This window comes from Lissotriton vulgaris, chromosome 2_1 (assembly GCF_964263255.1).
Source record: "Lissotriton vulgaris chromosome 2_1, aLisVul1.2, whole genome shotgun sequence".
Classification (NCBI taxonomy): Eukaryota; Metazoa; Chordata; class Amphibia; order Caudata; family Salamandridae; genus Lissotriton; species Lissotriton vulgaris.
This window is the reverse complement of record NC_141687.1, coordinates 1,668,607,685-1,668,751,863: the sequence shown is the minus strand read 5'-3', so window position 1 is coordinate 1,668,751,863 and position 144,179 is coordinate 1,668,607,685. Positions and strand designations below refer to the sequence as shown.

The 144,179-nt window shown below is 45.1% G+C and overlaps 1 protein-coding gene across 2 annotated transcripts; it reads left to right on the top strand.

Moving 5' to 3' along the window:
• The first annotated feature begins 34,403 nt into the window (after nucleotides 1-34,403).
• PIGV (phosphatidylinositol glycan anchor biosynthesis class V) lies at nucleotides 34,404-107,066 on the top strand. Of its 2 annotated transcripts, none has more exons than XM_086957623.1 (4): nucleotides 34,404-34,526; nucleotides 58,063-58,225; nucleotides 91,068-92,228; nucleotides 105,137-107,066. In XM_086957623.1, the coding sequence occupies exons 2-4, from the start codon at nucleotides 58,145-58,147 to the stop codon at nucleotides 105,437-105,439; spliced, it is 1,545 nt and encodes a 514-aa protein (XP_086813749.1). In that variant the 5' UTR covers nucleotides 34,404-34,526; nucleotides 58,063-58,144; the 3' UTR covers nucleotides 105,440-107,066. The 2 variants fall into 2 exon arrangements, with proteins under 2 accessions (XP_086813749.1, XP_086813748.1); XM_086957622.1 differs by having other exon boundaries at nucleotides 34,495-34,596.
• Nucleotides 107,067-144,179: the final 37,113 nt, after the last annotated feature.

The following is a 144,179-nucleotide window of genomic DNA, read 5'->3' as shown; positions in this document are numbered from 1 at the left end:
CCATTGTTTGTCTTCATTGTTTGTGCTGCAAAAATGTCAACCAGTATAGGCAACGTTGTAGTTGCTGATGTTGATGAGACATGTCGTACTATGGGAAACCTGGAGTACTCCACAATGACCACTAGCAAGTAGTTGCCAGTGTCCAATGGCCCATAGAAATCAGCTGCTAATGTTGTCCACACTGCCCCTGGAAGCTCGGACATCTGTAGCTGTTCTGGCTTTGCGGGCCGTCCCGTTATTTGGTATAGGTGACAGTTTAGGATCGTGTCTTCCACCAGTCGATCCAAACCTGGGAACCATACTCTTTCCCGTCGCATCTTTTTTGTTACTACTATGACTTTGTGGAACTAATGTGCCAGATTTACAGTCTGCAGCCGCAATGCTTTGGGCATTAGTATCCTTGTTCCTCTTAGTATGGTTCCTCTTTCCGTTTCCGAGAGTGCCTCTTGTATGTTTTTGAACACCAACATTTCCACCCTGATTACTCCTTCTCCCATGGGGCTGTTGTTGTTTACTTGTCTCCATCTTAGCTGTCGTGTTGTTAATTTGGTGGCTTGCATTGTGGCATCCCTTGATGTCTTTCGTCCTAGCTCTTCAATTGTTATTGGTGCTGTAGTGTTCTGCCTTAACACAAAATTTAGGTATTCTTCAGCCATGGATGTGTTTTCTAGTGTCTGCGGTAGGGGATGCTGTGAGATGTAATGAGCTGGGTTGTGTTCCTTTCCCGGCTTGTGTACTAGCTTGAATTCATAGTCCAGCAGTCTTATTCCCCACCTTTCAATGCGTGGCGATATCTTTGCGTTTGGGTTTCCATATATTGTCTTGGCTTTGTGGTCAGTTACAATGGTGAAAGGTTTTCCGTAGATGAACATGTGGTAGTGTTCACACGCCCATACAACTGCTAGACTTTCCTTCTCTGGTTGTGAGTATGCCCTCTCAATGTCCGATAAGCTTTTGCTCACATATGTGACAATTTGCCTGGGCGAGACTCTTCCAGGCGTGTGTTGCGCTAGAATTGCTCCTAATCCTACTGGGCTGGGGTCAACAGTGAGCTCAGTGCATAGCTGGGTTGAAGTAGGCAAGATGATCTACAGCCATTACTGCGTGTCTGATGGCCTCAAATGCCCTGTCACATTCATGTGTCCAGAGAAATTTCTGACCCTGCTTCGTTAGTTCCCAAAGGCGTGCGCTCACTGTGGCAAATTCCTTTATGTATCAAGCACAGTAGCTTGCTAACCCAAGGAATGACCTCACTTCGGCAACTTCTGTTGGAGGTCTTGCCTTTTCCAGTGTTTTCACGTTGCTGGGATCCGGCCTCATTCCTTTTTTTTAATACAACTTCATCAATCAACAATGAACAAGACAACCTCATGAGGTAGAGCATCTTGGGCTCCTTATTTCGGTTTTTTATTAAAAGAGACACATCTGGGAGTGCACCGCTATCTGCACCACAACAAAATGACAGAGGAAGGCAATGACAAAAATAGCACAAATACAATCTTCTGTCAGACCCACAGACGAAAAGCATTCACTGGGAAGGATGAATAAGGCAATTTGAACGCTACATGTGTTCCACATGAAAGGACTACACCACAGACCAGCACAGCATAGAATTGTTCCTAAACTTCATAGGGATGCGTCCAAAGAATACTCGTTCCCTTTTCCCCAGTGCACACTTCTCTTTATTTAAGGTCAGGCCTGCTTGTCCTAATTGGCTACAGATCTCACATAGGGCCTTGTCGTGCTCCTCATCTGAGCGGCCTAATACCAGGATGTCATCACTGTAATTCAAACTGTTCTTTATAGGCCTGATCACTTGCCTTATGATCTCTTGAAATATTTCAGCGGCTGATGATATTCCAAAATTTAGCCGCTTGTAGCAAAAAAGACCCATGTAGGTGGAGAATGTGATGATGTATCACGATTGTCGATCAAGCTCCAGTTGATGGTATCCTTTGCACAGGTCTAACTTTGAAAATGTACACTCACCAGTAAGACAGCTGAACATGTCATTTAAGTGAAGTCCTTGGTGTCTTTCCCTCTCATTTGCAGTGTTTGGTATTCTCATGTCAACACAGATGTGAATCTTTGCTGTGTTCTTCTTTGGTACTGAGACTATCAGAGATACCCATGGGGTCGGTCCATCTGCTGGCTCTATGATGTCTTGTGCCAGTAGGCTTTGTATTTCTTCTTCCACCTGTGGTTGCAGATGTATGGGCACTATTCGGTGATGCTGAGCCACAGACTTGACCGCTTCATTGATGTGTAATGTTATTTGCTTGTCTCTTAGTTTGCCCAGTCCTTGTAGTATGGCTGGATGATCCCTCAGAATGTTCTGTCATTCTGACATGTTATAGGACCCATCACCTGCACGGTGACATTGCTTAATAGACACAGTGCTGGAATGTCTCCTCATAGCATATGTACTTCCTCCTTTACCGATCTTTCTTTGTGTGTCAGTGTCTCTATGAACTTCCCCATGTGAATACATCAACAGTGGACGGTGATAGCAGCAATTTCACTCTCATCTTTTCATATTCTGACATGCACATGATGTTTTATGTAGCTCCACTGTCCAGTACAAACCTTGTGCTGTGACTCTCTATCACAATGTTCACTGTCGCCGTTTTCTTTATCTGTTGTTTGTCTACTAGATGGATGTGTTCTTGCGTGCGATCTTCCGTTTGTACATCTGACATCAGATACAGCCGCTCTGCTGTCTCTGAGATGTTTGCTCCATCTGATTCAGCGGAAGGACTGCGATTCTGTGTGTCCATGTGCTGTGCGTATCTGCTTGTCACTGTTCGTGGTCTTGCTGATCTCCTTCACTCACTTTTTAATTGTCCACTCATGCAGGCACTCGCGAAGTTGTTTTCCCTGTTGCATTTCTGGCATTTTTGAGCCATCACTGGGAAGGTGCCAGCATGTGGGAACTCAAGTGCACAGCGATAGCATGTTCTTTCTTGTTTCTGCGTCCGGGAAAGCTGTATTTTGTCTAGTTTTCTGATGTTTCCTGCTACGTTTGGCTTGTTCCACTGTTCTTACCTTCCCATTTTCTATTTGCCTGGCATGTGCTGTTGCTCTGGCCTCCGGTTGGGCCATTGTTAGTATTTTTTCTAATGTGTACGGTTCTTTCAATATTCATGCGCGGAATTCCACTAACTGACCGCCTTCAATGTTGCGTAGTCGTGTAGCCTGCTCTATGTCAAGTTTGTTGAATTTGCAATATGTAACCAGCTTGCGTAGTCAGGTCACAAAATCGCTGAGGGACTCCTCTGCCAGTTGGCCTGTGGTGTTGAACATGTAGCTCTCAAAGTTCACATTTCTTTGAGGGTCAAATTTATCTGTGAGGCACTTTATCAGTCCTTTGTATGTTGAGATCTGATGGAAATGTTATCAGAAGGTCCTCGACCTCATCACCTATGAAGTTTAGGAACAATTCTATGCTGTGCTGGTCTGTGGTGTAGTCCTTTCATGTGGAACGCATGTAGCGTTCAAATTGCCTTATTCATCCTTCCCAGTGAATGCTTTTCGTCTGTGGGTCTGACAGAAGATTGTATTTGTGCTATTTTTGTCATTGCCTTCCTCTGTCATTTTGTTGTGGTGCAGATAGCGGTGCACTCCCAGATGTGTCTCTTTTAATAAAAAAACGAAATAAGGAGCCCAAGATGCTCTACCTCATGAGGTTGTCTTGTTCATTGTTAATTGTTGAAGTTGTATTCATTGGTCATGAAGTGTGTTTTTTAACTAAATATTGTGCATTATGTGTATGGTTTTTATCATTAAGTCATTATTGTTCTTTGTGTTGTGTTCACAAGTAATATGTTTAACATTGTTCATTCCCTGTGCCAATGTGTGTATATGTGTATATACGTGTACTTATGCTATTTATGTTACACCTCTTTCAGCCCTGACGAAGTTCAATCTTTTAGTGGAGTGGTGTGGCTCACTGTTTAGAGGCGGCAGACCCGGAAGCAGAGGTCGGCCCGGGACCAGGGTTCGATTCCCGACGCGGCAGGGTCTTGGGCCATGGTCAGCGGACTCGATAATTCTCTCCTCGGTGCCTACTCTAACCATGGGTCCCACTCAGCAACTCTGGTAACATAACATAACAGGTGGTTATAGTAGTTTATTCTTATGCTTTGCTCTGTGCTCACAGGCACGTCTTCTTTCCTGCCCCTCCTGGTACTACAATGCCCCCTTCCCACTCCCTGACTGGAACTGGTGTACCGTTCCTGACCCATCCCACAACTGAGGTGCAGTTGTTTCACTTCACAGAGTTCATTAAAGCTGTCAGGAGTTGGAGTAGGGACAAAGCCTAGCCCTCTTTCCAAGATGTTGATTTCAATAGGGGAGAGTGCCCGACTAGAGAGGTTAACAATCAGACTTTTCTTTTCCTTTTTCACAATTTGTTCACTGTGTAGTACTGTCACCATAGGTCCTGAAGAATTGCCCGTTAGGCAAGAAACATGTCGACCTCACTAGAGGGTTGAGATAGCTAGCCACTACCTTTCCTGTCTCTCTATCTCCCCTCCCACTTTTTAACTAAGGGAACCAGCCACATTAATAAAGGTCATTGTGGACTGTTTCACCTTGTTTTAATTCACCACTCCCACACGACTACACGAGTTTTTAAAACCCCTCACACGCACTCACCCACTGGCCGGAACAGAAGAACTCCGACAAAGAGCACCTATAAGGTGCCCGTCAGACATTGCAGCGCCAGTCTGACGAGGAGCAGAAGGCCAGTGATGAAGCATGACATCTAGCTTGCTGGGTGTGTGAGGCTTTCTAGTTCCAATAAGGGAACCCCCCAGTTCCCTGTGCAGATACTCTCCACTTCACAACACATACCTCGTTGTCCTCTCACTCCCTTTAGGGAACTTTGTACCCTGTGTTGTTTTCAGTTCGTTGGACTAGTACACTGGACCCCACTAAATATTGTCCGCTGAAGGTTCCCCTTTTCGTATTATATATTATCCAGGTCTTGTTCCCAGTGTTCTCTTAGTGCATCCAGCCCTGCTTTATTAGCCTGTTCCTGCAGCGCCATGTTGCATGTCGCTTTCCAGAAATCTCAGAAATGCACTGCAGGCCCTTGTCCGTCTGACGTTCCATCAGCCCCGCTCACCATCATTGTCGTGTAGGCGTAGTGATTGTACCATGGAGCAAGAAATCACACATCGGAGTTCCATGTTGCTCTCGCCCACACCACTGATACTTAGGTCACCGACTTTAGTCAGTCCCAGCTCCAGACAGTTTCTGAGTCCATTGCAGTTATTGCTGTGTGGCTCTTTGGCGCACTGTGTGCGAGTCTGTTTGTGCTCAAGTGCCCTCTTCCATGCATAATTCAGGGTTGTTACCAGAGTACCCCTATTAGGCTTAAGTGGGAAGCTTTCAGGGCCAACAGCAGCTTCGCCACCTCACTATCCAGTAGGGTATCCGGGCTGTCACCTTGGCAATCACCCCAATAGTACTCTCTCCATCGGGCTGCCCACTGTAGCTGTGCTGCCAGGAAATATAGCTCAAAGTCCAGCACCGCCAGTCCCCCCTCCGATGTGGGTCGTTTCAGTTTTGCTAAAGCCACTCATTCCTGTCCAGCACACCATATAAGTGGGGTAAAGCATCAATTATCCTAAACACTTTTGTAAGGATTTCTATGGGGAGTTCAGTGATGTGGTAGAGTAACCTGGGGGTGATTACCATCTTGATCAAGGCTATTCTGCCCTTAACTGATAATGGCTATGTCTATAAGCATCGCACTGCAGGTCGCAGTGAGACCATAGAGGTTAGGACGTTGCCATATAACAATTGTTCCAATGTGTGATAGATGCGGTCACCGAGGTATTTTATTGTGTCCTGTGCCCACTGCAATGAATCCTCTTACACTGTAGGCTGAAGCCCCGAACAGCACTCTCGAGAGAAAAGCACAGGATTCCTCCCAATTGACTCTCGATCCTGACAGTGCCCCAAACTGCTCCAGTGCCCCAATCGACTCATGGACATTAGAAGCCTCCCCCCCATCTATAGTAACATATGATCACCATAAAAAAAGAAATCCTTCACTCTTCTATCCCTCCACTATCCTTTTCAATCAAAATAATAGACTAGCAAGTTCACTTCTCTAATTCGATATTCCACTATACTAATTCACCACTAATCCTTTATGGGTTCCAGAGTACCGTGCTACTCGCCGACAAATCGTTTCAACACCTCATCAGGGTTACAAGCGCTATATAAATGCAAACCTTTTTTCCTTTTTTACCCCTCCCCAACCCTTCTCAATCCAAATAACTGACTAACCTATCCACCACTCAAATTACTTCATATTTCACTATACTAATTTTCAACACTAATTCTTTATGGGTTCCGGAGTAGCCTGCTACTCGCCAGAAAAGCGCTTCAACACCCCATCAGGGGTAACAGGCGCTATATGAATGCAAACCTTTCTTTCCCTTCTATCCCTCCGTATCCTTTTCACTCCAAATAACTGACTAATGTTCACCACTCAAATTACTTTCATATTTCACCATACTAATTCACCACTAATTCTTTATGGGTTTCCGGAGTAGCGTCCTACTCACCAAAAAAAGCGCTTCAACACCCCATCAGGGTTTAGAAGCGCTATATAAATACAAACCTTCTTTCCTCTTCTATCCTTCTGCTATCCTTCTGAATCCAAATAACTGACTAACATGTCCACCATTTAAAATTATTTTCATGTTTCACTATACTAATTCAACACTAATCCTCTATGGGTCCCAGAGTAGCGTGCTACTCGCTGGAAAAGCACTTCGACACCTCGTCAGGGGCAGTAAGCGCTATGCAAATGCAATTACAATACAATACATTGTAGGGACAAGTAGATGGAAGCCTCATTAATCCTGAGTCTGTGGTAGTGGATACCCTGTCATAGCATATTAGCCAACGGTTCCAATGCCTTAACAAACAGCATTGTTGATAGTGGGCAACCCTTTCTGGTGCTTCGTCCCACTACTTAGCTGTCAAACACAATGCGGTCTGTTTTCACTCGGACTACTGGGTTCATGTAAAGCAATTTGGTCCAACGGAAAATCCACTGCCCAGACCCCTTCCCGTTATCCCAACATACAGGCAGTCCCAAGACAGGGAGTCGAATATCTATTGCCAATGTGAGATCCAACTTTATCTTAACTTTATCAATTGTCATAAATTTTGAAAGGTGTTACAAATCCAGTATACAGCTAAGAATTTTATAGTCATTATAGTATAAAAGAAAATGTCCAAGGATTTAGGTATCGATTGGTATAAACGACAATTGGTCCTAGACTAACTTATCATACAGTTAACTAGTATTAGATTCATGATTCGAAAAACACATTAAAGATGCCTTTGATTAGCATTTAGTCATCAGGGCATACAGAATTCCTTCAGAATATGTATATACGGCAACACCTACCATCAACTTCTGGGGACTGCGATGGGCACTTGTTTTGCCCCCAGCTTCGCTGGCTCTACCTAGGCTGGTGGGAGGAACGGGTAGTCTACCAGTCTCCAACATATCAGAGTGAAGTAGTGAAATGGCTCCGCTATATAGACAATATTTTTGTCATATGGAACGGGAGCCAAGAGGAGGCATCTGATTTTGTTCAGACTCTCAACAATAATGACTTCAATCTTTCCTTCACTAGCCATGTCAGCAAAGTGGCTATTGATTTTTTGGATCTTAAAGTCAGGAATGAAGACAGCTATCTGAGTACCACCTTATTCAGAAAGGACACGGCAGGCAAAAGCCTGCTGCATGCCCGTAGTTGTCATCCCTACAACCTGATTAATTCTATTCCGATTGGCGAATTTCTCAGGGCAAAATGGAATTGTTCAATAGAAGATGATTATTGTAAGGAAGTGCTCACCATGTCAGAACGCTTCAGACAGAGAGGCTACTCCGATAAGTGCATTTCTAAAGCTTTACATACAGTTAACAACAGGGAAAGGACTAGTTCGCTTGAAAGCAAAGAGAAAGACTGTGAGTCAGGATCCACTATGACTAGTAGATTCATTACGGATTTTCACTCTCATTCTAAAGGTTTAAGAAAAGCACTGGGAACATTTTGGAATGTGTTGAAACTTGATAGGGATCTGGCACCTGGGATCTCTGAGCATCCCCAAATCACTTTTAGGAGACCGAAGTCCCTTAAAGATCTACTCTGTACTACACTCATACCAGAGAACATCAGTCATAGGAATCCCATCCAAGGATTCTACGTTTGCGGTAGATGTAAAAGCCTGCCGCAACAGTAGGAATCAGAAAGAAGTCCAGTTATAAAAAGAAACTGACAAATTCAAGATCCTTAAACATGTCACGTGTCTCACAGACCACGCGATATATGCACTGAAATGCCCATGCCAGCTCTTTTACATTGGGAGCACCAAACATCCAGCCAAAAAGAGAGTTCTGGAACACATGCGGGAAATCACAAATGGGGACAAGCAATACCCAATAGCAAGGCACTTTGACACACATCACAAAAGCAATGCCCATTTGCTCTTATTTTGTGTTTTGGAAACTGTTCCTATTAGGGAGAGAGGAGGTGACAGAATCAAAGAAATGAGGAGATTAGAATCAAGACTCATAATAAAGTACAAAACCACACAACCAGGTGGTCATAATTTACACAAAGTGTTAGCCGTACATTTAGGCTAGCACAACAATTTGTGTCTTGTTATTGTTGCCGCAGTCATACTGTCTTTTAACTTTGTTTCAAGAAACTGTTGTTGAAATGTTTTAATCACAACTGCACTTAAGTCACCGTTTGATATTTTTGTTTCCTTTATGCTTACAGAACTCTGGGATGACACTGTGGGAATCTGTTCACATTTGATAGAACCGTATGATTGTGAATTTCACGCTAATATGAAGTATGACAGCAGTTATCAACGATTTTAGAATATTTACATTTTGGCATCTGAATATGCCGTCCACCACGGGTGGCGTTATAGCAATCAACGCTGCGGTATGTGCCCACTAGGGCTACACAGATAATAACGGTATGGACTATTTTTAAACGATCGGCAGTAGACATTGCTACTGGCCCACATGGGCATTATTGAATTGATGTATTTGTCTACTCTGCAAATCTTGCAGTTCTGTTTGTTTCGTTCACTGTGGGAATTCCTGGGACGGTAACAATTAAATACACTTGTTGCATTAAGCCGAGCGCCTCACGCGGCTCAGTTTGCACTCTCTTTTTTTTCCACTGGAATGCTTTATTGTTTCCCTTCCTAGATGCACACTCGGGAGGCACGGACAATACCGGGTGATTTCTTTGTTGAAATGCTTTCATGTCTACTTCATTTAATATTGCCTAATGATTGAAATGCAATGTATTACCTTATGTTCTTTTCATTATGACAAATACTGCCAAAAAGTGAACTCAGCCCACGAACACATCAGCTAGTCTGTTGTTTATTACTATTGGTATGACGTGAATACCTGGTGACAATGTATATTATGCACGTAACGCAGTTCACTCGTTCTCGTGAGAAAGCAGGTTTACCTGCGAAACGCGTCGAGAAAAGCCATTTTGAAATAAAAACACGCTTTGCAACTTTGAAGTGGCCCGGACTTCTTTTCTTTTATGGAGGAGAGTGTATGGTTGGAGATACACGGACTCGCTGTCCCGTCCGAGGCCCGCCACTGGAAGCGGCAGGGATCCCAAGCGACTTTTGTTTGGCTGGAATATATATATATAAATATATAATATATATATATATATATATATATATATATATATATATATATATATATATATATATATATATATATATATATATATATATATATACACACTCCCACAGCAGATACGATCCTAGGAACCACAAAAAGACTCGCACTCCAGGGTCCGTGTAAGAAAATGCGTTTATTGGCGACGCGTTTCGACCAGGCGGTCTTCTTCGTTAGCTAGCCACACAATCACCATTTTTATAAAAAGTGCATAGGGATAGTGGTGGAAACTGAGAAAGGACCACAGATGCATCAAGGACTACAATTCATGAAAACTACAAATGTAGTAGAAAAAAGACTTAATGGTACACAGTTTTACAATTCAAACATTTCTGGAATCAAACCTAAAGGGTAAAAAGAATTAATTAAATAAATAAACATTGTTTATGTGCATTACGTATTACCATGTTTCCGTTTATACTGGTCAGATTGAATTTTAGCATTTGATCCAAAGTAACCAAATTAGATGATAATAATAATAATAGTAGAGGCCAAGTGGCCTGTGATTCCCAGAATCTTATTGGAGTCCATATGTTAGCACCACATCATGTCCATCCTACTCTAGATTATAAATCAAAGATTAAGTAGTCAAGTGGTAAAGTAAGAGGTAAGTATTGACTCCCGGCCATGTGGCCAATCAATATATCTGTTAAATTACATTAGCTGTAGTGTAGTCTAATCAGAAATACGTGTCCCATGGCGTGGGGTCCTTAACAGGGGGATTGAGGGGGTATTCCTGCATTGAAAAAGCCACTCCGGAGAGGTAGCAAATTAGAAAAAAGAAAGATTAAAGGGTGACAAGGTGCCAAAATAAGTCTTTCAGCACCGTGAATTATACAAAACGTGAACCCTATACTGACTGTAGTTTGTCTAGCCAGGCATATAACAACAGTCAATTGGGTGTGATTGTGCAAATAAAACTGTGGAGTAAGGCGTGCCTGTGAGGGAGTCGGGGGAAACTATTATCCTAGTGATGATAGTGATGGGATGCTCTCTAGTGTGAGCTCGCCCATGTGCCGGATCACAGTGGTCCTGAAGGGGTCGTTAGGTCTAAGCTTAGACGTGAAGCTTCCAACTTTACACCTGTCAACAGAGAGAGCTCTCTCTGGACGGAATTGTGAGTAGGATGTTGCAAACACAAAAGCTGGGGAGGGGGGTCGGGAAGCACCAATAGGGGATGAGAATCCTGTGCAGTGTCAAGGCAGATCTTCAGGCTTAACATAAGGTTTTCAGCCAATGTACACATATAACTCCTCATCCTCGTTTAAGCCAAAGGGGTTTCTTGAATCCAGACGGATGATGTACTGGGATTCCAGGACACATAGCTGTTTGAGACGGTTGCCCCCTCTGGGATTCGCTGGAACTCTGTCAATGCCGAAAAAGGAAAATTGGTTAACATCACTGTTGTGGAAGCGTAACCAGTGACATGTAGTAGCATAAGTCATATCAACATTTTTGATTGCCCTCATGTGTTCCAAAATTCGTTTCTTTATTGGAAAGATGGTACTCCCAATGTAGAATTTCGCACATGGGCAGGCAATCACATACACGCAGTGGTCAGTGTTACAATTCATGAATTTCCCAATGTTATCACTCTTGCCTGTAGGGAGGGGGTAGGATTTCACATTTTTACTGGTGGCACAGGCCTTACATTTGCCACATTTGTAAAAACCTTTCGGCTCTCTCAGCCAATTCTTTTTCTTGACTGGGCCCTCAAAATAGCTCTTCACTAGCATATCTTTTAAAGAGCGTGCCTTCCTGTAGGTCAGTTGTGGTTGTTTATTGATCAATTTTCCTATTATTGGATCACTTTTCACGCTATGCCAATGTTTTCTCAATATTTCTTGCACTTTGCCTGCTTCTACACTGTACGATGTTATCATCCTGACATTGTTGGATCCCAGGTTATTACGGTCCCTCACTGTTTTCTTGCTCAAGAGTGTCTCCCTCTCCCTCTTCCTAGCTTTTGCTTTTTCTTTGGCTACCAGTAGTACCTGGTCTGAGTATCCCCTGGCTTTAAACCTCTGGGTCATCGCGGTCTGTTCTTTCTCATAAGTGTCGTTTGAGCTACAGTTGCGCTTCGCTCTCAAACATTCTCCATATGGAATACTGTCCTTAAGGCTGCTTGGATGGTGACTTTTAGCATGTAAAATGCTATTGCCTGAAGTGGGTTTTCTGTACAGATTTGTCTGAATAGCTCCCTCTACTACTTTAACTGTGACATCTAAGAAATCCATTCCTGAGTAGTCTGTCTTGTTAGTGAATTTCAGATTCACATCATTCTTATTGATGTTAAGAAGGAATTTGTTCAGATCTAACCTTGGGCCATCCCAGATCAGGAAGATGTCGTCGATGTACCTGGTATAAAACACAATATGGCGAGTGACATCAACATTATCTTCTGACCATAGGATTTGCTCTTCCCACCACCCCATCAGCATGCAGGCAAAGCTGGGAGCACAGCAACTCCCCATCGCAGTGCCCACCTCTTGCTTAAACCAATTGTTCTCGAACAGAAAGAAATTGTTCATAAGGCAGAATTCCAACATTTCAAGTAGCATTTCAGTTTTTTTTATGTAAAAAATAGACCTGTCCCTTAGGAAATGTCTGCATGCTTTTAAACCATCAGCGTTTCTGATACACGTGTATAGGTAGACCACGTCTATTGTAACCAAACAGAAACTGTCCTCCCATCTGATGCCCTCAATTTTAGTGATAAAATCTGTGCTGTCTCTACAGTACGAAGGAAGGTTGAGTACATACGGGGGAAAAAAAGTATCCAGAAAAATCGAGGTGCTTTCTAGGAGACTGCCATTCGCCGATACAATGGGCCTACCAGGTGGGTTGATCTCGTCCTTGTAGACCTTGGGCAACATGTAAAAGCAGGGGGAGACTGGATGCTGCACACATAAAAATCTGAATTCTGACTCAGCTAGTAGGTTCTTACCTCTCCAGTTTCTGAGTTTATCACGATAGATAGAGATGCTTGTTACACACTCTTCCCTGTTTGATCTTCTGTAGTTGCCTGATAACTCCAACTGTTTTCTCGCCTCCTGTCTATACAGATTCACATCCCACAATACAACATTACCACCCTTGTCTGAGGGTTTGATTATGCAGCATGGGTCAGCATTTAGGGTGCCCAGTGCTCTTCTCTGATCTACTGAGAAGTTGTGAGCGTGTTTGTTCTTGCTCTTCTCCCATAAAGAGAGAAGATCCCTAGTAACTACGTCATGAAATGTCTCTAGCTTATCATGTGGTGTGATGGGATTAAAAGTAGATTTGGGTCTATGATCTGTTACACTACGTCCTCCTAGTGTCAATCCCATTCTGTCAAGTATCTCCAAATCATCTAAACCACTCACATCTTCCCCACACAGTTCAAATGCACTTGCTAAGCTGTCAACATCCTGAATCTGTAAAACATTAGACACCTGTGTGCTCCAAACTGCATCATTACTCCCTTGCTCGAGCGCACGTTTTTTCTTCAGTAAAAACATTTTCATTAACTTTAGTTTACGTACAAAAAGGAAAACATCAATTCTGGTTTGGCTGTAATCGAAATTGGCCATCGGGCAGAAGCTCAAGCCCAACTCCAAAACCGATTTTTCGGCCATAGTCAAGGTGTGGGAGGAAATGTTAATAATAGTCAAATTGGGCTCACCCATCATTTTTGGTTTTTCCTGTCGTGGTGTCTTCCCATGCGACATTGCTCCTCTTGTGTTTCCTCCCCCCGCGCCTTGTGGTTTTCCTCTTGCGTTTCCGCCTCTTCCTCTTCCTTATGTTCGGTTTGGTGGTCTTGCCCTTAGTGTCATTGCTGACTGTAAAAAATCATATACTTCCAAAGGTTTGAAAGAGAGTACACTCCTCCCGCTTGTATCCAGTACCTGAATCAGAAACCGTGACATTGCGTTGTTGCCCTCTAAGCTGTTTAAACTGTTTGATTGCCCCATCATATTTCTTCCCAAAGGTCAGAATCCGCCCACTGGCATAATCCTGTTTATACCTTAGGAACTTGCTCTTCTTCTTTTGCTTGATTTCCTCCTCATATTTATCCAGTCTTTTCTCCATTTGGTCGATGGCCTTTGTTATTTCATCTTTGGCATCGTATTTGTCCAGCTCTTCCTTAAGTTTGGCAAAGTCTATGATGACCTGTTCCAATTCCATGCCTGCATATTTCGACAACAGGCCAAGCATGTTTTTGCAGGTCCCTGGCATTAATTCAGATCAATCAGAAATCAATTTGGGATGCGGGTTCTGGTATGTGGGAGTGATCATAATTCGAAGACCCCTCGGTACTCTCCCAACCTCTATATAGTTATCCAGAGAGGTTACCTCCCACCATCGATTGATTTCTTTTTTCATGAGTTTCTAGTACTGAAATAGCATCTGTTTCAATGTTTTATCCGGCGGTGTTGTTGCCGTCTCGTTGGTACTCACTGAGCTCGTGTTTGCAATTTCCGTTTCACAAAATAACGATATATATATATATACAGGGTCGGATTGGCAAGGCGGGCATTCGGGAATGGGCCGAAGGGCCGGTGCCTCAGTGCCCTCTGTGGGCCGTTTTTTTTCTCCCCTGTCCACTCACCCAGTCCACAGAGAGTGGACTAGGAAAGGGGAGAAAAAAAACCGGCCCACAGAGTGCACGTAGACAGAGACACAGAAAATGAAAGCAGCCTCGCTGTGCGGCCAGACAGCGATTGTCAGCTGTGGCCTCTCCTTCACCCCTGCCCTGCCAAGCAATCAAGCTGAGGCTGGGCAGGGGTGATTGTTTGCAATAATCGGCCTCCCTGGGGGCCAGGTGTTTCTCAGGCCTTTGAGCCATTTGCACCTCTGCCCCCTGGCGCCCATGCAGCCCAGAAACGGTGTTAGTCTTAGCACCTCGCCCACAGCCCTTCACATTCAGGGCATAGTGGGCGAGGAAGAATGGGTCTTGCTGTGGGGGCCTGGTGATGTTTGGAATTTTTTTGTTTTATTTATTAATTTATGCGATTATATATAGCGCGGACGTTACCCGAAGATGTCAGAGCGCTTCACACTAGGAACAGCAATAATACATGAGCAGAAAATTATAAGTGGACAAATTACAAAAGTAAACGTTAAGTTACATGAATCAAAAGTGACAATAGTGAGCAACCAAAATACAAGAGGAGCCAACGATACATTACAGGAGGAAAAAGTGATATGTGTGCAGGTTACAAAAGCATACAAAATACAAGTATAGGTATAATACTGCAATTAATGGCAGACACTCAAGCACAAGAACAAACGTTACGTAGGCAATGGTGGCACTTGTGCAAGTATCTAAAGCAAACAAAAATGAGAGGTAGCAAACAGTATGTTACTAGAGAAAAGTGACGTGTGCAAGTTACAAAAGGGTACCATACACAGTACAAGGGTAATACTACAGTAAATGGTAAATACTCAAACTGCCAGAACACACTGGGAAGGAAGGCACTTCCCATGCACCAGCTTCACCTCAGCCTCCCCCTGGCTACCTGGCTACCTTGGATGACCCAGAAAGCTGTGTTTTGTGCTCCCCTGCCAGGACATTTTCCCAATCCCTGGAGGGTTGATTAATTTACTAATTGCAGGGGCCTTACCTCTGTTCATGTGCTCCTGAGCTGAAGGTCTGGGCAGGGCTAAGTAGGTTAGTAATAGCAGAGGCTTTGCTGCTTTTCAGGTGCTCCTGTGCTGAAGGTCTGGGGAGGGCTAAGTAGGTTAGGAATAGCAGGGGCTTTGCTGCTTTTCAGGTGCTCCTGTGCTGGAGGGCTGGAATAATTTTGTGACAAAAAGGGGCCTTGCTATTTTTTTTAGTTGCTCAGCATGTAGGACATTGTCACCTTGGCCCTGTGTCCTGTGCAAGAACAGTATCCTCCCACTTTCATTCCTTGTCTGTACAAATGGTGTTTCACGAAAGGGAACGCCCCTTGAATGTGGGCCACGCCCCTTAAATGGGGGCCACGCCCCTTAAATATGGGCCACGCCTCTTGAATGTGGGCCACTTTTTTCGTCAGTGCCCGGGCCGAATTGTGATCCCAATCCGACCCTTTCTGCGTGAATAAATCTTTACACACCTCGAGGTCCGTGTCCGGAGTCTGCTTGCTGTGTTGCGCGAGCGTGCGAGCTGGGAGACAGACGGTGCACAGGATATATTTGATTTCTATTTTAAACATATTCATCAGATAAATAAATTTCCATTTAGGTATCAAGATGAGAGGTTGCTCCAAAGAGGGGGAGGGGTTGTGCTCATGCGTAGGACAGATAGGAAAAGGAAAGGAACGATTCAAAACATCCAACGGGGATTCCATTGCAATTACGGTACATCATGGAGAAACTGGCTGTGATTTACAGTAGAGCCAGTTCACATTTTGGGCCTGCCGCTTACAGGTCGTTCAAGTTGAGAATTATAATTCTTTCCAACACGGTGCACAGAGAGAAATCATCAACTATGCCTCCCAGGTTTGTATATCCGATTCCCGCAGCTGCAGCGTTCTTAAAAAGCTGTTTGTTTTTCGGCAGAGATAGGTGATTGCAGGGAGTATAAACCCTTGTAATAATCTCGGAATAAGTTATTAATAGGCCCTGACAAGTATATAGATTGCCCTGCATTCGTTCTGATGTGCGTTTTCGGGGTTCCCTCAAGCCTGATAAGCCATGCCAGCCACCTACCTGGGGTCCCTCTTCCTCCTGTATCTTGGTGAGGTAGCCCTTATAGTCATGGCATTGGAGCTTTTCCAGTGCCATATTATAGCTATCGCGTAACTTTGTGGCTGGACTGGGAACTCAAACCAGCCCTGTCAATTACGTCGGACCATGGGGGTGGGGGAGGGGTGCTGCTGCTTTTGGTACAGGGGTCAGAGTTTTGCAGCACTGCTGCAAAACTGGCCTCCTATACCCAAAACGGCCGCCACCAGTCCAAAACCCAGCCCCCACATTTCTGGCACACCGGAAAAAATCCCTGTGCCTGCTACGGCCAGTCTGGCCCTGCGTACCGCCCTAATGACTTGTGGCCCTGGACATTATCAAGGCTATGCAACCTCCAGGCATCCAATCTTCCAGTGTACCTCCCGCTGTATTCTTATCAACTGCCCCAGACAGTGTCCCAGCACCACTACCTTGAACCCCTCCCATTCCACCAGGCTTGAGGATGCTGAACCTGTATTTACTTCAAAATGACTAACTATAGCGTTTCCCAGAGTTTCCCAAAAACACGTATCCTCCAAGGTGGTTGGGTCGAGTCTCCAAAGAGGAATCAGCAGCCTCTCCCCCACTGGGCTAAAATCCAGCAATATCAGACTGTGGTCCGATAATGTGCGTCCCACATAATCAGTTTGTATGATGGATGTCTCTTTTGTAGCTTAGCTACATGCACCCCGCCTCTGCAGATATCTGTGTATAGTATGGCGTAAAGCAGCAGAGTCCACCCCTCTGATGTTTCAGGACAGAAACTTCAATGTACAAAGTGTAGTTGCCATGTATGGGCAGACACTGCATGCCTCCCCTAGCCTTCATCACCCCTACCCTGAGTCCCATATCCCTCATTCAAACGTTGCGGCGTCATCCCTGCAAACAAACTCAAACCAACAACCAAAAGGTCCCATAAACTCCCCTTCACAAGAGTAGCCCAGCAACTGCCAGCACCCCAACTGCTGACGCATCAACATCTTTTATTGGAAAGTCCCCACCAGTTCAAGGTTGAGACGATCCAGAAGGGGGGTTCGCCACAATCAAAAGACAGCAACTCTCCTTTCCAACTTTGTCGGCCCAGGTTAGGAGTGGCGTCCAGGTACAGCGCACTACCTGAACAGTTGCACATACCCCTCAAGCTGGTCTCTACATCACCATCAGGAGTCTGTTCAGAGGAGATCATCCGCCATCATTGGTGTTATATCCAGCAAGTGTAGACTGTCCACTTGTAAGGAGTCCAAATCAATTCCACCCGACGCTTAGCAGAAGGGGTGCTTCTTCCTGAAGAATTCCTCTAACTTTTCACAATCTCGGCCAACGCCTGAAGGGTGGCGGTTCTCTCCTGCTCAGTTTGGGAGGGGGTTAGTAAAGAGGTGTTAATGAGTTTGGTCCCTAGATTCTTATACTATTTTGCCAACTTGCTTATACTTCTTCCTTGGTCATTGTTTTGCACACCACACACACTGATGGGTGATTTCATCTGGGGTAGTGGCTGCCGCTGCTTGGCATTGGCTAAGATGTGGCACCTAAAAGACTAGGTAAGGGGTTCTGAACTTTGCACATTACCATCTGTCTTCCCAGTTGCAGTGGATTTGTCGCCGGCTTTTCGAACTGTACTTAGCAGCCCACTCTAATCGCCCCACTGAAAGAGGAGGCACTCCAACCACTTTCTTTTTTCTCAAGGTGCTACTAAACTGCCCCGCTCATGCCTTCTGTGGGTGCATGCTTCAAGAGGAGATTGCATTCTACTGCTTAAATTCTTTTCTGCACACCTGGCCAAGGGACAGAAGCACGCTGACTGCTCTGATCTTGCACCGTTGGATCGCTGCTGGCCTCACGACCATCAGTGGCCAATTTCAAGATGGGTTTTCATCCTTTTTGAAAAGAACACTGAACAATATGACATTCCAGAAAGGCACTTATTAGCTTAAAAAAGCACTGACAGAGTGCTTTGGTCGGACTTGGGTATAGAAGCGGATTAGCCACCTCAGCACACGGTTCGCCAATATCTTAATGTCATGGGCCGTGGAAGACGCCTCATCAGATGGTTGACTAGGGACGTTGGAGGACACAACTAAGTGCCCCCGACTAGACTGAGGACTAAATGTAAATGTGTTGTACTTTTAAAGCGCACGACTGCCTCAGCAACGGGGCATCCCGGCACTGCACTCATACCACTGGGAACCCTTCCTGGTTTCTCACTGTGAAATGTCCACTCCTGGGCACCCCCAAGGTGAAGCCAGGCATCCCAGCCCTGTTGGGGCCGTTGTGGAGATTAAGCAAGCTATTGCCCAGAGTTGCAGCGTGGGACTCATGATTAGAATAGGCACCTAAGCGAGAATTGTCAGGTCAGAGGAAATTGAGCCCAAGTCCTGCCGAGGCGGGAATTGAACCCTGGTCCCGGACCAGACCTCTGCATCAGGGTCTGCCGCTCTAACCATTGAGCCACACTTCTCCACAAGGTAGGAGGCAGACCTTGGTAGGTCATTCACTTGCAAAGAGTGGGACAGAATATTAGCGTACTCCACTGAGGTGTCGAGAAACGCCAGGTTCAATCTCAACCAATTCTTCTTCCTACATAGGGCTTACTTCACTCCTGACAAGAACTACCCTCACGTGAATTCCTGCTGCCTATTCTGCCATTTACTTGGTGCTGACATGCTCTGTATGCTCTGGTCCTGTCCCTCCCTTTCACAATATTGGATAGGGGTCACATTAAGTCACTGGAAGAGACATGCTAAAAAAATGCTCATTTAGCGCCGGGACACCTCCTTGCGAGGTAGCTGTTCGCGCTCTACAAATATCAGTATTATTATTATTATTATTTGGGAGGCTTGCACGTAAGGGCTGTTCTGGCATACTCCAAAGAAGCTGCCTCTGCCTCAAAGACCTTGCACTGTTGCTCGCAAAATGCATAGTGACTCTGCACTGGAAGGCGAGTGCACTGCCACAGGTGTTTATGTGGTATCAATCAGTGGTGGTCATGGGAGGGGAGGAGAATGGCACACTCAGGTGGGAGTAGGGCAAAGGCTTGAGAAAACATCTCATCTCACAGGGGTGGGAGGCAATGCTCACTGTCTTGCAGACTCAGCCCTGAATGCATGTCTTGTGGACAGGTAGCTTTGCTGACCTGTCCAACTCTATCTACCTAATTTGGAGAAAGGGGAACCATAGGTGAGGCATACCGCCTGTGCATTGCCCCAACACCACACACACTTAACGACCTGTTATTGTACGGTAGATTAAGGCACGGTGGGTTATTGAGGTGTTCAACCTATGAACTGCTAACAGCATGCATACACATGCATTTAGGCAAACGCCAAAATCACCAGCTGGTACAAGTAAAAAACATGTTACTTATGTTACCTTTTCCAAATGTGGAAGGAACGTGTTATTATACTGAATTGGACAAAAATGAGGATGAAACATAAACAAACGCACCCTTTAGCTCGGACCACACTGGCCTGAGAAAAGTGGCTTAATGGAAAGTGAAGCTTTGAGAATTCTGAAATGCAAGCAAAGAGGGGTGCGGCGGGTGCAAGACAAAAAAAGGAAAAACAAAGGGTCACATAAGCAGCTAAAAGCAAGATAGAGTGGCATAGACGCATATAAAAATAAGATACAAACAAACAATACACACTTTTATTTAAAAAAACACAATCCAAGCGCAAGCAGCACGGAGGAATACTAATCAACGAATCAATCAGTACTTGATCCATGCTCCAAGGAAGAAAACAAACACAGAGACGAAGTGAAGCTGACATGCATAGACGCGCTCACCAATGAAAAGGAAGAAAATACAAGTGACAATTACGCCAACCGCCAACAAATGGCAAGTAATGGGCAGAGCTCAGGGTGCTGCACTCACCCACTAAGCTTTCGAGAGAGAAGGTGTATTGAGCCTGACTCTTCACCTGGTGGGCAGTAATTCAGCTCAAAGGACTACTGCAGAGGACCAAATGGCTGGAGCATGTTTCAGTTACGAGTCGTGTGGAAAGTAAATTAGGCCTTGGCAAGCTTTTCCTTTCCATTCTGACACTTATTTTTTCTTTTTAAATTATGTTCAGAGATTACGATTAAAAAGCATTTGAAACAACCACTGGCAAAGACAATGGCTTGTCAATCACATTACAAAGAGAGACCAATTGGCAATGCTTCATCTTTCTGCTTCTTTTTATGTCCTACACTTCCTTTTGTTAGCAGTCCATCTGTCGACAGGAAGTGCACTGGTTTCAGAAACAATTGTATTATAAATTTAATAGAAGGAAATGATAAAACACATAAAAAATATACAGTTATTATTTTTAATAAATGACTCTTTATATACTTTATAAACTACCTCATTCAACAGTAATTCAAATATTCCTTAAAATGAGTGGGCCCGATTTACAGAAGTAACTTAAAATAAAATCCTAAACTTACTACCATTTAGGTATTCACAGAAGGCACTAAGGGCCCGATGTAGGTAAATGTAATTTACCGACTCTAAAATACCGAATTTTATCGATTCGGTATTTTAGAATCGGTAATTGCTATGTAGGTAAAAAATCTATATTTTTTACCGATTCGGTAAAATTCGGCATCTGTCATTCGGAATTTACCGAACCCGGTATTTCCCATTCCTATGGGCCTTTTGGCCCATAGGAATGAATGGGAAATACCGATGCGGTAAATACAGATTCGGTAAATACCGAATCGGAAAGCAAGTAAAACTGAAAGTGAATCAGGCAGCCAATCAGGTGATACCACCCTCCCCCTACCTACCAGGAAGTGGCTACACAAGCAGCTGCAAGCACTTAGAAGCTTCTGGAGAGGCAGTTGGAGCTGACCTGAGTGCAGGAGCCACAGAAAGAGTTTTGCACTTTTAAATTGGGAAAATGGCAACCAGCAGTGAAAAGGAGCAGCCAGAGAGGAAGAGGAAACTTAAATTCAGCTCCATGGAGCTACAGGTCCGTGTGGAGGAGGTGGTGAAGGAACACCAGAATTTATTTGGCAAGCTGTCCCTGACTGTGCCTGAATCGGCCGAGAGAAAGATTTGGCTGCACATTCAAACAAAGGTTAATGCTGTTGGAGTGACTCCAAGGGACATAGAGGACCTGAAGAAGAGGTGGTATGACCTCAGCAGCCTGATCCAGAAAAAAACTCTCTGAAATCCACAAACAGGCGAACAAAACTGGAGGAGGGAAGAACCGTGCAACCCCCCCTTACTGACCTGGAGGAGCTGGTGGGGTCCACCATTGAACCTGAGAGCGTCTGTGGACTGGGAGATGCAGGCAGCTCAGCCAGAGCTGCAAGCAAAAAAGGTAAGATGCATGCACAGCAATCAACCCCACCCCATCAGCCTTCCCTTTTCCCCATGTGGCATAGTTAACTCCAGTCCAGTAGAGATTGCGCTATACAGGGGCAATGCATCATGGGACATGTAGTCAGTAAATGAAAGGCCATTCAGCACAGCAAGCAAAAAGTCAGGCAAATCATGTCAGACATAATGAAGCGCAGGCAACATGTAAAGTGTTTAAGTGTGAAAAATGTAATTGTAGTGGTTGTGAGGCAGTAGCACTGAGCTAATGTTCATTTATATGTCCACAGGCGAGACATCTCGCAAGCACACCAGGGAGACGGAAGGCACTGCACCAGAGAAGGATGACAGTCAGTATCCAGGACCAAGTGCAGGGAATGTCACAGAGGACACAGGTGCACCAACTACACAGCCACCATCCCAAGACACAGAAATGGCTTCACAACTGCATGCGTCCCCAGAACGTTCTGGATCCCCTCTGCTACTGTCCTAACCTGAACAGCCTGCATCACTGCCTCTGACACAAAAGAGCAGGAGGCATGTAGTTGCCCCATTAGTTCAAATGGAGTCATCAGCAGGTGACATGGAGGGGGATGACACACAAACCATGTCAGGTGAAGGTAGCCCTGCAACACAGCAGTCCACTGCAGAGGTTCCCCGTACTGGTAACAGACACCGCAGGCACAGAGAAAGCATTGTACCAGCACATGTTGAGAGTCCCAGTGTCTTCCGTGGCCTTGAGGGGAACATGGTCAAAATCCAGAGGATGCAGGGGAAGGCCAACGCCAGATGAGGAATCTAAACACACATATGGAAGGAATAGGGCAAGGCATTAGAGAACTGGTAGATGTGAACAAAGAGATGACACAATCGGTGCAGCTTCTGTGCACCAAACTGGACCAGGACATGGCAGCTAGGCGCAAGGAGAGGCAGTGTGCGCAGCAGCAAAATAAAGCTATTAACCACCTGGACACAGCCACTTACCTGCTATGCAGAAGATGCATTAACATGCAGGATGGACTCACACACAACAGCAATGAGGTGTCTAGGGGCATTGCTAGTTTGACAAGTGCTGTAGAGGTGCTGATTAATTCTCAGACAGCACAAAATGCTGCTCTGGATGCACAAGAAAGTGAGGAAAGCACCAGTAGAAGCAGCATGACAAGCCCCCTTGTTGTGGAGACACGGAGGAGCAGCAGGCGCCATGGTGAGCCAGCAGCCCAAACGCACAGTGAAGAGAGCCAGCCACTTACATCTGGCACTGGTAGGCGTGGGCATAAATGACTTGTTCAGTTAATGGGGAAGTGACCCAGGACTACCGTTATTGCATGGATGACGTTTGTGTTGCACATTTGTGGTTTTGACCACCTGCGTAAAGACAAATATTAAACTACTTTGGGTGCATACTCCACCTGTCTGTGTCTCTTTACTTACTTAAAAGTAGTTGCGTGTGATCTCTTCCCGTCTGTGTCTGCCATCTGTTGGTGTCGCAACTCCAACTGTGTTGGGTTCAGGCAGTGCTTGTTCGTCATCATGGTCCTCATAATCAGATAATTCCACCTCGGTGCCCATCTTCATGGCAAGGTTGTGCAACATTGCACAGGTTGCAATCATCTTGCAACAGGTGACTGGTGTATATTGGCGTGCCCCTCCACTTTTGTGCAGGCAGCGGAACCTGCTTTTCCACAGCCCAAAGGTGCGCTCCACAATGTTCCTGGTACATTTGTGTGCCCTGTTGTATCTCCTCTTGCTGGGGGTTGAAGGGTTGAGGTAGGGAGTAAGGATGAAAGACCAGACCCCATATGCACAATCCCCTATTTGTAATAGGAAAAGACATTACTCACATGCACACATACATATGCAACATGTATCAAGGGAGTGTCAAACAGTGTTTTACCTAGCAGGTATCCTTCGCCAAATTCCCCCGCTATAAGGCATGTGTAGATCCCACTGTTTTGAAAGATGTATGAGTCGTGGGTACTTCCAGGAAACTTGGCAACTATGTCCGTGATGATGTACTTTGCATCACAGATTATCTGTACATTTATGGTGTGTGTAGACTTTCTGTTCCTATAAATGTACTCTGTGGCAGCAGGTGGACATATTGGTATGTGGGTGCCATCAATACAGCCAATGACATTGGGGAAATGTGAAATTTGGTCCTCAGCAGTTCTGCGTGCGTTGCAGGGAAGCTGATGTAATAATGCATTCTCTGCATCATGTCCTCTAGATATTCCCCCAAAAAAATGGGACAGGCAGCTCTGGGACACCCCACCTACCGCAGCAACCACATTCTGGTAACTCCCAGAGGCAAGTAGGTGTAGGCTACACAGCACCTGCACATGGGGTGGGATGGCGTGCGCCCTTGGGGTTGGGTGCTCCAATAGTGGGTGGAGGTCCCTGATCAGCTCAAGGATGGTTTGGGGGTGTAGCCTGTACCTTTGTAGGATCTCTGGCTCAGTCAGTTGGAATATTGTGATTCTCTGCCTGTAGACCTGCTCCTCCCTTCTCCAGACCCTCTCTCCTTCTGCCTGTAGCCGCCTCGCAATCACATAGAATGCTGCCATTCTGGTCAAACTGTTGCATTTTGGGCCCTTTTTTTATAGCCTGCACCTGGTTACCACCTGATTTTAATCCATGGTAAATACAGACTCTTAAATACCGAATTTCATGCAAATTCGGTATTTTAGAGGTTACCTACATCTCAATAGTCATTTTTACCATTTCTTATTTTCCGAATCGGTAAATTTACCGATTTGGTACATTTTCCGATTCAGACGATTTTGGGGCCCCTACATCTCAAACACCAAATACCGGTCGGTAACGGCCGAAATTCGGTATCTTTGGCCATTACCGACCGGTATTTGGTTACCTACATCGGGCCCTTACTCATTTTGGTATTCAGAGAAGGTATTTACTCATTGATGAGTACGTGCCTTCTGTGAATACCAAAATGAGTAAGTTTGTTCTGTGAATTCCAAACTGAGTAAATGGTAGTAAGTTTAGGATTTTGTCTTAAGTTCTGTGAATCGGCCCCAGTAACATTGTAAACCTGACATAACCGTGAGAGAGCTATTTTAAAATGCAGTAACACTGTTGTGGGTTTTCAGACTGGAAATACTTTAAATCTATTATACAAATGCTTGGAAAGAAATGTTTTCAGGAACTAACTTATTTCAGGCAACGGTACTAGCAGAGACGAGAATCATTTTCTCGTACATGTGTAGCCTTCTGCACAGGGAAGTAAATCATTCTAAAGCTTCCTTCTTCAGCATGTTGGAACATGTTATGAACCAGGTAAACATTCTAGTTCTTCATTAGAAATGATCACCACAGTTATTAATCACCAAGAAAGATATTGAACGACTAGGTGCCTATCAAAATGCAGCGTCTTGGTAGCATTCAAATTCCTCATTTACAATTTTTATTAGATACCAGGCCATGATCTTTCTACTTTCCCACAAGGAGACATTCTCTGGCCCATCTAGAATTTCCTCCCAGCTACGTCTACTCTCAATATAAGTATAAAGTGACATTTCAGGGAAAAAGGAGAGAGAAATGAGACTTGCCCTGTTTGAATGATTTCAGCTGGGTTGGATGGCAGCACGAGGAGCAGACCACTGCCACTTGTCCAAATGGCATCAAGGTAAGCAGAGGCCCAATCACATGTTCTATCACTGCCTGTGAAGAAGCTAAAGAATGCCCACAGTAAAGGTTAGGAGGGGAGATGGGGGAGGAACTGTTCGTGGAAGGTACAGTGGAGCCTGGAAAGAGGGAGAGGTGTGGGAGGACCAAGCAGGAATGAAGGTGTAAGAGTACCCCTGAGTGGGGAAACAATACACAGGAAGAAAATGACAGACAAATCAAGCTGCAGTCCCTAGAAATGGGCTTCTAGTATCTTTAGTAACAGAAGGAGGTTGTATAACCCGAGTAACAGTCAGCTCCCAGTTTTATAAATGGTCACAAGGAGGTCAAGTGAGGCACAAACACATGTTCTATCAGTGTGTTGCGCCAGTAGCTAAAATAGGGTTCTCACTGGAGGTGAGGAGGAGAGACCAGGGCAATTTGTTTTTACTTAACTGAGACACCTTTAGATTATTTTTCCCGCCAAAATGTAGTGTAGACCAAGTAGAAAATCGCAAGGTTCCAGAGGAACGCAGCACAGAAAATATACGTTTTTTGACACTAACCATAACAATTGAGACTCCATGAGAATGGTTGCAGAAAAAAGTCATTTTGAGATTCATGTTCCCCTTAACATTTGGAAACAAGGAACGCACACAATTTAAGTGCAACAAAACCAACCGTGAATAGACAATCAGGCAATACCACAAATTTGTAATGACAAAGAAGGTTGGGCCCAAATGACTCAAAGTATGGAAATAAGCATTTTGTAGTTTACTTGGTTGCATCAGGTTATGGATGAGGAAGAGATTACACTTAGGGCTCGGTCAACTCTTGCGAATGAGGCTTTTTCTTCTGGTCCTGGGACAGTTAGTGGCTACTGGGAATCGTTCAGGGTGGGTACATTTGTTTACCACTAATGTGGCAGAGTCTCTGGTACGCCTGCACTTTGAAGAGAACTGAAATTTTGATCTAGAGACTTAGCACTACTTATAAGTGCTTACTCAGGATTTGATGGCTTATCAGAAAAGAATTAATGCGCATTGAGCTATGGATTACTTAAGTTTATAGTGTGCCAGGGGGTAGCCGACACATTTTTCATTTAGCTCACAGTATCCCCTAGAGCATTCTCAAGAAGTAATACAATCCTATTAAGAAGACACGTGTGTTCGGGGAAATTATATATTTTTCAGAGTTAAGGAGTCCTGTTCTGTTGGTATATCATCTATAATTGGTATGTGGTCTTTCGATTCCATTGGCATATATGCACTCAAAGGGGAGTAACCAAACTAATAACTCTGCATATTTGACCCTCCAGTGGTTGTAGAGCTAAGTTAATTTGTGTTAGACACTGTTCAGCCAATTCTATTAACTGGACCCCTCTGTATACAATCCGTATTACATTTCTTAAGTTGCAAGCCTTCTAATAGACCATAGTTATTTATTTACCAGTATTAAGGGGATGCATACTAACTGGAAGTCCAGGGTTTAGATCCTTATTGTTTCTTTCTCAATCTATTGTTATTCTAAGATTCTAAAGAATGGTTGAATTGAAAGTAATAAAGTATTGTTTTAGTACAGACAACCACAATCACTGGGTTACATTTTATACAATGACCTTGTGTTTCTTCAGACCATTCACTCAAGTCTACAAGTATGTGTGATATATGATTCCTACACCTTATAACGCTCATACTCTTTTTTTAACATTTCTTGCACAGTGATTTACACACGTGCATGATTTATTCTGCCTCTGTGCGTGGATGTGAAGTGTTCTGATACCTTAAAATAGGATGAGTACCACTATGAAATAGTTGTACTAAAAAAAATATTGGGGCATATTAGCAAGAACCTCGTTAAAATTATCGCAGTTTTAGCGACAAGAAACTGCCACTAAATCAGCGATAATGGGCTTGCGTTATAAATGCGTTATAGAATTCCAATAGAAGCCCTGGTTAGATGTGCAGGACATCTAACCTGGGCTTCTATTGGAATTCTATAACGCATATTAGCAAGTCCATTATCGCGGATTTAGCGGCAGTTTCCTGCCGCTAAAACGGCGATAATTTTAACGAGGTTCTTGCTAATATGCCCCTTTATGTGCCATTAAAATCAACATTTACACAATTACTGAGAGAGAGAGATAAATCGTGCATTCTTACAGTGCAAGCTCATTGCTCACATAGAAAGTTGAACAAAGTTAAAAGCTTGCCTCCAGCAGTTTTTTTTAAAGAACTTGTGAAGTGATAACAAGCTTTGCACCTTTGTTTCCTTCCACTGCATTGGTGCTGGTGTTAAGCTCCAGATAGCTCCCAATCAGGATTATACTTGAACAAAAGAAGGGCTGAGAGCACTTTAAATCAGGCCTTTTTTTTTTACCCAAATGTAAGTGAAAATAAGAAGCCCCCTCGCTGTCTGCAGGTTGCTGCTCTGAACAGACTGCAGACAATGTGCGGGCACTGCTTAACTATGTCCTGGTGTTGGAAAATTACACTAGGACAAATTCAGCATGTTTCCCTGGGTTAGCCGGCCCCCAGATCCGGACCAGAAATGGCTGCTGAAACCAAAGGGCCTATTATCAAGGACAGCATTGAAAATTATCGCCGGTTTAGCAATAAATGGACTTTTATTGGAATTCTCCTAGGCATATTATCAAGCCGATTATCGCCGGCCGCTAAAACAGCGATAATTTTTAGCGTCGTTCTTGATAATATGCCCCCATGTTCGGGCATGTTCCCCCTACTTTACAGCACTGATTCGTCTCTCTCATGCACTGGTTAGACACTGCAACCACTTTTGCTATGGCAAAGGCCTCCTTAAGTGATGCATTACTTGCTGCCCAAAGTCTGTCCTGCATCTTTTTACTGCAACATGTAAATTACATTTTGATATTTTGCTAACCTGACATTTAATGAAGAGTTCTCTTACTCTTGCCATAAACCAGTCTATTGTTTCATTGGGTTTCTGCAACTGCATACAGTATTTGTGGAATGTCATACCTTTGCTGACTGACTTGGTAAGCCTGGTTTCTAGTCTCATCTTGCCTTCCTTACATGCATCTGCTATAACCAAAGCCTGAGCAGCAACAATTATGGAAACGTAAATATGTGCTGGCCCTCTTTACCCGGTTGAACTCAAACAAAGCACTTTTTTTCTAATCGATGAAAAGTTGAATTCATCTAGTACCTCTGTGTAGTTTTCACACACTTCTATCCACTCTTCCCACTCAACGGGAGGTGGCCTAGCTGGAACAGAAAACATGGTGACAAAATGACAGCTTGAAATCCATCCATATTTTCTAATGGTGATGTAAGGTGAGCTAAAATCTGTTAAGTCTATCTATTTGTTTTAGGGAACAAACTGAACAGCTGTTGGTTTGGATTTTGTGTATTTAACCCCTTCCATGCTGATGACGGCCCCCGGCCGTCATGCACCACGGTGGGCGTGTGCTGATGACGGCTGGGGGGCGTCATGAACCCACCCATTCATTAAAAGTGCTGCACAGGCAGAGAATCCCGACCGCGCCCAAGGGGTTAATGCAAGCAGTGTGTATGGATGGAATACCTATAACCAATCTGTTGTGTGAATGAACATTAGATGGCATGTTGTGCTGATTAGTACATCCCTAAATCAAGCTGTTGTAATGACTTGTGTGGTAAAGGAAAACATGGTAACAACGCGTTTGGTAAAGGGTGTTTCCCCTTGTGGAGCAGTGTATACTCCTTGGCAGTGGCGCCTATATTGATACATGTCACCACAACCATTTCTTAAGTACTGGGCTTGTCTGAAAAGGACCCATTTCAAGTCAGGCGCGAGCATCAAGTAATATGTCCTGGAGACGCATCACTTCACCAGAGGCAGAATAACCAGTCATGCACCCGGAGGCTTGTTTATGAAAGCCATGCGTCACTTTAGAACAACATAAAGTGGTACATGCCTGACGCAGGGCTCTCAAAGATTCATCAAGCCAAGTAAAGCTATCCTGCGTGGCTTTGAGTGGCCTCTTAAATCATGAGTAAGGCGACAGTGCAAATCGCTGCATTGTCTCACTCGGTGCCCGGGAGGCGTTCCATGGGTGCTGAGGTGAGTTTCACCACGCAACGCACATGGAATTTTACACTGCCCAGGATTTTAAAAAACATGTAAACTTGGGAAATCGCCAAATCTGTACGCCTCCCGAGCTGAGGCGTAACGAGGAGAAATAACTTAATTTCTCCTCGTTTCGTTTTCCTCTTTCTATGGGTGCTGCATTCTGCAGCATGCATAGAAAGAGGAAAATGCCTCTTAGGATTGTTTTTGTGAAGGAAGGTGTCAACTTTATAAAGTAAATAACCCTTTCTGTACACATCGTTAATCGGTGCCGAAACTTAAACCGTATTCATGGAAGAGGTACTCAACTTTTAGATGATAAAGGTTTTCAGAATCTGTGGATTTCTGCAGTTGTTGAAAAGTTATCAGCTGTCTTAAACAGTTAAGTTCAATCAGAGCTAATTAGTGTCCTTCAGATAAATTAATCCACTTTTCCAAGTATGCTATGCAATGCTCTAAAGAACATTTTAAAGGTACAATCTGCATGTACATGTAGTAAAAAATAAAATAACTACCTTTTTGATTTGGTTCTTAAGACTGTTCCACATTATTGTGAGGATGACTGTACCACAGGTGCATTCAAATCCTCCTCAAGCTGCAGAACGGCAATGCTCCATCCATTTCTGAAAATAACATTGGTCAAAGTGCTGGCAAATACAGTTACTAAGGTTGCCATTTCTACTCTATGAAATGATAAACTACTATTTGGGGTTCTTTTTGCAGAAGTGAAATGATTATAGACTTTCCAAATAAATGCTGTAACATCAACGGTAATGGCATCAAAGGTCTGCTCAGTACAATTGTGGAAGATATGGGCAGGACAGTTTGCTACAAGAAAATCCTTACTGAATTCTTTCAGTGACTGAAAAACCGAATTATGCTATCCAAATTTTATGCTTGCATTGTCACCACAGTACAGTTTATGTTCATGAATCGAAATTTGCCTAGCTTAGTAACGGTTAGTTTCAATTCTATTAAGGACACGGAGGTGAGGATTATGCTTTTCTTTCTCTACTCTTTATTTCAGAACAAAATTCACAGCAGCATAGAAAAGCTCAAACAAATGCTTATATCCCAGAACAAAGGGAAAAGAGCATTAAACAAGGAAAAAATATACAATTTCCGAATAATCCAACTACAAATCCCATCAGTCCATTAGGGTAGTGCACAACATTAGTCCTTTGATAGTGTCCATGACAGCTAGATAGGGCGTCCATCTTGTGCCATCTTTCTCTTTCTTCGCACGAGTTACGCCAACATCCTACTGGTCCTGTTTCGAACCTTCATTTCCTAACGGAAGAAACACAACAGCATAAGAGTTGTAAGATAAAACTACACGTTTAAATAACCCAATGGCAAACATTACATCATCTTGTGAAATGCACAATTCACAGGAAAGCAAAACCGGACTACTAACTGCAATAAGGGCGTGATCGCACTCGAAGGTGACCTGGGAGGGATAATCCTCGCCTCAGTGTCCTTAATATAATTGAAACTTGCGGTTACTAAGCTAGGCAAATTTCGATTCTATGTCAGGACCGGAGGCTTCAGATTATGCCAGTTCAAAGCTTACTTACCACTAAATGTGAAACATCCACAACTGGTTTAAAATAAACCTCTTAAAAAGGTGGAATCCGAGGACCAATCTGCAGCGCGCATCAAGTCCTCCAAGCGAGCTCCCAAAGAAAAAGCCTTAGAAGCCATGTCTCCTCTGACAGAGCGAGCTCCAAACAGTTTAGTGTTGATAACTGCCTCTTGCATGACCCATCGCACCCACCTGGCTATGGTGGGGGAGGAGACTGCCTTGTGTGACTTTCGTAAGGCAATGAGTAACTGTTGTTCGCCCGGAGGATGAAACTCCGACGTCATGTCTTCGTATACCTTTAGGCATTGAACAACGCACAGCTTGGGAGCGTCTACAAATGCTGGGTACGAAATTATCCTCGACGCAGATTTTGTGCTACATCTCACTGTGAAGGTAACCCCCTCCGGGGAAATTTTCTGCGCAGAAATGTCTAAAGCTCATACATCTGAAACCCTATGGCAAGACACAAAACTCAAAAAGCATGGCCAACTTAGCTGACAGCTCTTTTAAAGAAAGGTACTTGTTAGGTTGCCATGACAGAAAGAGATTCAGAACGACATCGACACCCAAAAGGACTGAGTAGCGCGGTTCTGGGGGTAATATAAGGCGAATACCTCTTAGGAGTCTACACACAAAAGATGAAGAGAGAGAAAAAGAGAGAGAGAGAGAGAGAGAGAGAGAGAGAGAGAGAGAGAAAGAAAAAGAGAGAAAGAAAAAGAGAAAGAGAGAAAAAGAGAGGGAGAAAAAGAGAGAGAAAAAGAGAGAAAGAGAGAGAGAGAGAGAGAGAGAGAGAGAGAGAGAGAGAGAGAGAGAGAGAGAGAGAGAGAGAGAGAGAGAGAGAGAGAGAGAGAGAGAGAGAGAGAGAGAGAGAGAGAGAGAGAGAGAGAGAGAGAGAGAGAGAGAGAGAGAGAGAGAGAGAGAAAAAAAAGTAAAGAGACACCTTGGGCCACGATGCTTGGTTGGAAATGCTAGAAAAAAGGAAAAATTCCCTTGAGGTTGATACAACATAAAGCTAAAGCTAAAACATAGCCTCAAAATTCACAAACTATTGCATTCACAAAAATATATAGGTTACAACGTATTTATTATGCGTCAAAAGGTTAAAAACAATTAATTACATGCCTAAACATAACATGGTTCCCTAATCAAATGATTAAGACAACAGACAAATGATAACATGATCAATTATGGCCTGCACAATTGAAAAGAGACAAAAATATTTGTAAAATACAGTTAGTATATTTAGGGCTGCCAGATGATGGCACCTATGTTTTACCACTATTAATCTTGTGTATAAACATGGGTGATAGAGACTTAAATTGTACAATAGTAAAAAGCGCCGACGTGTTTCGGTGGTTCAGTACAAATGGGGTCCACCTTTATCAAGACTTTTTCTTCGTAGTCTGTCGTTATGAAGGGTCTGTATAATTTCCCCTTAGGGTATTGTACCGGGGACTACGGCTCTCTGCTTGTAAATGGGGTATCGACAAATCGTGGGTCCCGAGGAAGGATCCAGTTTCTGGTCTACACCATGTAAGGGGACGGATTTCTTGATAATCGCGTTCACCAGTGGTCTATCTTATGGACTTGTGTAGCAGCGTTGGTCAAAGTCTTCTCCTGCTAATGCAGGAACTCGCTGAAGATCTCCCAGAGTTTAAATAAGGTGGAGCAGTGAAGATACCTTTCCTTCTTGTGGGAAATAAGCCGAAAATCTCACACAATTTAGTTGAGAGGAAGCTGGAAAACTAACTACTCTTCCTTCTTGTAAATAAACGGCCTGATATTGGAGAGGCTGCGAATAGTCCTCTCCTTGAGCACTATGGCTGGGTAAACTGTGGCGGTCAGTTTGAACGGGACGAATTCGCCTCCGATAAAAAGCCGCTCCCGCTGCTGATAGGGGTTCTGTATCGAATGCGCAGCTCCTGTCGAGAGCCCAGCTCGAGGTAATACATATTCCTCCATTAAGGCAGGTAGATGATTTACCGCGTCTCAGCCGCTGTGTAAACACCGCCACCAGAACACGCAGGCTCCTGGGGCCGAGTGCCGCTTGGCCATGATTGAAACCCAATGGGCTGGAATTAATAGGAAATAATAATGCGATTTATCTCAGGGCTCGATCCCTCTGCCTCAATACTTTAGCAAAAGGTCAGGTTGTAACTGGATAACATATGGCTGGGATCGATAGTGCCAGATGTAACAAGATCGGCTTAATTTTAACAGAGATCTTAGCGATCAAGGTAAATTAGCGCAAACAGGGAATAGGTAATTGGCCCTGTCTCAATAATATATACAAACGAGTTAAAAACATTGCATGCACATGGAACGAAAACAGAATGGTAGCCAGTTTTGCGAAAGTAGATATTGCAAGATGTTGAAATGTGTCTGACTAAGTTTCCTAAATAGGGTGTAAACCTCAATCGCCACAGCAACCAGCCTTTTCAATTGCAGAAATAGCAAACAAAATAAGGAACCAGCATTACAACGGCTAAGTTATTTGAAGCATTTATCCTTATGCTTTGAAACGCATCCATGAAAACTGCAAGTGTTTTAGAAGATGTGCTGCTCTGCACACTACACAGCTTGGGGAACGTGACCAGGATTCAACACTAGAGCACACATTCATTTAGTAATGAAAGCTCACTACAAGTTGCAAGGACACAAGTAATGCTCAACAATATACAGTATTCACATAAATAAATGTGTTTAGCCTTCTTTGATTGACAACTTTTCAGTAGATCGAAAACTGTTCCATTTGGTCGAGAATCTTGAATACACGCAGGTGCACTTGGAACCAACATGGGACCTACAATACTCGGGCAGTAATTTATTTTTCCTTACAGTGAAGAACTTGCTGTAAACACACATTTTTTAGGCTTTTTGCAATTTTCCACAACTTACACAGGCGCGCACTACGTCACACATACACATGCTCAAACACAAAAGGATCATATTAAACAAGCAGGCAGGCTGATGCAGACAAACATCAAACACACATAATGCACACACATTGCAACGCCGGCATTCATTATAACACGTACGAAGCGCACACATGCAGGGAGCTGCGTCTGAATTTGGCCCCTTATTGAAAACTGGTGCTTTACGAAAAATGAGGAAGCTGGTCTGGGACGGAAATTGAGCAGCTGGGACCGAGAGCGGAGGATCGATGCTGCTCTTTTAAGAAAGGCAGCGCTATGAATGGGTGCTCTGACCCAGGATGGGCGCGTGCAGATATAGCGTGGAGCTTGCCCGATGGACTAACATCTACCCCCTGGTATCAGCTGCAGCACTTACCTGAGTATACGCTGGAATCGATGAAGGAAGTGGAGTTTGAAAAATAGAGACCGATGCCAATTTCATGGCCATTGCACTCACGGCGGTCTTCGTTCTTGCCGCAGAACAATGATGTCACTTTCGGCGCTCCCGGATGTGCGTAGACTTTTGCAAGAGGAATCCTACGGCTTCAGATATAGGCAAAGGTGAGAGAGCTGCTTTCCATTAAAGACCTGTGGTTCGAGTCCCAGCCAGCCGGCAGACTGATGGTTTACAGTAGGTGATTTTGGCATTGTGTTCGAGGCAGCTGTGCTTTTTAAAAATGTATTTTAGTATTGTGATGGAGTTAATTCGGCAGTCACCATGACGACAAAGCTTGTTTTCCTTTACAAGACCTATTCCTCGGGCCATGAACAGGTGTGCTATAGAGCACTGTACCCTGTCGAGCACTGTAACCCCCCACCCCTTTTGCGCATGCGCCCATTACGGAACATGACGTCGCACCACGCCCACCATCATTCCGTGTACCCCCTAACGTTTTGCATTTGCGCATGCTCTATTCAAACATGCCCTGGCATTGTGCGCTGCGGGTGCAGCTTCTCCGCTGTTCTGCGGAGCCCGCCTCGTGCCCGATGGAAAGCTCAAGGAGGAGACGCCTTTCCTTTGAAATGTTAGAGAAAAAAAATGAGGAGACGTAAAATGTAGCACCAAACACCCGTGCACACATTTGTGGCTTATACAAAATACGAAAAGCATCGAGCTGTGGGTTGTGTTTATTTCAGCTGAGATGCGAGGTTTACATCACCAAGGACAACATACTTAGCAATACGAAAGGATCCTATGTACAAGGCAGTTTTCACAAAACACTGGTTTAAGACAGCAAAGCACTTTTTCCTAATGTACATAAGCGGGTCGGGGATCGCATTCTAACACGCAAAAGGGCTTTTGCAACCCTTAAAATCGTGCCCCTTAATATTTGCGAGTTGCAAAGGGCTGTAGTAATGCAACGATGGAGCAAAATCAGTTACTAATCCTTTACTTGTAAAGATTCGCGAAGGGTTAACTCCATTTCGAAAAACAAGTCATGTATCCTGCATAATATAAATCGCAAGCCCTAATCTAGGGGGGTACAAAACTCGATGGGGGAGCGACGGCAGATAGACCGAAGCTGTAGAAATCTGTACCCTGATGACGTAGTAGGGGACAGAGCTCGATTGGGATACAGCGCTCGATAGAACACCGGTCTGTCCGCAGTTGTTTAATGAGTCTAACAATCGGATTCCACTAAACTATGTGTTTATGGAAATACTCTATGAAGGAAGTGCAGCCTGGGGGTACAGAAAGTATCATTTGCAATCACAGCACGCCTCCCGGCATTCCGCATTCATAAACAGTTTGGGGGTTTGTAGGGCTTTTGGATTTTAGGGCGTACATGGTCATTTTAGGGTTGAGGGTGGGTTTGTGTTTTGGGGGCCAGGTGTAATTTAAGGGTTTAGAGCAGCAGTCTTCAATCTGTGGGGCCCGACCCCCAGGGGGGTAGTGGAGTCCTGGGAAGGGGGTCGCAGATTCTGCAGAGTGCAGTTCCTGGCATTGGGCTGATCGAGGGTGCTCACGGCGGAGGCCTAATTCACACCGAGGTGTGAAAAACATCAACGCCTCATTAACAAGTAAAAGGTCTTTTAAAGACCTTTCAAGTACTTGGGTGTGACTGTGTGTGTGTGTCCCTGAAGCTGTTTCAGCCTGGCTCACATACACGAGCTGGGGGGAGCTGGGGGGGGCTGGGGGAGTGGCTGTAGTTTAGCCCTTTGAGTTCAATGGATGTTGCACACCTGGAGCTGTGGGTCCCATGACACATCCCCCGCCCCCAGTAGGGAGGCACAGAGATGCCCTTCTGTGAGCGGGAAAGAAGAAGGACGACGACGCAGAGAGATTCTGATCCCCCTGCCCCCCCCCATGAGAGAGGCACAGAAAAGGTGGGTGGATGAATGATGGGTGGATGGATGGATGTAAGGCTGAAGGATGGATGGATGTAAGGCTGAAGGATGGATGGATGTGGATGGATGAAAGGCTGAAGGATGGATGGATGTGTGAAAAGGTAGTTGGATGAATGCTGGGTGGATGGATGGATGTAAGGCTGAAGGATGGATGGATGTGTGAAAAGGTGGGTGGATGAATGAAGGGTGAATGGATGGATGAAAGGGTGGATGGATGGATGTATGGATTAAGCATGGGCGGAAAATCCGTTTCGCTCGCGGATTTTGCGGATTTTCGGTAAATTCGCAATCCGCGAGATTCGCGAATCTCCCGCAAAATCCGCAAATCCGCGAGCAGCGGATTTTGCTCGCACTGTTCGCACTGTTCGCGTGAGTTCGCGCCCCGCGAATAAGTGCAAAATTGCAGAAATACGATCTTAGCAAAACTGAAAGTAACTACTTACCAGGTTCAAAAGTTCAGGCTCATCATTAGTAGCCATTTCCTGTAGTGCTTCCTGAGGGGCCCCTCCAGAGTTCAGTTGCCAGTTGAAACTATTATGTGACCCTGCTCTGAACCTCAGAATAGTTACACATATGCCACAAAGGTCCTGAATTACAGCTAAGGGAGACAAGCAGGAGCCAGGCTGGAAGTTCAAATCCATTAATCAGCCCCTAATGCATTATTGTCAGTTGGGGCAGGGCAGGTGTTGTAACTAATTTTGCAACAATGAAAGCACTTAGCAAGTGCAAAAGATCACTAATCAGGAAGCACTAAGGAAGCAGGTGCCAGCTAAAAAAATATTCTGTGACACATTAATCAGCCCCAAATTAATTCAGGTCACTTGAGGCAGGGAAGGTGTGCTTGCGTTGCCACAATAATGTACACTGACTGGACAACCAGAGGGTGCTGTGATGAAACAGAGGGTGGCATGGGTGGGCCAGAGGGTGGCATGAGTAGTCAGAGAGTGGCAGTGGTGACAGAGAGTGGCAGTGATGAAGAAGAGTGTCCCAAACAGGCTGGACACGTAGAAACAACAAGTTCGCGAAACTTGCGACCCGACAGGTAAGTTCGCAATTTGCGACATTGTAAAAAACCCTCGCGAACTGGCAGAAACCCGCGCAAACACAAAAAAAAAATTCGCGAGAATTCGCGGATTTTGCGGATTGCGAGTTCGCAAATCCGCAAAATTCGCGAACGCGAGATTCGCAAAATTCGCCCATGCTTAGTATGGATGGAAGGATGAAAGGGTGGATGGATGAAGGATAGATTGGTGAAGGATAGATGTATGGATGGAAGAATGAAAGGGTGGACGGAAGAAGGATGTATGGATGGAAGGATGAAAGGGTGGATGGATGAAGGATAGATTGGTGAAGGATAGATGATGGATGGAAGAATGAAAGGGTGGACGGATGAAGGAGTGATGGATGAAGGGGTGGATGGATGAATGATGGATGGATGGATGTGTAAAAAGATGGGTGGATGAATGAAGGGTGAATGGATGGATGAAAGGGTGGATGGATGAAGGATAGATTGGTGAAGGATAGATGATGGATGGAAGGATGAAAGGGTGGATGAATGATGGATGGATGTGTAAAAAGATGGGTGGATGAATGAAGGGTGAATGGATGGATGAAAGGGTGGATGGATGAATGATGGATGTATGGATGGAAGGATGAAAGGGTGGATGGATGAAGGATAGATTGGTGAAGGATAGATGTATGGATGGAAGAATGAAAGGGTGGACGGAAGAAGGATGGACGGATGGATGGATGAAAGGGTAGATGGATGAATGATGGATGGATGGATGTCTAAAAAGATGGGTGGATGAATGATGGGTGAATGGATGGATGAAAGGGCGCATTTATGGTTGTCAAAAGTTGATGATGAGGAGTACCAGTTTCTGGAAACTTTTGTCGGAAGGGGGTCCTTACGCCTAAAAAGGTTTTACAAGGGGGTCTCGGCATCAAAAAGTTTGAAGACCTCTGGTTTAGAGCATGTTTGGGTTTGGGGTGCGAGGGTTAATTTTAGGGTTTAGGGTGTGTTTGAGTTTTAGGGTACAAGGGTTAATATTAAGGTTTAGGATGTGTTTGTGTTTGGTGTGCAATTGTTAATTTGGAGGTTCAGGGTGTGTTTGGGTTTTGGGGTGCAAGGGTTAATTTGGGGGTTCAGGTGTGTTTGGGTTTTGGGGTGCCAGGGTTAGTTTTAGGGTTTAGGGTGTGTTTGGGTTTTAGGGTACAAGGGTTAATATTAGGGTTTAGGGTGTTTTTGGGTTTGGTGTGCAAGGGTTAATTTGGGGGTTCAGGGTGTGTTTGTGTTTTGGGGTGCCAGGGTTAATTTTAGGGTTCAGGTGTGTTTGGGTTTTGGGGTGCCAGGGTTAGTTTTAGGGTTTAGGGTGTGTTTGGGTTTTAGGGTACAAGGGTTAATATTTGGGTTTAGGGTGTGTTTGGGTTTGGTGTGCAAGGGTTAATTTGGGGGTTCAGGGTGTGTTTGTGTTTTGGGGTGCCAGGGTTAATTTTAGGGTTTAGGATGTGTTTGGGTTTGGGGTGCAAGGGTTAATTTGGGGGTTCAGGGTATGTTTGGGTTTTGGGGTGCTAGGGTTAATTTTAGGGTGGGTTTGGGGTGCAAGGGTTAATTTGGGGTTCAGGGTGTGTTTGGGTTTTGGGGTGCCAGGGTTGATTTTATATTGGGGATCAGGGTGTGTTTGGGTTGTGGGGTGCGAGGGTTAATTTGGGGGTTCAGAGTGGGTTTGGGTTTTGGGGTGCCAGGGTTAATTTTAGGGTTTAGGGTGTGTTTGGGTTTTGGGGTGCAAGGGTTCATATTGGGGTTCAGGGTGTGTTTGGTTTTTGGAGTGCCTGGGTTAATTTTAGGGTTTAGGGTGTGTTTGGGTTTCAGGTGCAAGGGTTAATTTGGGAGTTCAGGGTGTGTTTAGGTTTTGGGGTGCAAGGGTTAATTTGGGGGTTCAGTGTGTGTTTGGGTTTTGGGGTGCCGGGGTTAATTTTAGGGTTTAGGGTGTGTTTGGGTTTTGGGGTGCCAGGGTTAGTTTGGGGGTTCAGGGTGTGTTAGGGTTTTGGGGTGCCGGGGTTAATTTTAGGGTTTAGGGTGAGTTTGGGTTTTGGGGTGCAAGGGTTAATATTGGGGTTCAGGGTGTGTTTGGGTTTTGGGGTGCAAGGGTTAATTTGGGGGTTCAGGGTGTGTTTGGGTTTTGGGGTGCCAGGGTTTATTTTAGGGTTTAGGGTGTGTTTGGGTTTGGGGGCGCAAGGGTTAATATTGGGGTTCAGGGTGTGTTTGGGTTTTGGGGTGCAAGGGTTAATTTGGGGGTTCAGGGTGTGTTTAGGTTTTGGGGCTCCCAGCAGCAGGAGGTCAGACGTTTATCTGCAATTCATTGTGCAATTATCCAACAGTTTGCATTTTTCTGGAAAACTGAAACCAAAGTGTGGACGTGCTCTTTAAATAGACAAGCAATTCCTGTTAAAATCACCAGACGCAAAAACAGCTTATTGAAAACACAATAGTACCTTTGAAGTATTCAGATGCTTATTTTCAAATCACCCCAAAGTCATCAGGAACAATCAGACCCTCCAGGATTCCAGGATTTTGCGGTTTGCCGCGAAATCGGCACTTTTGTAAAAATGCTGCGATTTTTACAAAAGTGCCTGCGAAATCGGCAATTTTGTAGAAATCGCGGCATTTTTACAAAAGCCGCTTTATCCTGGGGGGTCTGTTAAAGGTACCCCTCTCTGACTGGTCCATAAATTCGGTTTTTAGATGAATGCCTCCACCCTCCTCATTTTCACCGTAGCGCATTATCGATGTCCCTGTCTGCAAATACATTGCTATCAATGTACGTTCTTTGCCTCTACCCTGCCCGACAAAAAGAAAGTCTGCCATTTAAATTTAACATTTACAGTCCCAAAGACTAGTACGACAAGAGGAATTTGTTTCTAATTTTGATAACCACGAGACGCGAGTACGAGGGTAGGAGCAAGGATCACTACTCTAACGTGCACCAAGCTGCCTTTCACTAGCACTGCTTTTCCAGAGGCAGATTTGCACGGGGACCGAGTCAGCTAAGCACAGACATACATTTCTTTCAGCGGCACGTGTGTGTGGTAATTCAAGTCACAAATGCAAATGGTTGCATCATCATGAAATATGCCGGAAAAAGCAGAGCGCCGCAGAGTGTGGAAAGTACAGACGGTGGTATACCAGAAGCACAATTTATTTTATACCTAATCTTCTATTATTTTTATTAAGTGTTTTGAAAGTAAATAGGGAGTGGCTAAGATACACGACTAATAGTTAAGCCCGCTGAAAGCTGCAAACTGGTTATCAAAAGCTGCCCTTCCTCTGCATTGAGACAATAGGTAATGAGGGAGTTCTCGAGGGCCAATTCTCTAGCCTCAAGGAGGCCCGGGATACAGAATCCTCAGGGGAAGGTAACAGTTTATCCCCCCCCCCACAAATACAGAATGCCTCATTTATAGACGAGTAAACAGAATTTTATCTAAAAAAGAAAGATAATCCAAGTCCACGCCTAAATCGTTCAGGGAACAGATGGGCACAATACCGCTTTCATAAATACTTTCAAAAGCCAAATCAAAAGAAAAGGTAATCTGCTGGGTCACACCTTATTTTGTCCTAGCTCACACAAATCAATGGGAAGGAAATAAGAAAATGTTGCATTGAGTTTAACTACTAGTTATTGTTCAACTCTCTCAGAAGCAAGTGTTGGAGTGGCAAGGGAGGATTAATCAGTCGCATTTCAAACCCTAAATACACCCTAAGGTATCTCTCCTCTCAGCCCTTTTAGTCTGCTTAGGATGGCTCACCCATTTTCAGTGTTGCACTCATATCTGTGCACACCATTCGAGTTTGAATAAGAAAAACTTATTTTTTCTCATTTTGGCCTACTTTTTGATTTTGCACTTCACCTATACAGTGTCAATATATTTGCTTTACTACTGTGCTAACTCATCTGTGGATCTGGGTCCGGGGTAGCTGGACTGAAAAGTCTAGTCTAAAAATTCTGAGCTGATTCTGTATTTTTTTGAAATAAGGATATTTATTGCTGCTAGTGGTGTGTGGCATTGTGAGTTACTGCATTATGCCCAATTACTAGGAGTCTGCATCTAAGAGGGGCAAGCAAGAGGCAAAGTAGTTAGTCTTAGGCTGCTGCCACCCACATATTCCTCCTGCCCTCTAGGATGCAGGTAGCATTTGTGTTGTCGCTGATAGTGGTGCAGTAATTAGCCAAGAGGGCCTTAAGTTGCATCATGTATTTTGCTTAGAGTTAGAACGGAAAACCACACCATAATGTATGAAAGATGTCATATCCAAGATGACAACTGTAGTTCTATTTACATTAAATCTACACACAAAACCCTAGATCTTTCTAGAGGAGGGAACTAGAGGCTATGGGGTGTTCAGAGTGAGCCAGCTATGCACACACAAAATGAGGCTACCCTGAATACATTCTCGCTACGGAGCCAACAGAAGGGGGGTCCTCACAGCAGGCAGGTGAGGTGGTGTTTATTTACACTCCTCACCGCCCTGCTGTGCTGTTCTTTTTTACATTCTAAGGCTGAGGGGACTCACCTGGCTGCTGTGGAGCATCGTCTGATTTCGGATCTTCGCCGGCCCAGGTAAGCTGCTGCTTCTGTGTTTGGTGCCCGCCGCGTGCCCAGTGTGCGCGGGCCCTGGGGCCACTGTTTTGGGGCCCACCGCACACTGGGCACGCGGAAGGCCCCGGCTGCCATATTTTTTTTTACAAATGTTTCTTGGTTGGCCTGCTGCGTTTCCAGTGTGTGGCGGGCCTTGGGGGGCATTGCTTTTGGGGAATTTATTCATTAACATGTTTATGTCCTATATGTAGCCTTGAAGCCAAAGTGTCTACATTGTGAATAAACCAAATATACATAGCTTCATGTTGTTAAATAACTCAAAAAACTAAGATATCAATCTGTGTTTGTTGTAGGAAAAATGGCCAAATAAAATGACGCAAAATTGCTGCTAAATTTCCGTATTTGTGCCGCAAAATTTCCATTTTTGTGCCGCTAAATTTGCTAATCCATGCCGCTATATTCTGGGGGGGTCTGAACAATGTCATCTTGTAAAGTTATCGGAGAGTCATTTACAAGTCATCCTCAGATCATCAGGAATAATGACACCTTCTGAAGTCAGCAGATACTAATTTTCAAGTCAACCTTAAATCATCACGAATAATAACACCTACCAAAATCATCAGGTACTCCTTTTCAAGTCATCCTTATATCATCACTGTTGGACCTGGGACCTCCAAGTCACATAAGGTAGCTTGGCACTAAGTGGGAAGGCCTAACTCCAAGGAACATGTGTTAAGTTTGTGTCGTACCCTTCAGCAACATAACATCCATCCACTTAAAAATAAGGACACTACACCAAATTTAGAAGAATACGGTCTGCTTTATAAAAACTCTTTGTTGAATTTACGGCTTATTATCAGGTTTCAATACATCAAATATTCTCACATGTCATTATTACTTTACGTCACATTCTGTATGATATTAACAACCTTTCTTCCCCATCCAAAGTTTCTGGGAGATGACCCTGTAATATAAATAAGCGTTCCTCACACTACAATTCTAGATCAAGTTTCTGCAGTTGACAAACTCTCTTGCAATACAAAGAAGCTAAACTTTACCACCACGGTTTCATGGGTATTTCATACAAGTTGTACAGGTTTACAGCCCAGCTTCGGTAATGTCACCCAATGACTTGTTGTAATACTTGGAGCCTAAAAGGGGATAAACAGGTAGTTACTTTTTCTGATTCAGGGCTACATTAACTTGCCCCTGGACCCACTTTAGGCTATGTGGGCCCTTTCAACGAGCGTTGTACTTCTAGGACAGATGCAGCTCCTACACCCTTTCTTAACCCCAGTTCGGCCCCTTTTCCGGGTCTCCTGTATTGGCAGAACAACAGTGTTTAGCCTCGTTTGAGCGGGGAAAATCCGGTCACAAAGGGTAATGTTTTTGCCTCTATACCCTTACTCGGGAGCCAGTTCACGACCTGGGGAGTAATTTACAGACTCCTTAGTTGTTTCGTCACACTCCCCATGACGATCCCCACCTCCCTCCAGTTATGCGGCCCCGGCTTACTTGTATTAGAATAAGATGGCCGGTTAAGTTCCAAATGACGCCGGTATCTGGGGACACAATGGCGCCTACTGTCACTCTGGGTCCTTGGTGCCTCTGTCCCTGGTTGAGACGCTTCTCCCTCAGAAGGATCGACGGAAGCAGACTTCGCTGCCCGGTGCACTCCTCAGTGACCGGCACCTCTGAGTCTGCGCAGACGTCGACGCTGCAGCACTACTCCTGGCGTTTCCTCACAGGCTCTTGGGCTTGCGCAGTAGACGACGTTGCTGCACTTCTTGTGGCGTACTCGCCCGGCCGCCCCCTCTTCGCTGTCTCCTCACGCCGGGGCCCCGCCTCTCTCGACCAGCCTCCTCCGTCGCTGCTCCACCTCCTCGAATGCCACCCAGCACTCCGCCAACTCGCAGAGGAAGTCTGCGCCGGGTAGGGCGCCCTCACCCCACGCAGAGTTGTCAGCTGGACACACCAGTCCCACGCACGGTGAGTCCTTGATGAAGGAAGCGCTAGCTCCTTAAATGCCTAATGGGAAAAGAACTCAGCGCCACAGTTTATAAGAATGACCCTTCAGGGTCAGACTTCTTCCCTCTTCCAAACGCAACTCTTCTCAGAGACCTCAGAGCCCTTGGAATGTCTTGGGGAGGTCGTTCAAGGATTTTAGGAATGCACTACCCTGGCAGGGTTTGGTCAACACCAGTGGGAACAGGTCAGTACGGGAGGTCAGCCGGCCCACAGGTCAATCCCACTCCTGGTAAAGCGCTGTCCTCCTCCTCAGAGTCGCCTACCTCCTCACCAGTTCCACTCTCTAGCACTCACTGGTCAACAACAAAATGGCTGCCTCGCATTCCGCCTTATATAGGTTCCCCTCCAGAGGTCCAGCAAAGTCCAGAAGGTTCTGGAAGGTCCCTATTCTAGCCTATGGATCTTTCCTCAAAGGTGGCAGTTATGGCAGTTACTGTCCACCATTTTGTGGTTCTTGACGGTTTTTAGTCAGGGAAGGGTCCTAGGCCTCAGGGAAAAGGACTATGAGGACAGAAAGAGCATCTAGCCCCCTAGGTCAACACCTCAAAAATCTAGTGGACATAAAAAGAATGAAGGGTTATGAGGAGCAAGAAGGGGCAAAATAAATAATTAATATGTAATAGGAGGGACTACTCAAAAAGCAGACAGGTCTAACAATCACGAATAATGACACCTACTAAAGTCATCAGATACTCATTTTCAAGTCATCCTCAAATCATCAGGCTGAGCTTCTGCAGCTTGCTGATGACTTCAAGAGCTTGATGATGTCTGATGACGTGTAAATGACTTCTAAGGTAGTTGGATGATCATCCAATGGCTCTGGGATGGCTTCTAAAGTAATCCTGTTTGACCTGGGCAGTAACAGGCCAAAAATCTATATCGCACAAGGCCAAGGTATCAGTTGAATTAAGTTCTATGACTGTGGTTGCTAGTTTAAGCTTATTTGAGAAGTAGATCGATTGACCCCAGATGCATGACCCTTAGTTTTCATTTTTAGCACAGGGGTGAAAAATCTTGCTAGCCATCCATTGGAAACTCTTGTCTGAGACCATGGTGCCTGTAGGTAACTAACACGCTAGTTTATAAAAACGTTCGTATTTCTGCATTGTTATCCATTTTCAATATACTGCTACCGTTCCTGACACAACTTCTAATTTTGTACAGGACTCTCAATTTGTTGTTTGGTGGTCGAACCGTGTGCTCTATATGGTATGGGGAACCTAGCTAAGGTTTTTGCCTGTCGGCTCCAATCTAATGTAGTATCATTAGGACAACAAACCAAACAGCTACTGTTTTTCCATCCCAGGGTTGTCATTTATTATTAGGCTATGCGGGTTTCTTGTCCATTTGAGTTTCAGGTCTTTTGACTCTGATTCAGGTTACCCTTCCTGGTAGTTGTAGATGCCGCTGATTGTTTTTATTTGTTCCCATCATTTGTTCTAGAGTCTGGCACAAGTTTCCCCTCCATGTGCTTGCCTATCTTCTGCAGGCACTATTCTGCACCTATGAAGGGTGCTACTTATGAGATATCTACTGCACTCCTGAATGAAGGCCAAATGAGACTGCTACTGCACCTGTAAGCCTAGGCAGTATGAGATGCTACTGCACCTTCAAAGTGAACAGCGTTCTGCACACGTGTAGGAATTCGGTATGAGACTGTGACGTCAGTCAAGTCCCCATCTTCCCCTGATTTTCTCTCTGTAAATGAACTTTTATTGTCTCTCTGTAATAGACAAGAATTACTGCTGATAGAAAGGAACCTGCTACCACTATTGCCCTAAGCATGTATGGGACTTCAAGTATGGTGGCTCACTCCTGAGTAACATGATGTAATTTCTTGTGATCTCGTCATAAGCTCAGTGATCATGTGACGTCCGTTATGATGCCCTCATCATCTTGCTCATTAGTCATTTTGAGACACAAAAAATGATTTCTTTGTTGGTCACAATATGTTGGAAAGTATGCATGACATGACGAGTTTTTCATGTGGCTGTCTGTACCTTAGCCTTACCAGCAAATAAGCACACCAGAAAATCTGATTAAATAAAAGCATTAATTTAATTATAAAATTCTACTCTTGAAACACCTACATTTATAGTAAATTACCTAATGCTTAGAAGGTAATTACATATGTCAAACTTTATATTACTTTTCTGAAAGTTTTACAAAATGAGGGCATGATAAAAGCAAGCCTATTTTTATCACCTTTGATTTTGAATCAAGCACTATTTGTTGGGATATGCTCCAAGTAATAAACCCCACATCTTAGGTAATTGTGTACAGCTCTTGATCCTGCCAGTAGTGTGAGCTTGTCTCAAAGATTAAGCCATGTATCAGTAAGTACACAGGGCCGATATAGTGAATGGCTCATTAAATCAGTTATGGTTTCTTTGATCGCTCCATCTTTTATTTGGATAACTGTGATAATTCTAAATCTAATAGATACCGACTAGAGCTGACCACCCAGGATGCATGCACTTGCACAGCTCTGCAGCCACAGGGGTGATAACGTCATCACGCTTTGAATGCAGTGCACGCTTGCTGGACATGTTTTAAGCGTACTGAGCACAGAGCGTACTGGCTGGGATTAAAATGTTTCCATTCAGGCAGTCCATTGGTAGAGCTTTTTGCAATACAAGTTATTTACATTAAATTAGTAAGACCTTAAGAAAAACAAGTTTAAATAACAGAAAAGTCACGTCAGTAGTAGAGAAAAGACAAATGGAGGGCTTACCTATTTTTTGACGGCATTTCATGCTTTTTGTGTGTTAAAATACAAGACTATATTGGCCATCTCGCAGGGAACATAATTCCTTGAAATGTCCGACTGTACGTTAATGATTCCTTCCAAAAATGAGAGGGTTCTTAGCAGTGACGACATGTCAGCCAATAACTCCATGAATTTACAGTCATGCATTTCTATATCCAACCCCATCTACTTTGCTATTTGGAAAGACAATTGTCATGGGACTCATCTTGTACTTCATTGTCCAAGTGTCATTAAATATCCAAATGATCTAGAATACTACGCTGGTAGTCAATGAGGAAAAGTTGTTAAGAGTCTGTCATAAGATGATATTGACACTGTAATGATCTGAAGGTTATTATGATGACAGCTTTTCAGTTGCTATCCCCTACACAGCCGAAGGGGTATAGAAAAAGAAAAGTGCAAGGGACTAGAAGAACAACAAAATAACTTGTGCGGCGGTGACAATGTTGAACAACATATGTTCATGGAAAGATGAGCCATGCAGCGTGCTCATAGATACCAGCTCTACAATTGTTTAGTTCCATAGGGCATTTATGTTCCCACGGAGAACTGATGTATGACTGTAATTCGAATATTACTCTGCATTTTAGTATCCATATACAGGTGCCCCTTACTAACCACAAATACAATTACAACTATTTAAGTAATCAACATGTAGACTTTGTTCATCATGTTAATGTTATAAATTACGGGTTTTGATTTTTATCTATGTCAGAGTACAGGTGAACCCACGTTTAGTTATTAAACAAAACATGTGCAACATTCACATACATGGCTAATCTATAGATATTTTCTTAACCACAAAAACATAATACATTAAGATTACATTAATATGATCAAATACATGTGAATTACATCAATAAAGTCAAACAAAGAGGTTGTTTGAAGATCCTATTTTGTGTCCCAATTGAATCGGTCTGCCAGTCCTGGATGTTTCATGGACACCTGGAAACTCTTATATTTAAAGTTCATCTTGTTTTAATCGCTTAATTGCAATGTAGTCTGTTACTCTCCTTATTTTCATGCTTTTTAGGTCGAGGACTATCGGTTCTGCCGTAAAGGCAGAAACCGGAAGTCGGAGATTTAATGATTCTTAGAGTGCTGCATTTATCCCTCCCTCTTTTTGCTTGTTCTCCATTGGCTGGCTTCCTAAATGGAGGCCAGCCATTGCAGGAGAGAGCCGTCACTCCAAATAGGCTCCGTCTTTTTCAGATTTGGGGGCGTCATTTTTGCTGTTCTTTAGCTCGTGACGTAGTCCGTCACTCAGGACAGCAAAACCACGCCCCCAAATCCGAAAAATATCGGAAGCTCGAGTCCGCCATTTTCCCCCGCAGTCTAGCCTGCACCAACCCGTCCCCTGTGAGGTCGTCTCTTCAGGGACCATTGGGCTCTCCTGCTGCCTTCGCTGAAACCACAGAGCCTGCTTCGCTGACCCGCTGCTGGACCCGCACTTCTGGGGCCGCCGTGAGAACCTAACTCGCTATAAGTCCAGCGGACGGGAGGTCTCCCCGTGCTCCTGCTCGGCAAGGAGAAGAAGCCCGTCCCCAGCCGCCGCCGACCGGAGAAGCCCAGCAGCCCTGCCCGCGGCAAAGAGGAGCCGCCGCCTCCTCAAACAGCCGGTGAGTTGTAGTCTGCCAGAGGGTGGTTGAAGGCCAGGGTCCGGTCTGAGATGCTGCCCGACGGTCCCGGTGTGTGAAGCCTTTCTGAAGCGTGCTCCCGCGCCTCGCCACACCAGCCGAAGCCTCTGGATGAACAGAAAGGCGGCGACAGCTGCAGCGCTATTGTCTACGGGATTACGTTAATAGTTTATACACCATCAAGCTATTCAAAGACTTTGGGCGGCCGTTCTAAGTGGAACTCTGGAGACGCGAGAGTAACGTAATCCCGTTAAGACCGGGTTGTTCTCGGGGGCGGATGGTGAATCAGAAGCTGCTGCGAGGCGGAGTTAGAGTCCAGTCAACTCAGGCCGCCTTGGAGAAAAATCTTTACACCAACACCAGTCCGGTTTACGCAGGCGGTCGGTGTTTAAGGTGACCCACCAGATCAGATAGAAACTGCCTTTTAAACTTCCCTGCCCATCTGTTAGGTTGTAAATCTGACATGCTAACATCGCGTTCGTCAACGCTCTTGGCAGCTGGAGGGAAGGTTGGTAATGAGGGCACACCTGCCAGAGGGGTAGCATCGATGCCACTGCGGCGAAGGTCACCCGCCGCGGCCTCTCCTTCTGTGCCCTCGCCGATCTCGCAAGCCACATCTGCCCTTCCTGTCGGCTTCTTGCTCTCTCTGCCCTGGTTTCCCCCGCCTCTCTCGCTCCCCTTCTGAGCCCCCTGTATGTGTAGCGCTCTCCCCTACGCCCTTGCTTCCTTCACCCCTCTCTGTCTCGTTCCACTTCTGATCCCGTTTGCACATCTCCCTCCTGCTGCCCTGTTTTCCATCAGACCCTCTATTCCGCTCCACTTCTGACCCTGTGTGTGTGTGTGTGTGTGTGTACGTCTCCCTCCCCTAGGTTATGTCTCCCCCTCGCTATCTTGCTGCACGCCTGGCCCCCATGCATATCACTTTATGCTTGTTTCCGTCTCCCCCTCGCTTTCCCCCTCGCTTTTTTCTCCCACTTCTGAACACCTGTGTCTCTCTCTCTCCCCTGTCTCTCTCTCCCCTTATGACCTCCATGCGTGTCTCCACCTCTGCCCCCCTTGTTACCCTCCCACTCCCTATCTCGCTCCACTTCCCTGTGTGTCTCTTTCTGCCCTTGTTTATTTTGTGTTCAGCACTCTGAGTATTCATGTGTTTTCAAGCAGTCTCCCTCAAGTACTTTTTTGCCCCTAGACTCCGTGTTGCTCTCTATCGTATGTGTGCTTCTCCTGACCCCCACCCCTCTTGTTGCACTCACCCGTGTGCTTCTCCACATGGTTTCCTATGTCCACTGTGTTGCTTCCCCCAACCGCACCCTCCTCTCCCCCATTGTTACTTCCCTCACCCTGCCCTTAGTGTTGCTTCTTCCCCAACTTTTACCACCCTGCGTGTTGCGTCCACATCCTGGTTTACTTTCGCATCTCCCAGCCCTCCACAGTGTTGACTTGAGGTTCCATTTTGCTTCTGCCTCTCATTGCTTCCACTTCCTCACTCACTTTTGAGAAAACAAAAAAAGCTTGGCGCATTCGATTTTCCTTATAGTTTACTATCCAAACTGGATTGGGAACTAAAAAGAATAAGCTCCAACACTATTTTGTAGGCACATGTAACTAAACAATTATTTCTGGTTGCTCCGACAGAGGCTTTTTTTTGTTTTAAAAACTTTAACCACGTAGCACAGCATCGGGGATGCTGTGCAGCATAGTTGATAACCATTGGCAAAGCTAATAGGTGCCAATCCTAGTTCAACTTGAGTCTATTGGTGTGCTCCGAGATTTATTATAACTAATGTGCTCTGGTGTTCTATGGACATATTACAGAACGGAGCCGTTTAAAAAAAAAAAAGAGAATGTGGGCACAAGAGGATGATATTTATTTTATAGTTTGTCATATTAACGAAATGGTCATATGTGAAAGATATACATGGATTGAACCTTTCAATCTGGATTGATCCAAATGCACTATCAGTATGTTTGATTCATAAATAATATTCAAATACAAACTTAATCTGTAGCTCAAAAGTCAGTGTTTCTATGACGAAACACACATCGTGTCTTCACGATTTCCATTTTGGGAGATAACCATGGGAAACTTAGTGTGACAGTGAAGAAAGGCACATTTTATTCTACTACATCCCTTCATGGACATCGCATAGTTTTTCATACATCCTGGAAAAATACACACTGTTCAATTTTATATATGTAATAGAATACTTAAACACAAAATTTCACAAACTGGAATAACACCTCCGTAGTTCACAAAAAATAAACACTGAAAAAATTAACCACTATTCGTTACACCCACACATGTTTCTGCTGTTCAAAAAATGTCATAACCCCAAGTCCCCCTCTTCGCTCTCCCACCAATGCACTCAGGATTCCAATTGACAGCACAATCCGAAATTCAATTTGTATTATCAGGTTATGGGTTTCTCACAATGCTTTTCTGCAACTGCGCCTTTTTAAAGGAGTCCATACAATTGTTTTTAACGTACAATTGGGCACATAGTACAAACAATGCCACACCATGCATGTGTTACCTTAAATAGTGGGTAAATCCTATTGAGCTTCAAATAGGTGACTCATGAACATGATTTTTCAAACAATATCTCTCATGCTTGTACCTTAGCTTATTTTATATTATGTGTGTGTGGGAGCAGATTCAGACGTCATGGTTTTGAATATAGTGACATAGAGTGGTGCAAAGAAGAGTCAGTGGCGCAGAGTAGAATGTTTCAGAGTAGAGTACGTCAAGTAAAGTGGTGCAGTGGCGTAGAGTGCAGTGTGCGCTCCGTTTGCAGTAGTGGCTTTCCCGCTTTCTCCGTGATGCAAGCTTTCTATGTTTCCCTGTATCCTGTGAGCTGTTTGTCCCGTCCGATTTGTTAGCGTCACCATCCCGTCGTGTATGGACCACTTTTCCCGGTGTACCCGTGTCCTGTGAGCTCTGTTTGCAGTTGTGGCTGTCCGGCTTTCTCCGTGATGCAAGGACCGGCAGGTAAGCCATTTTGTATTTTTTGCTTACATTTTCTCTTTTTGTGTTTGCTTTCTATGATTCCCTGTGTCCTGTTTGTCCCATCCGATTTGTCTTCGTCACCACCCCGTCGTGTATGGACCCCTTTTCCCGGTGTGCCAGGTAAGCCATTTTGTCTTTCATTTTTTTTATGCTTTGAGATTGCGTTTCAGTTTTCTTATATAGTCTAAAGTTTCAGGTGTGTTTTTATCAAATGTTAGCATTAAATATGATACTGTGACATTTTTTTAAATGCTCTGTAGTTTTGACAAAAGTGTTTTTCTCTTCCCCCACACCACTCTCTTCCCCCACACCACTCTCTTCCCCCACACCACTCTCTTCCCCCACACCACTCTCTTCCCCCACACCACTCACTACGTCACTCTCTCTCACTACCTCTCACTACCTCACTATCTCACTATCTCTCACTATACTACACTCTCTCACTAACTCTCTAACTCACTACTCAACTCTCTTTCTCACAGCAACACAATATCACTACAACAGTAACTATCTCTCACTCTAACACACTACTCAAAATTCACTCTCTCTCTATCTCACTACCTCTCTATCACTATATCACTATATCTATTTCTATCTCACTCTCACTACCTCACTATATCACCACACACTCTCAAAAAATAACTACATCACTCTCTCACTACCTCACAACTTCACTCTCTCTTTCTAAATTACTAATTCACTCTCTCACTACCTCACTCTCAAATACACTAAGTCACTTACACTATCTCTTTCACTACCTCACGATCTCACTACATCACTCTGTTTCTATCTTAATACCTCACAACATCACTAACACTCACTACTTCACTCTCTTTCAATACATCAATCTTTCACTATCGCACTACCTCACAACATCACTCTCCATCACTACCTCACTCTCTATCTACCTCACTCTCTCACTACATCACTCACTCTCTATTTCAATACCTCTCTATCTCGCTACCTCACTCGCTCTCTGCTAATGCAATATGTCTAATGCAATATGTAACACATATGCAAACACTTAAGCTATTAACAATAGAAATGACAATAACATTTACTTAGGGATAAAAAAAATAAAAAAAATAATAAGCAATGCCAATAGCTCTACCTATAATATTGCCGAGACCATTGCATTGTAAATGCTTGTTCTACTGTTTGCTTTGTTCACTTTTTCTCTCCGTTAAACCTACTGCTATGTTTACAGCTAATTGTAATGTTATCACCATAAATCCATCAGGTTAAATCTGCAGGGATCTGTTTCCCTTAGTACAGGGGTCTCCAACCTTTTCACTAATAAGAGCTACTTCTGTTCAGAGAAAATCATACCGGGCTACTAATATTATTACTGTTGTAATAGTGACGGCATCAGGGCAAGATTATATTTATGGACACCATATGCAGGCTTATGAGCAGTGATCACCTAAGTTCACCAGGCAGGTTACCAGCAATAACGTAAAAAGAGGCTCTGTCAATGTGGAATTGTCAATGTGAAATTTTTCTACATGGGTTAAGCCCTTTGTACTAAGGTAATCGTTTTAATAATGTGTACACTCAGTGCTACATGATGGATCTCTAAATATCTACTTAAAATACATTTTGGAAATTCGACTTTTTTTTCTACAAATATCAGCGAATGAGATCTGAAAATACATATATTTTCGTCTCAAATACATGCTTTCAATTTTTGGTATACATATATTATTTCAACCAAACAAATCTTCTGATTGACTAGGCTCGGCTGCACACAGGAGAGCTACTCACAGGTAGTTGGAGAGCTACCAGTAGCTTACGAGCTTCTCGTTGAAGAAACCTGCCTTAGTAGTTTCAGAAGGCCATAAAGATCTCTAAATAATTATAAGTTCCTTTGGTTAGTGATTGATGGACAAGCCCGCCAGGCTATCCTGGCAACAGGCAACCGCTGGGCACAAGACTGTCTTTCTACCTTTCTGGGAAGGCATGTTGGTGGGTAAAATTCAGCCCAACACAGAGGTCAGGGTGGACAGAATGTCCATTAGGTGCACAGGAACTGATTTTTTTAAATTCAAGGAATTGTGTGATGGGTGGCTGTCTTTCTGGTTTTGTGCCGACCTCCCACCCCTGGGCCCAAGACAGTCTTTCTGCCTTTTTAGGGTGGCACATTAATGGGACCCATTCTGCCACTCCAGAGGGGTAGAAAGGCCACTAGACACCAGAAAAAGAATTTTAAAAAAGAGGCAAAAAGACTGTCGGGTGACCAGGGTGTTGATTGAAGCCCAGTGCCAGACAGGTAATCCAAACCCATTCTTTTTCTTACTTTTTTCACTGGTGGGTGTTTCTGCCGTTCCACTCATTTGAGAGGGTAGATTGTAGAAGTTATCCTATATATTCCCACTCGAAGGGGAAGGGGACAGAAAGCCTACCAAACACCAGGGAAAAAATAATAAACAAAATGATGTACAAGCTCGGGCAGCTGCCCTTTTCCCAGTTCCCTAGGCCACAGCCTTTCTCCCAATTCCTCAGGGAGGTAAGCTGGGGCATTAACCAAATATCAGCCTACCACAGGAGGACAGAAAGTCCTTGAGTCAACCAGAGGAAAAAAGTGAGAAAAGGAATGGGTGGAGTGACAACCTGTCTTGGCAGTCCTGTCACTCTCAGGGGAGGCTGAATGGGGTGGTTACCCCCTTTTTGCTTCCCATATTTTAAATCTGCGCTCAAAGAAATCCCAGTTTCCTTTCACTTGCAGTAGGAGATGACAGCAGTATTCGAGCTGTAAGTAGGTTGGCACCTCTGCAACTCTAACAGTCCTGAGAAATTCTGAAAGCTAGCGACCAGGGGGCTCCAGTGGTGTGACTTGAATCAATCCCGCACATTTTCATTCCTAGAATGTCCTGCAAATGTCTAAGAATGGGTCAAAAAGAGAAACATTTCCCCACATTTATGTGACAGAAAGTTCAGATACTTCGAACTAATGGCAGAAATATTACCATCCTGCATGTCCATATGTCTCTCAAGATAAATTATACCCCACATGTGAGGCTGTGCATAATCAGAATAGGTGACTCTACTTAGAGTGATTTCAGGAAAGTAGAACTTTAGCTGTTGGCTGCAAGCTACAGTATTAACAATTACACAAGTATGAGGGAAATTCATTTTTCCCACACACTTTGACATTTATAGGGCATTCTAATTATCCACACCATCTTGGACTGCCCTGGGTGTCTAGTTTTCAAAACTATCTGGGTTTGGTTGGTTTCTCTAGGTACCTACCGGCCCTAGTCCCAATAAGGCAGCCATTCCCTTGGAAAGTGTGTGGACATTGAATTTTCTACAAGCATAATAACAACATTTGCAGGGCATTCTGGATAAGAAAGCTTACTAGGTCCACTCAAGCTACAAAACCCTGGACTTTCCCGGGTGTGTAGTTTTCAGAAATGTCCAGAGAGTGTGGGTGTGCTTAGGTGCCAACCCATCTACCCACATCATGAAAACTGATGTATGTTTCAAGCTAAATTTCTGTTATGCATTTCGGTACATTTCCTGCTCCATGCCATAGGCCTACCCACAGAGGTGTGGTACTGCCATTATCCGGAAAGTATGGAAACACCAATTGATAGGATTTTTGTCCTTCCCTGCAGATTCCCGAACTGTTCACTCACTACATGTGATTAAAAGTCTGTGATTTCACCCCCAGTTTGAGATTTGCCAGGCATTTTTCATATGAAAAAATAGTAGGAGCCATACAAGCCTTACCACCCTTCCCTGAATATCGAGCTTCAGAAATGTGTAGGGTTGGTATTGTTCCTAGGGTACTTGCTGGCCACTGGCCCAAAAACTGCAAGTATCTACACCCACGAAGGATTGCAATTCAGTGGGAAAGTCTTGATGTTTCCACATTGATTTTTGTGGCATTCCCTGGTGCAGGCGATAGGCTCACTTAGACAAGTGAGGTACAGTTTCTACTGGGAGAAGTGTGCTAACACTGAGTAGTAGGATTTTAATCAAGCACCGCAGATTCCATAACCTTTCTTTACAGAATTGTGAGAAAAATCTGTCATGTTAGCCAAAGCTTGACATTTTTAGGACATTCTTGGTAAGAAAACGTAGTGGGGTCCAGGCAAGCCATACCATCTTGGACTCCCCCTACTGTCTACGTTTTTCAAAAATGTCTGGGGTTGGTGCCCTAGGTACTGGCCAACCCCATTTACAGCTGACCCCATCCAAAATAAATCTAATTCAAATAAAAAGTTTTGACATTTCCATGGTGCCTTTTTGGGTGTTTCTTTCCTGTGCAGGAGGCCCACTCACCCATGGGATGCAGAGTAGTAGGTCATTTGTTGTTATTGTTATCATTTTTGGCTACTAACTGTAGAAGACTGGTATGAATAAGCCCCTTTTTATAAACTCAGATTATTTTAGCATATTTTAAAAGGGTGCAGCTTTCCATTTTGCTCGTTTTTATTTCTTTTAATTGTATCTTACATATTGATGAAAATCAAAACTGAAAGATCATTATCAGCTCCAGCTCAGTTGATGGCTTTGGGTATCACATGTTTGTGGACAATTGACACACACTATATATCTATGCAACCGTATGTGTCTGACGGACATTTATTTTGTAGATCTGCAGTCATAAAAATTTTCAGAAGAAAATATTGTCTCCCATTTCTGTTTTTTCCTACATACTTTCACTATTAATTGAATTTCTTTCTTTGTGAGAACCGTGAGCCATCTAAATAAATGACTCCAGCTGAATTCACAAATGCCTGCTTTTCCAAAATGTAGCTTTCTAGGTTCAAGCACGGGTTTCACACCTTTTTCTCCATAAACTGCAAGTAAGTAGAAACTACAAAAACTGGAAATATTGACCACTACGTAGAAAAAAGCGAACATTGGTGAAAAAAACATTTTGAACAACTCTCCCTATTTCTGAAAACGGAGAACAGGTTGAGTTTTTCACAGCAAATATTTTGTAGAAGTGATTGGTAGAGAAGAAACCACTTTCTTGTACACCAATGAGTTCCCATTGTGTGCAAACAATGCCACATTTTGGCTGTTTTCTAGATTCCCTCTAGGTGAATCACAGGCCCTGGGTATCTTGGTAATACCCAAATGTGGGGAAAAAGGGACACACATTTGGCCTGTATATTTTTTGTGAAAAGAAGGTATGAAGCTGTAAGTTTGAACTGCAATTATATTGTTTTTAAATAGGGTTAACATTGGGTATCGGAGTAGGGGGAGCCTTTTCAGCGAAAGGGTTAAAGCCTCTGAATCCGTAGCAAGAGTTTATCGAGAATTTGTGGGGTAGTTAACATTTAATAGTTATTCATGGTGGCATTTCTGCTGATAGACATTCTTAAGACGGAACTGTTTTCTGGAGCGATAGCCTTTAAGAAGGTCTATTTTAGACTCAACCACATGTTCACTTTAGTGAAGAGTAATCTTTGAAAGCGTAAATTCTTCAACTCTAGTTCTGAATAAAATAGAATATAGAGTAGTCAGGATAAAGGAACGGAAATCTGAGCATCTATTTAGGGCAGTGAGGCAAGCAGTATCTCAACCACTGTTATAAGGCCAATGCATCTCTTGTAAAACTGATGTGATATGACCCACGTGGGATAGGGTTAGTTATCATTAATTTGTGTTTTTGCAGAGATTGAGATTAAGCAAGCTTGGATACAAAGCGGGTGTGCATTGTTAAACTAACAGGTGAACATGATGGTCTTTTGGTACTATAAACCTATTCAATTTGTATGAAGGAGAAGCAAGATAAAGATTAGGCAAAAACAGAAGCTAACATGCAGTGGACAGGGCTTGGACCGGGTCTCAATTGGTTAATTATTAGCATATTTCACAGCTCTGGCTACAGGCCTGATACCTGTTTGTCTGGGTTGTGGAGTCGTTGTTGTGGTTAATTTTGTTGGTGACTGTTGACTATTAGAAGAAATGGATGAGATAAAGCATTATACTCACATTTGGTCCCAATGTACAATTATTCTTTTCTTCACTTTAACTTGCAAAATGTACATTCTTGGTAGAGCTGAAGTAAATTTAGGATGGGAGAAAATGCGGGCTAGTGGCTAAGGTGATGACTTTGGGACCTAGGATTGAATTCTCACCTCAGCTTAAGACAGAACAATGTGTATTTCTGAGCAAATCTCTTACTCACCCTTTGTCTAAAATATAAAGATGTGAAATGTCTTTGTGTAAAAGTATATAATTTTAAATCACCTCTTAACAACCCTCTTCATGTACAATTCACTTTTATGTTCATACCTAGGATGATGAGATCTAGGACAATTAACTGTCCAGTTGGATATGATAGTCTTATATACTGTGTTTTGTCAGCTTGAAATGATCTCTTCTTACGATAAAACAGTTGGCTTGGTGTATTTACCATATAAGGAGACTATTGTTTTAGGGTGGTGAGGTCCTGTTGGTAGTGATGCTTATGGTGGTGATCTAAGTTTGTGTAATAACTCTCTTGTTCGAGCTCGACAAGCGAAAGGCTGACGTAGTGGGATGTCTGTTTTGGTGGTGGAATGTTTGGGGAACAAAATATTACATCCTGAGATAGAGGTCTAAAAGCAAAGAAATGATGTGTCTGGTTTTCATCTCAGGACTCCTTTGACAGCAGAACAGTGTTTAGGTTCAGCATTCATCCGAAATCTACTCAACAATGAAAACAGTAGCAGTTTCTGACCTGCGTCTTTGTGTTTTATTTAGGATTCTGATGCAGTAGGTACTGTTTTGGCCACAATAGCTCTGATGCAATGAAGACTTTTGAAGATCTTCCTTCCTGAGTAGGATGGAGCTGATGAAGGATCCCTACTTACGTGAGGTGCTTTGGTTTTCAGGGTGCTGCCGTGCTGCAACATTCCTGTTGCAGGTAAGGCACAGCTGAGATTTTTCACAGCTTAATAAAGTATCTTGGGAGCAGCAGCAATGCATACATGTACTCGTTGTTTACACATCTTTTGGTATTGGTGCCCCTTCTGCCCTTTATGTAAATCTATTGATGAGAGATTAACATAACTTAGTCATGTCAATGAATAAGCAACTCTTCCATTGAGCCAGGGCTCTGTAATATTCTGAGGGTACTGGTAATTTCCGTTCATGATCAAACTCATGTGGAGTTCTAACTCCTTATTTGATAGTCTCTCTGGCACAATCTGTGGAAGGTTAGTTGCTCATTTCCTATTTTGAGATTGGAATTAGTATCCACAAACACGCAGTGCAGCTAGGGAGTGGAGGGTTAACCATACTCTCCCCACATGTTTGTACGTAAAGTCAGTGCATTCGGGCATAGCACCACCCCGGCTGGCACGCACATAGGACAACTGAGATTAAACTTTTACTAGTAAAGTATGATGTTAAAACTGAAGAAGAGGTGTGCACACCACCCCTTGTGATGGTTTTTAGACCATGAAGTGAAAATTGCCTGCGCACTCCTGATTTTATGCTCAAATATTCTAAAGCTAAACTATTTTAACAAGTATGTGTGCTGTTTGGTCTAAGGCAGCCAGCCTATCGAATGAGCAACATCTGGTGGAATCACCACTAGTATACCAAACGCACTACTGTGATAAAGTATTTGCAATGACAAACACTGTGAACCTTGCTTAAATCAGGGTATCCAAAAATCAATTGAGTAGTGCAAAAGAATTAACCAATGTACACTTATTTTGTATAAGATTGACAATTCATTTTATATGTTCATGTATTTGAATATATACAACAAACATTGAGAAATGCACTATTAATTCATTCAAAAATAACTCTGAAAAGAACAACTCTCATGAAACTAATTGACACTTTCACAATTAAACAGAACAGCCCAATGCATTTCGGGAAGACTCCCTTCTTCAGGGGCACTGCAGGAAAAAATTAAGTAAATACATTTCAGTGACAATTTTGTATAATATACGATAAATGCTATTATTGACGCAAATACATTTTTAGGATTTCACTCAACAAAAACAGTTCTAGTTGCAATTAACATGGAGAGATTCATAGTAAAATGTCATGATGGACTTATTAGTAGGTCAAAAACCTTTGTTTGTCAGAAAAATCATGCAATAGAAACCTCCACCAAAGGAAAACCTGGTTGTGATAATATGTGTGAGAAGTTTGTAACATAATTGTTGTATTGTGCAAAATAGAAACTGGAAATGTGAATGCCAAATGCTTTCTGTGTGTACTTACTTGTAAAAGTGTCATAACTTTTACATGGACAAAACCGTCCTAGAACATGTCTGTAAATTCTTAATGTGAGACTGATGCAACCTGCAGGAAAACAAATACCTTTGATTAGGAGAATAACTCCCTAATGAATGAAAAAACCATTGCTTGCTCATAGAAGTAAACTGTTGAAAACCGAATCCTGCTAAGCTGATATTGTTGAAACTATGTAAAATACATTGCCTGCTGTTGCGATGCACAAAATGATGTGAAAGATCATGTATGTGATCCTGTACTGAAAAATATCGGAGTAACTCGTTCGCTTTGCCGACCATGTAATCAGCAAGTTGAAAAACTACATATCATTTCGACACCGGGTGGCTTGAAAGCCACCTCCCCTTGGACTCACCAAAGTGCAAAGCAAGAAGCAGCTTCTGCGCTATGCTTTTGGTTATAAGCAGTATAACAACTCTAAACAAAGAAATTTAAAACTATTGTTAGCGCTAATACTGTTTGGAGATACGTAATTGCTACCGTTAATGTGAATAGTGACAACAAGGTCGACATTCACCAGAGCCTGATTGAACACACGTCCGTATCTAATTGTTCGCTCAATCTTCACCAACTGCCCTCTGTAAAAAAGAGACGCAGTAAATAACTTCACTGTTTGTCAATAAGAGGATAATGCTACGAGGGCTCCGTGCGAGAGCTGCACTTACCGCTAGAACATCGTATAGTTTCTATTCGCCTTAGATCAAGGAGCAAAATGTTTGAACGGAACGCGAGCCCATTTAAACACCGGCGTAGGGCTGCCGGTGCTAGAATAGAAGGCGAAAGAGGACTGTTAGTCTGCGCCATGTTAGAGTACGCAAAGCCGACACGGGCTTCCGTTGACTGGAATAAAACGCGAAAAAGGACTACATGAATGCCCGATGTTGGAGTGTGCCACGAGAGCTTAAACTACCGATGCTAAGAAGAAAAGCAAAGAGGAAGGCGTGAGAGCGTCATGTTGAAGTGACTGAATGTTTATTGTGTCTTCAAGCTGAGACACGGAAAAAATATTTATACATAAGAAAATTTTCCAGAATTGTGTTGCATCGCGATGCAAAAGAAAAATGTAGTGTTGATAACAATAGCTCTGATCTGGAAAACTGATGACTGCGGAAAACGCAAACTGAGAAACTAGACTGGTGATGTGATAGGCTAAACACTGCCTATAGACAAAATAAAAGTGTAAAAACAGAACTGAAAGAAGTGCAGTTTGACCAAAACTATAACAGAAGATGAGAGTAGGAAGAACAAGACTAAATAGTGTGATTATGTCACCCAGTGCTCATCAATGATTTTGACCTAAGAATAACCCCATTTACAAAAAAAGCGCTGAGACATCTGGAACGTAACTAACAGTAATGTACTGTACATTCATAAGAAACATTGTAGCTCAATCCTATCATTGAGCCCATCTGGTACCAAGGTTTGCAGAAATTTTATCCACCAAGCTTCTCTTTGTGCTAAGCTTATTGTTTGATCAGACCCTGGTTTAACTGTAACTATTTCAAGAATGGTAAACCGCAGTTGTGCAATGTTGTGATGATGTTCCAACCAATGTGTTGTGAAATGTGACTTCGCTGATTTGGTGCGTAATGTACTCATGTGTTCCGTGATTCGTATTTTAATTTTTCTTGATGTTTTGCCAACATAAAGAGAACCACATGGACATTTGATGGTGTAAATAACATTAGAACTATTACAGTCCCCATTGTATTTCAAAGTTATTGCTTGCCCTGTATGCAGATGGTGTATTGTGTTGCCTACCATTACATTGTTACAATGCACGCAGTTGTGACATTTGCGCATGCCATGATTAGGCTCGTTCACAATTGTACCCTTGGATGACAGAATATCCTTTATGTTTTTGCTGCGTGTATATGCGAATAAAGGTTCTTCATCATATAGACCTTTGAAGTCTGGCTCTTGTTTCAGTAGTTCCCATCTCGATTTGATTATTTTTTTGATCGCTTGAGATTTAGATGAATACTTGGAGACAAAGACATGTCGTTTGGATTTTTCTTTTACTTTGGAAGATAATAAGATGTTACGATCTTTGGATTCAGTTTTATTCAATGCTGTCGCTAGGATCTCGGATGGGTAACCACGTTCTTCAAATTTTGCTTGTTGTTTTTCTAGGGCCTCTTGTAAGTTAGTGATATTTGAGGTAATTCGTTTGACCCTCAACATTTGTGAGTAAGGTAGATTCCTTATTAACGATGGAGGATGAAAACTGGTATATAGTAGCAAGTTGTTTCAATCTGTAGGTTTTGTATACACCAACGTTTCCAGATTGTTGTTCTGTTGACTTATCAATACATCCAAGTAATGGATTTTTTCTTTGTTGATCTCATATGTAAATTTGATTCTTTCATGTTTATGATTCAAATCTTTGATTGCTTGTTCCAGCATGTTTTTGGAATTCTTCCATACTAGGAAGATATCGTCGATAAATCTAGTGTAAAACACTAAGTTGTTAGACCAAATATCATTACTGTAAATGTAATTATCTTCAAACTGCGCCATGAATGTGTTGCCGCAAGCCGGGGCTCCAGAAAAGCCCATAGAAGTTCCACTGACTTGTAAATAATAGTTATCCTGCCATGTCAGGTAACTGTGTTGAAGACAAAAAATCAACAATTCCAACAAAAATATTTTGTTGACCGTGAGTTCTGGTAATTGTAGTAAAGCCCATTCACAAGCGTCCACTCCTTCTTTAAGAGGTATAGATGTATATAATGAAGTAACATCGATGGTACACATCAACCAGTCCGGATTGTAGTCCTTTTGTACTTGTTGTAGTAGATTTAGGAAATGGGTAGTATCCTTCACATAGCTCCGCCAAGATTGAACAAATTTTTGAAGAAAATGATCTATCAGCTGCCCTGCCGGTGCAAAGATTGAATCACAACCGGACACAATTGGCCGAAAAGGCGGGTTGTTAAGATTTTTATGCACCTTAGGTAGCATGTAAAGTCTGGGTCTTCTTGGATATTGAACTGTGAGAAAGCTCCGTAGTGCTGTTGTTATCCAAGACATGTTTTCAGCTTTTTCCAAAATCTGATTCAAAATTTCTGTGAAGCTATTGGTAGGATCCTCATCCAGTTTAATGTACGTTGTGGTGTCTTCTAGATGTTCGTTAACTTTGTTAACATAGAAGCTTGTATCCATGATAACCAATGCTCCACCTTTGTCTGCCATCTGTATGGTTATTTGTTCATCCATTTGTAGTCTCAGTAAGATGTCCATTTCATCCTTTCTCATGTTAGGCTTGCCACGTGATCGAAAATTTAGTTTAGACAGGTCGTGACGTACCAGTGACTCAAAAGTGTCAATAATTTTGTGTGACACTGGTGACATGAAAGTGCTTTTGGATCTAAATTTCCTCAATTCGGAGTCCGCTGACTCGACATCTGATACAAGAGAACAAAACTGGGTCTTGACTCCTAATCAGCAAGGCTAAGTCAATATAAAGCTAAATCAACGAACAAAGTGCCAGTACTGAACTGAGTAAACATATATTCCACGACCTGTTATGAATAAAGCATAGCAGTCTATTGTGTCATTTGTCACTGATTTAATCAAGTAATTTTTGAACGTTTTCCATTTTTTCAAAACATAGGTTTTTGTGCATATCAGACATATATACAAAATATACAACTGAATACAGACTGTACAATTATTTACAACACAAATAATAAGCAGTTTTATAATACATTCACACTAATGCTTTCACGCTCCACACATACAGCTTACACCAATACATACACATACAAAAAACAAACAGTCTTAAATACCACTGAGGTATGGGTCCGTGTCAATTTTACAAAAAGTCAAATAACACAATATACATTTGTCAGTTGTAGTATCAATAATACTGGAGTTCAATGCCCAAACATAAACTTTTTATATTTCAAACTTAGTATATTGAATTTATAAGATGACACTGGACCTATAAAGGTCGACGCGTTTCGAACCCCCTTATTGCGGGGTTCTCCTCAGGACCAAACACGAGTTCTTAAGTCTCCTGTTTGTGTGACAGTGTGGTCAAACGTGGGTAAGTCTTCTTGCTTGTAAATACGGGTTTTGGGTGCCCGGCTTTACTGTGCAATGCATTCAACCGGGGCTTGAATTCGGAGTCTCCAGGAGACGAAGGACTCGTTGCGGTGATTGTTTGAGCAATGGAAGCGGTGAAGCAAGTGAGAACGCTAACACCAGGAGTTTGAATTAGGAAATACGGAGTGAGGACAACATTAAAATCTTTTTCCTTCTAATGCAGTTAATTTGTTGACCCAAGAATTTGGCTTAACGCGGACCATCGTCTGAATCCAAAAAACAAACTCCGAATTCAAGCCCCGGTTGAATGCATTGCACAGTAAAACCGGGCACCCAAAACCCGTATTTACAAGCAAGAAGACTTACCCACGTTTGACCACACTGTCACACAAACAGGAGACTTAAGAACTCGTGTTTGGTCCTGAGGAGAACCCCGCAATAAGGGGGTTCGAAACGCGTCGACCTTTATAGGTCCAGTGTCATCTTATAAATTCAATATACTAAGTTTGAAATATAAAAAGTTTATGTTTGGGCATTGAACTCCAGTATTATTGATACTACAACTGACAAATGTATATTGTGTTATTTGACTTTTTGTAAAATTGACACGGACCCATACCTCAGTGGTATTTAAGACTGTTTGTTTTTTGTATGTGTATGTATTGGTGTAAGCTGTATGCGTGGAGCGTGAAAGCATTAGTGTGAATGTATTATAAAACTGCTTATTATTTGTGTTGTAAATAATTGTACAGTCTGTATTCAGTTGTATATTTTGTATATATGTCTGATATGCACAAAAACCTATGTTTTGAAAAAATGGAAAACGTTAAAAAATTACTTGATTAAATCAGTGACAAATGACACAATAGACTGCTATGCTTTATTCATAACAGGTCGTGGAATATATGTTTACTCAGTTCAGTCCTGGCACTTTGTTCGTTGATTTATCGACATCTGATACAGGCATGTCCAAAGTAGGTACTACATTTGTAAAAAAATGTTTCAACCTCAAATTCCGTAAAAACCGAAAAACAGAAACTTCTACTTCCAGTTTGTTAGTGTTGTAAGTTGGCACAAAAGAAGTACCTTTGTTTAAGACAAACTCTTGTGTGGGTGTAAGTTGTTTGGAAGAAATGTTTATCACAAGGGTTTGCCTTTGCTCCTCAGACTCCGTGCCTCCGCTTCCCGTTCCTTGGCTTCCTTGTCTTTGGCTTCCTTTTCTTTGTCTTTTGGCCCTCCTTGTTTTTTTTAAACTTCCGGTGGTCTGCCTCCTCCCTGACAGACAGTATTAGCGCTAACAATAGTTTTACATTTCTTTGTTTAGAGTTGTTATACTGCTTATAACCAAAAGCATAGCACAGAAGCTGCTTCTTGCTTTGCGTTTTGGTGAGTCCAAGGGGAGGTGGCTTTCAAGCCACCCGGTGGCGAAATGATATGTAGTTTTTCAACTTGCTGATTACATGGTCGGCCAAGCGAACGAGTTACTCCGATATTTTTCAGTACAGCATCACATACATGATCTTTCACATCATTTTGTGCATCGCAACAGCAGGCAATGTATTTTACATAGTTTCAACAATATCAGCTTAGCAGGATTCGGTTTTCAACAGTTTACTTCTATGAGCAAGCAATGTTTTTTTCATTCATTAGGGAGTTATTCTCCTAATCAAAGGTATTTGTTTTCCTGCAGGTTGCATAAGTCTCACATTAAGTATTTACAGACACGTTCTAGGACGGTTTTGTCCATGTAAAATTATGACACTTTTACAAGTAAGTACACACAGAAAGCATTTGGCATTCACATATCCAGTTTCTATTTTGCACAATACAACAATTATGTTACAATCTTCTCACACATATTTTCACAACCAGGTTTTCCTTTGGTGGAGGTTTCTATTGCATGATTTTTCCGACAAACAAAGGTTTTTGACCTACTAATAAGTCCATCATGACATTTTACTATGAATCTCTCCATGTTAATTGCAAATAGAACTGTTTTTGTTGAGTAAAATCCTAAAAATGTATTTGCGTCAATAATAGCATTTATCGTATATTATACAAAATTGTCACTGAAATGTATTTACTTAATTTTTTCCTGCAGTGCCCCTGAAGAAGGGAGTCTTCCCGAAATGCATTGGGTTGTTCTGTTTAATTGTGAAAGTGTCAATTAGTTTCATGAGAGTTGTTCTTTTCAGAGTTATTTTTGAATGAATTAATAGTGCATTTCTCAAAGTTTGTTGTATATATTCAAATACATGAACATATAAAATGAATTGTCAATCTTATACAAAATAAGTGTACATTGGTTAATTCTTTTCCACTACTCAATTGATTTTTGGATACCCTGATTTAAGCAAGGTTCAGTGTTTGTCATTGCAAATACTTTATCACAGTAGTGCGTTTGGTATACTATTTTTTTTTAAAAATATATTTTTATTGCAGAGTTATAAACCACAGGATACAATTAATCAGCCAGTTCACTCGTGATATCCCCCCATCCAATAAGTAATCCAAATCGTACACAGCCATTCAGCCCGCATCCCGGAGGCCGGGCGGCATAATACTTCGTTCAATAGGAAAACATCACGGTGCACGTCCCATAGGGACCATGGTTGAAATATCGTTTTGCGTATCTGCTTTTACCCCCCCACCCGCAACATCACTCCCGTCAGCCATCCTAGTGAGAATCAGCGGTATCGCCCTTGTCGGGACCTGCCCTAGGCGCTATGAGTTGTCACACCTGGCCGCTCTCCCCAGCCTTTCCACGCTCCACACAGTACCCATCATCCTAGTAGGTCCAAGGTGCCCTGGTGGGCCACCCTCTAGCGACTTCCGGCCCACCCCAAACTCCCATTAACCAACCCCCCTAGTGCCCCCCTCCCCTGGCAACTGCTAAGGTATATGCCTCGTCCTGCCGAATTGGATGGATCCACTACAGTGCGTGGTGCAATACTTTTGTGTTCGCCCCGCGGTGTCCACCGGCCTAGTTTTCACCATCCTCATCCTCTACCAAAGAATCACGCAACGCCTGTACCACTAATTCCCATGCACGCGCCGCATCCAATGCCTTCTCGTTCCCCACCTTGACAGCCTGCTTCATCCGGAGCACACTCTCGCAGTCAGACCACCGCAGCAGTTCATTCTTCCACCTACGAAGTGAGGGTCCCCCCCTGGACTTCCAATGCCACGATATTTCCCTCTGCGCCAGTATTAGACCCAGGTCAATGAATTTGCTTGTCACCTTGGTGTGTTTAGTATGCGGGAACCAGAGCAGCAGGCACGCCGCCATATCAAATTCCACCTCCCTGTCAGTTACTTCGTTCAGGAGTTCCCCTACCTCCGCCCAATAGGTCCCCAGGTGTGAGCACCCCCAAAACAAATGGTCCATGTCCGCGCCCAGAGACGAACACCGTGGGCATCGGGCATCCGGCACCTGAAAGTACCGCTGTAATTTCTCAGGAGTTAAATAGGCCCTATGAAGCACATAGAAATGCACTTGCTGAAAGCGCGCGTTTCTCGTGCCCTTCCACGTGCGCCGCAGGATATGGCCCCATGCCGTATCCGGTATGGGCCGGCCCACGCTCTCCTCCCATTTAGCCTTGAGCCCTTGGAGTGGTTCCAATCCCTCATTCAGCATCCTATTATGGAGGCACGTCACGGCTTTGAACGTACCTGCCGCCATCACCACATATTGGCACGCCATAGTCGTTGTTGGTTCCAAGAGCCCCCCTTTCCAGTGCTTCTGCATGGCAGCCACCACCGCCGCGTGTAGGAGGAACCCCCCATCTGGCAACCCAAACTGGTCCCGGAGCGCTTCGAACGGCGCCAAAGCCCCGTCTATGTATAAGTCGCCTACCACCTGCAGTCCCGCCTCTTCCCAATCCAACAACGGGGACCAATCTCCCCCGTGCGGCAAAGCCGTCAGCATTCCGATCGGGATCTCCGGTGCATAAGGCCGCGATGCCTTCGCTCTCCGAAGGCTCCTCTGCCAGCACAGCCGGAGCGTCCGCTCCTCCATGGTGAGGGCCCGCAACTCGAGCCTCTGTTGCATAATGATGTAGGACAGCACGTGGCGTTGTATCCCCCGATCTCGGTCCTCCTCTGGACCCCGAAACACCCTAGCTACGTTCTGAGTAAGGACCTGCAGCTGTGCCGCAAGGTAATACAGCTCGAAGTCGGGCACAGCCATGCCCCCTTCTAGCTTGGGGCGAAGTAGCGTGCTCAGGGCCACTCTACGGCAGCCATGCCCCCATAGGAAGCCAATAATCATTGACCGCAGGTCTCTAAAGACCCCTTGGGGAATCCAAACAGGCAGCGTTCGGAAATAATAGAGGAAGCGGGGGAGCGCCACCATTTTCAAAAGTGCAATCCTACCCAGAACCGTCAGCGGGAGGGTCGACCAGAAAGACAAGCTGCCCCTCAGTGCCCGGACACAGCGGCCAATGTTGCCCTTCAATAAGTCCGCTGTCGCGTGGTAGATGCAAACACCCAGATAGGTGAAGCAAGAGGGTTCCCATACCACGCCCAAATCGCCGTCAGGGACTGGTGAGCCCGCTCGCAGCGGGAACACACAAGTCTTCGCCCAATTGACCTTAAGGCCCGACAGCCGGCCAAACTCAGACAACAGATCCATCGCTCCGACCAATGCCCCCGAGGTGTCAGCTAGGTACAGGAGCAAGTCATCCGCATATAGCGATATATAATGCCAGTGCCCGCCGCTGGCTACCCCCACGTACCTGTCACCTGACCTCGCATGGACCGCCAAGGGTTCCATCGCCAGAGCAAACAATAGGGGGGAGAGAGAACATCCCTGTCGTGTGCCCCTGCCCACCGGGTACGCCGCAGGCACCAGACCGCCCAACCGCACTCTCGCCGTTGCCGAGGTATATAAGACCCTCGTCCACCTGCGGAACCCTTCGCCCATGCCAAACCTCTCTAATACTCCATCCAGGAAAGACCATTCCAAACTATCAAAGGCCTTCTCGATGTCCACGGACAGGACCGCCGGAGCTCCCTCTCCATCCAAGATGGCGTCCATTATTCCCACCAGGCGGCGAATATTCAGCGCCGTGCTCCTCGTGGGTATAAACCTGGCCTGGTCCCTGTGTACCAGGCCCGTCATATGTGGGGCCAACCTGGTGGCTAGGATTCGGCTCAGAATCTTATAATCTACCGTCAGCATGGACAGCGGGCGATAAGACCTCACATCCGCGGCATCCCGGCCAGGCTTTAGGAGCGGTACAATCAAGGCCTCCCGCATGGACCCGGGCAACGCCCCAGCCTCGAAGGCTTCCGTATACACCACCAGCAGCCTGGGGGCCAAGCTGTCCACATACCGTTGATAAAATTCAATCGGCAGTCCGTCCACCCCGGGCGTCTTGTTGCGGGCCATATGTTTGATGGCCACCCGTATTTCTGTGAGCGTGATCGGGCTACCCAGCTCCTTCGCGTCCTCCTCGTCCAGGACCGGAAGCTGCCTCTCCCCCAGGTATTCCGCAATGTCCTGAACCCCCACTCCCAGCTGACTCTGGTACAATTCCTCATAATACCCCCTAAAACGTTCCAATACCGCTGCCTGGGAGTACACCATTTCTCCCTGCGCATTATTAATGCTGAGGATCGGGCAGCCCCTAAGTTCCGGGTTAGCTAGTCTGGCCAAGAGGGTACCCACCTTGTCCCTTTCTGCATGGGCCCTGATGATATACTGCCTGTAGTCATAACACCTTAACCGTTCCGCCTCGGTGGCAACCACTTCCTTCGCTTCCAATAACTGGGCCTGTAAATCTGGCCTAGCCGGCCTACGGCGCTCCAAGTCCCTCAAAGTTTCTTCCGCTTTCATGAGGTCGTTCAACACAGTCGTGCGAGCATTCGAGAACCTACCCAAACACACCCCTCTCACCACCACTTTCATTGCATCCCATTCAGTGGACCTGCTCGTGGCCGTGCCCTCATTCACTCCGAAATAGCTATCAATGCCTTGCCGGACCGCGTCGCTGAACACAGAATCCTCAAGCGTCTCCGGCCGAAGCCGCCATGTTGGTATCACTGAGCGCTCTCTCTGCCACTGAATGTGTACCAATAGGGGGTTATGATCGGAGATAGTCCTAGTCAGGTACTCCGCATGGGAAATCAATGGGGCTAGGGAACCACCGCAGAGCACCGAATCAATCCTGACATGCAGATCATGGAGGGCAGAGTAAAAGGAATAATCCCTGGCTCCCCTGTGCCGCTCCCTCCAGACATCCAACAACCCCCATCTATCCTGCCAATCCTTCCTATGCGCGGCCAGCCTGCGCACCGGGGAGTCCACCAGGGGGGGATGGGACCTATCCAGAGCCACATCCGTGATCGAATTGAAGTCCCCCCCTAACACTATCGGGCCCGCCAGGAAAGAGGCCAAGGACCCCGAGAGGCTATCAAAATATCGAGCTTGTTCTGTGTTCGGTGCATATACACAGCAGAAAACCACATCCCTTCCATATAACCTCCCCTCCACCGCCACAAACCTGCCATCCGGATCCACTACTTGATTCAGCACTTGAAAGGGTATCCCCGCCCTCACCCAGATCAGCACCCCCCTGGCATACGCTGAATAAGTGGTGCCAAACACCTGGCCCCGCCATCTTTTCTGCAGGGCAGCGCACTCTTTTTTGGTGAGATGAGTCTCCTGGAGCATAGCAATCTGAACCCCCCTACGTACTAGATATGCATGAACTTTGTGACGTTTCACCATAGTTCGTAGCCCCTGGACATTCCACGTCAGGCATTTCAAATTAGGTAATGTCCCCATTCCAACTTCGTACAGTCCAGTTCAAAGAACAAAGGATCATAGCCCCCCCAATGCAGTTGCCCCCCCCAAACATACCCAAAACAGAAAAACTTCCCAAACCCCACTCCCCAGGACAGAGCACACGAACCCAATGGCCGCCCCCATCCAAACCTTGAACCAACTTCTCGCACTCTTACCCTGTGGTCTCCACCACAGTCGGCCTTAAGGGCCCAAGGGGGGTGAGTCACCGCCGACCCCAGCAAGCGGAGCCCGCGCCCCGCACCTTCATCCCCTCCGATGTACCCAGCTCCCCCTCCCAGCATCCCGTCCTCCATCAACAGGATACCACCCTACCATGAAGTCTAGATATAGTCCCAATTCAATCTCAGCCGCAGAAGATACCATCCGATGTCTGTGGGGTCACTATCGGTCCCTTCGAACTTTCCGCCTCCGAGAGTTCCTCTCCCGTCCTGCTGCCTTCCCCTCCCGAGTCCGTCTCTGCCCGTTCACTGTTCTGTTGCGACCCTGTGATGGCCGCCGTCGCTGCGAGCGCATCCCTCTTCTCCGCCGCCATTTGAGCCTCCCGTTTCTCCCGCTGGCGCCTGTTGCGGGATCTGATGCGTTGTGATTGCCTCACCCGGGGCTGCTTGGGTTGGTCTCGCCTACTTTTATGCGATCTGTCCGTCCCCGCTCTATACGACTCCAGCCATTGCCAAACTTCATCCGGAGTCTGAAAAAAGTGCGTGGAGCCATCCATAATGATCCGCAGCTTAGCCGGGTAGAGCAAGGAGTACTGGATGCCTTCCTCCCTGAGCTCCTTTTTCACCGCGAGGAACGATGCCCTGTTCTTCTGGACCGCTTGAGTGTAGTCCGGGAAGATCGTAACCTTACTGTTCTCCACCTCATACGGGCCCGACATCCTGGCCCGCTGGATGAGGAGATCCCGGTCCTTGTAGTGGAGGAGCCGCACCACCATCGGTCGGGGGGGCGGCCAAGTCCCGGTGGGCGTGCAGGTACCCGGTGAGCTCGCTCCAGAGTGAACAAGCATTTGCAATGCAATGGTCTCGGCATCATTAAAGGTAGAGCTATTGGCATTGCTCATGACATTTTTTTTTCTTTAAATCAAAAATAAATGGCATTGTCATTAACATTGCCAATACACAGCACTCTGCACTCAACAGCACACAATGCTCTGCACACTCACTCTGCACTCACTGCTCTGCACACTCACTCTGCACTCACTGCTCTGCACACTCACTCTGCACTCACTGCTCTGCACACTCACTCTGCACTCACTGCTCTGCACACTCACTCTGCACTCACTACTCTGCACACTCACTACTCACTACTCTGCACTCACTACTCACTACTCTGCACTCACTACTCACTACTCTGCACTCACTACTCACTACTCTGCACTCACTACTCTGCACACTCTCTCTGCACTCACTACTCTGCACACTCACTACTCACTACTCTGCACACTCACTCTGCACACTCTCTCTGTACTCACTACTCTGCACACTCACTACTCACTACTCTGCACTCACTACTCAATACTCTGCATTACCACTCTGCACTCACTACTCTGCATTACCACTCTGCACTCACTATGCACTCACTACTCTGCACTCACTACTCTGCACACTCTCTCTGCACTCACTACTCTGCACACTCACTACTCACTACTCTGCACTCACTACTCTGCACTCACTACTCACTACTCTGCACTCACTACTCACTACTCTGGACTCACTACTCACTACTCTGCACTCACTACTCACTACTCTGCACTCACTACTCACTACTCACTACTCTGCACTCACTACTCTGCACACTCTCTCTGCACTCACTACTCTGCACACTCACTACTCTGCACTCACTACTCACTACTCTGCACTCACTACTCACTACTCTGCACTCACTACTCACTACTCTGCACTCACTACTCACTACTCACTACTCTGCACTCACTACTCTGCACTCACTACTCTGCACACTCTCTCTGCACTCACTACTCTGCACACTCACTACTCACTACTCACTACTCTGCACTCACTACTCACTACTCTGCACTCACTACTCACTACTCTGCACGCACTACTCACTACTCTGCACTCACTACTCACTACTCACTACTCTGCACTCACTACTCTGCACTCACTACTCTGCACACTCTCTCTGCACTCACTACTCTGCACACTCACTACTCTGCACACTCACTCTGCACTCACTACTCTGCAAACTCTCTCTGCACTCACTACTCTGCACACTCACTACTCTGCACTCACTACTCACTACTCTGCATTACCACTCTGCACTCACTACTCACTACTCTGCATTACCACTCTGCACTCACTATGCACTCACTACTCTGCACTCACTACTCTGCACACTCTCTCTGCACTCACTACTCTGCACACTCACTACTCACTACTCTACACTCACTACTCTGCACTCACTACTCACTGCTCTGCACTCACTACTCTGCACTCACTACTCACTACTCTGCACTCACTACTCACTACTCACTACTCACTACTCTGCACTCACTACTCACTACTCACTACTCTGCACTCACTACTCTGCACTCACTACTCACTACTCTGCACTCAGCACTCACTACTCACTACTCACTACTCTGCACTCAGCACTCACTACTCACTACTCTGCACTCAGCACTCACTACTCACTACTCTGCACTCAGCACTCTGCACTCTGCACTCACTACTCTGCACTCTGCACTCACTACTCTGCACTCACTACTCTGCACTCACTACTCTGCACTCACTACTCTGCACTCAGCACTTACTACTCTGCACTCAGCACTTACTACTCTGCACTCAGCACTTATTACTCTGCACTCACTACTCTGCACTCACTACTCTGCACTCACTACTCTGCACTCACTACTCTGCACTCACTACTCTGCACTCAGCACTCTGCACTCACTACTCTGCACTCACTACTCTGCACTCACTACTCTGCACTCAGCACTCACTACTCAGCACTCACTACTCTGCACTCACTACTCTGCACTCACTACTCTGCACTCACTACTCTGCACTCACTACTCTGCACACTCTCTCTGCACTCACTACTCTGCACACTCACTACTCACTACTCACTACTCTGCACTCACTACTCACTACTCTGCACTCACTACTCACTACTCTGCACTCACTACTCTGCACTCACTACTCACTACTCACTACTCTGCACTCACTACTCTGCACTCACTACTCTGCACACTCTCTCTGCACTCACTACTCTGCACACTCACTACTCACTACTCACTACTCTGCACTCACTACTCACTACTCTGCACTCACTACTCACTACTCTGCACTCACTACTCACTACTCTGCACTCACTACTCACTACTCACTACTCTGCACTCACTACTCTGCACTCACTACTCTGCACACTCTCTCTGCTCTCACTACTCTGCACACTCACTACTCTGCACACTCACTCTTCACTCACTACTCTGCACACTCTCTCTGCACTCACTACTCTGCACACTCACTACTCTGCACTCACTACTCACTACTCTGCATTACCACTCTGCACTCACTACTCACTACTCTGCATTACCACTCTGCACTCACTATGCACTCACTACTCTGCACTCACTACTCTGCACACTCTCTCTGCACTCACTACTCTGCACACTCACTACTCACTACTCTGCACTCACTACTCTGCACTCACTACTCACTACTCTGCACTCACTACTCTGCACTCACTACTCACTACTCTGCACTCACTACTCACTACTCACTACTCTGCACTCACTACTCACTACTCACTACTCTGCACTCACTACTCTGCACTCACTACTCACTACTCTGCACTCAGCACTCACTACTCACTACTCACTACTCACTACTCTGCACTCAGCACTCACTACTCACTACTCTGCACTCAGCACTCACTACTCACTACTCTGCACTCAGCACTCTGCACTCTGCACTCACTACTCTGCACTCTGCACTCACTACTCTGCACTCACTACTCTGCACTCACTACTCTGCACTCAGCACTTACTACTCTGCACTCAGCACTTACTACTCTGCACTCAGCACGTATTACTCTGCACTCACTACTCTGCACTCACTACTCTGCACTCACTACTCTGCACTCACTACTCTGCACTCAGCACTCTGCACTCACTACTCTGCACTCACTACTCTGCACTCACTACTCTGCACTCAGCACTCACTACTCAGCACTCACTACTCTGCACTCACTACTCAGCACTCACTACTCTGCACTCACTACTCTGCACTCACTACTCAGCACTCACTACTCTGCACTCACTACTCTGCATTACCACTCTGCACTCACTACTCACTACTCTGCACTCACTCTGCATTCACTACTCTGCACTCACTACTCTGCACTCACTACTCTGCACTCACTACACTGCACTCAGCACTCTGCACTCTGCACTCACTTCTCTGCACTCACTACTCTGCACTCACTACTCTGCACTCACTACTCTGCACTCACTACTCTGCATTACCACTCTGCACTCACTACTCACTACTCTGCATTACCACTCTGCACTCACTCTGCACTCACTACTCTGCACTCATTACTCTGCACTCACTACTCTGCACTCACTACTCTGCACTCACTACACTGCACTCAGCACTCTGCACTCTGCACTCACTACTCTGCACTCACTACTCTGCACTCACTACTCACTACTCTGCACTCACTCTGCACTCACTACTCTGCACTCACTACTCTGCACTCACTACTCTGCACTCACTACACTGCACTCAGCACTCTGCACTCACTACTCTGCACTCACTACTCTGCACTCACTACTCTGCACTCAGCACTCTGCACTCTGCACTCTGCACTCACTACTCTGCACTCACTACTCTGCACTCACTACTCTGCACTCAGCACTCTGCACTCACTACTCTGCACTCACTACTCTGCACTCACTACTCTGCACTCACTACTCAGCACTCACTACACTGCATTACCACTCTGCACTCACTACTCACTACTCTGCATTACCACTCTGCACTCACTCTGCACTCACTACTCTGCACTCACTACTCTGCACTCACTACTCTGCACTCACTACTCTGCACTCACTACACTGCACTCAGCACTCTGCACTCTGCACTCACTACTCTGCACTCACTACTCTGCACTCACTACTCTGCACTCACTACTCTGCACTCTGCACTCTGCACTCACTACTCTGCACTCACTACTCTGCACTCACTACTCTGCACTCAGCACTCACTACTCAGCACTCACTACTCAGCACTCACTACTCTGCACTCACTACTCTGCACTCACTACTCTGCACTCACTACTCACTACTCTGCATTACCACTCTGCACTCACTCTGCACTCATTTAATAGGTCTCACCGTTTTCTGCATACTTTTGTGAGAGACTGTTCTATTTCCTTGTCACTATTTCGTTCCATACTTCGTCTTTTGTTTGTAAAATTCTGGTACATTTCCTGTTTGTCTCCAATGCCGTCGTTTTGTTTAGTCTGCAAATTCTTCTTTCAAAGAGATCTTTTAAAAGTTTACATCATAAAAACGTCTCGCAAAACATAATTTCAGGCCGCCTGTCACATTACACAGTAGGAGGCACTTTAAATATAGAATTGAGTATGCCCCCGGAATGCCGCCGCGGCCGCCCCGGAAGTCAGGCACGGTCGCCTGTGACGGGGGCGGGGCCACGTCCAGACCGGAAGAGGAGGCAGGCGGAGTGAAATGCGTCTCGCGCCCGGGGCTCCTGTGAGCGGTGTGGCGCGCCGGGCCGCGCCAGCAGGAGGTTGGGCGCCGCGTGCTGAGCAGAGTCCCCGACATTGGCCAGGTAAGTTCAAAAAAAGGCTGGGGGGGCTTGGTGCACTTGTGTGTGTGTGTGCGTGTATGCTCGTGTGTGTATGTATGCGTGCGACGGTGACGGCGGGGGGGGGGAGGGAGGGAGGGAGGGGGGCCTCGGTGCACTTGTGTGTGTATGCGCGCGTGTGTGTATGTGTCAGGGGGGGTGTCTCTGTATGTATGTATGTGCGTGCGTGCGTGCGTGCATGGGCGCTTGTGTGTGTGTATGCGCATGCGTGTGGGGTGCTTGCGCTTCCCAGGAGACAGCGCCTGGCCACAGCGCGCGTTCCAGTTACAAATCGCCTCGAAGGATGCGCGTGGCCGACACTGTCTCCTGGGAAGCATAGTCGCTGACAAAAGATCTCGGCGGAGACGCGCTTCCGCGCGTTGAGCCGAGACCTAAAAAAGGAGTAAGCCCCTCCGGCGCTACCACAGTGCGGAACCAGTTCTCCATATAGGCCACCGCATCCTCCCCCTCAATCCGTTCCGGCAGGCCTACGACCCGCACGTTGTTCCGTCTATTGCGGCCTTTGGCATCCTCCGCCCTCCGCTCCAGCGTGTCCAGTCGGGCCAAGATGTCCGTGATCCTGTGCTCCGCGGTCACCACCGATGGCTTCAGGTCCAGCAACAGTTGGTCATGGTCCTTGACCCTGTCTGCCAGCTTCGCGTGATCCGCGCGCAGCAGCCCCAGGCCCGTGGCCACCTGGGCAATGTCTTGGTGCAATGCTTCCTTAGTTGAGGTAATCGCCTCAAGTATGGCATCCAAACGCCGGTTCAGCCGCTGTTCTTGATCAAGCTCCGGGGAAGGACTCTCGCTCAGCCGAGTAGATGTCGCCAATTCCCCCTCAGGGCGTCCCTCGGCCATCGGCCCTCCGATCGCCGCCATTACAGGGTGCTGCGTCACAGGTCCAGGAACCCGCTTTGCGTTGGCGCCCGTAGTTCCGTGCCAGTCTCCGGGCACCGGGCAGTGCAATGTCCCTTCCGACGCTCTCAGGAGCAACGACCAGTTAGACTAGCTCCGTTCCGTCACCCCCCTCGGAAGCCTGAGGGGGGAAGTATGAGTCTTATGGCGGTGGCCAACGAAGGTCCCCAAGCTTCTGGGTGAATCCGGTCTACGTTTTATACAACAAGGAGATTTTTATATTTACCAGGGAAATAGGGCGCACACCTGTATGTCCGCAAAGTAGAGAGCACGGTGTGGTGGTTGGTACAGGCAAAAAGGGCGAGCGGTAATCTCACACAACCGCTCAATGTTGGACCTAGAGGATCCACACAAATAACAATAGAACAACAATGCCCCTGCACTATACAAATTCAGAACATAATAGTGATGATGTCGTAGAAAGCGACGATCAATTAGTATACATCCACACTTTCGGAGTGACTTTAAGAGAATCAAATATCCAAGTTCAGGTACATGAGTTCCAAAAAAGAAGAAAAGTTCTGTTCCTGGTGTTTAAGTAAATGTTTTATTGTTCCTTTGATAATGCCAACACGTGTTTCATCGCAGGGAACTTACTGCGAATCTTCAGGGCTATTTGAAGAAAGTATGACGAAATTATCAAAGTTGTTGGAAATGCCGTTTCCAGGCAATGCTTATGTAAGGTTCGAGATCTGTTACACGCTGCCTGCGTGGATAAGGGATCTTGTTCAGTACTGTTGTGTGTAGTGACCGGGAGGAGTTGACGGGTATTCACGGGGGGTCTTGTTTAAGACGTAATATTATCAAACAGGCGGGTACACCTTAGTTGTGCTGAACTCCCTCTTGAGGTTCCCGGTGCCGTTTTCCGATGACGGTCCGTCATCGGAAAACGGCACCGGGAACCTCAAGAGGGAGTTCAGCACAACTAAGGTGTACCCGCCTGTTTGATAATATTACGTCTTAAACAAGACCCCCCGTGAATACCCGTCAACTCCTCCCGGTCACTACACACAACAGTACTGAACAAGATCCCTTATCCACGCAGGCAGCGTGTAACAGATCTCGAACCTTACATAAGCATTGCCTGGAAACGGCATTTCCAACAACTTTGATAATTTCGTCATACTTTCTTCAAATAGCCCTGAAGATTCGCAGTAAGTTCCCTGCGATGAAACACGTGTTGGCATTATCAAAGGAACAATAAAACATTTACTTAAACACCAGGAACAGAACTTTTCTTCTTTTTTGGAACTCATGTACCTGAACTTGGATATTTGATTCTCTTAAAGTCACTCCGAAAGTGTGGATGTATACTAATTGATCGTCGCTTTCTACGACCTCATCACTATTATGTTCTGAATTTGTATAGTGCAGGGGCATTGTTGTTCTAGTGAATCCGGTCTACGTCCCCTGGTCTCAGGACACAGCACCGCCTATCCTAGTGCCCCGATCAGCCGATCACAGGATCTCTTGCCAATCGGCGACAACTTGGCTCAGGGCTGAAGTTCGGAGCCGTCCGACCTCCTCGCCGCCATTTTGTTCGCGCCCTCAGCAACACCTCGGCCGCTTCTTCAACTCGGTCTTCCCGGGGCCAGCAGTCCCCCAACGACTCTCCGATTGTGCCCAGCTGTCCCCTTACACTTCAGAGGGCAGGAGCATCGTCTTCGGGTCGCCTAGGGTTCCGAAAACAGGAGAATTAGCGGGATTCCGCGCGGAGCGGCGAGCTCACGCCGCCATCCCGATCGGCGTCCAAGCCACGCCCCCCTGCGTTTGGTATACTAGTGGTGATTCCACCAATGTTGCTCACTCGGTTTTTAGACCATGCCACACAATCGCTGCTCAAAACTCCACTCATTAGGATTACAAAGGATTGATAGAGGCGGAACAGTACTCGGTTACAAACAAAGACAGCAGATATTTTAAGCTAATCCATGATAGCTTTCTTCGCAGAGTGGCACTAGGCACACTACAACTGCCTCCTGCCAGGGGTGGAATGGGAGCCCCAAATTTTGTGCATTATTATTTGGCTGCCCAGCTCCTGTGGGTAGCCTGATGACTGACAGGCTACCATACGAAAGAAACAGGAATCCCCGGGTGAGGGTCTGGGGAGGGGGGCCATCTTGTGCCACCTCTCCCAAGGGTTCAATTGGGGTCCTCTTTTCCCTGCTCTTGCGCATAGCCCGAGAGTACCTGCAGACACCACTACGCAACCCTTATACACCGCTGCTACCGCTGCAGGGATTACCCTTGAAGGGGGAGGTATGGGAGGCTGCGTGCAATACGACACTGGGAGACCTCTTTACGGGGGAGAACCAATGTCCTTCCAGGAACTTCGGCACAATACGACTTGACGGAAGCCTAATTCCTGACTTATGATGCACGAGGCCTATAACCCCCTCAGCACCCACTACTCCATCCACTACACCAAATAGGACACGGGAGACATCTCATAACATGACTCTACAGAGCCTTTGCGTAGGATCCACTGACTGTACATATGCGCTTACGCTCGGGGTGGGAAGACTCTCTGAAACAGCTGTTCCATGATTCAGACTGGCTAAAAGTACTAGAACACCCTAAACGAACCCCTTAAACCCTCGGTTCAGATATATACAGTTCTGCTTCCTCCAAAGGGCCTACCTCAACCCCACTGGCTCCATACCATTTACCCTAGCTCCAGATGAATGACCCAGATGTAAAACTGAACCAGCACATATGGTACATATGTTCTGGATCTGCAGACCAATACCCTCGCCCCAAGACGAAGAGGGGCACTACACGCTTTACAGACCTGGTGCATCTCTTGGCAAAAGAGCTATAGCGATGCAGTGGAAATAGGCTGCTTCCCATTCCGTCCCACACTGGCACACTGAGATGTCCAAATGGGCGCAGGCAGAGAGCACTGCTCTCCACAGACAGGAATTTCCGGAGTCTTCGAAAATTCCTCATTGCAGATCAGTGCGACCTCATCCTTCGTGATTTCTTGTCTCAAGTGGGAGATGATTCTAAGCCTCCTTAGATCTTTAGTAGATGATCCCGCATACTTGTCGCCGGCCATTTACTTACCTCCTGGTGGGACAATCGGCTCCTCCTGCCAATGTCTGCCCCCGGCTACCTGACTGCTGGCATTAACCTCAACATCTCCTATTACTTAACTGAAAGACTACTTTCTTCCACTCTTTCTATTTGGCGGCGACCCTTACCACTGTTGGCCCAGAGAGTTTCCTGGAGGAGGTGTGGTTGTTTCAGTTAATTTTCTTTACTTTAAAAGGCACACTAAAGTGGACACCGAGCTGCCCAGAGGCATAGAGGGTACACAAATCACATTTGCCTCACTGAAATGCAGACTTGCCCTCCAATTTGCTGTCTGTATACACATTCTGAATATTACTGTACGATGGCCGTTTTTGCTTGTGTCAATATAAATTGTTTTAAAAAAATCATGTGAGACCAACACCTCCAAGAACAAGGGCCAGCTTCGCTGGGAGGAGGAATTAGGGCTCCCACTGTCCAGCAAGCAATGGCAAGACATTTACTACAGGATACATCACACAGCACATGATATGTCTGGCACTGAGTCAGCTTATAAAGTTGCCTTCATTTGGTATTTAACACCTGGTCGAATTAATGGCTGGAACAGGGAAAGTACCGAACGATGCTGGCGGGGCTGTGGTCAAACGGGCTCCCTTCTTCATCTTTTGTGGCTCTGTCCGAAGCTGGTCAGATATTGGGAACAGGTCCTGAATGACTTCGACCAAGCATTTGACACAACAATACCCGGTTTCCCCGCATACACAATTCTGGGACTATCCAATCTCCTGACCTTTCCCCTACTATCGGTTAGAGGCAGACAAATGGCACTTGCATTGATTACTGCACAACAGGTGCTCCTGGCACGCAGGGGCACAGAGAAGATACCTGACCATGAGACATGGCTTCACAAACTCTGGGTTTCGCTGGCAATGGAACGTATGTCATTGATGATAGATAACAGGGCAGATGAATATTCAGAATTATGGGCCTCGTTCAATACAAGTTTAGAGAAGTGACCTGCCCTAAATATCTGCAAATTCTGCGCCTGCTGCCCCGATAGGATAGGGAGGGCACATAGACTGCTGTCTGAGAGTGTGTTCATTCCACCCCTCACACAGAGCCCATTTGCCACACTAGGAAATTGGGACAAAGGAAGTATGGTGCGGAGGAGACGGGGAGTGGGTGTTCAGTCTTATTTTGCTTCTTACTACACTCTGATACTTCCAGAAATCCTTTTGTTACCCTTCCATTACCATATTAATATCTCATAAGTAAAACTCAGAGCTCTGTGATACGCCACCGGCCGCCGGGTTGTAGACAATGAGCTGTGTAACCATTCATGCATATTGCACACTTCCGGCCAATGGTTTTAGGCGACTGCAACGGACTTCAATAAAAAAGAACTGTTCCATTAAAAAAAATCATGGTAGCTTTCTTTAAAAAGGTCTTGGGCTGAATCACTTACAGAAAACACTCCTAAGAGAGTCTACACAGGGCAGGAAAACATGGGTGTTGCAGAAAGTCTGCTGGCTGAAAAGTGCATCAAGATGTGTGAGTGAGAAATAAAGCATGACTTCAAGATTCACCAAGGGCAGATGAAGAGGACAGTGTGCCAAGGAAATGTAGATCTTGCATATTTCAATTAACTTAATTTCTAAACATTTAAGAATGTTGAAAATAAATACAGTGACTGTAGATTGATGTCCTCTCCTCATTATTATGTTTGGCATTGATCTAAGAAATATGATTGTCATTTTCACTGTTCTTTCTGCATGTTCATCCTGCAGATTCTACCTCCCTTTTCTGCATAAATGAAAAAATATTTCTGCACATCTTAACTTATTTTTCAGTAGGCAAAGATTTCCTTAACGTATGGTTCACATTTTTTGTGAGACAAATGTGTGAGGGTTGGGGACTCTTCCAGTTGTTTGTTCATATAGGATTTAACTCTAATTTCACGCCACACAGTGCCGCTCCACTCCACACAATGCCACTCCACAAAATGCCACTGCACTCAATTTTATTCCACGCCCCACAATTCCACTCCACACTATGCACCGCTTAATGCTACTTCACTCCTCACAATTCCACTCCTTGTCACACAATTACATTCCCCCCCACTTCACACCACACAGTTCCATGCCACACAATCTTATTCTGCTCCATGTCACACACTTCCACTCCGTGCTACACAATTCAAATGTGTGCCACACAATTCCATTCCATTCCACTCTACACACCTCCACTCAATTCTACTCCATGCAACACAATGCCACTCCAATCAGTGCCACTCTACGCCACATAATGCCTCTCAACTCCACGCCACTGCACACCGCTCAGTGCCACTCCACTCCACTTATTGATACTTTACTCCACTCAGTTACACTCCACGCCACTCAATTGTAGTTGCATTTATATAGAGCTTACTGCATGTCACTTCACCCTATGCCACTCCACTCCAATCCACAAAAAGCCACTCACACACAACACAATGTCACTCTACTTCACTCAACATAATGCCACTCTAATCAACACAACACAGTGTTACTCCACTCCATACGTCACAATGCCACTCCATGCCACACAAAACCACTGCACTCCATGCAGTGCCACTTCACTCCACTACACACAACTCCACGCCACTGCACTCCAACAAAGCCAATAGATCTCACATAGGCAAAATCTATTGGCTTTGGCAATTGGTTGCTTGTACTATTGTGGGTAATACATTCAGAATTTGTGATGAATCGAAAATTATAGGGGCACCCCTTTCATTGATAATTTTGCTCAAAATCCTATACCAGCTAGATTTTAAGACTGAGCTAGTGGTGAACCTAAGGGTCGTGTCTGCTAGGGGGGCTGGCATTGTGTACAGAGTCTAGTAGAGCCCAAATGTGGACACTATTTGCCACTTGCACTGGGTGTCATAAAAGTCAAATAATGCTTTATATTGGGAAAGTCTTATTTTTGACAGAACGAAAATTCGAGTAGCTTCACCAAGACAATTTGAAAACAAGTCTTTTTTCTACTTTCTGAGTATGCTGATCTTTTAGTTTTCTACAAAAAGCCAGGTAATATGTGTAGATCCTAGATTGTGGAGATTCATAGAAAGCTCTCCAATAAATAGATGGCTCTAATTGGTTTAGGTTGATTTTTTTTGTCAAGATAGTTGAAAACATGTAAATATTTAAACAAAAATTCACTTCTTGAGATTTAAAATTCATTCACAATTTATTTAAAAGATTTTTAGACATCTGGGTGATAAAACTGGTATAATTGTTGTAGTCTGGATTTTAACCATGGTGAGTTATACAATAATTAAAGCATATGGGACATTACTGGGGTTTTCTAGATTGGTGAATATCTATGAAAAAAATGAATTTGTTAAATTGATTCACATCATGCCAGATGTGGCATAAGTCTGCAAATTGTAAATTGTACATATCTGGGGTGGTATCGAGGATATGAAAATCTAAAATGAAAAAGAAAACCAGGTTGGGGAGAGTAGCTAAAAGAAATCTTCATAAATGTAGGTATTCCTGAAAAATGATCCAAGATTATTTGTTTGCGAATGATTCACAATTGTTTGATTGAAGTTTAGGGAGAGCCCAGCCTCCTTTCAATACTGGTACCTGTAAATACATAAAAGCTTTCCTTTTTGTTTTCATGTACCCATATTAATAAAAAATGGTAGCCTCACTTCTCTCAAAGAAGGGCAGAAGAAGATAAGGAGATAGAGAATTAAAAGATCTCCTTGCTTAGGGAGTAAAATCTTTTTTTTAAGCTTGATGTGGCCGATGAATGTCAAAGGAAGGTTTTCCCATTGTTTAAGTAATCGTTCAGCCTCTTTTAAGGCTGGTTCGTCGTTCAGGGCTTTGAGTGTCTTGTAATTAAATGAAAGCCATATTCATAGGTAAGTGAGCTGAGGTTCAATAGATGGTTTTGTGGTATCACTTAGACCAGTTGTGAGTATTTGTGTCCTTTATTTAATTTGTCACCTGCTATTGTGCCAAATGTTGATGCCTGCATTTGCATTGTAGGATTGCTCAAGTGGTATCAGTGGTAGTGATCAGCATGTTTTCAGTATATGCCATGACTTTTAAGCACCCATAGGGAACTATTATTGAGAGCATATCTGTATCATTTTTGCAGTTATATTAGAATGGTTTTCATATATACAGCATATAGAGATGGTAATAGGGAAAGTGTTGGCAAGTGCCCCTCGAGATACTAAAGGGGGCCGTAGAATGTCCATTAATTATTACTAATGCGTGGGAAAGGCATGAAGTATTCTAACTCCGCTTATAACCTGCTCTGTGATTCACAGTTGTTTCATCACAACCCACAAGAATGACCCCTCCACCGGGTACAGACCCATCTCATTATCTCAATCAATCAATCACAGACATTTATAGCGCGCACTACTTACCCGTAGGGTCTCAAGGCGCTTAGGGGGGGGGGTGCCGTTACTGCTCGAACAGCCAGGTCTTGAGCTTCTTCCTGAAGGAGAGGTGGTCTTGGGTCAGGCGCAGGTCGGTCGGGAGGGAGTTCCAGGTCTTGGCGGTGATTCTTTTGTTGACGGGGAGCCAATGCAGGTCTCGCAGGTGTCCGGAGATGTGGCTGTTACATGGGATGTCGAGGATGAGTCTGGCTGAGGCGTTCTGGATCCGCTGAAGTCTCTTCTGGAGCTTGGCGTGGTTCCGGCGTAGAGGGCGTTGCCGTAGTCCAGTCGGCTGGTGACGAGGGCCTGGGTGACGGTCTTCCTGGTCTCCGTGGGGATCCACCAGAAGATCTTCCGTAGCATGCGCAGGATGTTGAAGCACGCCGAGGAGACGGTGTTGACTTGCTTGGTCATGGAGAGGGAGGAGTCCAGGATGAAGCCCAGGTTGCGTGCGTGGTTAGTCGGTTTGGGTGCGGTGCCCAGGACGGGGGGCCACCAGGAGTCGTCCCAGGCAGTGGGCGTGGAGCCCAGGATGAGGACCTCCGTCTTGTCTGAGTTCAGTTTCAGGCGGCTGGTCGTCATCCACTCGGCTACCTCCTTCATCCCTTCGTGCAGGTTGGCTCTGGCGGCGGCGGGGTCGTTGGTCAGGGAGAGGATCAGCTGGGTGTCGTCGGCGTAGGAGATTATGTTGAGGTTGTGTTGGCGTGCGATGGCCGCGAGGGGGCTCATGTAGACGTTGAAGAGGGTAGGGCTCAGCGAGGATCCTTGAGGGACGCCGCAGATGACTTCGGTGGCTTCTGACTTGTACGGTGGTAGGCGGACTCTCTGTGTTCTTCCGTCGAGGAAGGAGACGATCCATTCCAGTGCCTTCTCCTGGATTCCGACGTTGCTGAGGCGTTGCACTAGGGTGCGGTGGCAGACAGTGTCGAAGGCTGCGGAGAGGTCTAGGAGGATGAGGGCCGCTGTTTCTCCGTTGTCCATCAGGGCTCGAATGTCGTCGGTGGCGGCGATGAGGGCGGTCTCGGTGCTGTGGTTGGCTCGGAAGCCGGACTGCGAGGGGTCGAGGGATCCATTCGTCTCGAGGAAGGCGGCCAGCTGTTTGTTGACGGTCTTCTCGATGACTTTGGCTGGAAACGGGAGGAGCGAGATTGGGCGGTAATTCTTGAGTTCGGTGGGGTCTGCTGTAGGTTTCTTGAGAAGAGCGCTGAGTTCGGCGTGCTTCCAGCTCTCGGGGAAGGTGGCGGTGTCGAAGGAAGTGTTGATGATGTCTCGCAGGTGGGGTGCGATGACAGCGTCGGCCTTGTTGAAGACGTGGTGAGGGCAGGGGTCGGTCGGAGATCCGGAGTGGACGGAGTTCATCATGCGGACGGTGTCTTCGGTGCTGATCGGAGTCCAGGCTCGGAGGGCGTCGGTGGGCGGCGTTGCTGTGGTCGTGGCGTGCGTTGGTTGGGTGCTGAAGCGGTTGTGTATGTCCGCGATCTTGTTGTGGAAGTAGGAGGCGAGGGAGTTGCAGAGATCTTGCGAAGGGGTGATGTCGTTGTTTCCGGCGTTGGGGTTGGAGAGCTCTTTCACGATGTTGAAGAGTTCCTTGCAGTTGTGTGCGTTGTTGTCCAACCGGTCCTTGAATGCAGTTTTCTTGGCGGCGCGGATCAGTTGGTGGTGCTTCCGGGTGGCGAGTTTGAGGGTGGTCTTGTTGCCCGGTGTAGGTTCCTTTCTCCAGACTTTCTCAAGGGCTCGGCAGTTCTTCTTGGAGCTCTTGAGTTCGTCGTTGAACCATGGGGCTTTCTTGCTGCCGGGTCTGCTGGGCGGGGTCCTCAGAGGGGCGAGTTCGTCCGCGCAGTTGCTGATCCACTTCGTGAGGTTGTCGGCGGCCTGGCTGGGGTTCGCTGAGCTGGCAGGAGGGTGCTGGCTCAGGGAAGCGGCGAGCTGGTCGGCTGTGATCTTGTTCCAGCTTCTACGGGCAACCTGTTGCTGGTGGTGGTGGGTCGTCGTTCTTTTGAAGGTGAAGTGTACGCAGCTGTGGTCCGTCCAGTGGAGTTCTGTGGCGTGGCTGAAGGCGATGTCTTTGCTGGATAAGAAGACGGCGTCGAGTGTGTGTCCGGCGAGGTGGGTGGGGGTGCTCACCAGTTGCTTCAGTCCAAGGTTGGCGAGGTTGTCGAGCAGGGTGCTGGTGTTGCGGTCGTTGTTGTTCTCCAGGTGGAAGTTGAGGTCCCCCAGGAGGATGTAGTCAGCGGAGGGGAGGGCATGCGGGCTGACGAAGTCTAGGACAATCAATTATTTCGTCCGATCTATCAAAGTGTCAGTAAAGTTAGTATGATGTGATTTCTCTCCCTGGTACAAATCCATGCTGCCAATGTAAAACAAGGTCTATAACAACCTTTAGTAATTAAATAGGTAATAGTATAGTCTAGTTCTTACTATCTGCAATAAGCAGTAAAATAGTCTGCTATGAGCCTAGTACCACCCTTTTTTCAAGAAAACGGTTTGTGCTGTGGGCGAGATGAAAAAATTGGGGTATCTTCTATGAAGCTGAAATATGGCTAGTATGAAATTGTTTTAAATATTATATACATTTCGGGGTGTGGCCAGCCAAGATGGTAGAACAGAAGTAAAGCTGATTGCTCCAGACTTCCCACATTTTATCCTGCAAAATCATGGGAGAGCACTGTACCATTGTCGCCCAAGGCTGCCTCCGTGGCGTCCCTTCCCCTTGGGCTCCTGCTGAGACCACCCAGGGTGGGCTTGGGCCAGGAGGTAAACTGTTGATAAATGGCTGCAGCCACTTCTGAAGGCCCAGAGGCCATGCTGATTGGGGGAACTGCTCTGCTGTTTGTCCTGGGAGTGGATCTGTAGCGGAACTGCCTGACTCAAGTGTGACCCGCAGGCCACTAGCTAAGTTGGCTATGACAATATTTTGGCCAGACGATGCCTGTGCCTGCCCCTGAACTCCTGAGGAGCCACGGGTGCTCTGCAACTGGGTCTCAATCTGCTGGGATGCAGGTCTTCTCCCGCCCGGCTGGTTAGAAGATGTTGTGTGGGCCCCTGGAGCTGTAGCGCTGACAAACCTGCCTGACTATTGGCTGGTGCTTGGTGGCGACCAAGCAGAGGACGTGCAGTGATGGACTGCTGAGCCGTGCCTGGTGGTTGACGCCTGACCTTGTTGTTGGAGATTGTAGGGAAGAGGAGTGCCCAATTGAGTGGGGGAGAACTTGGGCACCAAATATGCTATCAGAGCAGAGCCTCTCCCGACACGGGCATGGGCAGGTGAGAAGGTGACAAAACCACTGCTAGGCAATGCCATGATGCAATACAGTACACTGCATGCTCCAGCATAGATTTGATAGCTGCGATTCACAGCTCTTGAACGGCCCTCGAGGGGAAGCTAGGGACTGTTTCTATTGATGCTAACTTTCTGCGTTCAGATCTGCACAAGATGGGGTAGAGGATCTACATTGTTGAGGGCCCAGTGACGGAGCTACAACTGATTGTCAAAAATCTGACAGACCAAATGGCTAAGCGAACTGCAACAGCCAGGATTCTAGAGGACAGAGCGGAAGATGTGTAAAATATAAGACGCACATTTCAATGTTTCAGGAAGCTCTCCTACTGAAAGCTGAAGTGGTGAAATCGGGTAAGAGGTGGAGGAGCCAAATATATGCAGCCACGTTCTATAACTATGCAAGAGGGGTGGCGATCAGGGTAGCTACTGGGGTCCCCTTTGCTTAGAGGGTGATGCACACGGACCCCAAAGGTAGATATGTTTAAAAAAAAATATTTTTTATTATTTTCAATACAACAAATACAAAATAAACGCAACATTCATGACAACCACCCGTTCCCCTGGTTAATCTCATATACCCGTCATCTCAAGGATCTGAATTCATGACTGTATTTCACTCCCGCGGTACAAAAGGGGGTGGTAATGGACAGAGCATCTGAACCAATCAAACACTCACACCCAGTCAAAAGATCTGGGTTTAATCCATCACCATTCTTTAGCCCACTCTGCCACCCCAGTTCAGACATGGCTATATGCAAATCAGTCTGACCATGTGCCTCATGGGAACAGTCCAGCCCGAACTGCCAAGCCATGCCTTCACTGGACCGGAAACAAGCTTCAGAGGACCGGTTTCTGGCATTCCAGCCGTCTTCAGCCCGGCTTGCTTGAATCCAGTGGCAAAGTGAGCAAGGTCTCACGTCTGAGCACACCCTGCCACACTTATGGCGGCCAAAAGCGGTACAAAAGGGGGTGGTAATGGACGGAGCATCTGAACCAATCAAACACTCGCACCCAGTCAAAAGATCTGGGTTTAATCCAGCACCGTTCTTGAGCCCACTCTGCCACCCCAGTTCAGAGATGGCTATATGCAAATCAGTCTGACCCTGTGCCTCATGGGAACAGTCCAGCAATCTTGCCTTGTCTTTTGGCAGCTCTTGTGAAACGCTGAACGTTCTTGTACCAACTGTTTAAGAGAACACAAACTAGGTGCCTTGAAGGTTAATGGAAAGTTAATGAAGGTTTTTCTGACTGTAGCTCTGCAATGCAGGCTCTGGAGGAAGGCCTGGCCTATGTCCAGGCACTGCACCAGTCCCAGCCCCACTTCTACTAGCAGCACACAGCCTTTGGCAAAGTATTGAAGTCCTAGGCACAGACCGCTGCGTAACCCCTGCCCCTGACTCCCCACCTTCAGGCATACATATCTGGTGTGGGAGGTAATGTTTGAAACAGCTGTCCCTATTTTTTAATGACTGTGCAAATCGCAAGTTCAGAGCCAACTGAGCAAGACCTTCAGCAGTAGGCAGTGGAAACAAGGCTCAAGGTGTTGCCTTCGGCCACCACCTACAGTTGCTGAACCAGCTGCACACAACCTTAGCCCATGTACTGCAGGTTCTGAGCGTTCGGTCCCCATATTCACATTGCATGGCTTTCACAAGCAACCTGCAATTAAGTCTCGATAACCATCCACTTACACATGGTCAAAGGCAGTGCACAGTTGGTTGCCTTGTAAAACACCTATACATGTCTGCTAGTTAAAAACTACCCACATACAATATTGCTGCGATTTGAAAATGTGGACCACTTTTTTAAGCAATCTGATTCGCTAATCTGTGTGTGTGGCTCTGTGTGTGTGTGTGTGGCTCTGTGTGTGTGTGTGTGTGTGTGTGTGTGTGTTTCTGGGTGTGTTTCTCTGTGTGTGTGTGTGTGTGTCTCTGTGTGTGTGTGTGTGTGTCTGTGTGTGTGTGTGTGTGTCTCTGTGTGTGTGTGTGGCTGTGTGTCTGTGGGTGTGTGTGGCTCTGTGTGTGTGTGTGTCTCTCAGTGTGCGTGTCTGTGTGTGTGTGTGTATGGCTGTGTATCTGTGGGTGTGTGTGGCTTTGTGTGGCTCTGTGTGTGTGTGGCTCTGTGTGGATAGCTTTTTTTGTAGGTGGCTCTATGTGTGGGTGGCTCTGTGTAGGTGGCTCTGTGTGTGTGGGTGGCTCTGTATGTGTGTGTGTGTGGGTGTAAATGCAATAGGCCATGCATTTGCGAGCGATTAAGCTATTGGCATTGTACATGACAATGCCATTTATTTAACAATTAAGCTATTGGCATTGTAAATGACAATGCCATTTATTTAACAATTAAGCTATTGGCAATGTAAATGACAATGCCATTTATTGATGATTTAAAAAAAAAGTCATGAGCAATGCCAATAGCTCTACCTTTAATAATGCTGAGACCATTGGATTGTAAATGCTTGTTTAAAGTAGATCGTGGGAGAGGACTAGTGATGGAGCAAATAATTTGTTTATGTGCTAGACCTACAGGTGGGTAATTGATGGATAATCACAAGGACATTAATTGTTTGCTGTATTTTGTCATTTTGGGGATTAGACATTTTCTCTGATGCGGCCCAATAGGGTGACACCTCATGGAACAGTGGTCAGTTTCACTCTACAGCAGGTCCTGGGAGTTAACATCATGGGTAGTGGACATTCTTCTGTTTCCTGGACTTCTGGGCTGATGCATAAAGGGGCAGTGTTCTTTTCTCTGAAGCAGTGCTCTGAGAGGTCATTCATCATGGAGAAGTGGGCGTTTTTCTGTACCAGGGCTATAGATTGTTTGGCAGTGGACAAGTGTCTGTACAGCAGCAATGAGAAGTCACTCATTATGGGCAGTAGACCTCTCTGTACTGGAACCCTAGAAAGAACATCATGGGCAGTGAGTGATTTCTATCCCTGAGAAGGATTGTGTCATAAGACTTTGGACATTTCTTTGGACTGGGAGGTGACCCATCATGATGTTAATGCTATTTTACTTTATTGGGATCCTTAGGTTGTGACTCTGATGAAGCAGTAAACACAGTGCTGTTCTGTGGATATGGGTGATGAGTGCTTCCTCTTTTGAGCTTGATATAATGTGTTATGTCTTTTACAGGTGCTGTTTAATGCCATCATCCCAGATCATGCCGCAGACGCCTTCTTTCCTCCACGCCTTTGTGAGCCAGGCCTCTCCGATCATCTGGTGGAGTGGCTTCTTGGTGGCTTCACACGCTGGGATGCAGAGCATTTCCTTTTCATTGCAGAACATGGGTACTTGTTCGAACACAACTTTGCCTTCTTTCCCCTATACCCATTGAGCGTTCGGGCTGTTGCCCAGTTGCTCCTGTGGCCCCTCCAGGACCTCCTGTGTCTCCGCAGTCGCCTGATCCTTGTGGCTGTAGTTTTGAACTGTTTCTTTGCCTCCCTGGCTGCAGCTGTTCTTTACCGGCTTGGCTGTGTCGTGCTTCAGTGCCGTAGGACCGCCTTCCTCTCCGCCTTGCTCTTCTCCCTCACCCCAGCTAATGTCTTCATGGCTGCTGCATACTCCGAAAGCTTCTTCGCCTTCCTTACGTTCAGTGCCATGTGGAAACTGGAAAAAGGGCAGAGTTGGCTCAGCTGCCTGCTTTTTTCTCTGGCAACCGGGGTGCGCTCCAATGGAGTCATTAATGCTGGCTTTATCATCTATTCACAATGCAAGCAAATCATCTGTTTGCTTCAAGTTGGCCAGACCACCTTGGGCAGGCTCCCTTCTGTACTAATGCTGGTGTGCAGGGCTATAGTCTCCATGATGCTCTCATGCTTTGTTATCATACTACCTTTCACCCTGTTTCAGTACTACGCCTACATTAACTTTTGCAAGCCAGTCACCAGCCCTGAGCAAGCAGTTCCAAGTCCTCTGATTCAACTCGCTCTGGATAAGGGATACCGAATGGCTGACGTGAATGGGGCCCTGCCAGAATGGTGTGCCTACAAGTACCCTTTTGTCTATTCCTACATCCAGGATGTGTACTGGAATGTGGGATTCCTGCGCTACTTTGATGTCCGGCAGCTCCCCAACTTCCTGCTTGCAATGCCGGTCATCGTTCTGAGTGTTTGTGCGGCGTGGATGTACATGACTGCTCTTCCGTGGTACTGTTCAAGACTTGGACTCCTGAGGAAGCGGGGTGTTGAGGACAAGGAGACTGCCGGTGTAGGATTTCACAGCCACAGGCTCTTTGTGTACATTGCCCACAGCACCGCACTGCTCCTCTTCGGGCTCCTGTGTATGCACGTACAGGTAAGAGGGTCTGCGACCAGGGTGGAAATAAGAAAGTAGAAGTATCAACAACACAGTGGAAGTTGAACTGGCATATGTACTGTAGATGTCTTACAATGCTACACTTGTGCATAACAAATTGTATATCTGTTATAGGTGCTGCTGTATATCACATGATCAAAATCCAGCAATCTAGTGTTCGGGCAGATATTTGCAAATTGTTTCTTTCAAATATACGTTTCAGTTTAAAATTTTCAGTCTCAACTTGTGATCCTTCCCCAAAGCCCTCAACATACCAGGGCAAAAAACCCCACCTCAAATTGTCCTCCCACCCCCCACTATTGGTTTTGGATGCACTTCTCGACCTATGGGACAGTGAAGCTACAATCGACATTGGTTCTACTCCACTTACCAGAATCCTCAGCTCTAGCTTTGACGATTCAGAGGTCATTTAGCTCCAGACTCATATTGTTTGTCCTTCTAGCTTGCAAGAGAGCATACCCACATGGCACAGGAGACGCACCCCCTCCAGACAAAGAATGCTGTAAAATTAACACAGTTGGAAAGCAGGTCACTGTGGGGGTGACAATGTATTAGCGCACAGCCAAATGTTTTGGACTTCTCTCAAGATATGACAGATATCATTGGAAACATCTCCCTCCGGCATATCACAAACGCTTCAGGGAGTTAGTTCAGGACAGGACCATCACAGAAGCGAACATTTATTGTGTACTAGAAGCAGCTGATGCTTCTTCCAGCTAGAGGAATACGAGCATCATCTTCCATAGACAGGCTTAGCTCAGGGTCTCTGGGTTTTGTCCAGAGGTCCAATAACATCTAATCAATATATCCTTTGATGGTGAGCGCCGCTTCGAATCTCCAATGGACACAATGTTGGGAAAGAGCAAGAAAGACCCTGATACTGCAAAAGCCATAGGAGCACTGCAAACCCAACTTGTTAGGTGTGGGATTTGGTGGCAACAAGTGTGAGGTAATCTGAAAGCTGCAACACTGCAGAAATCTGTGTTTCAGCGCTTTTAGTCGGGACAGTCCATGAGTTATATATCTGAGGACGATTCAAGGGCAATGGTCGAGGAAGGAGTAGACAGCTCTGGAAAGTGTGGCCCCACCTCCAAGTTGTGACTTAACCACTAGCCCCCCCCCCCCCCATCACACAAAACCAGTTGGTGTGGGGGGGATAAGGTTATTCCTTCCCCAATTGGAGGAAATAACCACCAGCAAATGGGTCTTATCTGTAGTACAGTAAGGATACTGCTTGGAGTTTCACTCCACTCCTCTAAACGACCCAACTCGCTGACATGTTAGTTAGAAACATGGACTGTGATAGCAAAGGTTCCATCACACTGATGAGTAGGCCTAGGCAGTAAATTCCGTTCTGCTCGTGGAATTTGGGTGATTTCGCGTTCCGTGGAGAACGTGGAATTGGCCAAAATTCTGCGACTTCGCTGAATTTTTTGCTTGTTCACGCTTTCAAAATGCATGTTCGCAAGATATTTCTCCCCGAGCCCGCAAACAGCGTTTGCGAACAGGAAAAAAGCATTGCGAACGGGCGGAACAAGCAATTCCGCATGTTCGCTGAACTTTTGTGTGCTGTTGGAGATTTTTTGCTGTTTTGCTTAGCTTTGCGTAGCGCTATGCAAATCCCGCCCACCCCTACTGATGACCCCACACCAGTAGGGTCAAGGGGTGTACGCCCATGTAATTTACCATCCCATAAAAGGATGGCACCTTGCAGCCTATCCTTGACCTCAAGCCACTAAGCCGTTAAATCCTGTTTGGGTATTTGAAGATTACTTCATTCCTCTGCCCTGCACGGAAGATAACATGGCAATCCTCAGTCTCAGAGACTCCTGCTTTCACATCCCTGTTCATCCAACACGCCATTGCTAACTGAGGTTTGTGGTAAGTGGACACTACCAGTTTCAAGGTCTATTCTTCGGGGTCCCAAGGATCACAGTGTGTCTTCCCTACAGCGCCACACAGCATATTTGGAAAATTGGCTGATAAAGATCTGCAGCTGTCAGCAATGTGTAGCACACACTCTGGCAATCTTGTTGCTACTGCATAGGCTAGGATTTACAGCTGGTGCCAAAATGTCCCAGCTCTGCCTTCAGCAAATATAGTCCTTTTAAGGGACAGTCGTGAATTCTGTGACAGGTACAGCTTATCCCAACCAAGCGGGCCGTGGTGGCTTTTCAAAGGCTGCCTCTGTTTTCTGAGACCACACGTCTTCTACCAGTGAAAACGATCATGCAGCTGTTGGGATGATGACCTACTGCATTGCCATAGTGCCACATGCGTGGTATTGGTAGAGGCCAGGGTTCAGCACAATCTCACTTATGAAGTTTCTACATGGGCAAAACTGCACGTTTTCACCAGGCATTAATGTATAGACAGTCAAGCCCGGCACATCTCCCAAGGTGGGCAAATGGTATTAGAACATCTTTCCAAACATCTGTCCCATTTGCTTGCTGGTCACTACTTTAGGGGGAGTGCCCTTCTTTAAAGTATACATACAGCATGTGACTTACAGCAGCAAAACCTAAATTGTTACTTATCCTGTAACGATCTGTGTATAACTTATGTAGATTCACATGCAACCTCCTCGGAAGCGGGTTCATGCGTTAGATGTTTTTACATTGCATACATTATAGTTTAATTCACAATGCACATGTACAACTTTTACTGTCCTCCTTCACTTTACTCCAGTTATCTCTCTCATTTACAGAGTGGAAACGCACTATCTGAGGTGGAGTTTTTGTCCTGGTGCATTGTACGCTTTGGGGGGGGGGGTCATGAGTTATCTCAAAACCAAAACGTATTAATTTACAATTTGAAGAAAAACAACTTACAAGTGTCCACACCCAACACTAAATGGCCGTCGTGTGCAGTGCAGCCACTCAATAGCACAACAAGCTATAAACTTTTTGTTACCATGCAATAAACCTACTTTTTCTTTCCTTTATTTATAATGTGTTAGTCTGACTTTAGCATGGTTGGCCTTTTACGGGGGCTCCCTGAATATTCCACTCTTTATCTTTTCTTCTTACAAGCATTGTGCAGTTTGTCCCGCATGTTTATTGCCTTTTGTGGAAGTGCCTTTTGTCTCCTATATGCTACTCATGTCTGTCTTGTATGTGGTTTCCCTAATAATTATTGGACCATGTATTCCAAGTACCACTGCAAGAGACTGCTTCAAGTAAAAGGCTGGCTTCGGACCTATATTTCTCCAGTATTGTTTCTTTTATAAATTCACATGCTTGAATCTTCCCCGTCGTCATGGTGGGACTCCCACCATGATGAGGGGAAGATTCAAGCATGTGAATCTATAAAAGATACACTAATGGAGAGCCACAGTGTACAGGTAAGTAACTTGTTTTTTCTCAATATCCTCTTAGCCCCTTCTCAAGTGGTTGGAAATGTGTGCAGCTGGAAGAAGGATTTGGAAAAAAATTCCAAAACAATGTTCTCAATGTAAAGAACTTTAGTGGGATCCTCACGCAAGCATTTCTCTCTGCTATACATTGGTCACAAAGTCGATCCCTTGCACTCCCTGGTTTTAAAGCACATTTGTATGGATAACCTTGCTGCTTAATTTTTTTGTACTTTTTCATGCTTGCTAAATTTCCCCTAGAATGGATGGTTAACCAATACTCCTTTTATTTGCTTTGAGAAGGCTCTGATATGATATGCAACGTGCAGTTCCCAAAGGCACTAAAATAATGCTTTTTTTGGGAGAAGATTTTTTAACAGCTGAATCCACATGAGCCAACACTATTATCTGGGCACTTTTCATCCAGGAACGCATGTGTCTGTTTGATCTGAAATTCGGCTGAGGTGCATGAAGAATGAATTCCATTGGTGTGTAGGAGTGACAGTATACCTACTTGTTTTCTGTCACTGGCATCTTAATGGTATTCATAAACACTTGACTATCTCACCTATGTGCACAATACCTGACCCCTTTTTAATGTAGAAATGATATCTTTGTAGAAAAGATGAGCATACATACGCCTCTTAGAACTCAATCTCTTTTAAAATACCCTGACAAACCTAAAGGAGCAACATGACTATGTTTTGGCTCCTTTTCGATGTGACTATTGTAAGAGAAAATAGTAAAGTACTGGGGACAGAATTTGTTTTCAGTAAAAGAAGTGTACGACATCACAATAAGTGCAGAAAGCTGCTCGAGGGATCCTTAATTAAAAACAGCAACAGTGCAATATCAATATATTTTACAGCCAATTAAGTGTTGGCATTATCTTCAATTGATTCATACTTTTCCTATTGACTTTTAAATGTGGTGGGTGTAGTTAGATTTCGGACTTGGGGCCGATTTCGATGCGGTCAGAAACCGCTCCGACCGTTGGTCGGAGCTGTTTGTTCCGACCGCATCGAAATGTCCAGTTCGGATTCTTTTCCGACCGACCAATTATGATGTGGTCAGTCGGACCAGAATCCGAACGGGCTTTCTGAATGGCTTCCGATGGGCTCAGAGAGCCCTTCTGAGTTTGGAAAGGAACCTGTAATCCCAAGGCCCGAGGGCTCAAAGTACAGTAACAAACTACAGGAGGTAGACCATAAACCCGGTAGAGACCAGGCTGGTAGTGTGTAGCATACAACAGTGTCTCAGAGGGTATCGTTTAAAAAAAAACAATTTGTAAGGGAGCACAATTAATTGCTATGAGCAAGGGAAGGGGAGTAGGGAGACATTTGGTAAATTAGAAACCTTTTCATGTATTTAGTCATATATTCAAAGACAATAAGCCACTGTTACATTGAATGTTATGTAACCTGTGTTATTCTATGTACAAGTGCTCGGGAAAGGGTGAAAGGTGCTGGTGAGACGTGAAGGAGTCTATGCAGCGGAAGAAGAGCGCAAACAAAACAAACTATATATGCAATAAATGCAGTTGATACAAGAGAATTTCTGGTGGGCAATCATGAGAGAGGCACTATAAATTACGCTGTGCAAGTAGACGGCGTTTCGGTCTGTATGCAATTTCTGATAGATACATCTGCCGTGTGTATTACTCACCTTGTGAATATCCCCTTGCGTCAGCAACATTCGTATATTCTTTTCGTAGCCTCGCGCCGACGTGTACTTGGACGTCATAGAGACACGGCCTCGCACACGACTCCGCTGATGTCACCGACGCCTATAATAGGCCCACGCCGGCGTGATGACATCAGTTCCCTTTTTTCCGCGTCGTCAATGCTAACGGTTATCGGGAATCTCAGTAGCCAACTGGTACTTTGTTGCCTTTTTGTTACCATTTTCTGCTTCTCTGTATCCTGTCTCTTCGACGATGTCGACAAAGAAGACTGGCTTAAAGCCCTGCAGGGAGTGCGGTAAAATGATGTCTATTACCGACCCGCACGATGACTGCATCTGGTGTTTAAGTTCTGAACACGATGTGGATGGTTGTTCCTCATGTCGGAAGATGAACCCGAAGGCCCTGAGGGAAAGAGAGACCAAACTCCTGATGGCAAAGCTGAAGGCTGGAAAAGGAAAATCTTCGAGGTCTCGTTCTCGAAGGGCGCGGTCGAGGTCGAGATCGAAGTCAAGATCCGGATCTCGAGAGGGGTCGTCTTCGAAGTCGAAGAGGAAACATACAAAGAGGAGGCATGAGTCCCGACATCGTTCCAGTAAGGAGTTGGAGTCGAGGTCACGGAAGAAGGTGCATTCTAAGGTGGTTACGCTGGGAGTCTCGGAACCAGAAGGTGAGGCCTCGCCTTCGGAGTCGCGGGTGCAGTCCCCGACTCCGGCTTCGAATCCGTCTCCGGCGCCGTCCCCGGCCCGAGATGAAGAAGAGGTTCAGGTGGATGTGGATTCTACGCCTGCCGAAGAGCCGAATCCAATCCCTCCTCAAGAACAGCCTGGGGGTTTACAGCCACCCTTTCCAACCCCAGGCCAGGACCCATCGGCGTTTCTGAACGCTATGCATGGCGTCTTTTCAAGGGCGTGGTACCCCTCTGGCGCACCTTCGGGTCCCATGGGTCCTCTGGCTTTCAATCTAGGAGTCCCTCAGTCCTAGCCTCCTGCTCCATTTATGCCTTATATGCCGGCTCCGACGCCGCATTGGCAGTTTCCGGCTCCGCCGAAGTCGTCGACGCCGCTTCCGGCGTCGCCCGCTCCTGAGCGACCTCGAGAGCATCCCACTGAGCCTTCGGATTCGTTGCCGACGTCGTTCCCGACTCAGTCGGAGCCGTTGGTGGATCCGGCTGTGAGGCGTGTGAAGGAGAGGTCCAGAAGGGAGGCACAGCGCCTTTATGAAGAAAGGATGTATATGGAGTCACATCCAGATTTGGAGGAAGGTGAATTGGATGAGGACTGTTTTGAGGGTCTGGCTGACGCTGGTTGTCTGGATTTCTCTCCGGAGTGGGAGTTACCTTCAGGCTCTGGTACACCTTCTAAGGATGTCCAGCCGTACCATGTGGTGATGAGGAAGGCTGCGTAATGTTTGCAATTGACTTTGCCTACGGTGGAGTTTAAGTCCAATCTTCTCACTGAGGTTTTGCATTCTCCTAGTTCTGTGGTAGAACTGTTGATTCCGTTTAATGACGCCTTAACGGAGCCCATTTTGGAGATGTGGAAGAAACCACTGTCGGCTCCTGCGGGGTCTAAGAGCGTGGCTAGAAGGTACAGGGCTGCACCTGAAGACCCTGCTTTTTTGACGTCTCATCCATCACCAGAGAGTCTAGTCATTCAAGCAGCCTGCTCCAAAAAGAATGTGAGTGCCTTTCCCCAGGTGCCCTGTGAAAAAGAGGCAAAGAAGCAGGATCAGGTTGTTAAAAAGACCTTCTCTTCTGCGAGCATGGCGTTGAAGTCGACTAATGCCACTTGTCTGATGGGGAGGTATGTGCATGCCCTTATGGATTCTTTGCAAATTCTAGCTCCTACGGTTCCTGAAGCCAGCAGGAAGGATTTTGAGGAGCTTATTTCGGATGCAAGGGCGGCGGCTCGCCAAGTGATAGAGTGGTTTGGACACTGCGGACTCGGTGGCACGTATCATGGGCACTGCTGTCGCCACTAGGAGGTCGGCTTGGCTGAAATCCTCGGACTTTTCAGCGGATGTTCAGGCGACTTTGCTCGATCTTCCGTTTGATGGATCTGGTCTCTTTGGGAAGAAAGCAGATACGGCCCCGGAGAGATTTAAAGACAGTAGGGCGACTGCTAAATCTTTAGGTCTCCAGGTCAGAGGCTCTTCGTCCAACAGGAGATTCACGGGTTTTGGTTGCTCCTTTCGGAATTAACGACAAGGTCAGCAACAGCAGCAGCAGCAAAATTCCATGTACAGGTCGTACAGAGGAAAGCAAAGGGCACGTCCTCGTGGACGTCAAGTCTCTTCCACCTCCACTTCCTCCAACCCTCCAGCCTCAGAAAAGCAGTCCTAGATCCGCCATTCAGGATCATGTGGGTCTGGTGGGGGGGGTCGGCTTACCCATTTTCTACAGGATTGGGAATCGGTTACATCAGATCTTTGGGTTCTCAATCTTGTAGAAAATGGGTATGCTCTTCCCTTTCGGGAATTCCCTCCCAATTACCCTCCTTGCCAAGGTTATTGCACGGAGGAACATCTGTTACTTCTGCAGGAGGAAGTGCTGACTCTGTTAAGAAAGGGTGCGATAGAGGTGGTCCCAGAGCAGGAAAGGGGTCAGGGATGCTACTCCCGGTATTTCCTAATTCCCAAGAAGGATGGCAGACTTCGTCTGATTCTGGATCTCAGGGTCTTGAATCTCTATCTGAAACAGGAGAAATTCAAGATGCTCACCCTTGCTCAGGTTCTTCAAGCGCTGCTAGAAGAAGACTGGATGGTGTCGCTCGACTTGCAGGATGCGTACTCCCATATCCCAATCCTGAAGTCGCACAGGAAGTATCTCCGTTTTACGGTGGGATCGCAACACTATCAGTTTGCGGTCCTTCCTTTTGGACTTACTACTGCACCTCGAGTCTTCACCAAGGTGATGGCGGTGGTGGCGGCGCATCTCAGAAGGTCGGGGATTCCGGTTTTCCCCTATTTGGACGACTGGCTGATCAAGGTAGAGTCGTCAGAGAGAGTGCTCCATCATCTGCAGGAGACAACCCAGTTTTTGTACAGGTTGGGTTTTTCGATAAATGTACCCAAATCTCACCTGGTGCCCTCCCAGCGCAACCTGTTCATAGGTGCTGTACTGGACACGACTGTATGTCGTGCATTCCCTCCTCCACAAAGGATTCGCGACATACAGGAAATAATGCCTTTATTTTACAATGGAGCGGTCGTTCCAGTCCTGAAGGTCCTTCGTCTGCTCGGTCTGATGGCTTCCTGCATTCTGTTTGTCAACTATGCACGCTGGCACATGAGGGCGCTCCAGTGGTGTCTCCGCAGGCAGTGGTATCAGCACAACGGAGATCTCAGGGAGTCAGTGAGGATCTCCAGAGAAGCTGCGGCGGATCTGTCTTGGTGGGGCGTGGAAGGCAACCTGTCACAGGGGAAGCCTTTTCATCTGCCTCCTCCGGTGGCCACAGTGATAACGGATGCATCCACTCTTGGGTGGGGTGCTCATCTGGGGGATCTGGAGGTCAAGGGTCTTTGGTCTCCAGAGGAAAGGTTGCTTCATATCAACCTTCTAGAATTGCGGGCGATACGTTTGGCGCTCAAGGCCTTCCTCCCTTCCCTTCGCGGTCGGTCGATCCAGGTCCTGACGGACAACACGACCGCGATGTGGTACATCAACAAGCAGGGAGGGGTGGGGTCGCAGTGTCTCTGCAGAGAGGCTCTGCGTCTCTGGTCCTGGGTTCAGGACCATCAGATTTGGCTGATGGCAAATCATCTGGCCGGAGTTCTGAACGTTCGTGCGGACACTCTCAGTCGGCAGTTCTTGGCCAACCACGAGTGGAGGCTCCATCCGGAGGTTGTTTATGACATCTTTCAGCTGTGGGAAGCTCCTCGGGTGGACCTGTTTGCCACTCATGAGAATGCTCACTGCCCGTCTTTCGGCAGTCTCCAGTATGCGATGCAAGGAGCCTTGGGGGACGCGTTTCAGTTGGGTTGGGGAAGACAACTCCTTTACGCGTTTCCTCCCATACCCTTGATTCCTCGGGTTCTGAGGAAGATTCGTCAAGACCGGGCCCAAGTTATATTGATCGCCCCGGATTGGCCAAGAACGGTGCGGTACACAGATCTTCTCCACCTCTCCTCTCACCCGCCGGTCAGTCTCCCTCTCAGGGCAGACCTCCTCTCTCAGATGGAGGGGCAGGTTCTACACCAACACCTCCAGACATTACACCTTCATGCCTGGAGATTGAACGGGGCAACCTGAATTCCTTTTCACTCCCACCTGACGTGGTTGATGTCATCTTGTCAGCCAGGCGTGACTCCACTAAGACCGTTTATTCATACAGATGGTCAAAATTTGTCTCTTGGTGTGGGGAGAAATCTATTGACCCTTTGAGAGCTCATTTGTCTGATGTTCTCCAGTTCGCTCTTTCTCTGGCGCGGCAAGGGCTTGCTGTTGCCACAGTTAAGGGCTATCTTTCTGCGCTGTCGGCATTTCTCTGCATGCCTGACCAGCCGTCTCTTTTTAAGTCTCCTGTTGTTCTTCGGTTTTTGAAGGGCCTCACAAATAAGTTCCCTCCTACTCCTTTCATTGTGCCTCAGTGGGACTTAAATCTTGTCTTGACCTTTTTGATGGGTGCTCCCTTTGAGCCTCTTCATAAATGTCCTATGAGGCTTTTGACTCTTAAGACAGTCTTCCTTGTTGCAATAGCCTCAGCAAGGAGGGTAAGTGAGCTTCAAGCTCTTAGTTCCAAGCCCCCATTCCTGTCCATTCATGCTGATCGTTTGGTTCTGAGGACCAGGGCTGCTTTTCTCCCTAAGGTGGTGACTCCTTTCCACCTTGGTCAATCCATTACCCTCCCTACATTTTCTCCTCCCCCACACCCTTCCAAGGAGGAGGAGAGATTACACCGTCTGGACCCCAAGAGGGCGATGTCCTTTTACCTGGACAGATCTAAAGACTGTCGTTTGGATGACCAGCTCTTCATTGGGTTTGCTGGCTGCAAGAGAGGAAGAGCGATCCATAAGAGAACATTGTCAAGATGGATCGTCCTCTGTATTAAGATCTGCTACTCTTTGGCCGGTAAGGAGACTCCTGAGGGTATAAGGGCTCATTCTACTAGAGCTAAATCTTCTACCTCAGCTTTAGCTAGAGGTGTTCCTGTGGAGGATATTTGTAGGGCGGCAACTTGGTCTTCCCTCTACACTTTCGCGAAGCATTACTGCTTGGATTCCGAAGTGAGGAGGGACGGGCAATTTGCGCGCACTGTCCTCCATGATTTCCTAGTTTAGAAGAATGGACTCCCTCCTCCGGGAGTGGGGACTGCTGTGGGACTCTATTCACAAGGTGAGGAATCCACACGGCAGATGTATCTATCAGAAGAACAAGTTACTTACCTTCGGTAACGCTTTTTCTGGTAGATACAATATCTGCCGGTGGATTCCTCACTGACCCACCCGCCTCCCCGTTGTCCACTCTTCTATACCTGGGTTACTGTAACGTAATGTATATCATTTTTGTTGTCAAGGAGATGTTTCAATTGCTTTCCTGCATTTGCTTCACACTGTGTGTGTTATCTTGACTTTATGTACTGTGTATACTGTGTATATATCTATTGTCATTGGTCCGTCCGTGTGCCTCGAAGGCACGGAAAAAAGGGCGGAACTGATGTCATCACGCCGGCGTGGGCCTATTATAGGCGTCGGTGACGTCAGCGGAGTCGCGTGTGAGGCCGTGTCTCTATGACGTCCAAGTCCACGTCGGCACGAGGCTACGAAAAGAATTTCGGAATGTTGCTGACGCAAGGGGATATTCACAAGGTGAGGAATCCACAGGCAGATATTGTATCTACCAGAAAAAGCATTACCAAAGGTAAGTAACTTGTTAGTTAGGACCTCATCAGGACCAGTTTACAGTTAGTTAGGGAACAGTGCTGGAAGGTCTGAAGATTCAAGACCAGGTGTGTGGGGTGGGAGTCAGAGCCGGGAGCTCGTGGAGGGGTTTCCAGAGGCGAATATATCAAGGATCCATGTGTGAGTGGTGATTAGCTGGAGCCCTATGCGATAAGTGAGTCCAGGGGTAGGGGTAAGGATCCAGTATAGTTGGGCGACTTCGTCTGGTTTTTGGTCAAACGGGAGGACTGCAAGCCTCATCCATTGTTGAAAGGAGGATCGCATCCACTTAGGGATCTGACCGGGGTGGGGGTGTCCCGTAGGGAATTAATCCCTAAGCGAGGTCCGAAGGGGAGGGGCGGTGAGTGTTGCTGGAGCACCGGTCATCAGCACGAACAACAGTTGAATGAAAGGGAGTATAAAGTCTGTTCATGTAATTGCAGCTCACAGGTATGATTTGGTTTAGTAATAAGAGTGTGTGGGTAATCTAATGAAACAGACCTCTGACTACAAACTTTTTTGGTCACAATCTCTAGAGCACGCATTTGCACTTACCTCCATGAGCCATACAAATAGAGCGAGAGAGATAGATGTGAAAATAATCGTTGAATATATGGTTTGAGAAGTCTTGTCCTTATGCATATGTGCAAACGTCAAAAATAAATATAATAAAACTACTTATTGTATGTGACTAATTTCACATTTCTAGAAAAAAAAATTGCTGCTGTGTGGAATTCCTTTTGTCAATATGAGACATCACTGGGGATTGTACTACAGTCCTGAATGCTGGTGCGGGGAGAAAATTATTCTCACACCAAGAGAAGTGCTAATGTGTGCTTGCATATTTAGATTAGACCCTAAACGACAATGAACCAGTAGAGGGGAATCTGCAGAACAGCATCTCTGGGAGCAGCAGTCTGTTTGGGCCCTGCATTCTCTACTAGTACAACAAGGTTTGGGGGGACTGGCGCTTTGGTCTGTAGGGGCAAGATATACAACAGCCAAAATAACGCCTCGCAAATTGCGAGTCATTTGCAAGGCGCTATTTAGGTGGTACAACAGTGTGTAACACACTGTTAGCGATTCCCAATGGGGTTGCAAATAGAGAGGCTCATGAATATTAATGAGCCTCTCTCAATTTACAACCCCATTGGGAATGGCAGGTCCTCCCAGGTATGGTGGCCTGCTGGGCTCAGCAGACCACCATGTCTGGGACTGCTTTTAAATAAAGCAGGGAGGGTTTTTTTTTCAAATGCAGCCCGTTTAACATAAAGGAAAACGGGAGGAACTTAAAAAAAATTCTACGTTTTTGTTTAATTTTTTAAGGGCAGGCAGTGGTCCTTGGGACCACTGCCTGCCCTTAAAAAATATTTCCCCCTGCGTTCGCAAAGAGGAAGCGGTCCCCTGTAGACCCCTTCCCTTTTGTGACTCCATTACCACCCTCTTGAAGAGGGTGGTAATTTGCTAGTGTTTTGCGTCCGCAATTGTGGACACAAAACATCTGTACATAGGGTTGCGCACGCTATTAGGAAGGGAACTCCCCTTACTTACCCCATGCTGTTTTTACAAGCGCAAACGGGTTCGCAAACCCGTTTGCGCATGCAACAAACGTTGTACATCTGGCCCTAGATGTCCGGCATTTGTAAGTAACATTTCTGTATGTCCACAGACAAGCATGTCTCCAAGCACTAGCCTAATGATGCCATGGACTCCCTGTATATGCATAGGTGGGAACAGCAGTCTGTGACTTGGATTTCCTATACGGGACCTGACTCAGTTCCCATGGTGTATTTCATGTGATTTTCAAAATGGACAGAATTTATTTGCTGATATTTTTACACTGTTTACTCTTCACTGAAAGGCATGAATCTGCCTTTTTGGAACAGTAATCAATCAGCTCGAGTAGTATCTGAGTTTCTCTAACAAGGCAACCTTTGTTTACTCCCTTAACTTCTCTGCTGCTCTTCCTTCCAGGTGCTGACGCGGTTCCTTGGCTCCTCCTCACCGGTCCTCTATTGGTTTGCTGCACACCTCCTGGAGGCCGAGCCAGGGTTGTGGGGCCCTTCACCTGACTTGCCTATTGAAGAAGCGACCCAGAAGCCTGCTCTTCATCTGCTGTCTACACCGCCCAGGGCTGTGGCTGTGAAGAACCCTGTTGTGAACCTGCTACTTGGATGGAGGCGCTGGAACGCTGTGACCAAGGCAGTCATGGGCTACTTCCTGTGCTACTGGCTCATGGGACTTGTCCTCTTCTGTAACTTCTTGCCATGGACTTGATGGAAAATCTCACCTCAGTGTTCAAGAAGGCACAAGGAGCCAGACAGAGGATGGACATGCCTGCTCTAACTGGCGTGGTTAAATTGATGGACATGCCTGCTCTCCATGCATCTGGCATGGTTACATTGATGGACATGCCTGCTCTCCGTGCATCTGGCATGGTTACATTGATGGACATGCCTGCTCTATGTTCAGCTGGCGGGGTTAAATTGATGGACATGCCTGCTCTCCGTGCAGCTGGTGTGGTTAAATTGATGGAATGCCTGCTCTATGTTCAGCTGGCACGGTTAAATTGATGGCCATGCCTGCTCTTCGTGCAACTGGCAAAGTTAAATTGATGGACATGCCTGCTCTACATTCAGCAAGCGCGATTTAATCGATAAAGGAATAAGGTGAAAACAGTCTAGGTGTCCCTGTGCCTCCACTGCTAGGGGATGGCTCCTCTCTCTTCACAGAATATTGTAGTTTTCTCTGAGGGTGCCATATGGTGATGGGAGCTGCCAGGGCACAGTACCCTTTCCTGTCCCACAAAAGACCCTTTTATCAAATTGGGATCTGCACGGAAGAAAATCAAATGTTGTGAGATGGAACTCGTATATGGCCCCTTTTTCTGCACCTGGCTCACTGGAAACTCCATGATGCAGAAGTCGATTAACCCAAATAGTATCAGCTGGCTGGTAGACTCAATGAGAGAAAATTGTACAAACCAATCCCTAGGCACCTAATCATTTACTTCCCAAGCGTGGATATATTTATATGAAGGCCAAGCCTACGCAAAAAGGAAAAAAAAGGCATTCTTTATTTTTACAAAAAAGCTCTAAAAACGATGATATTAAATGTCTATAAAGTTACATGACTAGTGAAAAACACAGTAATTTACAGTAGGCATTCCTCTCATCCAAACATGCATTCACTAATCAGAACAGGATTTTAATGGCCTGAATACAGGAATGATATGCGCACTTATTTGATACCCTTGATTCGAACTACACGGAATCTGACCGCTATTTTAGGTTCAATGAGAGACACCTGTCGTTTGGGGCACAATTCCGATGACATGAACTTTGACTGGTTCTTTTCCATATTGTACCACAATGTGGGTTTTCACCTCCTAAGAGGCTGGCTCTTATTTTTAAAGGTTCCATGGAGTGTCCTTCTTCACAGTACCCAGCTTGTTAAGAAAAACAAATTAAGGCGGCATTATAGCTGTGTAAAACAAAATACGTGCCTGGCCCTCTGCACATCTCTTAGACAGTAAGTGTTAGATTTAAAGGTCCTGGGGGCACAACAAGTGGAGCAAAAGACAAACCATTATAACAGAGAAATGCAGTCCTAGTTTGGCATTATCAGGGCCGCTGGCGTTTGTGATTCTACAGCCCTTACGTATCACGCATGATTATGGATTCCCTACATTTTCTACATAATCCACATAGTGCTGCATTATCTGCAGATTTCAGCACAAGAAAATATAGATTCCTGGCTCAAATCAAAAGTTACTTAAACCAGAATAATAACGAAAATTGAGTATCCCACTTGTGTCCTCGTGTGCTTAAATTTGTTATACACAATGGTATTCCCTGTCATGCTTTTCAGATATTGTCTGTTGTATGGTCCTGCGAGCTATGTTAATAAAAAATAAAATTTAAAAAAAGTTACTTAAAGCATAAGCATTACACAGGGTACTGAGCAGTGGTGATGAAGGGCGTAGTCCGAAATGCATTAGGCACAATAGTTGAATTTTAAAGGTTAACTATGATAAAGTTGCAAACGTGAAAACAGAATTATGAAAAAAGATAATACATGAATATTTCTTGAACTCTTTTGGATTACCAATTTGAAATGTCGAAATTTTATTGAACAGAGTGCAGATTGGAGACACTTTCCACAGGCTGAGGAAAACGCTTTTTTACTGCGCAGTTGGCAGATATTTTGCAGAGGTTAACTAGAGTCTTAGTTGCTGATTGCTATGTTAAAATTACAACAAATAGCAGCATAATACTGCTTTCACTATTACACACGCCGCTGTACAACTGCACGCTGACAACTCCCGGACCCAACAACATACGGTCCCTAACAACAGTGAGGTGGGCAGCGCTTAACGCTTTCACTATCACTCTGCCAGCAGCCCCACTCACCGGACTGCTGTGCATAGACTCGGTTCCTCTACTCCCTTGCACCCACGCTCTCTATTTACCCTGCACTCAAGCGTTGCCAGAAACACCGAGTTTGCTTGAACACTCTCTGCTTCTCACCGTCGTACACAATCGCAAGGTGTACTGCACGCTCACTACCTTACCCTCTAATGCGGACTTGCCCACTCACTTTCTCTGCTCTACTTCTCACACATTGCTTTCCAAACCAGCACGCCGCTCTCCACACGCGCGTAGTATGCCAAGCTCTGCAGTGAACTCTCACACTTTGCCTTGCACTGTCTTAGCCTCTCACATTCGCCGTTGTGCATATTTATAATACAGTACTTGCCCTAGCTACTCACAGCTTGCGTATGCGCCCACTCTGCTTAACACAGTGACACTTTACTCCACACACCCTATGCCTTGTACAATCAAGCTCTACTTTGAACACTCAGTGCTTTGCACACTCATACCCCAAGTTGTTTCACGTCCGCCAGGCCCCTCTCTGCTTTGGCCCGTGCTCCGTATGCGATTTGTGTTTCCTCTCCCGGTTAAAATCCCCTTTTCTTTCTGAATCCCCTTCATTGAATATTTGTATCCAATTTCCTGGAACCGTGGTTATATTTCACTCCCAGGAGGCAAAAAAAAACCAAAGCATTTACAATGCAATAGGTCTTGTTCTCTTTTCTGTTGTGACCTCCTTTCCACTCTGGTTTATTAGTCTGAAGCGCCAGGATACCTGTGGGGTGACAGACCACGCTATATAAGTTTCAAAATCAATCAATCAATCAATATCAAAACATCTAAGTCACGTAAATACAAAACATGTTGCATTACAAATGCTATAGGTGTCACATTTGCAAAAGTTAAAAGTATTGGCATTGTAAATGACAAAGCTATTAATTTCGCTATTTTCAAAACCAACACATAAATAAAAAATGTGTCATTTACAATACCAATAGCTCAAACTTTCCTAATGCGAGACCTATTGCATTGCAAATGCTTGTTTAAAAAAGTGGTCACCTCAAGCAAACACCTCCTTGATGTTCTGGTCGTTCTGTGCCTCTCAGCTGGGCATCAAAAACTTGATCCACGATTTCTCCTTTCTGATTTGTGACCCCGTCTTTCGCCCAAGACAGTGGCAGGAGTATACACTTCACATCCCAGTGCTTCTGCCTTCACTGAGGTCCTAGTTGCCAGCAACGCCTGTGCTGGTTACCTTCACCTTGGCTTCAAGCTGGACTGGTGCTGACTCCCCAGGCTGGATCTGATGTCTGGGCCCCTCTGGCAATGGTTGTAAGGTAGCAAATATCTATTGGTGGACTGGACAAAAGGTCTTTAGACAAGGCATACAAATAATCTGTCAACAGAGAGGATAGTCTCAGAATACTTCTTAGTCTTGGGACCCCCCATATATTAGCAAGGCACCCAAGAACCTCTTTATCTATCTGAGAGTAAAAACCCTGAACCTATTACTCTATTTGAAGCAGCTAAGGAAGTCTGTGTTCATTTACTAAATTCTGAGGAAAAGAGAAAAACAATACAAACATACTCTAAATCCTTACATTTGTGTATTACTATATTATTCATATGAAGACCCTCAAGAAAAAAGGAAATGTTCTGCACTTTTACTCATATACTTTACATTACTTGTACAGGACTGCAGACACTTCTAAAATGATTTCTCTTAATAAAAGCACCTACATTGTACGCTTAGGGCCATGCTCTCATGTTATAGGTGTAGCAGGAAAAAGAACAAAAAAAACATCAACATAGTGGATACATAAATTTCTCCAGCAGAACATGTTGTGACAAATAAATTCCTATAAAACAATATTTTCTTCAAAAATGTTTTCTGAGGATCACATGGGCGTCTTTCCTGAATTCTACTTTTCACGATCCAAACTATGCAACATCAGCTCTAATAAGGGCTGTCAGCTTATTTACACAGACTAACTAAAAATAACTAGCAATGCCCTTTCAAAGCTGTATATAACATGAGAATAACATAATTTTAGAATAAAAACTACCCACATCTAGTTCCCCTTTAAGGTCAAATAAGGGAACAGCAATCTAGACTACTCATCCTTTCATGATTTCATCAGACAGGATGGGCAGTAACATAGCATATTTATATATTCATTTTAATAATGCTAACAATTTTAAAACAGTATTACTGAACAGCCAATTAAATGTCTCTTGGCTGTTTCACAGACAGCTTAGACGTGCTCAAAAGAGATTGAGAAAAAGCGAGAGAAAACATAAATTTGCCTACCCTTAATTTGTAGAGGAGCTAGCCTCCTTCCCCCATTTCGACAGTAGGAAAACCTGAAACAGGTTTCACTTCTGTCGACACTATCTACTTCTATTTGTGGCAGCTGGGCACAAATACACTTGTAGTAGGTAAATAGCACATGTAGCTAGCTAGAAAACAATAACCAACCACCAATTCCTTTAGCAATTGTAGTAGTTTGTAGTATGTAGGTCCATACATACATGTAATGATGTAGCAGAGGCAGATGTCGTTGAGTTATGAAGTAGGTTTATTCAGCCATAGTTAGGATATCAGGAAGTATAACTCTGGAACAAGCAGCCCCACCAGGAGCAGCCTCCTAGCTACTCAGCCCATACTCCAACTGCCAACCCTCATACCAGTCACCCAAGCATTCCATCCAGGTCAATCACACTCACATTCTAACCTGGAACACTCACACTGGCTGAGCAGCTAGATGCAGAGAAGTGCAGTAACATAAATACTAAACCCAGAATACTACACTATCCTCTCCCTCTCGAATTGGAAAACATCCTCGTCGCCAAAAATAATGTAGTATGTAGGTCCATACATACATGTAATGATGTATCCGAGGCAGATGTAGTTGAGTTATGAAGTAGGTTTATTCAGCCATAGTTAGGATATCAGGAAGTATAACTCTGGAACAAGCAGCCCCACCAGGAGCAGCCTCCTAGCTACTCAGCCCATACTCCAACTGCCAACCCTCATACCAGTCACCCAAGCATTCCATCCATGTCAATCACACTCACATTCTAACCTGGAACACTCACACTGGCTGAGCAGCTAGATGCAGAGAAGTGCAGTAACATAAATACTAAACCCAGAATACTACATAGTTGTAACATGAGGGTGCATGAATTCAAACTAAATCCCATTGCCTCCTTATCTCAGCCCTTGCACAGTAATCTTCAAACTAAAAGCATTAGTGCTATATACATGGAAGAGCTATTCTCTTAATCAGAGCCCACATATACCATTATATTTCCTTCTGTTCTTATGAGTGCACAAAAACTTGCTTTTGCCAAAAATAGTAATCAAAACATCTCTTTCTCTGCGTTGTCATCGCGTCTTTCAAAAAGTTTCAGAGGTCAAAGTATCAAAGCAAACCTTGCTCTGAACCTCCTAGGCTGCTAAATGCAGAACTCGACCATTAACCCTTACCAGCTGTCCTATTTTGTGTAAGGCTTTCCATGCGGTTTTCTAATTCAAAGTGACCCTGGAGACTGATGGCTGAAAAGCAGTCCTATTCCATTCCTGTCTGCCAGTAATTTAGAGGTAAGATAATAACTTCTGCTGTTTTTTTATACTTAGTTTTATTTGCGTGCAGTGTGCGGTGTGCTTTTCTAGCAGTATAGAGGTAAGCTATTTGTGTTATACTTAAATGTGTGCATTTACTGAAGCCTAGTGGCAGAACTGCTTTTAAACAGTGAATTTTGCCCAATTTTGACTTTGGTTTTGGGGGAACTTAAAAATGAATAACTAACAATGTTTTGGCATATAAGTCATCCCCAGAGTGTCCCCTACATACCCCAGGAATGGGGATCAGAAATGTATAAGGTACACCCTTATAAAAAAGAGTTTTGTACGCCTGGGTAAGAGACATTTCACTTTTTAGTTCCCCCACCCCATTGCGGTACAGCACTGATTAAATTCAACTTTGATGGTGGTTTCACATATGAAAAGCAAGCCTCATTCCTTCTTGCCTTAAAATGTATTCATTTATAACCCTAAGCACAGAAGCCTTACTTAAAACATGAAAAGTCTGCGCCACTTTTTAAACGACAGTTATTATTTAACATCAGAACCACGGATGTGCTTATGTAAAAAGGCATTAAGAAAGGAAATCCCTACTTTCAATCTTTTCTCTGTTATCCAAAATAATGAAACTGTCTTTTGTAACTTTTTAAAATCAACAGTCTGTAATGCAGGCTTTTATACCAGGTTTACACTGACTTAAAATCTAGTTGACTCAGCATTTTCCCTCTGTGGCCTGCAGTCAGGAATAGCCATGTGCTATTGACACCGTTGTTGCTCTGACCAGCAGGCGTCAAATTCGCACGCCTTTCAAGCCAGCACAAATCTATTGTTCTGTAATGTCGTGTTTAGTTCAGCAACAACTAATTCAATTCAAAGAATCTTTATTTCGGCATTAATGCCATAAAAGAAGCAATTCATGTACATACAGTAAAAACATATTAAAACTGTACAGCATGGAACATAAAACCATTGGTTAAGAACAAATCATTTATATTAGAGACAATTATGGACAGCAACATTAGAGTTCTGCAATGGACCCCCCCATTAATTACTTGAAAGGGAATTTTAACAATTCTGCCTCTGGAGTTAAACCCATTTACAATTGATATCCCAGTTTTTTTCTTTGGAAAAAGATACAATGCAAAAATCTACTAACACTAAATATTATAGGTTGGGTTGTGTTAGTAGAAAGAATTCTCAGAGCCTGAGAACATGATCTCACGCCTAGCGCTAGGCATATTGGTTTGATCCATCTTTTCCTGGCCTGTGCATATAATGGGCAGAAAAAGAGGATATGTTGCTCGTTTTCTTTTTGGTGGCTTCCACACATGGGGCAAATTTCATCTACCACTAGATTTGAAATATTTGGACCACTGGTCCAACGAGCCAAAGTGGAGCCTATTTGGAGGTTGCCATATCTAAATTTAAAAAATAGAGTCTTTGCAAGTGGCGGTTCTATTTCATCCAAAAAGGTCTCAAAAGTTGGTTCATCTTTAAAGGTGAGGAACTTTGTTACTAGTGTCCCATTAGATGAAGCACTTTTGATCATGTCTATGATGTAAGTCCAGAAGGCCCTTTTTACTATTTGTTTCGAGTTAGGTGGTAATAGGTCCGGGTTTTCCCAAAAATGTTTCAGACCTAAATTGTTAAGCCACGTTTTGACATGTTTGAACCACGATATTACTTTGAAGTTATCAAGCTCCATGATTTCTTTAAGCCCATCCCTGTAATCTTGTAATTCTGGCACCCGCCATAGCCTAACCCATAGCAGCAGGGGGCGTATAATAATGTGGTGGTCCGTTCTTCGAAAATGTAGGTCCAGTTGAAGGGGCACCAGGGGAGTACTTCTAGGGACCCTAACCAAGCTTCTCAAAAAGTTATTGTCCAGGACACTAAATGTGCCATTGGACCCAGCGCCCCAAATTTCTGAGCCATAAAGCACTGCTGGCTGTACTTTAAATTTAAAAAGTTCAACCGCAGGAGACACAGCTTCGCTAGTGCTCAGACTTTGTTCCCTGAGAATAGGTTTTACATTCTGGGAAAATGTCATCTTACTTTTTTCCAATTGGGCTTTCCAGGAAAATTTGGAATCCAATGTCACCCCTAGGTATGCAAAGTAAGGGACCAATTCTAATTTTAATCCATTTAGAGTTAAGCAGCCTTTATCTGTTTTGGTAGGATTTAGGGCCATGCATTTAGTCTTTTTCCCATTTATCTCCAGTCCCTTCTTACTACAATACTCACTGAAGGAATTTAGTAGAGCTTGGAGACCTTTTTTTGTCTGGGAAATCAGAATAGTGTCGTCAGCAAATAATAGGGAAGTTACCTTTTCTCCATTTAGTTTAGGGGAGTCGTTTTTACATCCCTCAAGATGTGAGGGAATGTCATTCACGAAAAGGGAAAAGAGTGTAGGGGCCAGAACGCACCCCTGGCGGACACCACGCTCAATAGGAATTTTTGGGGTTAGTTCTCCGTTTGGGCCCCAGCGGATTCTCGCGAAGTTATCTCTATGGAGCTCTTTGATCTGGACTATTAAGGTGGTTGGCATCCCTGCTGCACTCAATGCTTCCCATAATAATTTGCGAGGCACTAAATCGAATGCTGCCCTTAAATCGACAAACGCAACATGTAATTGGCCCTTCTTGATTTTTACGTATTTCCAGTAAAGGCAGCAGAATCGGAAAATTTGGTCTATTGTGCTTACTTTGTGTCTGAATCCAGCTTGATATCTAGTTAAAATTGCATTTTCATCCAGCCAATCATTAACACGAAATAAAATATGTTGTGCATAGATTTTCTGGAGTATATCCATTAAGCTTATTGGCCGGTAATTTGAGGGGTCCATCCTGTCTCCTTTTTTAAAAATTAAAACAATTTCGGCTCCCTTCCAACTCTCTGGGAAGTCTAGATTGCGGGATAACTCATTACACAGGTAATTAATGTAAGGTACCCATATTTTTAGATCGTGTTTATACAAGTCTCCCGGAATCTTGTCTAACCCAGGGGCTTTACCAGATTTTATTTGGCTTATTGCCAGCTCTGTTTCTCCTAACGTAAAATCCAGGTAGTCTGTTGGAAGAGCATTGCTTAGGACAAACATGTCAGTGGGGAGATCTTCATATTTTTTGTAAAGGCTAGTGAAGTGGTTGACCCAGGTCTGTTCGTCCAAATAGACGTCCTTGGCCACTCTCCCTTTATGATTTCCATTCGCTACTAGCCTCCAAAAAGCTACATTATCACGTGATTTTGCTGCAAGCAGCAAATCAGCCCATTTCTCTTCTTCCCAAGCTAATTTGGATGCCTTTTGTACCAAATTATAATTGTTCCTAGCTGATTTAATGTCTAAAAATGCCTTAGATTTAATCGCAGTTAAAAGTGCCCTTTTGGACTCCCTACAAGCCTTGTTGTACCAGGGTTTTCTATGAGACAAATTGTGTGTCTTTTGCTGACTTTTCTTGGGCATTTTGTTGACTAGCGGCTTAAGAGCATCAAATAATTTTTGATGTAACATCTTAAAATGGCTATTATTTTCCTCATCTAATGTCTGATTTAAATATGAGCCAAAGGTACATGCGAAAAGTGTATATATTTCTGCAATAATTTCGCCATTGTCCAGTATAAGTGGCCATTTTAAAGATCGTCTGTTGTTGCTAATGTGGGTCTCATTGTTATCACCATTAATTCCTTCTTGGGACATGGAGGAAGCTGTAACTTCTAGCAGTGAAACCTCCATTTTAAGATCTAGAGGGAAGTGATCGCTTTCTAATCTTTCTATTACCTCCATGTCAAGAAGGTATGCCCAAGTTGGTATGGAGGCAATAACAAAATCTATGTTACTTTTGTAATTCCTCCTAAAGAAGATAGGCTTTTTCAAACTAGCCGACGATAAACGTCCATTACAGGCCCTAAGGCAATGTTCTGCACATATTTTGGTCATTTAGAGGGCCATAGTTGAACATTTAACTGGTTTAACATTGTCTAAGGCAGGGATTTTATTAGCCTCGTCTTCTTCTGCAAAAATATCACTGAGTCCCATAACTGGCTCATAATTGCAGTTTAAATCGCCAGCCACAATAATAAAGTCCTCCCTGATATCCAGATTACTCAAAAGGAGATCTAGATGGGATAATGTTGGGGATTCTCTTGTTATGGGTGATGGCCTATTGTAAATATTTACTAGGAAAAGTTTTTTCCCTTCTCGTGCAGTAATTTGTAAGACCAGTATATCTGGGGAGTTTGCATCCACCACCTCAATGTTCACCCTTAGATTGACTTTTACCCAAGTTATTAAACCACCCGAGGGTCTTCCACTCCTAGATGGAATAGCACTAGTTCCATACGTTTTATACCCTAGTCTATGTATAATCTCAACTGACCAGGTCTCTTATAACATGCAGAAGTCGAAGGAGTCAATGTAACTTGCCCATTCTGGGTCCCTCAGATTTTTTGAGACCCCTGCTATGTTCCAGGAGACCAGTTTAAATAATTGTCTTGTTTCAGGAGCCTTTTCTAGGGATACCTTTTCCACCTCCTTGCAATTGGGGAGAACCTCGAGTTGCACAACTAAGGACCCTTCTGAACTATTCAGATCGTCCTGGGGGGGCAGCAGCTCGTTTGGGTGTGTAACATTTTCATTCAATGTAAATCTATCCCTGGTTAATAATACAGCCACAGGTAAGAATCCTATATTCCCCAAAGGTTCAGTTTCATTAGTAATACCCCCAACACTCAATAAACTTGGTTCTTTTCCCACTCCCCCCACCTTTCCCGAGTTGACAGTTCCTGATCCATTTCCCTCTCTCCCCAATGACATATGGCATCAATCACAATCATCTAGTCCACTGAATATATCAAATCTATTAGTGGTTTCTAGAGGTGTGAATGGCTTTAGATGGTCCATTCTACTGTTACTGGATTTGAGGGGTCTGTAAGGTACACAATTCCATCCAAAGGGATCAGGTGCGGGCACGGGATTTGGCGGGTAATAAAAGTCCCTAGTATTCTGTCTAGTTGGCAGTTGCAGTGTATGTTGAGTGTTACCAGCCCTCTGTATAAATGGTGGATAACAACTAGAGTGGGTTTGGGATGTTATATGTGGGGGTGGTTGGTGCTGGGGAGGAAATACCACTGACCTAGGATAAAAATACGTCAGTGGTCTAGGGATTATGCAATTGTTGGTAGTGCCTGGCGGCCAGTTTAATATAAATTGTACAGCATTGGGATCCCTAAAGTTCACAACCACCACGTCGCCCTCAATGTTTTTGGGTCTGCCCCCCAGTCATTGGAGACGACGAACATGCACAATTTCGCCATTTACATGGTTTGTTATTGGCCTGTAAAGACTTAGCCAATGCATAATCTTATTTTTTAATTGTGCAAAACCCTCCCGCTTATTAGGTTGTAACACGGGGACCCCTGTTAGGACTACCACAAAGGGCACTGCCTCTGGTGGTAATTCAGGAAAGGGAGCCTGTTTAGGTCTCCCCCAGCTGGACTTCGGGCCCCCCGCCTCTGTTGTAATTCTTTCCTGGGGAGTATTTACCATACCATTGGGAGGCTTGTTTACTAGGGTAACCGGCATAGAATCTGGTTTATTGTGTGGGTTTTTGGGTGGTGGAATTGACTGAACAGTCGTTTTGTTCCCTTTGGGCATAGAAGTGGAAGGATTCGACAGCAAGGTAGATTTAGGGATAGAAACTGGTGCAACAGGGATAGATTTGGGTTGAGTAACGGTTTTATGCAATACATTGTTGGAAGTTATGATGTTATCAACACCCTTGTTTCCCAGAGCCTGCTCGATTTTGCTTAGTCTAAGTTCCACTTTGATCAGCCTCTCTAGAATTGAAGCAGAGTAGGTTTTAATTAAACTTTCTAGAGTGTCCAAGGTAACAAAGTCACGATTTGCTTGGGGCACTTTTTCCATCATAGAGGCATCCATATCGCCCTCTATATCTATAGGCATGCTGGGTAAAAGCAATGGTGTAGTGACAGACCCTACTGTAGCTACTAGAGGGTTGTCAGTATTATTGACAGAACTCTTCGTCTTTTTCCCAAAGTCAGAGTGACTTAACTTTGGTTGTTGTAAATTCCCCCCTTTGCGCCTCTTCTTGCAAGGAGGAGGTCCATGTATCCTTGATACAGGCATCGGTTTCTTTGCCCTGTTACGCGTTGTTTTTATTGGTATATGGGCAGATGGCTTTGTGACATTAGGAGTACTCATATGGATGGTTGAGGGGGTGCCATTCGTAGCCAGCTCAGGGGAAGTGATTTGGGACGGTGTAATATTAATTACTTCTGGTGGCTGACTCTCCGATATATGTACGATAACATTGGCTAACTGGGAATTTTCATTAGTGCAGGAAGGGGCTAGAAATAATGGTGACATTGGCCGATTTTTCATGCTCTCCACAGAGCGACGACGTTCGGCTCGACGCTCTGCCAAGGCAATTTCCGAAGGGATGTCTGGGGAGGCCTTAGTGAAGTAGTTATCTAGTGTTTTGTTTAACAACCCTCCCTGTTTGTCAGACATGATAAATGCAATAATCTAGAAGTACGAAACAAAAATCTAGGAAGTCCAATTAATTTTAACAACAACCAGAGTAAGAAGGTAAAATACCAGAGGGTAATGTCCAGTCCGGTCTCCTCGGTTCTCTGAGGGCCTCAGAGGGCCCGCCCTTTACCCGGGCTTCGCTCTGCGCTTTGCCCCGCGCGCGTCCCGCTAGCGCGTCTTTGACTGGCTTATTATACTACAAGGGGGCGGGAAGAGGGCAAGCTGAGGCGAGTTTGTTTCCGCAGCGCCCGCTGGTCCTCGCAGTCCCTGATACAGTTCAGTTCCCTCGTCGATTACCTCTTAGGTTCAGGCAATCCGGTGATGGCAAGCCCTCGCACCACACCCGCGAAGCGGGGGCCGGGAGGCGTGGGTGGAGAGCAGCAAAGGGAGCACCCGGTGTCAAGAAGGCAAAAGTCTCGATTAGCAGGCACACAAGGTAGAATCAACCCTCCACTCTTAAGTCCGGCGGGAGGGGGCGGGAAGAGGGCCAGCTGAGGCGAGTTTGTTTCCGCAGCGCCCGCTGGTCCTCGCAGTCCCTGATACAGTGCAGTTCCCTCGTCGATTACCTCTTAGGCAAAAGTCTCGATTAGCAGGCACTAATTCACTCAGCTGATGTGAATGCCTTTTAATATCTAATACAATGTATCTAAGGAGAATGCTGTAATATCTTGTATTTTAGTCCTAATTATTGTAAAACACATAATTCCTTTTTTTTGGTTTTTTTAGGCCTATTGTTTTCCTATCGAATGTGAATTCTAATTTTATCTGTAACATTGTGGCAATTTGCACATCTCTATAGTTTCTTACTTTGTCCATTTTAATGATAACGTACAGCTATTGAGCATATGTTACATAATTCATTTCTGGATCTTTTATTTAATATGTAATTAATTAAATTACATTTTGCATAATAGAATGATGACAAAAACAACACTGAGCTCATTCCAGACATTTACAGAAGTGGATCATACACTCAGAACACACACTACAGCGCGCTTAAGGCTAGCCATTCTTGCACAAAGAACGCAATCGCTACTCACTCACACACGTACCACCGGTGTCAAACCACAAATCACATAGACATTTAAACACATATTTAACCCACAAATCAACACTCAGGACAGAAACAAAAGACAGCCCACAGACTCTACTTAAACCAAACCATTTGTAAATATTAATTGTAAGTCATATTTACAAGAAGAGCTTCTCAAAAGTAGTCCAAAAAACTGCACCAAAACAGCCAAAAGACTGTTCCATTTTCAAGAAGCCAAAATACACCAAATTTGCCAGTTTTGGCTGGCAGAACACTCAAAAAAGCGCTCTGCATATCACTACTTATAAAAGTTAAAGTGCACAAATTGGGATCCTTTTTTTTATGTACATATTTTAATTCCATGGGGCACTAAGTCACCAAGGAAGAAATACTTTTTTTTATACCTAAACCTATTTAGGTATTTCCTCTAGGGGAGCCGGCTGATTCCGTTCAAATTCCATATTGGTACCTCCAAGAAAGCAACACATTCTACGATGTGCGCTTGAAACAGGCATGCCAAAAATAGTGTAGCATATACAATATTATACAGCAGCGGCACTTGACACAATATGTGCTGTTACGAATTATTCAAAAGCTAGAGAAAAGTCTCCTCATTACCTGCCTAAACAAATTGCAATTCATATATTTCCAAGTTTCCAAAAATCTTTGGCCAAACCAAAGTAAATCACATGTCGACGACCTTTCCAAGCACAAATCTCCAACCTCTCACTGCCAAGTTCTGAATGACCTAACGGTTGTTTTAGAATACTCACGCCAAAAAGGTTCTCAGTCAGGAGCGGTAATCATTTGGAGGATCAAATCAGGAAGACCAGAAATACACTGGGCTGCAGAGACAGAGACTCTCTGTGTGCAAGGTGACTCCTTAGTAGATTCCTGTCCTGTCCTCCTCAGTAGATACCTGTCCCCTATCAAGGCCACTCCCTTGGATAGCCGCTTCTCTGATGAGGTCCACGTTGGGCGCCATTTGAAGAAATATAAACCTCCTTAGGGTTCACTGATACACCTGGTCCTTTTAACCAACGAAGAAGAAATTGTCATAGAAGCTGTGATATAAAAATAATACATTTATTAACCTCACAAGAGGGAGATTGCGTCACACAGTACCCTCAGGCCACTGTAGGCATTCTAAGGAGTACAGAGAACAGGGGCCTTATATATGCATAGGTTGCATTAGTCAGCAGAAAACCAAGGGGAGGTCCTAGCACATGTAAGTATGCTTACTGACTAATATGGCTATACAGAATTTTCTTGCTCAACAAAGGGGGAGGAGAGACATTTCTCCTTACATCAGCAAGAAAAGCCTGACAGTTCTATACTAGGAGCAGGTGCATTCTGACAGCTAGGCCTTTCTGAGCATGTGCACGGCTCTGGAAGAGGGAGAAAGCACATGGCAAGCACATGGCTAACTAAGATGGCTGCCAAGTACAAATTGCTTTCAGCTCATGCTAACAGCGATTCTTGAAATCTTTAACAGGTTGGCAAAAAAACAATGGGTTAATGCTACCCCAAGGAATTTCCAGTGGTTCGACAAATTATAAGTATTCCTCACATCACCTTTTGTGTGTTTGATTAAAGGCAGTAAGTCGTCTGTAAGTGTGTGTGTGTGTGTACAAAACCCCTCCTACTTTGGTGCCTCTGTTTTAGTATGCACTCTCTTTATTGTCTAAATATACTCAGAATTCCTGCTACTATCTCCCTAGTCTGTGCAATGGGAAGTTGATGTTGATGTGGACATAATCAGCAGTGGAGACATCTGTACTGGCAGCATGAGGTGGTCCACGGGCACATTGTCTATTTTGCATGCCAGCTTCCCCTGAAATAAAGTTAGATACTCAATATAAGTCAGTGACACTTCACTAAAAATAAAAGGAACTTATTGCAATGCAGGATCAATGTTCAGTTACTTTATGAACAGCCCTGCTGCACATGCAGCCTGTATTTCAATCCAACCACTAGTGTGACTTAGCCCCAATTAAAGGAAATCCCCTTGCCATCAAGTGAATATTTTCTGAAATCGCAATCACATCTAGTTCATCCTCCTTTGACTTTATGGCATGACACAAAGTCTCCAAACAAAACGAAGGCTAGAGTAAGATTGCACTCTAGCAACGGACGCACAGCATGCTCAATTAATGGTCATCAAAAACTGTAAATTCATCCATGTTTAAACCATTTTATTCCATGTCATCCAAAAGTTCATAACATTCATCACTTTTTATCCTGTCACATGTGAGGCCCTTATGTATTCAACAGCTTCTAACGCAACCAGATATGCCCATCCAGGCCTTTTTCTGATGCACGACAGATACATAAAACATCCTCAGTGCTTCGTTTCTTTACCCAATGCATTTCGGGCTTTTTTTTATAGCCCTTCGTCAGGGGTTCCCTACAAGTTTAAAACATTAGCATTAGTATGTATTGTCAAACCACTATGTAACAATATGTCAAGTGCAGCACACCTTTCACATCACGTTTTTATCAAATTCATTATTATCGACGTTTTCCCTCTAAATACTCTCTTATAAACAACTACATGTGCCCAAAACAACCTCTCCCAACCGCCATCACCCTCCGGTGTTTAGCCTGACTTCATCATTCAGAACCCTCTGTAAGCGTTCCCCACCACGAGCTGTTAAACTCCCCTAAGTCAAACTTCGATGACACAAAGGCTAACATAATGCAAATCTCCTTTATTGCCAACTCACAGCAGAAACAATTATAGAACTTTAAACAACATTCTAATAAGGTATAATGTTCCCCCACACACCCTTATTTGTTGCTGCTGCTCACAGGATACGTACAGCCTTTATACTCTATTTCTCCATCTGTGTTTGTACTTGAACCCTCCCTGCCTCCCCTGTAGAGAGGAGTAATCCTATATCTCCTTTTCATCTATGTTGTAACTCTCTGTTTTAAGCAGTTTAAGACTTAATTACTTTCTTTGTACTGTTCCCCTAATGGGGAGGAGGGTGGTTCTCATGTCTAAAAAAATTTCTCTTATAGGTTTGGGCCGGAGATTCACCCACCTCCGTACACGGCACATCCTGGTGTTTCTTTCGGCTCTTTGAGGCAGAGAAAAATTTCTTCACAGGGGACCGACTTTTCTTTGAAAAAAACTGTTTTGTGCTCCTTCCCGCAGCAGGCCGGCATTCTTTCATGAGCTGAGCCTGCGTCCCCACTGCCATAGCCCCTCTAAGACCAGTTTGCAGACGACATTCTCCCCCACCCCACCCCATCCCACGCTGAGGCTGACAAGCTACACGAGGTGACTTGCAGAGTCACCTCATGGTCGCAGGCATTGCGTCCTCATCAGGGAGGCAGATCTGCACATTGGAGTTGCCGGCAGCACTCCCTCTCCCCAGCGGCTGCTGGCTTGCTCTAAATAAGTCCAGCAGTGCAACAGCAATCGCACTGGTTAATTAATAATAATAATGGGGAGAGGAGTTGGCCTAACGGCTAGGGTGGTTGACCTTGAATCTGGTAAACTATTTTCGAGTCTCGGCAATGACGCTGAACATCCTGTCATTCTGGACAAATCACGTAATCTTCCCGTGCCTAAAAAAAATGAATGTGTCCTAATGTAACGCAGCTGGTGCTATGTAAAGCGCTCTGATACCCGATACCTTCAGGTCAAGTTCGCGCTATATAAAACTGCGTAAAAAAACAAACAGAAAATAAAAAAATAAAAACAGAAGAAAGAAGGGAAAGACAGACTGGGGGCATTGTAATAAAGATAGGAGTTCACAATTAAAGTAAAAGTCTTTAGGAAACAACCAGGCATGCTCTGTTAGAGACGGTGGCCATTTTAACAGCTTGGGATAAAGTATCAAAACACTGGAGTAGACATTTTAGCTTGTTGGGCAACCTAATTGAATTTTGGCAGTTGTAGTCCAACCAACTGGGAATAGCTGTTTCTTTGCGCAGAGCCCTAGTATTTTGATAAATACTTATCTGCTACCATTCCCTTGAACCTTTAGGAAACACTGTGGAGGATAGGTTGGGGGGCTTATAAACAAAGCCGTGGATAAGGTAATGAGGTCACTGGACAAAACAATAATACAAAATTTGAGTTCCTCTCTAAGAAAGGGTTGCCAGTTGCTGGCGCTGGACACCCTGAAGAGGTAGATGGGATAGCTAAGGTCCAGAGGAAAAGGGCAGGGAAAGCCTACCCAAGGGAGTAAAAAAGCCTAAAACCAATGACATCACGCATAGGGGTGACCGGGATGGTACCTTGGGCACTACAGATGGAGAGGAAAAAGGCCCGGAAATTCCCATCCCTACGATAGCGATGAAGACTTAGAGAGCTAAATTACCCTCTCCTTCCCCTATGATTTTGATACGGATATCTAGGAGATAGAGGTGAGAAATATTGGTATAACCGATTAAGCATCTAAGGCCTCTGGCTCTAAAATGGGCATTGTGGACCCATTCGGGGAAAACCTGTTTGACCCATTCCTAATCAAGCACGCCTTGTCTCTGGAGTGGGCTCCATCTCAGCACATTGTGGAGTCCCTTTCCTTTTGACTTCAGAAGGAAATTGCGAAGAGGTAAGGTGTTGTCTATGATCTGAGTTCCCATGCACCTCCCTCCTCGATAAAGTCACTTCATCACCAGAGCTAGATGCAAAGGTGGTGGCCTTCATTGCCATGGGTGGAAAGGACCCTGCAAAAGGTCTTGGCCAAGGCCTAAAGTCCTGCCAAGACTGTCTTCTTGACATTACTAGACCACTGACAAAGATGTTTGAGATGGCTGAGGTAGCTTATCTCAAAAACACCCTCATGGACCCAAGGAGTTGTGCCAGAGGACTCAAAGAGACATCTGCTTCCTAGGGAATGCGAATACCACACTCTCAAATGAGAGGAGAAACAGCATATTACTCAAGATAGACCCTAAACTGGTTCAACTAGCCAGTACCGAAGGAGGAGATGCTTCCAAGGGATTACTCTTTGGGGACAACTTCATAAGAGATATGGCCAAATATGTGGGCTCGTGAACATTACCATGCACTGGAACTCCAGAGCAACTCTTAGATACAGTAGGACCAAATGTATCAGGATCAGGCCCATTTTCTATTACTTGAAATCTGCAATTTATTGGAACCTCACCATTTGCATAGGGCTACGTTGGCCTTCGGTATACCCGACTTGGCCGCCCTTTTGATTGTTGTTACTGGATTTCTAGTCCATCCGCAGTGGAACAGCACTACTTCAGGAGACTATTGATACGCATAGTTTTGACTGTGCTGCTGTTCCACTTCTCCGTTACTTGGCAGGGCCATATATCTGCTTTGTTTCAACTACAGATTGTGTCCTATCAACTGTTTACTTACTCCATTAGGACCTTTTGAAAACACGTCTGCATTCGGATCGTTTGTGCACCTTGACTTGACGACGAATTGGCCAGGAATTGTTTTATGCCTTGAGAAAGTCTGAATACTTATTAGTACAGACAAAACACGTGTTGGCTGCTTAATATCAATTAAATGAATGATGTCTACGGAAGTCCTGTGAAGTTTCCTGTGCATTATTGGATCCCTTTGGAATTATAGGAATATTGGAATTGACTTATGGACTCATGATAGACATTTGACCATTATTTTGCTTACTGTCTGGGACTTTATTCCGGATAAATATGTGGACCTATTTAGCTTAATGCAAAAATCCCAGAAAGACATTAAGAAAGTCTCCCAAGACCAGCCTTTATGCAGGGCAAGGAGAACACAAGTTCGGTTCATCGGACGTGGACAGGCCTCATCAAGACCCTACCTGGGACTTGGCACAAGGTTTAAGCTTCCAAGCTTCACCACTCATTTGACCATCTACCCCCAGGAACAGAAACTTTGTGGGGGAAGTTTCAGAAGGGAGTGGAGGCAGAGAAGTGTTTCAACAGGTAAGAGCTAAGAGAGTCCCTTCAGATATCTCTATAAAGGTGGGAGGCAGACTGGCCCAACTTTGTGGAAATTGGAACTTAGTGAGTCAGGATTCGTGGGTCCTAGACACAGTGAAGGGATATAAGATTAAATATATAGTTACACAAATACAAAGGAAAACTACTTAGGAACTGGTTTTCTCAGAGGAAGGTTCAATCCTAGTATCACAGGAGGTAGAGGACGTACTGACCAAAGGGGAAATTGGAGAGGAAACAGAGTCCGGTTTAGTCAGCAATATCTTTCTAGTGGAGAAGAAGGACAAAGGGCTGAGACCTGTGGTAATTCTAAAAAAGCTGACCAAATGGGTGGTCTACCATCATTTCAAAATGGAAGGAGTACACCTCCTAAGAACTGTGTTAAGAAAAGGGGATTGGCTAACTCAGTTACATCTAAATGATGCAAATCTGACTATCCCAATTTGGCCACTGCATCCAAAATTCCTTCAGTTTACCTGGATGGGCAATCTTTGGCAGTTTTGCATTCTCCTTTTCAGGGTTTCCTAGGCCCTTTGGTGTTTAAACAAGGTTCTTCGCCCTGCAGTGTGTTGGATCAGGGCTACGAGGGTGAGACTAATAATTTACATAGACAATATTCTATTAATGGCTTAGTCCTGAGAGGTGGTTTCATGTCACACAGACTTTATCATAAACTTATGAGAACATCTGGGTTTTGTTATAAACAGGAAACAATCTTGCCTGGTACTAAGCCAGGGAACACAGTTCTTGGGTTTTGTCATAAACCCAATGCAGGCAGACATGAAATTACCAGGGGAAAAGTTATGGAAACTTCATAAGGAAATGAGGAAAATATTAGGGAGGAAGGAGTTCCTCTTGAGGACTTTACAAGGATCCTGGTTCTTCCGTCTGCAACGATCTAAGCCAGTGTTTCCCAAACTGTGGTCCGCGGACCCCCAGGGGTCCGTGATACATTCCCAGGGGGTCCGCAGGCAGCAGTTTTAAAAGCACAGAAAAGTTTCTTGTGTAATTAGCAGCTTTCCAGCAACAATAAAAGTGTCAAGATAACACCAGTGATTAATGTACCTGCTGGAGAGTGAGGCGAGTTTTGTTCAGTGGCAGCTTTGACTTAACTAATGTAGCACAGAGGGTTAATGTGCCTACTGCAAAGAACGTGTAGCATGCATTTTAGAAAAGCAGTATTTTATGTGCATAGGTTCGTGGTTACTGCTTTTGTCACAGAGATTGTTTTGTTACTGTGCACTTGATGAGTGGCAATCGTAATCTAGCAGAGGGGCCTTTAAACTGTCATCAAAGAGCTGCTTGCAAACTGCATGGTACCAGTTAGTAACTTATGTTTTTCCCAGTTATTCATTATCCTGATGCTGCTAAAAAGATTTATTTGGGCGGAAATAAATTTTTAATGTTACTAGCCACTGTGTTATGTTCTGAACCCTGAGTTTGTGCTTTTCCAGACCAAGCACTCTTTAAAAATGCCTACCAGTATGAATGACATGTAATCCTTGTAGTCCCCTTTACCTTATGTAACATTTTATATACACACTGATTTACATGTATGATTCAAAGTCTCTATATGTGTGTGATGTAAAGTGCTCTGACATCCTACAATGGTATGAGAGATGCTATAAAACAAATGAAATACATGTGACAGAGGGGCTGTTCCTTCAATATAAAATACTACGGGCCAGATGTACGATCCGTTTTTATATGCACGAATGGGTTTGTGAACCCATTTGCGCATGCAAAAACCTATTGGGCCGAGTACATAGCCTATTTTGCGAGTCGCAATTTGTTTTGTGACTCGCTAAATATGTTTTGCAACTTGCTTTTTTGAAGGGGCATTCCCTTCCAAATAGCGAGTCTCAAAACCATGTACAAATGTTTTTCGGTCGCAAAACACTTGCAATTACCACCTACTTCAAGTACATGGTAATGCATTTGCAAATGCAAATGCATGCAAAATTATTTTTTAAGGGCAGGCAGAGGTCCCAGGGACCTCTGCCTGCCCTTAAAAAATGAAACTAAAACGTTCCATTTTTTTTTTTTAAATGCATGGTAAACGGGCTGCATTTTTTAAAAAAACTGCTTTATTTAAAAGCAATCCCAGACATGGTGGCCTGCTGAGCCCAACAGGGCACCATCCCTGGGAGGGCAGGCATTTCAAATGGGCTCGCATATTTCGAGAGGCTCATTAATATTAATGAGCCCCGCAATTTGCGACCCCATTGGGAATCCCAAACAGTTTTAAACACACTGTTGTACATTTCATTTAGCGACTCGCAATTTGCCACTTGCATTGTGTCGCAAATTGCGAGGCGCTAAATGAAATGGTCGTACATCTAGCCCCAAAATCCTATGAGTATTTGTTTTGTGTAAACATGTGTTTTTTTTTAATTACTGTTTTAATATTTGAAATTTAACTCATTCAAATTGCTTGGGGGTCCCCGGCTTCCAGTAGTGACTCAATGGGGGTCCTCAGGAGTCAAAGGTTTGGGAACCACTGATTTAAGCAATTTACCCACCCCCCTGTACTACTTGGCACCACATAAACTCAAGGCAAGAACATTGAGAACAAGTCAATCTTATTCTCAAATGCTGTCGCTGGACCTGGACTCAACCTATGAACTATTATGGTGGCTGAAGAATGCAGAAGCATGGAATATCAGAGCCATATTTGAAGAGGAACTGGAGATGGTGGTAGAATCGTGTGAAGTAGTGTGGCTCACTGGTTAGAGGCGGCAGACCCGAGAGCAGAGGACGGCCCTGGACCAGGGTTCGATTCCCGGCGCGGCAGGTTTCTGGACCAGGGTCAGCGAACTCGATAATTCTCTCGCCTCGGTGCCCACTCTGATCAGCGATCACACTCGGCAACTCTGGGCATTAGCTTGCCTCATCTTCACTAACGGCCCCACCAGACCGCCGGGGATGCCTGGTCTCACCCTGGAGATACCCATTAAGGGACCATCTCTCAGGGAAGCCAGGAAGGGTTTCGCAGCGGTCGAAGCGCCTTGGGACCCTACGGGTAAGTAGTGCGCTATATAAATGCCTATACATTTACATACAATCGGACTCGAGCTTAGAAGAATGGGGTGCAAGATGTGGCAACTCATCTGCAAGGGGACTCTGGACAGATCAGGGGACAAAGTTGCACATCAACTGCCTGGAATTACTGGCAGGTTCATTTGCAATTTGTTGCTTCCCCAAGGACTTAATGAAGTGTTCTGTGATGTTATTTATGGGTCAGATATGTCAATAAGATGGGAGGCCCTCACTTCAAGGAGCTTGTAGATTTAGCGAAGGTCTTTTGAGGGGGGTCACAGCTTAAGCAAGGGCATTTCGTAGTAGCTGAGTATATCCCTGGACTAAGCAATGGTGTCATGGATTGGCTCTCCTAGAATTTCAGAAACTAAAGCAATCGGAGGTTATACAGGGAAATCTTCCTCAGTATCCAGACGAGATGGGAACCCTTCGGGTGGACCTTTGTGCAGACAGAGTGAACACTCAGCTGTCGATCTTTTTCAGCTGGAGGTCAGACCCTCAGTCCTGGGGGATGGATGCCTTGCTACAGAGTTGGATAGGTCTAGCACCTTATGCTGTCCCTCCGTTTGTCATGCTACCAAAACTACTATTGCACGTAAGCCGGAAGAAGGAGATCACAGTAGTGATAACACCTCTTAGGAGGTCACAGGCCTGGTTCCCAGTACTAGTAAAAATGAGCATAGCTTAACTAATCTTTATTCCAGGTTTCAGGGAAATAATTATAGGGCCAGGAGAGTCACTCCCTCTTGTAGCGCAAGGACTCCTGACACTGATGGTCTGGAGCATTTCAGTAGACAGTGGCATATCCCAGGCCTTTCGGCAGATGCTTTGAGACTCATATCGGAGTCATGGGCACCTGGCACAAGGAGAGCATATAGAATGGCTTGGGAGAAAAGGGTTTGTTGGTGTCTTTGACAGAATTACATTCCTGTTTCAACTGATTTAGTACATGTAGTTAATTACTTATCAGAATTATTCACACCTAGACTCTCTTATAGAGCAGTTCATGTTTACAGATCGGCTATAGCAGCAGGGCATTGTCTAGTCGAGGGAGTATCCGTGGGCAGAATTTACTGACTAAGAAAATCCTGCGAAGTATGCAGGAACTAAGTCCACCTTCTGTGAAGTACACTGTTCTATGAGATATTCTACATGTCATAGTGAGTTGGGGTGAGAATTCTGGCATATCCCTAACTATGCCTGGTATTGTTTAGACAACCCCTTCTGTGAAGACTTTAGACATCACTCACAGGGCCTACCAACCTGAAGGGGTTTGAAAACATTTTATTTGAAAAGTAGAACAAAGACCATATCAACTTCTGTTTTATACACAAACTTTCCGGAGGAGCCTACGACCTTAGGGCATTACAGGTAATGTTGGCGGGGGAGCCGTAAGGGACTTATTACTAGACCCTACTCCGCCTCCCAGGGGGAACAAGAGTTTGAGGACCACCCGTCACGTCTTCGCTGGCAAACAGCCATAGGCAGTCTGATCCCGATGGAGGTATGGTCAGCATGTGGTCAACTCACTGGTCGACTAACGGCCAATTGTAATCTCAGAATCATTCATTTTAAGTTCCTGCACCAAATATATTATTCGCCTCTACAACTTCATAGGTATGGTCTAAGACAATCAGCAATGTGTGTGCGATGTGGAGTTGATGATGCGGATTTCTTTCATGTGGCCTGGCTGTGTGGGAAAGTCTTGGCATTCTTGGCAGAGGTGGCTTGCATACTGTCGGAAGTGGTACTAGAACTTGGTGATTGTTCACCTGAGATATGTCTACTGGGATATGTAAACCGCTTGAAGCCTGCCAGTCAACACCTCGTGGCGATCTCCACACTGATGTCAACGCGGATGGTAGCGAAGAGATGGGGTTCGCGGACTGCTCCAACTATAAAATTGTGGCTTACTGATCTGGCCTATTGTAGAGACCAGCTGCAGGCATATGAAGAAGAGCTGCCTGAAGCTTCCCGCCCTAAAGACTTCTGGAGCCCCATGACTACATATATGGTAGCGCACCCTGATATATTTGGGGAAGCGCAGCTTCATACATAGTGCCGCTGCGGTCATTATCTTTGATCTATCACAGTTTGGACAAATTCTGCAGTGTTGGTCCCGAATGCTGTATTGTAGTGTGTTACGCTGATACTCAATGTAAGAACTAGCCGTCATGTAGCACATACATATTATAACAGAGTCGTCTCGGTGAGGGGGCTCTGCAATATTCGTATTGCCTGGTAGATGGGTTAGGGGAGGTGGGAGGGTTGGGGGGAGTTGGGATGTTTCTCATTTATTGTAATGGATTGAACATACATGGAGATATGTTGCTGGAGCGTATCCATTCTACTGATTTATATAGATGTTTACTGGTTGTGATATGCATATAACCCAATGATATACACTTTTTGTTATTCCTTTTGAAATGCTAATGAAAAAATAAAAAAACTTCTGTTTTCTACCTCTTTTTTTACACGGAATGAAAGATGTTGTTTGTGAAGTGCTTGATGGAGTATGAGACTGAGAGTTTGAGAGGAAATACAGAACAAATGCTAATACTGCAACTGCAAAGATGGCCTCATAGAGCTGTTTCTTCCAACACCTTAGCAGATGGGTGAAAGAGGTAATAAAAGAAACCACAGTGGACATCACTATGTTTGGTGCACACTCCCTTAAGGATGCTTAAGTCTTCAAAGCTTTCTTCTTGGGAGGAGGTTTACATGATATCCTTAGGGCTGCGAATCGTCCAAGTATGTTTAAAGGTTGTTATTTTAGACCTGTTACAAGTGCAATTGATAATGTGTTAAATGCACTTTAAACATGCATAATGTTAACCTCCATGTCATGCCATGAAATTTAGATTTTCACAGCCTGGTGGGCAGAAAATCTGGATTTTATTTAAGACACGGAGTCTAAGATTATCCCTTCACATTGATACCTTCCGGAATGTTGTTGAAGTTCTCTATTCTTCAATTGTTGCTGCTGTGGGCTGGCTGTGAAAAATCTTAATTGCCTATGAAGACTCAGTGCCGGTACTAATTTTTTTTAAAACAAATTTTTGTTTGTTTTCCGAAAAAATCATAAAACAGCCCCATATGCACCATAGGAAAATAGCTAAGAAGGGGACATGTTTTACAATTACATACAGTAGTATTCTCGTGTCTGTCTCAGAGCTGGCAGCAAGCCAAGAATTTCTTCAAGGGGTCTCCAGAAGTGCCTCGCCAATTCCCCGCCACCCTCCCATAGGTATTCTAGCATACAGCTTGATTCGTCTCCAGGTAAGTTGCAGCCCAATATTGTAGATTCAAAGAGGAAACTCCCAATACCCCCCACCCCACCCTCCCGGCCCATAAACACCCGAACAAAGCCCCCTCGCCCCATTCACCCACCCAAAGCACTCAGTGCTGATACTAATGATATGAGATGATCATTTGTCTCTGTAAAAGTCTTAAACCTCAGGAGGAGAAAGGGACACTTTACCTATCTATGAAGAGGATTGTAATATACCTCTGGACGTTTCTGGTTAAGTTTGTGTGCATAATCTATTTTCAGAGTTCTAGGCTGTCAAGGGCCCTTAAGGATTGGGCCCCAAATAAACGGGTGTCATGTTGTGTTCCCCATTGTTTACTGGGGCTGACCTGGTAGATCTACTTAGCTCCAAAAGGAAGTATGTTCATACCATTTTAAGGGTAGTCAGATAGAACCTGTCTCTCTGCTGCAGGGCGTATTGTAAGTGAAGGCTCATCCTGGTTCCTAGAAACATATAACAAACAAACTTAATTACCAGACATAAAAACATCCATCTGTGGTTCAATGCAGATGATTGTCCATTTTAGCCAACAGTGCGAATAGTGTGGTGTCCCAGACTTTGGTGGCTATTTAGAGGAACCTTGTCGGTGCTGTTTTTTTTAAATGTAGTCATTTTAGCTCTTGCCAATTTTTGAACATCGTGTGAACTGTGCCCTCATTGCCTAACTTTACATTGCAATATTTTATTGAGCTAGTACCAGGGCTAAGTCTATAAACTTACATAGCTATCTGTTATTTTTGGACCCGGGTATAAAGGCAATAACAAGCAAGAGGACTAAGGTGCCAATTTAGAGTTTGGCAGAGAGGGTACTTCATCGCAATGGTGCCAGCATACCCTCTCCGCCAAACTGAAGGTTTGTCCATCTCTAAAGGAAACCTTTATTAAGGCCACAACAGAAACAAATCCGTCTCCTCTGTTGACATAAACCTTCGACAGAGTAAGGGCTGTCAGATGTTCAGTCAAATATCCACCCACCCAATTCAGAGTGAGTGAACACAAGGGCAGTTTTCACTGTTCATGACCGCCAGGTAAATCCTAGCACGGAAAACTGCAAAAGCCTCCTTTGCCTTGAGAGGAAATTCCCATAGCAGGGGCATTTTTTATATTCCAAAATAAAATCCCACTTTAAGTTTTTATTTAGCCAAATAAAAAAAGTAGAAGTTTGCTGTGTGGCTCTGTTATCTTCTCCGGGTGGATGCCATGGCTATGGCATATCAATGGCTCAACACACCCAAAATATACTTTATGCCATGGTATATAATTGTCTCAACAAATCCATACTATACAGTATGCAATGGCATATGGTATAGTTTGGTGTGTTGAGCCATTGGTTCTCAGAATCACCCAAAGTGATTCTACTCTGTGTACCATTTTAATAAAGCATATTTCCTGGGTTTACACAGAGTTGTTTTTTTAACTTGACTAGCTGGAACCCTATACAGATCAGAGCTACTTTATTCTGAGCTCCCTTTTTTCTTGGAAAAAAGGTTGAGACCATCATGTTGGCGTTGTACTAACACGATTGGGCGGACTTGCCGTTGATGAAGCATACCATGACTAAGTGGGTGAGGCTTTTCTGTCCTTAAACACCTGAGTGTTTGCTTTTCTGCTCCTTGGTTCACAATATGGGAAATACCCAGATGAGTGAAGGTGGGCGCTTCGTAAATTGCCCTACTTTCTTGGGAGTTTAGTGCACATCTTATTGTATGCTTTTGTCATATTTTTAAATCTGGGCAGTTACAGCAATGGTACCTCTGGGGCATACAAAGTCGAAACACCCATTTTTTACAAAAGCCTGGACCAGCATTAATGTGCTGTAAAGAGTGCCTTGGACTGTGGCATGAACGGTTTCAATATCCTAAACATTACTTCCTGCAGAGAAAGTCCACCCAGTGCAGCTCTTATTTTCGCCCCCTCAAAGTCAGACTCATCCTCCTTTCAGCGCATTGGCCTGAGTAACCGAGCAGCCAAATAATAGCCTTCAAAATTGGACGCTGCCAAACCTCACTCATCCAAGGGGTGCATTGCTTTCCCTGTGGCAAGACATTTTCAGTTGGTTCCCCACAACAGCCCAGATTGTAGGCCCTGTAATTCTTTGAAAAAAAAGAACGTTGCCCTCTTTATCATAGGTATTGCTGCGAAGATGTAAAGTAATCTACGCAGGATCAACATCTTCATTATTGCAACCCGACCCAGCGACGACAGGGGAAGTCTACTCCAAAATGTTAGACTGCCTTGCTGCTGTTACCACTCTGTCGCTGTTGCCTGACAGGAGTTGTACTTCTCAGTGGTAGATATAAACACCCAAATAGTTCAATATTACTGGTTCCCTCTGCAACTAGAATCTATGCAATTCTAATATTGTGTGGTCTGTCAATGGATGGATTGGAAAGAGACATGATTTGTCCAAATTAATATGCAAGCCAGATGCACTCCCAGAGATTCACAGTGTCTTCAAGACAACAGGTAAATTGTTCAGTTGATCTCTCAGGTAAAAAAGACCATCATTTACATACAATAGGATCATATGTATACTATGTGCAAGACGTATCAACCAGCCCTTGTTCTTGCTTCTCAATATGCCCACTGACCGTTCCACGGCCAAGGCAAACAGTAGAGGTGAGGGGGGGGCATCCTTGTCTGGTGCCCGTCTGTGTGGTCCATAGGGCTGGCATTACCTTCCCTGTTCTAGCCAAAGGGTGAGCATACAACAAGTGGATCCAGCCAAGAAAAATCGAGCCCTTACCAGTTCAAACAGATATTGCTACAGCAGGTTGTCAAATGCATTTTCGATACCTAATGAGGTGACTGCTGCATTGTCATAGGCGTGTGGCATCCTATTAAGTACACCAAAGAGGTGTCTTATTATTAGTTTGAGGATTACAGCCTGGAATAAAACCACACTGATTGGGTTGAATGAGCATTTTCAGTAGTAACCAGTTTAACATAACCTTTTCTAATATTTTATATTCCTAGTTCAGCATACAGAATGTATCTTATAAACTTCAATCTCTACCAATATTTATTTCTGTTCTACAGGTCCTCGTTTCATCGTGCATCAGCTACAGCCTAAGTGCTGCAGTTTTAGTCCTTAGTCTTCCATTTCCTGGTCCACTGTAAGTTTAAACCTGTAGGCAGTTTTCAGGTATATCCCGCGAATGACCACCTTTAAGGCGTCCCATTCATTTGCCTCATCCTGTGCCATACCTTTATTTTCCCTGAAATAATCCTCTATCTGCACCCCCACGGTAGCCTAAAATGCCATGTCTCCCTGTGCATCTACAGAAAGCTTCCATGTGGGTGTCACCGTGAGTTGACTGCCTCATTCCACTACCATCAAAAGTGGGTTATGATCCGATGCTGTTCGGCGCAAATCCTCTGTATGCCCAATTGTATGTGCCATTCCTGTTTGAAGCACGTACATCTCAAGCCGCATATGTATTTCAGGGAGAGGAGAGTAAAGAGAATACGTCACCGCCTCAGAGTGTTGATCTCTCAGTACATCTAAGAGATGACAGTGATTTGTCCAGGCTGAGAATTGCTGTTACGCTATTCTAGTTGAAGGTCCCTGCCGTGGCAGGATTGACCTGTCTCTAATTTCATCTGCTATATCATTGTAATCACCACCCATATGCCCGGAGAGTCAGGATGCTGTATTACCCTTGGGGATTGGGATTTGTAAAACTGGACTTGTTAGCAGTGGTGCATATACATGTGCTAATGTCAAGTCCTCATCATCCTTTCTTCCTTAAAATATTGTATACCTGCATTCTTTATTAGTATTACGTTCACGTTGAACATATGGTACACCAGGCACAACCCATTTAAGTGTTCCTTTAGCATATGTGAAGTATGTAGAACCCTCTATAGGACCCCTCCAAGGTTTTCTCAGTTTTTCAATCTCACTGTGTATCAGGTGGATTTCCTGCCTACATGCTATCTGAATTTTCTTTCACCTAAGTTATTGATAGACTCTATATCACTTGGTGGGTGATCCCAGTTCTCTCTCATTTCAGGTAAGACAATTTTACAAGGCATGCATCATTGGAGTATACCAACACAACCTTACTCAATGTGACCACGTTCAGCAGTCAGTCTCAGCGGAGTAAGAGCTTGCCAGCCCACCATCCAAGGCCCAAAAGTGGACTAGTCCCTCTGCACCTTTTTGTGGTGTGCACTGTACATTGACGTCCGCATGGTTCTGTCTGATCCATACTGTACCAGATGTGGTGCTGTGAACGACGTATAATCCCTCTCTTGAGCTTAGGCTTGTGGAACTGCCTTGCCAATTAAACATAGTAACTGTGAACTAACAAAAACTTAGTCTAGCTAGATAATGTGTGGTGCGTGTGTGGAGAAATAAAGACCCTTAAATGAGTCCTTCTGAGACTCCTCATGATGAATGTTCCATGTGAGCAGAGCACCTCTTCTAACTTCGCCCTCCATCTGGGCCCCACTGTCAACCAGTGGCTATGAAACAAGATAGCCCCCATCATGAGTTAATATGATTCCACCAGGTTCTCCATCTTAAGTCTGTTGCATATTTAAACTCTGGTTAAGATGTCCATCAGTCATCGGGGTAGCCACTGGGCCACGACCCAATATCTTCTCACTCAATGCCATCTCACATCTGTTTTCATTGCTGGTCTTTCCATGGTCTATGTCTGACATTGTCACCTACTTTTTTCAATAACTCACTATATTCTCACCCAAACGTGCCTGTGTCTTTGCAATCTGTTCTCTCATTCACCTGCACTGAATCTGGGCCCTTCTTCATTTCGTGGTTCGCCCCCATCCCGGATGCCACTGCGAGTCTAGACTAACTGTCTCCTAGTGTTAATCCCATACTTTCCGTCAATGCCCAAGCTTCTTTAGGAGTCACAAAAATCTGTTAGGTGCATTCCATTATTATTCTCAATTTGGCAGGATATGCTGAAGCATATTGAATGTTGTGCTTGTGTAAATGTTGATTTACCTTCATAAAGGATCTTCTTTGTTGTGGCACAGAGACTGTGTAGTCCAGAAACATATTATTTTATTATTATTTATTGTCAACGATCTCTGTTCATAGACAACCTGCAGTATTCTTTCTCGATCACGGTAATCGAGTAAGCGTGCCACACCTGGTCTCGGTGTGGCTCTATGGCCTCACTCCAGAGCAAAACATTTTTATGGTGCGTTATCACATATATTTACTATGAGCCAGGGGCTCAAACAAATGTGTCTGCTTTCCTGTCTTCCGTCCTCTCAGGTAACTCCACTAATTGCATGTTATTATGGCGTGATCAACCTTTGGCATCAAGACAACACTGTAGGATTCAAAGCGGTCACTGTTGATTTGGTCTCAGAAACTCTATTAGAGAGATTTCTATGATCGGTTTGAAACAAGTTCAGTTCTGCTCCCACAAAATCAATCTTTGTCTCAAGAGACTTCTTGGTGTCATGAACAGCCTGTGATAGTGCATGACATTTTCTGGGTGACCCTTCAGTGCAGTCCCAACTGTTTTCAACAGTTCTGCATCCTATTGATTTTAGGCTTTCCCATTCTGTCTGTTCCGCAGTGTCAATTAACATTAAGGCAAAGTGGAGGGTACCTCTCTTGCTCAATATGATTGTTTTCGGCAGCTTTCGTGTGCACAAATCTTTGCTCTAATGTTCTCCAGCCGCCTATTTACCCGCAGCGTCTCAAAAGTTCACACAGTTCTTTTGGACCCAAACCAACATTAATGGCCATCCCTCTGAACCCAGTCTCTACTTCAATAAATGAGCAATCAGGCCAGCATCCAGGATATTTAGGGCATCTCAAGGCGAGGGGTGAAAGCACTGTAACACAGAGATCACATCCGCCCACCACAGCAAGTAAAGCGTATCTGAGTCAGGTGCTCTCCTCGTTCCGATCTGCCAGTCACAACGGGGACCACTGTTGCTGTTCCTGCAGTCTGTAGATATATGGAATGCACTTTGCCTCTGCAGTGCTGGTACTCAAATGTGTCATATGGGGCCAGGCCTAAAATTGGCTGTGCCATTCCCCGACGTCTAGTTAGATCAGTCAGTCATATCCCCTGCCAGCCGATCAGAGCTCCCAGCTATTGCGGGGGACACTTCCCACCGACAGCGTGCGTGTTGACCGGCTGTATTGTCCTTCAGAACTGCGGGTGTCACCTTGGATTTCTGACCAGCCAGAGTCTGCTGGAGTAAGCAGCCTCAATCCAGAGCATCAGCCCTTCAACCTGGCAGCAACACACCTCTATCCGCACCAGGGGTACCCCGCTAGCAGGGGGACAACTTCTCAGCGATTTAGCAGGAAGAACAGCCTTGAGAAGGGAAATTTCTGTGGAGCTCGCAGGCGTGTGTCTCACCCCATCGCAGTTAAGCCACGCCTGTAGGTATTTATTATGCATAGTTTGCCTACAAACTAGGTGTATCAGACCAATGATTGTTAACCCCAAACATATATATCACACATCCTTGCTCTGTTAGTCTAAACCCCACCTAATTTGCATACACATTGTCTAAATTATGTAACTATCTAACCAAGCATTGTTATGCCAACTCATGTCTGTATTCCCGCATATGTTATGCTACTGCTGGGATCTGCAGTTGAAAATCAATCTCTATGGCAACCCGTGGCCTCGTCAGACACAAAGATGCGGATTACACCTTCAGGCCCACTGCCTTTGAATCAGATGTCGGCAGGGGAAGGCTCTAGTCTAGACCCATCTTCCATCTATCTTCTTTTACAGATGTTTCTCAGCCCCCTGTTGCTGAACTTTGACGTGGTCAAGAAGTCGTCCGAGGATTGTTGTTTCAAGAAGCGACGGCTTTCGATATGTCAGCCTGAGCTCACTAATCACGAAAGTGACTGACCAAGAGCACGTGTCCAGTCATCCCGTGGGTGTCCCTGAGTAGAAGGGCCTTCGACTTTGAACACAAAGGTCTCGTCTCTGTGTCCTTGTGGCTATTAAATGGCTTCTGAGGCGAAATATGTGTCTGGCTTCTCTGGGTGAATCGGTGTAAGAATGCCACGTGTGTCAGTCAGAAAGCAGCCATCACCATTCATCATGGAAATGGACAACTAGAGCACTCATCACCGCTGACAACATGTAGAAGAGCGGCACTCCGGGGCAGCAAATGGGCAAATCCAATGGGAGGAAAGAAGGGGAGCGGAAGGTTCCACAGGGAATCGTAGGGTAGATTAGGGCGCTTGGTGTGCCATGGGGCTACTGAAACAAGCTGGCTGTGTTTTCACGCAGCTGATGTGTGCAGCCGACCTCCTGACCCAAGGCGAGCAGGTCTGCACCTGGCCTGAACCAGGAGCCAGGCATTGTGCTCGCCCGAGAAAATATTCTACCGCGCAGCTTCTCGCATTAATCTGGGTACATTATACCTGAATGCCTGGAATTGAATACTATGAAAACTTGCCATTTTTAACTAACAACTGGGAGGAAATAAAAGTTCTGCTACCAGTTTAAATACCATTAAACTGTCTTAACGTGGTTTACCTTAACACGAGGGCTTTCGTAAAACTGCGCTGATATTCATAATGTAAATGTATTTGAGCTTATATAGCGCACAGCTACCCACAAAGGGAACCCGTCCTGGTATTCCCCTGTGAGATAACCCCGGCGGGGTATCCACAAGGTGAAAGCCAGGCATCCCGCCGCGAGGGGCCCCGTTGTGGAGATTAAGCAAGCTATTGCCCAGAGTCGCAGAGTGTGAACCCGTGAGTTGAGAAGGCACCGGAGCGAGAATTATCGAGTCCGTGGAATCTTTGAGCCCAAGACCCGCCGGGGCGGGGAATTGAACCCTGGTCTAGGGCCAATCTCAGCTTCCGGGTCTGCCGCCTCTAACCCCTGAGCCACACTTCTCCACTCCATGTATTAACCTCAACTAAACCTGAGTTGCTTCTACTCACGGAAACTTGGTTGTCAGATTTATTTATCCTGCCTTTATTGAAGGCCATACAATAAGACTATTACATACTTAATATGAATAGGGCAGCAAAAACGTTGGAAGGAGGAGTAACCACCATTATTTATAAGGCACTCCCTATGCACTATACATCGAGTTTATGGCTTTACTGAAATCTTTTCAACTACTTCAGCATATTAAAAATCCAACTCACTGTAAAGATCTCTTATTGGGTTTGATTTGGGTGCTTTACGTCCACATAGCCAGGACTGGTATCATGCCACGAGCATGATCGGATCCCTGTTTTTATCAAATTCGGTATTGATTTGCAGGATGCACTCTATAAGAGCCATTCAGACTTACTCGTAAATGACGACGGGTCAAAGGAAAGATTTTTAGCCATCTTAACTGATACCCAACTAAGACTGAGCGCATTGGCAGATAAGGCAGTGAAAGATTTCATTTCTTGGATAACCGAAACAGGCAATGTACATGCACTCAAAGCGAGAAGCTAAATAGCTAAAAGTTTTGCCACAGCCCCCTGGTTCACTCATAAACTAGTAGAGGCCAAGTTACAATTCACTCATAAACTAGTAGAGGCCAAGTTACAATTCACTCAAAAACTAGTAGAGGCCAAGTTACAATTCACTCAAAAACTAGTAGAGGCCAAGTTACAATTCACTCATAAACTAGTAGATGCCAAGTTACAATTCACTCATAAACTAGTAGAGGCCAAGTTACAATTCACTCAAAACTAGTAGAGGCCAAGACAAGTTACAATTCACTCAAAAACTAGTAGAGGCCAAGTTACAATTCACTCAAAAACTAGTAGAGGCCAAGTTACAATTCACTCAAAAACTAGTAGAGGCCAAGTTACAATTCACTTATAAACTAGTAGAGGCCAAGTTACAATTAAGACTCCTGGAATGTCAATGACGAAATAAGTAAAACTAAGTTAAACAAGGCACGGCGAATTATAAAAGTCAATCAGTAAGAACAAAAAGTTACCTTCATTCTTAAGATATGTATACAATTCTCAAACATGTTGTTTTAAAATAATGCACCAAATCTCCTTTGCAGGTAGGATTACTCAAACCCTAAAACCTTCACAAAAACTCTGCAATGCATTAAACATATTTTTATTAATATAATAAGTGTAATCAAGGAAAGTATTGCTAAAAATCCTAAAACTTTAATTGACTACCCCAATAACGAATGAAATGAAGTTAAGTTGACTTACTTTAAGCTGTTTGATATGGAACTCTTGCAAAGTCTAATTACTAAGGTTCAATCAGGATCTCCTCTTGAACCTGGACCTCAGGTAGTAATGAAATGGATTTTCCCCATTATTATGAATTCATTACTCTCAATACCTCATTCTTCTCTCTACCTGCGAATGAAAAAAAAGCCATTATGAGTCCATTATTAATTTATTTATTTATTTAAAACATTTATATAGCGCATCTGTCACCTGGCAGGTATCCTGGCGCTGAGAGATTACTCCTAAGATGGAAAGAGACGGGAGACTGGGGAGGGGTTGTGAGGGATTTAGGGGAAGAGCCAAGTTTTAATCCGCTTTCTGAATAGAAGGAGTTGTGAGATTTGGCGGATGTCGACCGGCAAACTATTCCAGAGTTTAGCGGCGGCCACTCTGAAGGATCTTCCCCCAGTCCTTACCTTGTTGAATCTGGGTACCCTCACAAGGCAGGCTGAGGCAGATCGGAGAGTTCTGGTGGGGGTGTACCAGGAAAAAAAATTTTGTAGGGATCTGGGGCCAGTTCCGTGTAGTGCTTTGAAGACAAGGCAGAGTGCTTTAAAGGCTATTCGCTGCTTCAAAGGGAGCCAGTGTAGCTCGGCTAAGGCAGCTGTGGCCGAGGATCTCCTGGTCCATCCGAGGGCTAGTTTGGCGGCGGCCGACTGGACTCTTTGGAGTCTGTCCAGTAGCACAGCTGGGGACTCGAGCAGAAGAGCGTTGCAATAGTCAAGGCGACTAAGGATAGTGCACCTGACTATTAGTGCTCGAGCCTGTGCGGGGAGTAGTGGCATGATTTTTCGTAAAGAACGCAGTAGGGCCGAGCAGGTGGAGACTGTTTTGGTTACCTGCGTTTCCATGCTGAGTTTGTTGTTTAGCATAACACCCAGATTGCGGACACTAGTGACCGGCTGTGGTTTTTCTGGGGTTTCCGGGGGCCAGAATTCCGTGGGGAATAGGCGAGGAATCCGGCTCCCAGTGCAGAACAGTACCTCGGTCTTGGAGGAATTGAATTGCAAGGAATTATTGTGCAGCCAGCCGGCTGTGTCTCTTAAGCAGTCGTGTAACGATTCCATGGGAATTGAGTCTTCCCCCTCCCAGGAGAGGATAAGCTGGGTGTCGTCCGCGTAGTTTATAGTTTTCAGTCTGTGGGATTTAATCAGGGTGACTAGTGGTTTCAGATAAACGTTAAAAAGGATCGGGCTGATGGACGAACCCTGGGGCACCCAGTGAGGTACTGGGAAAAAGGCGGATTGAATAGGGGGGAGGGACACCGCCTGTTTCCTATCTCGCAGGTATGAATGGAACCAGAGCAAGGCGGTGCCGTCGACCCCTGCCTCTCTGAGCCTCTTTAGCAGAATCACATGGTTGACCATATCGAATGCGGCAGACAGGTCCAATAAGATCAAGGCCACTGCGTGGCCCCTGTCTGCACGCATACGAAGTTCTTCCATGGCTGTAAGCACAGCCGTTTCGGTACCATGGGCTGGGCGAAATCCGAATTGGAAGTCGTCCAGAATGTGATTCTGCTCTAGATGTGTCGAAAGACAGGAGCTAACCCAGCGTTCCACTACTTTCGCCGGAAATTGTAGGAGCGATATAGGCCGAAAGTTAGATAGACACTCGGGGTTCAACAAGGGTTTCTTTAGCAGTGGGGTGATGATTGCTTGCTTCCAGGGGGTAGGGACAAATCCACAACACAGGGATTGGTTGCAGATCCTATGGAGGGTGTGGAAGAGTTCAGTTCCAAACGCTTTCCATGTTTTTGGTGGCAACGGGTCGAGGGGGGACCCAGAGGTGATTCCGTGTGCCATTCTCTCGAAGTCTGCTTCCGAGATAGGGGGGAGAGTCAGCAGACATTCCCTGGGTAGGAGTCCTGGGTTCAACGGATCGAAGTAGGTCATGGCTGCCCCGGGGGAGTTGAGATTATCTTGCGAAGGGGGAATGGCAAGATTGTGGATGATGGTCTCAATTTTGTCCTTAAAGAACTGTGCGAGATTATCACAGAGGGTCTGTGTGGGGGGGATGTTTTTTTTGGCACAGTCGGGGTGGATAAGGTTGTCGAGGATCTGGAAGATGCTTTTGGAGCTATTTGCGGCATTGACTATGGTGGAGCAGTAGTAGGTGGATTTGCTCTTAACGATGGCAGATTTATATTCCAGGAGCTTGTTTTTCCAGATAGTTTTGTTTGTGTCGCAATAGCCTTGTCTCCACTTCCTCTCAGCCTGTTTGCAGGCTAATTTGAGGGTTTTCAGGGAGTCATTATACCATGGGGCAGATGCTCTGCCTTTAGGTTTGCATTTTTTTAAAGGAGCTATGGAGTCCGCAGCGGATAATATCCTCGTGCAGAAGGCTCTGTAGTTGTCTTCAACCGGGTTGATAGGGGAGAAGCTGTCTTCCACGTTAAAAACGGCGGTGGTAGAACTCAGTTTTTCCAAAGCTTTCCAGTCTCTGTACATAAATTCTGGTAGGGCGCTATGATTCGGCGTTCTAGTTTTTGTGCTGGTAATGTAGAATTTAATAAGAGCGTGATCTGTCCAGCTCATGGGCAGAATGTCGTTCAGATGTATTAGTTCAGAACTGGAAAAGATGAGGTCAAGTCGATGACCGCTGAGTGGGTAGGTTGCTTAACCAGTTGGTAGAGTCCCACGCTTTTGCAAGAGAGCAGGAGGTTTTCTAGACCAGTGTCTAGACTACCGTTTGGCCAGAGGTTGAAGTCCCCTAGGATGATTAGTTTATTGTGAGAGGTTGCCATGTTCGTAAAGGTGGTGAGTAGCGCTTGCTGTTGTTGGGAGGTGAAAGTCCCTGGAGGACGGTAGCAGATAATTGCCGTAAAAATACCTCCGGAGTGGCAGTTTATGGAGAGGCCGAGGATCTCGGTCCCGGGGACTGAGTCCATGTCTATGGTGTTAATGTGCCAGGAGGCTCTGTAGATAATACCTACTCCACCACCACGGCCTTTGGGTCTGGGAAGGTGCAAAAGTTTAAAGTCCTGAGGACATGCCCATGCTAATTCAATGTCACAATCTGCGTGAGTCCACGTTTCGGTTAAGAAGAGGACATCCAGGTGATGAGATTCGATGAGGAGATGAATTTCGTTAGCATGCTTTGGCAGTGATCTGACATTCAGAAGGCCTCCCAGGAGCAGACCCTTATATGCGAAGTCATGCAGTGGAAAGGCGGAGTCAGCAAAGACGGGCTGACCTTCGTGTGCGAATTCTCGCAGGTTGAGCAGGGTTTCACGGGTATAGCGTGGGGTTTGCGAGCAAATTTGAGCAGAGTTGTCTGCGCTAGTCGCGTCCTCGTCGCGGACGAGCGCAGACGAGCTTGCCTTACGCGCGCCTTTGGCGCGCAATCGTCGCGTCCGCTGCGCTCGTCCGCTGCGCTTCCGGCATGGATTCATGCTTTATAGTGGGTGCTCTGGGCGTCGGAGGGGGGGTGTGGCCAACAGAGGTGGGCGTGGCTCGTGGCTCCCTCGAGCAGGTAATGGCGGCAGAAGCGAGCGTTTTGGCCGGAAAACAGCGATTAGATCTGCTGCTCGGCGTGGTTTGAGGTAGGTGCCAGGGGTTGGTGCAATAGTGCAGCAGTTTTTAAAATCACAATATACAATGTTAAAACAAAGATTTTCTATAGCGCGAGCCCTATTGCATTGCAAACAAGCATTTGCAATGCAATAGGGCTCGCATTTGTATAGTTAGAGGTATTAGTATTGTAAATGACACATTTTTTATTTATGTTTTTGTTTTGAAAATAGCGAAATTAATAAATTTGTCATTTACAATGCCAATAGTGTTAACTTATGCAATATGTGTTGTATTTACATGACTTAGATGTATTAATATTAAAAATAACAATGGGTTGTATTTTTTTCAATATTTAATACTTAAATAAATGTTATTGTAATTAATAATAGCAATAGCTTAAACTTTTGCAAATAACTTTTTGGAAGATTTTGTTTAGTGTATTTTATTGTGATGAAAATACAAGAACAGAAGTGAAATATTAACATTTTTTTGTGACATTTGTAATAAAGATTG

Bases quoted from the DNA above. Each gene is read 5' to 3' on its own strand.
- PIGV (XM_086957623.1), top strand. From the start codon at position 58,145: ATGGAGCTGATGAAGGATCCCTACTTACGTGAGGTGCTTTGGTTTTCA. The intron at 58,226-91,067 runs GTAAGGCACAGC...TGTCTTTTACAG, and splicing joins CTGCAACATTCCTGTTGCAG to GTGCTGTTTAATGCCATCAT. The intron at 92,229-105,136 runs GTAAGAGGGTCT...TCTTCCTTCCAG, and splicing joins TCCTGTGTATGCACGTACAG to GTGCTGACGCGGTTCCTTGG.